The sequence below is a fragment of the Eublepharis macularius genome, chromosome 11 (assembly GCF_028583425.1).
Source record: "Eublepharis macularius isolate TG4126 chromosome 11, MPM_Emac_v1.0, whole genome shotgun sequence".
Taxonomy (NCBI): Eukaryota; Metazoa; Chordata; class Lepidosauria; order Squamata; family Eublepharidae; genus Eublepharis; species Eublepharis macularius.
The window spans coordinates 8,367,649-8,511,827 of record NC_072800.1 but is presented as its reverse complement, the minus strand read 5'-3'; the positions used below and the strand labels follow the sequence as shown (position 1 = coordinate 8,511,827).

Here is a 144,179-nt window from a genome sequence, read left to right as displayed (position 1 = left end):
ATGGACAGGATGTGTCATAATGAGGAGGGGGAAGGTCCCACAGCAGCTGGGTGTCCTTACCCGAGGGTACCACCGAGGAAGAGTGTGGCAGCGGCAGCCAGCAGCTCACACCTTCCTGCCTCGCCAGAAAGGATGGGAGGGACACGACGTGTCATCATGAGGAGGGGGAGGGGGAAGGTCCCCCAGCAAACGGCAGGACAAAGTCGAGCACGCAGGTATTCCCAGCGTGGGGGGGAAAGGAGGCCACATTCGCCTGGGGGCAGCCTGATCCCCCAGCTACCGGGTGACCTCATCTAAGGCTCCAGTTTAGGACATACCCGACAGCAGCTGAGAGCACCCACCTTCCTGCCTTGCCAGAAAGGACCAGAGTTGCAGGACACATTCCCACCCAACTGAAAGAGGTCCCATCAGTCCTGTTGAAAGGGGAGCCTCCACGTTGTCAACCAACTCTACCCTTATACGGTACAATCGGCAGCTCAATCACAACTGTGTAACCAAGGAAGGAGCAGTAACAGGATAGTCCCTCATGAAGCAGGGGCAGACCTGATCCACCGTCCTGCCTTTGTGGAATGTAGGGGATGGGCAGGACAGGAGACATTGCTTGGATGGGTCAGAGTGGATCCTAAGAGGGGGAGACAGAAACATGACAGCAGCATCAGCAACAGAACTCAACCACCTTCCTGCCTTCGCAGGGCGGGCATGATTCAGGGGACCCATTCCCCCCTGGCCAGAGGGGACAGCAGGTGCCCATGCAAAGGGGGAGACAATGCACGGTCCCACTCTCACATCAGCAACATCTCCGGAGCCGCCCCTCATGCCCCAAAGCAGCAGCGGCAGACCTCAACGACCTTCCTGACCTCGCGGAAAGGACACAAGACTGATTGTGGCTCCCATTCCCCCCAAGCACAGAGAGGACAGCAGGAGCACATGGATTGGGGTGCACCATGCAGCTCAAACCTGTCAATCTCAGCATGAGCATCTGAACTGCCCCTTGGGGTCCAAACAGGCGGCAGCAGACAGCACCCAAACTACTGCCTTCGTGGAAAGGGTGGGCGGGACCCATTCCCCCCTGCTCAGAGGGGACACCAGGTGCCACAGAAGGGGGGGGGAGGACTGTACGGTGCCACTCTGACATCAGCAACAGCAACAGAGCTGTTCCTCGTGGCCAGCAGCAGCAGCAGCTGGCAGCACCACACCTTCCTGCCCTCACGGAAAGGACAGGAGAGGTTGGGAGGCATCTGAACAGATCCAGAGAGGGAAAGATGTGAAGAGGGAATGGGAACTTGTCTGGCAGAGGAGGGCAAAGGGTCACTATCCATGGAAGCAGCCCCGAGAACTGAGGGAGGCTTGAGCCGCTGTGGACGAGCTGGGCCGGCCACAACCCCACCCAGGGTGGCTCAGAGCCTGGGGAGGTCCAGGTCCACGGGAGGGTACCCCAGTAGGTTGAGGTTCACCTTGATGAACGTCAACACCAGGTCCGGGTGCAGACATGCGCGGTGGGGACGGAGGAGTGGGAGAACACCCACTCACTCTGCACGCTGGTGGGAGGGCAGGAAAGGATGTTGGTGGCGACGATGGACAGGTCCAGCCAGCGGTCCAATTTCCTCACCCAATACTGCAACGGGTTGGCATGGGGGGCTCGGTGGGCTCCGAAAAGTACTCATGCACCATGGCCCCCGCCGAGTCCTCCACTGGGTGGGACCTGCCCGCTATGCTGCGGCCAACCACGCTGCCCACCGATGAGGCCCACAAATCAAAGGTGTCCGTTGGGGTGGCTCTTCCCTGGCCTGGCTCTCTTCCCACCTCCTGCCCCTCACCCTCATCCTCCTTCTCCACCGCCTGCCCCTCGCTGCTGCCCCATTCCTTGTCTCCTGCCCTCTGTCTCTGGAAACGGAACACTGCTCTGAGGAGCTCCTTCTTCTACTGCTGCATCTGCCCCGCCTGTGTGGCGATGCTGCCCTTGATGCGGGGGTCACAGAGGGAGGCAAGTTGGTAGGGCGCCTCATGGTGGAGAGGACACAGGCATTCGGAGACGCAGGCCTGGATCCTCCGGACAAATTCCCAGACCCTGGGGAGCAGCTCTTGCTGCTGGAGCTCCTGGGCCAGAAACTGGTCAAGGCCATGGATCAGGGGGAGGACCTGACCCAGGCTGGCCTGGTAGGAGCACAGGAGCTCCATGGCATCCTTGAAGAGCTTGAGGATCCGGGACATCTGGTCAAGGACTCTCCAGTCCACGGAGCTGAGGCCCAACTCCACTCCCCTACTCAGCACATCCGACGAGGACAGGATGTCTTGCACCATGTGCCTCTGCTCCACCAGACAACAAATCATGTCGTAGGTGGAGTTCCAGCACGTGGGCAGGTCCTGGAACAGTTGGTGCTCGGGGTCTCCTTCCTTCCCCTACCTCTGGATCAGCTCGCGGGACAAGTTGATGCTGTGGGAGAAGTGGGAAGCGATGCGATGGGAGCTGTCCAGCAGACTGCGCGTCCGCAAGGTTCCCTCGTCCTAGCTGTCCCTCGGCTTGCTCCCCAGCTCGAGCACATCCCTCATGATGAGGTGCAGCTTGTGCACCATGCACACCAGGCCCGGGAGGGATGCCTCTCTCAGGGCTGCCAACATGTTGGCTCCCGCGTCCGTCACCATGAAGCCACGGACAAACCCTTCCACCCCAGACATCCACTCCCTCAGAGCCGCCTTGACGGCAGTGGCGATGTTCTTCCCGGTATAGACCTCATCCATCCCCCGGGCCTGAAGAACCACCCTGTAGCCCAGGCTCAACTTGGGCGCCTTTTTACAGATCTGGCCTGGGGAGGTGGAGTTCCTGTGGTTGCCACCAGTGGGTGATGGCCAGGTACCCGTGATGGCAGCCGCTCCACAGGACGGCCATGAAGTGGACTGTTCTGCCCTCAGCGGCTGACAGGTCTCTGCGCACCATGTCTCGCACTGCCTCGTACTGGGTGGGTACGACTCGATGCCCAATGGTGCGCCGTGACAGCATCGAGAACCATGGGGCAAAGTGCTCGAGCAGCAGTTGGAAGCCCACGTCCTCCATGACCAACAGGGGGAAGCCTTGCAGGTGATCGCCTGTGCCACCGCACAAACGCCCGCCTCCTGAGCCCTTGACCTCACCCTTTTCAGCGGCACCACCCCCAGCCCCGAGGGAACAACTTCCCCCAGGGAGGCCTGCCTGAGCCTTCCGCTCCCACCAGCCGCACCCTCAGGGCAAGGCTTCTTGCTCTGGGTGCATTCCAGAGACCCTCCCACCAATCCCGGATCAGACTTGCTGGCTGCCCTCCGTCTCCCCCCCGACAGATGTTTCGCTGCCCAAGGATGGAGACCACAGGCTTGGGTGGTGCCTCTTCAGGTGCCGAGTCAGGTTCGACAATGACAGGTGCTGCGGGTTGTTGCCCCTGCGCACCAGGGCCTCACACACAGCACCGCATCACGCGGGAGTCATTGGGAAGGGCCCAAAAGTGCCTCCAAACATTGCTCTTGAACCGTGGCCCACTTATGGTTCCAGGGGAGGGAGGATGAAGGGTTGATGCTGGCTGTGCCACAGTGCTGGCAACGGAAGACTGAGTGGTTGGTGGAGTGCAGGCAGGGACAGCACCACTGGTAGTTTGGGATGGGGACGGACTGGAGGTTTCCTCAAACCCAAACCATTCCTCAAAGGATCCCTCGGCCTCCTCCTCCTCCCCAAAGTTTTTTAGGAGTTCCTCTTCCACCACTGGCAAGACCTCTTGGGCCTCCTCCACAGCCTCAACTGGTGATTTTGGGGAAGCGGGAGTCTCTGCTGCTCTGGAGCCCTGCGCAGAACTGCTTCCCGTGCTGTAACCGGGACAATCCCTGCACTTCCCCCCACGACCACTCTTGTCCCCCACCCGGAGCCTCATAGTGCCAGCCAACAACAACTGAGGAGAAGGAGATGATACTCCCTCAGCCGAGGTGCCCACCGAGCTTGGCCCCAGGGCCTGGCAGCAGCCCTGGCACCAGAGAGGGGGAGGGTCTAGAGCCCTAGCCCACCACTCCCACAGACCTGACCCAATCAGGCACTAATGTGAGCCCTCAGCTGAGGTGCCCACCGAGCTTGGCAACAGGGCCTGGCAGCAGCCCTGGCACCAGAGAGAAAGGGGGACTAGAGCCCTAGCCCACCACTCCCACAGACCTGACCCGATCAGGCACTAATGTGAGCCCTCAGCCGAGGTGCCCACTGAGCTTGGTCCCAGAGCCAGGCAGCAGCACTGGAACCAGAGGAGATAGATCCCTATCCAATAAAGCCAAGCATAATTGTACTCTCTCTCTCTCTCTCTCTCTCTCTCTCTCTCTCTCTCTCTCTCTCTTCCCCCCCCCCCAAAGGCTAGCAAGTGGCAAGCAAGAGCTCTGTCCCACTCCACTGCTAGCAGAAAGTGAAACCCAGCCTGGGAGCCCAAGGCTATTTATAAGCATGGGTCCCATTCAGCAATGCAGGAGGTCTGTGTTTGGCTGTCAGAGCTGCCTATCAGCGTTTGCAGGGATGAGATTGGAGTGCCCATGGCTACAGAACACCCCCTTCCCCCTCCCTCCCCTGGAGGGCAAACACAGCTCAGGCACTCCCCTGGCTTTGTTGCCAGGGCAATAGATTGCTGGCACCTGAGTGTCTGGCTTCCCGATCCAACCACGATCGCCCCGATCCAGCCCCTCCAGACCGCTGGATTGTTGGCCGTGGACGAGCACGATCCGCCGATTCGCAATCACCATTATCGTGGGGTTTTTTCGATTGTAATGCAGATCATGCCCATCTCTAATCACCACCCTTCAGGAAATCAAGGAAGGGGAGGCTTTTATTGACAAGAGCCTGGGGACTCTGCACAGCCAAGAAGAGGAAAGTCAAGGAGAAGAAGAAAGAGTCGATCTCCCTTCTGACCCTCCTCTCAGATCTACAGTACAAACCCGAAGACATCAACTAAGAAGATGCTCTGGTCCTCTTGAGCTCAAGAATCATTTTGAAGTGCTATAGATGTTGACGGAGATCAGAGTGGAAGGAGAACCACAAAGACCTGGAAGAGGGTGTGCAGGAGACATGGGGCCACGTGGAAGTGGAAAAAACTGGAAGGTGATAGTCGTTGGGGACTCTTTGCTCAGGGGTATGGAACGCCATGTCTCTCGGCCAGATCCCCTATTCCGAGAGATGTGTTGCTTGCCGGGGGCCAGAATTCAGGATACTACCGACCGGCTGCCGAAACTCATTAAGCCTGCTGATAAGTACCCGTTTGTGCTGATTCATGTAGGAACGAACGACACAGCTGCGAATATGGTTGCAAGAATTAAAGAGGATTATGAAGCTCTTGGAAGGCAGTTGAAGACATTGGGGGCACAGGTGGTATTCTCTTCTATCCTTCCAGTTGTAGGAAGAGGAACGCACAGGGAGTGGACCATACTTGAGGTTAATCGTTGGCTGAGATGGTGGTGCCGGCAGGAGGGCTTTGGGTTCTGGGACCATGGAATAGATTTTCTTAGAGAAGGCCTTCTAGCTCATGATGGGCTTCACCTCTCAAGGGCAGGGAAGAAAACACTTGGAACGAACCTGGAGAATTTCATCAGGAGAGCTTTAAATTGATGCCGCAAGGGGAAGGGGGACAATCGACACGGAGATTTCAGTGACGAAGTGAAAACAGTGGGGACCTACCTGAGTAGGACAGGTCAAACAAAGATACAAGGCTACAAGTGTCTATATACCAATGCCTGAAGTATGGGTAATAAGAAGGACGAGCTTGAGCTTCTATTGCAAACAGAAGGCTACGATATTGTAGGAATTACTGAGACTTGGTGGGATGATTCCCAGGACTGGAATGTGCTAGTGGATGGGTATGAGTTGTTCAAGAACAACCAGAAGGGGAGGTGGGGAACAACTAGAAGGGGAGGTGGGGAACAACTAGAAGAGGAGGTGGAGTGCCGTTGTATGTGAGGAGAGGGCTTGACTGTCAAGAAGTTATGGAGAATGGGGCGGACAGCCCTGTGGAAAGCATATGGGTAGAAATAAGGGAAGGAAGGACAAAGGGTATTATTGTTGGAGTCTGCTACAGACCACCTGACCAGCAAGAAGAAATGGATGCTGCCCTCTTTGAACAGATTGGTAGAGTATCCAGACATCAGAACCTTGTAATTATAGGTGACTTCAATTTCCCCGATGTGTGCAGGCTCAGCAAAGTGCTGATTCTTATAACTTCCTTTTTCAAAAGGTGGAGGAAGCTACAAGGGGTTCGGCCATACTAGACTTGATATTAACCAACAGGGAAGAATTGGTAGATGAGATGAAGATGGTGGGGACCTTAGGGGGAAGTGACAATGTCCTTCTTGAATTCCAGTTGCTGTGGGGAGCCAAGGAAGTTTATAGCCAGAGTCATAGGTTAGATTTTCGTAGAGCCAAATTCGATGAACTCAGAGGCTTGATGAGAGTCATTCTGTGGGGGAGTGTGCTGGAAGGAAAAGGAGCGAGTGAAGGGTGGGCCCTTCTCGAACACGAGCTTTTGCAAGCTCAAGCCCTCACTATTCCAGCAAGATGGGAACGTGGTAAGGGCTCCAAGAAACCGATGTGGATGTACAGAGAGCTCCAGAATAAGCTAAGGGAGAAAAAGGAAATGTTCAGGAAATGGAAAGAAGGACAGACCTCTAAAGAGGATTATATGAAGGTTACTAAGTACTGCAGATCAGCCATCAGAGAGGCCAAAGCTCAGTACGAGCTGGGTCTGGCCAGGAGGGCTCGCTACAATAAGAAAAACTTCTACAAATATGTGAGAAGCAAACACAAGGTAAAAAAGGCAATTGGACCACTGTTGGAAGTAGATGGAGAAACTCTGATGCAGGACAGAGAAAAAGCAGACAGGCTTAATGACTTTTTTGCCTCTGTTTTCTCCCTGAAGAACTCAGGCACATTAGAGATAGTAGACAATGTGGCAGGACACCTGAGTGGCTAGTTGACATTGACAGAGAGGTTGTGGTGAGGCATCTGGCTGCACTGGATGAAAACAAATCCCCTGAGCCAGATGGGGTGCACCCAAGAGTGCTGAAAGAACTTTCTAGAGAACTTGCAGAACCCCTGTCCATCATCTTCAAGGCCTCCTGGAAGACTGGGGATGTGCCACAAGACTGGAGAAGAGCGAATGTTATCCCAATCTTTAAGAAAGGGGAAAAGGACGACCCAGGAAACTACAGGCCGATCAGTCTGACTTCTGTTGCTGGGAAGATATTAGAACAGATTTTAAAGGGATCAATCTGTAAGCGTCTGAAGGACCACTCAGTGATCCGGGGAAATCAGCATGGTTTTGTTCCTAACAGATCTTGCCAGACCAACCTGGTTTCCTTCTTTGATCGAGTGACCAGCTTACTGGATCGGGGGAACTCTGTTGACCTGATTTATCTGGATTTCAGTAAAGCTTTTGATAAGGTCCCCCATGACATTCTGATGGGCAAACTGGAAGACTGTGGAGTAGACTATAGGACAGTTCGGTGGATAGGGAACTGGTTGGAGGACCGCACCCAAACAGTGGTGGTCAACAACGTTTCATCAGATTGGTGGGAGGTGTCCAGTAGGGTGCCGCAGGGCTCGGTTTTGGGCCCAGTACTTTTCAATATTTTAATTTAATTTAATTTATTATATTTATATTCCGCCCTCCCCACTTTCGCAGGCTCATGGCAGATAACAAATACAAACATCATTAAAAACATTTAAAAACATTAAATAATACATTTAAAAACATTAAATATTACAATTCATGCTGTATATGTCAGGATCCGAATAGTCTCTTGTGTACTTTTGCTTAACCGACTCCATGTTTAATCCTTTCACTGTTCAGTGCTTTCTTCCCCAGGTGCAGAGGTTCCCAGGCAGCTATCTCACAGACCTGCATTGTTTTGGCTACCGATGTTCCACCAAGAACCGGCCTTGGGGAAGCTTTCGCTCTCGCAGCTTCAAAGGGAATGTTTTGAGAACTATGGGGGGAGGATGGGTCAGATATGGTATTTACTATGTATCTCTTGCTTTGCCTGGCATTGGTAACAATGCATATGTACCAACCTGGATATTGCATCCAGGCCAGTGGACTATAATAATCTTTTTCTTCATTAAATGCTTTTTGGAAACAATGGACTTTTGTCTAATTGCAGAAGGCAGACTGGAGTAAGGATTTTATCTAGCCACAGTTCTGACATTTTGTCACCAATCTCTTCTCCAATGCCTCAACCGGATCAAACGGACTCCAAAGCTGTCCCACCCTGGGACCCTTTGTTCGACCCGTATGCCTCTCCCAGTCCTCGAGGTTCGGAATCTTCTCAAGTTGTACCAAGGAGACAAGGATCTACGGTTACAACCATTTTTACCCTCGCTCCCAGTACGGAGAGAACGAGGCCCAGCGCGTCAACCGTTCCACTATTCAGCGTCCCGACCCCGACGCAGTGGGGGGCCCGGCCCAGAGAGACGAGAGAGCGGAGGATCAGCGCGATGTTTACCCAAATACAGTTGGATAGCCGGCGTAGTCTGGGATCTATACCGGAGCAAGCTGAGGGCCGTCCGTGGCTGTTCTGGAATCGGACGGCCGAACAAATGGAAGGGGACACTTCCCAGCGAGGGGCTCTGAGCTGGGACTATGCCGAAGTCACCCCGAGGGTGGGGGAACCCGATGTTGAAGAGCATCATTGGGCACAGCTCCAGAGTAGAACAATTGCCATTGATTCTGGAATTTCAGCAATCACTGGATTAACCAAAGGTGTACTTGCTACGCGGTCGCAGGAAGAACTAGGGCTGGAAGCACCCCTGCTGTGGCAACAGACGCTGAGCACGGACCACCCGCCAACCCCTCCAACTACTGGGGATACGGGGGACCCGCAGCAGTCTACAGACAGAGTACAGAGGTTGGAGAATAGACTACAGAGTATGGAAGAGAGTCTAGCCAACACAGTACATCTGCTTTCAGTTTTAGTGGCGGGGGACAAAGACAGGGCCCCGCCAACGGGCCTGCCTGGCATTAGCCAGAGTCTGGCTAACTTGCAGGACCAGATATGGCTGCAGCACCCATCGGAAATGGGTGAGGAGATTGGGGCCACTGGAGGGGGATCCCTCATGGCGGGAGAAGGAGGAGAACCGTGTCCGGAGGACCGGTACCCAGACCAGCCCGCAACCACAGATACCAGCAGCAGCGAGGAAATGGAGGAAGAGGAGGAAGAACCGCCGGCCCAACCACACGGACCAGCTTCCCCTATGATTCCTCCACCAACCACCCAAGCGAGCCAGCCAACCACACCGAGGGTGGTTCCAGGAACTTTACCGGCACTACCACAAGGGCCGACTTCCCCTATAATTCAACCGCCGACAACCCAAGCGAACCATCCAATTATGCCGCGGGTGGTTCAAGGAACTCAGACCTCGCCGAGGGAACCTCGCCCCACCCGACCAGCACCAACCCGGCCGACGCCGAGACAGCCGACACCAAGGGGACCCCTGCCAATTCCTGGGTCGATACCGTCAACGGGGCCGGTGGCCCCTCCACCCCTGCAACCTCTACACCCGCAGCCGACGCCGAGACAACCTGTCCCCCAACCTCAACCGTATTCCCATCCGCGTCAGCCACCGCTGCAACTGGGACCCCTGGACGCCTATCCCATGCCAGTCCAGACCCCCAGACAGGATCTACCCATGGGATGGGTCAAACAGGACGCAACTTTTGATGGACACCCGTCCAAGTTGGGATTTTTCCTGGTACAAGTGGTGCAATTTTTTAATCGTTGGGGACACCTGTTTGGAAGCGAAGCCAGCCAGATAGAGCATCTGGGATCGCGTCTCCAAGGTAAAGTGGCCGACTGGTATGTGGGACTTTATAATGTGGGGGCCCCCGAGCTGGAAACTCTCCAAGGGTTAGTGGATGCCATCCGGGCGCAATATGAGGATCCCTTGGAGGAAACCAGGGCTAGAACAGAGTTGCAAGCAATTAGGCAAGGCAGTATGTCGGCTAGAGACTATGCTACACAATTCCGACAGCTTGCTGCCAAATGCCCGAGGTGCGAGGAGTCCACCAAGATCATTTTGTATAAACAAGGGTTGAACCCGAAATTACTAGACCGAGTGCTCATGCAAGACAACCCGCCTACACTGCTAGGGTGGATACAGTTGACTTGCGAAGTCGAAAATCGACTCCTAGAAGTTCGCCTAGCGGAACAACATCAACAACCCCCGAGCCAAAGACGCTCCTCCACACCTTTGTCTTTGAGAGGGAGCAGGGGAACTGGGTATGCCACCCGTGGAGCGAGAGATGCTAGATGGCAACAGGGATTGTGCTTACAGTGCGGCCAGGGTGGCCATTTCGCAGCGCAATGCCCATATCGGCCTGTGCAAAGACCTCCGCTCCAATTACGACGCCCAGCTCCCCTAACCAGCCCAGCGCTGACGCACCCTACTCCGGTGCCCAGAGCTGCCCCGAGGAGTAGGGGGGCGCCAAGAAAAAGCTTCCCGGATAGAGGACTGGAGTTGGAGGAGATCACCGAAGACGATCAAACAGCCCTGATCGGGGGAGGGAATCCTGAGAGCCCGGAGTCGGGAAACGAAATGGATCTGTCGTAAAAGGACCCAAACGGCAGATCACACGTCAGTCTGGTCCGGTGTTAAACCGACCCCCGGGTTCCATACTGTTCATTCCGGTAACGTTAGTAAACCCTGACAAGAAGATGCACATCTGTGTGCAAGCCCTGATTGATTCGGGCTGCTCTAGAGACATTATTGCACCTGCCTTAGTCAATGGGCTAGTGCTCCCAGTAAAAGATTTGGATATACCTGTCATTTTTGAACAAATGGATGGCACTAACATGAATCCGGTTACCACAGAAACTGCTCCGATTATAACCGGTATGGGGTCACACTGGGAAACCAGATCCTTCGTCATTAGTGCCACGGCTAAATATCCCCTGATACTGGGAAGCCGATGGTTGTGCGATCACAACCCCCACATCGACTGGGCAGAAGGAAGTATTACTTTCACCCATGAATCTTGCAAAAATCATCGTTGGGATCAGAACTGGGGAAGAAATCCCATTATGTCTGAGTCAGCTCTACTCACCCAAGAAGAAATTAACCAAATACCTAAACAATATAGAGCATTCACTCAAGCCTTCACAGAAGAAGAGGCCAATACCCTCCCTCCGCATAGGAGGACAGACTGTGCTGTGGAGATTTTACCAGGGGCCTCGCTGCCCAAGGGTCGGTTATACCCTATGAGCCCTAACGAAAGAGACGAACTGCGAAAGTTCATCGATCTCAATTTGCAAAGGGGGTTCATCCGCCCAGCTAATAGTCCCCATGCAGCCCCAGTATTATTCGTGAAGAAGAAGAATGGGGGCCTGAGACTGTGTACCGATTTTCGGGGACTAAATGCGGTGTCCGCTAGCAATGCCTACCCCATTCCACTCATCAAAGATCTACTCAACGTCGTGGCCCAAGGTAAGATCTTTACAAAATTGGATTTAAAAGATGCTTACTTCCATGTTCGTATTCGAGAAGAGGATGAATGGAAAACCGCGTTCAATACCCCACTCGGACAGTATGAATATTTAGTAATGCCTTTCGGCTTGACTGGCGCCCCCTCGGTTTTCATGTCCATGATCAATGAAGTCCTGCATGAATTTCTGTATCAGGGGGTAGTGGTGTATCTTGATGATGTGTTGATTTACTCAGAAACGGAGGAAGAACATGTGGAACTTGTACAAAAGGTCCTAACCACACTCATGAATAACAAACTACCTATTAAACTTTCGAAATGTGAGTTCCACAAACCTAAACTCACCTATCTGGGCTATTGTATATCGTCAGAGGGTTTAAAAATGGACCCAGAAAAAATACAAGCAGTGTTAAATTGGCAGGTCCCCTCAACTCGTAAAGAATTGCAGTCGTTTCTAGGGTTTGCTAATTTCTATAGAGAATTCATTGCTAATTTCGCCCAGACCACGCTCCCCTTGACCGAACTGTTAAAAATGAAAGACTAGGGGGAGCAAGCAAAGAAACCTGGTGCGAAGCTGTCATGGACACCCGAATGCGAGGCAGCGTTCAACCAGCTAAAAGAGCAGTTTGTCTCAGAACCCGTGCTACAACACCCCGATGAAAACCGCCCATTCATAGTACAGGTCGATGCCAGCGATACGGCAATTGGGGGTGTGTTATTGCAGCGAGGGGAGGACGGAAATCTCAAACCTTGCGCCTTCCTTTCCAGAAAGTTTTCTGAGGCAGAGAGGAATTGGAATGTGTGGGAAAAGGAGGCTTTCGCTGTTAAGGCGGCGCTCACAAATTGGAGGCATTGGCTAGAAGGAGCCAGACATCCGTTCGAAGTCTGGACGGATCACAAAAATTTGGAGGCCCTGCGCAGCCCTCGCAGACTAAACGCCAAGCAATTGCGGTGGGCGGAGTTCTTCTCGAAATTCGATTTTACCTTAAACTTCCTCCCAGGCAAAACTAATTTCCTCGCTGACGCTCTATCACGCATGCCCCAACATAAAAGCAAAAGGGAGGAGACCATCGACACAGTGTTTTCGCCTACGCAATTAGGGGGTGTGGTGACTACGCGCAGCCGCATTAAGCCCTCCCCTTCACCCGATCAGGGGTGGAGAGAAAAGCTGAAAGCCGAAGTGAAGAAGGAGGGGGGGCGGCGCCCAAAGACAAACTGCAACAATCCGCCAATGGGGAATGGCTTTGGGGAGACCGGTTTTATGTGCCCAAATGTATGAGGAAGGAAGTTTTACAACGTTGTCATGATGCCCCCACAGCGGGACACTACGGCTACTTGAAAACGCTCCACCTAGTGCAACGCCAATTTTGGTGGCCAGGCATGCGCAAGGATATCTCCCAATACGTAGCCTCTTGCCCCATCTGTCTCAGCGCCAAATCCAGAAAGGGCAAACCTCCAGGGCTCTTGCAACCATTAGAAACGCCAAGTCGACCGTGGGAGATTATTTCCATGGATTTTATTACCGACTTACCCCCCTCTCGGGGACATAACTGTATTTTGGTTGTAGTTGATCTGTTTTCCAAACAAGCACACTTCATACCGTGCACCACTATCCCCTCCACTAGAAAGCTAGCTGATATTTTTTTGAAGAACATTGTGAAAATACATTCTTTTCCATCCAAGGTGATTTCGGATCGCGGCGGGCAATTCGTTGCCAACTTATGGCGGGAGCTTTTACACCTACTGGGGATTGAACAAGGGCTCAGTTCAAGCCATCACCCAGAAACAGACGGACAGTCCGAAAAAACTAACCAGATATTAGAACAATTTCTACGCTGTTACATCAACTTCCAACAAGACAATTGGGTTGATTTGCTTCCATTGGCAGAGTTTTCCTTTTTTTTTTTTTTTTGAAAATTTTTTTATTGGGTTAGAACATTTTTGTTTTTACATTACAGTCAATTTTCCCCTAATTTTTCATTTCTAACCCCCTCCCTTTCCCCCCCTTTTGTTGACTTCCAACAGCTTTCCCACCCTCTGTCCCTTTTCCCTTACTTCTATTAAATTCCTCTGTCTAAAACAGATATACATTCTCCATTATATTAAGCAGTACATCTTTAACTCCTTTACTTATTATACACCCAAACTATACGTCTTTAGATAAACAATTTATCCCATTTTCCAGTTTTGAATATTTCTATATAAACCTATATATCATAAACCATAAAAATTTCCCACATTTAAATCAAACAATTTGATTTGTTCTCTATATATTACTCATTTCAACTTTTTATGGTAATTCTATATAACTCCTCACATAATCAATCAATTTAACTCTTCTGTACATTCAGTTTGGTGCATATAAATCTTATCAAAGAAAGAAAATATTGTTATTTACTCAATCCTCATGTTTAAACCTTATCATTAATTATTCTCTATCAATGTTCTATCAGTTAACCTATACATATCTATATATATCTCAATCAATTAATCTAACTGCTTATAAATTCACATTTCTCTTCCTCCCCCGGTAAAGTCACCCCTCTCTTTTATACTTTTATTGTACTTTAGTAGTTCTCAAACTGCCACAGTTTTCCTCCCACCTCCCATTTCTTCTCCAGATATTGTTTCAGCTTCTCCCAGTCTGTGTTAAACTGCCCTGAGTCCAGATCTCTCAGTTTTCTTGTCATCTTGTCCATTTCAGCCATATACAGCAATTTGTAGATCCAATCTTCAATAGTTGGCACTTCTTGTACTTTCCATTTCTGCGCATACAAAAGTCTAGCTGCTGCAGTCATATAAAAAATCAACGTCCTATGATGGGCTGGAATTCCCTCCATTCCCAAGTTTAGCAGCAGGAGTTCTGGGTTCTTATTTATTTGAAACTGTAAAATTTCACTCATTTCTCTTATTATTTCCCCCCAGAACTGCCTAGCTACCTCACACGACCACCACATATGATAGAGGGAGCCCTCATGTTTCTTACATTTCCAGCATTTATTAGAAGTATTCAAGTTCCCTAGCGCAATCTTCTTTGGTGTCATGTACCAACGATAGATCATTTTGAAAATGTTCTCTTTAATATTAATGCATGTCGTTGTCTTCATTGTAGTTTTCCACAAGTATTCCCATGCCTCCATTGTTATTTCTTTATTGAAATTTATAGCCCATTTCACCATCTGTGTTTTAACTATCTCATCCTCAGTATACCCTTTCAACAGTACTTGGTATACCTTGGATATTCTTTTCTTGTCTTCTTTAAGAAGGGTCTGCTCTAGTTCCGAATTCTCTGTTCGTATGCCCCCTTTTGCAAAGTCCGAGTTGTATAAGTCTCTAATCTGTCTATACTGGAACCAATCATAGTTAGGTGATAGTTCCTCTTGCGTCTTTATTCTAAGTTTAGATACTTCAATCTTAGTTATTTCTTTGTACGTTAAACATTGTTGTTCATTATCCACAGCTCTCGGATCTATCACCTCATATGGAACCACCCACAAGGGGGTTCCTTCTTGTAGGTAAGTTCTGTACTTCTTCCAGATTGTATATAGACTTCTCCTTACAAAATGATGCAGGAACATCGAGTTGACCTTTACTTTGTCATGCCATAGGTATGCGTGCCATCCAAAAATTTTTTTATATCCCTCTAGGGCTAATAGTTTCTTATTCTTTAATGTCATCCACTCTTTTAGCCAAACTAGGCAGATTGCATCATGGTAAAGTCTCAGATTGGGCAGTTGCATTCCGCCTCTCTCCTTTGCATCTTGTAGAACTTTTACTTTCACTCGAGGCTTCTTGCCTGCCCAAACAAAATCTGATATTTTCCTCTGCCATTTTTCAAATTGTTTAGAGTCTCTGATGATTGGTATTGTCTGTAACAAAAACATTACTCTTGGTAACACATTCATCTTAACTGCTGCAATCCTGCCCAACCATGACAAATTCAGTCTATTCCATTTGATCAAGTCTCTCTCTATCTGAGTCCATAATTTTTCATAATTATTCTTGAACAAATCTATATTTTTTGCAGTCAGCTCAACTCCCAAATATTTCACCTTACTAGTTACTTCACAGTCCGTTGTTTCCATTAACAATTGTTGTTTCTGCTTAGTCATGTTTTTACATAGTATCTTTGACTTCTTTTTATTAATGAAGAAACCTGCCAAATCACCAAACTCCTTAATCTTATCTATCACTTTTGGCATGTTCTCCAATGGATCTTCTACAATTAACATTATGTCATCTGCAAATGCTCTAACCTTGTATGAATAGTCCTTTATTTTTATTCCTCGTATTTCCTCGTCTTGTCGTATTTGTATCATCAGAATCTCCAATACTAATATGAACAACAATGGAGATAACGGGCAACCTTGTCTTGTTCCTTTACTAATCGTCAATTTCTTGGTCAGTTCATCATTCACTACAATTGCTGCAGTCTGGTCCCTATATATTTCTTTAATTGCTCTGATGAATCTTTCTCCCAATTGTAGCTTTTCCATAGTGGCAAACAAAAAATCCCAGTTTAAATTGTCAAACGCTTTTTCAGCGTCTACAAAGAAGAAACCAACCTCTTTATCGCAACGCTTGTCATAGTATTCAATAGCATTGATCACTGTCCTTAAATTGTCTCTTATTTGTCTGTCCGGCAAAAAACCTGCTTGTTCTTCCTCTATAACTTCCGAGAGCCACCCCTTCAGTCTCTCCGCCAATATCTTTGCAAAGATTTTATAATCATTGTTAAGTAATGATATAGGCCTGTAATTTTTCACGCTAGTCAGATCTTGGCCCTCTTTTGGGATCAATGATATATTCGCTTCGCTCCAAGTGTCTGGAATTCTTTGATCCCTAAAAACTCCGTTCATCACCTCTTTTAGGAATGGTGCCAGTTCGTTGGCCATTGTCTTATAAAATTTAGCCGTAAGTCCATCTGGCCCTGGCGCCTTTCCTAGATTTGCGGATTGTATTGCCATACTTATTTCCTCGTCAGTTACTTCACTGTTCAACTTATTTCTCCAAGCTTCCGAGATCTCTGGAAGTTTGGTTTTCTCCAAATATGATGCTATTGATTCTTTGTTTACTTCTTTTTTATTATACAGCTTAGCGTAAAATTTATAAAAGGCTCTGCTAATGGTAGTCTGCTCCAAATACGTTTTGTTTTCTTCACAAATTTTATTTATTATTTTCTTTTCCCTTTTCTTCTTTAATTGCCATGCCAAATATTTCCCAGGTTTATTAGCACCCTCAAAAGCTTTTTGATTCAGTCTTTTAAGGTTCCACTCCAATTCTTTATTACTCATTGCTGTTAACTGTTCTTGAAGAATTTTGATTTCCTGATGTATTTTCTTTTTCCCTGGTCTCTTTTTTAACTGTACTTCTTTGGCCTTTATTTTCTCCTCAATCTCTTGTCTTTTCTCCTCTTTCTTTTTCCTTGCTCTACCATTTAAGTCCATTAGTATGCCCCTTACAACCGCCTTATACGCGTCCCAAACTTTACTGGTTGGTACTTCTTTATTCACGTTGTATTGTATAAAAAACTTAGTCTCTCTTCTCAATGTTTCCATATTCTCACTTTCCTGTAACAAGTCCTCATTTATTCTCCAGGCTTTCCTTTTTCTCCTTTTTCCAAATTTCCACATAATTGGGTTGTGATCTGAGCCTACCATCGGCATTATTTCTACCTCCTTAGTCCATAACGCTAAGTCCTTTGAGGCCCAGATCATATCAATTCTTGATAATGTAAGATGCCTTGCAGAATAAAAAGTAAACTGTCTGGTTTTAGGATATTCTCTCCTCCATACGTCTTCGAGAGTCTCTTGTTGAATCAACTCAAAAAAAAGCTTTGGCAATAGTCCTCTTTTCTTTTGTGCTTTTGTAGTCTTTTTGTCTAGTTCCAAATCTGTCACTCCATTGAAATCTCCAGCAAGAATTATCTGGTCATATACAAGATCGTCTAAGTGCTTCCTTAAGTCCTCAAAGAAGCTTTCCTTTGCACCGTTAGGTGCATAAAGTCCGACTACCAACACTCTCTTTAAGTTCCAATTACATTCCACTGCTACAAATCTAGCTTCCACATCTCTCATAACAAATTTTGGCTGCAGCTCCTCTTTTATATACAACACCACTCCTCTTTTTTTCTTGTTGGAAGCCGCTACAAATTCTTTGCCCAATTTTCCAGATTTTAAATATTTTACATCCTGTTTTCTAATATGGGTCTCCTGCAAACAGACAATATCACATTTTTGTTTTAGTAGCCAATGAAAAATATTTTTTCTCTTATTCGGTGAGTTTAGTCCATTTACATTCCAAGATAGTACTTTACACTCCATATTCATGGTTTTGTTGGTAAGTCTTTTTCATTGTCCTTAATAAATCTCTCCATCTCCCGCTCAGATCTGATACGCTTTTTTGCCCCTCCAAACTCAAAGGACACTCCTTCCGGTAACTCCCATCTGTACCTAATGTTCATGTCCTTCAAAGTCTGAATTAACACTCTATATTTTTTCCTGTCCAGTAACACTGATCTGGGCAATTCCTTCATTATGATAATCGTCTTGCCATCAATCTCCAATGGATCTTGAAATTGTTTTGTCACAATCCTCTCTTTCATATTTCTAGTTGTAAACTGCACGATCACATCCCTTGGTAGTTTCCTCTGGGTTGCAATTCTCGACGCCACATCTAGGATAGCTACAATTTCCTCCTCCTCCTTCCCCAGGTATTCAGCCAACACCTCAGTCATCTGTTCTTGCGCTGACTTCCCTTCAACTTCTGGCAGACCACGAAGACGAAGCTGCTTCTCCATGTGTTTAGTTTCTGCAACTGACATCCTCCCCTTTACCAATCTCATCTCTGTTTGTTGCGTTTCTATTAAATTCTCCATCGCGTCTTCTACTGTTTTGACTCTCTGTTTCGTTCCTTGTAATTCACTGCTAATCGTTTCCACGCCTTTTTTCACTTCTGACAGCTCCGACTTTACTGTCTGTGTAACTTCTTTGACCTCTTTAATAAGCTCCAATTTCGTGTCCTTAAGTTCTTTCATCATGTCTATAAGTTTTTTGTCCAAATTTTCTATTGCCGATTGCCACTCTTTTTTCGACATCGTGGGGCTTGCTTTTGCTCGCTCCCACGAATCTGCTCTCTTCCTCAGCTCCGTGGCGTATAATTAAACGTTTTCCTTTTTTTCAAATGTCCCAATCTTTGCCAAAATTAATTTTTTATATCCAAAATGTCGGGCGTCTTTTCTCTATGGTTTCTCTATGTTATTATAATCCAAGATGGCCTACTTCCTCTTCCGCTGAAGCCACGACCCTTCCACTTTCAAAAATGGCGATTCCCCACTTCCTGTCCCTTGGCAAGGGCCGCTTCCCTCCAGCCACTCTATTGTTGTTACGCACTTCCTGTCTCCCGTCTTCCCACAGCAGGTCTCGCGATGGTGTCTTTTTCCCACAGCTCCAAAACCACAGGTATTCAAAACAATAGTCCGATTTTTGTAATAACTTCTTTAAACTTAGTCTCTTTTAAAATACAACTCCTGCCGAGTTTTCACCTCCTTTTCGCTAGTCTGTTGCAGTTTAAAAATCTACTTTCTTTCCTCTCTGTTTTTGTCAATCTGTCCCGTTTCAAGAGATAGCGATCTTTACCTTCTCTTCAACTTTCTCGGGTTGTAATCGCTGTTTCGATCTTAAATTCTCCTCTCGACTTCCCTCCCCGATCGAAGCTTGGGTATGTAGGTCTTATGCCAGCCGAATTGGCCCCAAAATTGCCGCAGAGATTATAGCCGACCCGTCGCAAGGTGGGACCTCAAGGATCGGGGGGGAGACTCCTTGTGTAGAGCCCCCCCTCGTCCGAGATCTAGCTCACCCTAGGGTCTTGAGCGTTCTTTGCCTGCTCCCCGCCTGAGAGCAGTCGGCCGCGGGTTATTTTCACCCCTCCGGCCGGTTAAAACGGCAATCCGGTCAGCTCCGCAAATGGAGCTGCGTTAGACCTCCATGAATCCCAAACCGGAAGTCCCGGCAGAGTTTTCCTATAATAACAGTGTACACGCGTCTACAGGGGAAACCCCTTTCAAAGTGGTTTATGGCTTCCACTTCAAGCCGTTCCCGTTTGAAGCGCTTCCCCCTCCAACGACAGCTTCTCAAGACGTCACTGAATGGTGGGGGGAAGCAACTCACCAATGGACTCAAATCAAAAAGCACCTCGACAAAGCCAAACAAGACTACAAGAAGTATGCCGACCGCCACCGTGCGGCGGAATGGGATTTACAGCCTGGCGATCTTGTTTATCTGTCTACAAAAAACCTGAAAATATCCCAAACTAGCCGGAAACTAGCTTTAAAATTTTTAGGACCTTTCCCAGTGCGCAAAGTAATCAACAAAGTGACTGTTGCTTTAAATTTGCCAAAGAACCTACGCTATGTGCATGATACTTTCCACGTCAGCCTCCTAAAAAAAGCTCCAACTGATAACCAATGGCATGTCAAAGGCCCCCCAATTCCAACGTTAATCGATGACCAGACCCATTATGAAGTACAACAAATACTGGACTCAAAAGTTAAACGTAATCAGCTGTTTTACCTAATTAGATGGAAGGACTTTGATTCTGGGTTTGATGAGTGGGTCAGTGCTGTGCATGTTCATGCCCCTAGACTGGTAAAAGCATTCAACTCTCGCTACCCACATAAACCGGGGGGGGGCTTCTTAGGGGGGGCAGAATGTCAGGATCCGAATACTCTCTTGTGTACTTTTGCTTAACCGACTCCATATTTAATCCTTTCAGTGTTCAGTGCTTTCTTCCCCAGGTGCAGAGGTTCCCAGGCAGCTATCTCACAGACCTGCATTGTTTTGGCTACCGACGTTCCACCAAGAACCGGCCTTGGGGAAGCTTTCGCTCTCGCAGCTTCAAAGGGAATGTTTTGAGAACTATGGGGGGAGGATGGGTCAGCTATGGTATTTACTATGTATCTCTTGCTTTGCCTGGCATTGGTAACAATGCATATGTACCAACCTGGATATTGCATCCAGGCCAGTGGACTATAATAATCTTTTTCTTCATTAAATGCTTTTTGGAAACAATGGACTTTTGTCTAATTGCAGAAGGCAGACTGGAGTAAGGATTTTATCTAGCCACAGTTCTGACAGTATAGTGGTTCATACATGCCTCTGTGTTCGCATAGGGGCGATGGTTTAACCCCCCCTTCACGGGGGGGCCAGGCACTGCCCGGCGTCAGCCATATGCCTGGCGGAATAGCTCTGTCTTACAGGCCCGGCGAAATGCAAGCAAATCTTGCCGGGCCCTTGTCTCGCAACACAGAGCATTCCACCAGGTCGGGGCCAGGACCGAAAAGGCCCTGGCCCTGGTCGATGCCAGGCGGGCCTCCCTAGGGCCAGGGACACTTAAAAGATGTTTTCCACCAGAGCGGAGAGTCCTCCGGGGCTCATATGGTGAGAGACGGTCCCTCAGATACGTCGGTCCCAGTCCGCATAGGGCTTTGTAGGTTAACACCAAAACCTTGAACCTGATTCGGTACTCCACTGGTAGCCAATGCAGCTGGCGTAGCACCGGTGTAATATGCTCCCACGCTGGTGCTCCAGCAATGACCCGCGCTGCTGCATTCTGTACCAGCTGTAACTGCCGGATCAGGCCTATGGAAAGCCCAGCGTAGAGCGTGTTACAGTAATCCAACCTAGAGGTGACCATTGCTTGGACCACTGTAGTCAAGTCACGGGGAGACAAATAAGGGGCAAGCTGCCTGGCCTGCTGAAGATAATAAAAGGAAGACCTGGCAACTGCAGTGATCTGGTCCTCCATCTTCAGGGAGGAATCCAGAATCACCCCCAGGCTCCTAACTCTCGGGGCCAGTGTAAGTGCTGCCCCATCAAGTGTAGGAAGCCGGGGTCCCAAAGCCATCTCCCCACGACCCACTTACAGGACCTCCATCTTCGTGGGATTCAATTTCAGCCGACTTTGTCTCAACCAACCAGCCACAGCCTCAAAAGCACGCTCCAGGGCATCAGGGGCCGATCCAGGCTGCCCGTCCAACAACAGATAAAGCTGGGTGTCATCCACGTATTGGTGACACCCAAGCCTGAAACTCCGCACCAGCCGGGCGAGGGGGCGCATATAGATATTAAATAATAATGGAGAGAGTATCGCTCCCTGTGGCACACCACATACCAGTGACCTACGAGATGACACTCTCTCCCCAAGTGCCATCCTCTGTCCCCGATCATGGAGAAAGGAGACCAGCCACTGCAGTGCTGTCCCCTGAATCCCCACATCGGCAAGGCGGTGGGTCAAAAGCTCATGATCGACCGTATCAAACGCTGCTGACAGATCCAGCAAAATCAGCAGTGCTGATCCTCCCTGATCCAGATGTCTGTGGAGATCGTCTGTGAGGGCGACCAGTAATGTCTCGACAATGATCTTATCAATGTCTTATCAATGATCTGGAGGAAGGAGTGGACAGCAATGTCTTATCAATGATCTGGAGGAAGGAGTGGAAAGGCTGCTCATTAAATTTGCTGATGATATCAAATTGGGAGCGGTAGCAAACACCCAAGAAGACCTGAATTCTCTGGTGAAGTGGGCAGCTGTGAATAGGATGCAATTCAACAAAGACAAGTGCACAGTATTACATCTGGGCCACAAAAATGGGAAGCACAAATACTGGATGGGGGATACACTTCTTGTCAGTAGTATATGTGAAAGAGATCTTGGGGTAAGAGTGGACTGTAAACTAAATATGAGCAGTCAGTGTGATGCGGTGGCAAAAAAGGCCAATTCAATCCTGGGTTGTATCAAAGGGGCCATAGCGTCAAAATTGCAGGAGGTCTCTATACTGCTTTGGTCAGGCCACACCTGGAGTATTGTGTGCAGTTCTGGAGGCCTCACTTCAAAAAGGATGTGGACAAAATCAAGAGGGTGCAGAGGAGAGTGACGAGGATGACCAGGGGTCTGGAGACTGAGCCCTATGAGGAAAGGCTGAGGGCCTTGGGAATGTTTAGTTTGGAGAAGAGGAGCTTGAGGGGGGACATGGTTGCTCTCTTTAAATATTTGAAAGGCTGTCATTTGGAGGAGGGCAAGGAGCTGTTCCAGTTGGCAGCAGAGGGTAGGACCCAAAGCAATGGGCTAAAACTACATGCACAAAGGTACCGGCTGGATATTAGGAAGAACTTTTTCAGGGTCAGAGTAGTTCAAAGGTGGAATCAGCTGCCTAGGGAGGTGGTGAGCTCCCCCTCACTGGCAGTTTTCAAGAAGAGGCTGGATGAATATTTGTCAGAGATGCTTTAGGCTGATCCTGCACTGGGCAGGGGGTTGGACTAGGTGTTCTGTATGGCCCCCTCCAACTCTATGATTCTATGATTCAAACATTCCTCTAGGGCCACACCCTTCTTGCATGGTTTTCTCTTTGTTTGGGTATGAGTTCTTCCTTATTACACACTTCAATTACTGCTGGCTCTTCTGAACTGCTGTCTCATTTCTCCCTCTGTGGGTTTTTGTTTGCAAAAGCCAAAATTTGTCTGCAAAGTCCGTCATCTCAAGTAATGTGCTCTCTTAGAAGACAGCTAATGACTGTCTCGTATTCATGCAAGATACCTTCCACCGTATTTATCTAAAACATTTGTATCCTCTCTTTCTACCCAGTTTGAAAGACTTTCAACCATCTAGCTCTGTGATCCTATATAGATTTACTCAGGAGTAAGGGCCAAATTACATGTTATATGGAAAGATGCAAGACTAACCTAATTTGGGGTGGGGGTTGAAAAGCAGTTTCAGGATTGAAGCAGGGGACTGCAGATCAGGGATGTCATCCCAGCCTGTGACTTTGGAGAGCAGCTGCCGGTCAGAACTGACTCTACTCAGCCAGTTTGACCAAGAACTGTTATGTATAAGGGCGGGGGGGGGGACATAACGCCACCTCACTCACCATTTCGTCCCTTCCAAATACCCCCCTAATGTCTTCTCGTGGGGTTTCAAAGGTATTTTGCAGGCACTGTTAGGTATACATTTAAAAATGTAATGTGAGAAGACACTTAAAATGCTCTCTCTTCCTCTTCTTAAATATTCTTAAGGGAATTATGGGGAAAAGGAAAGCCAACAGCCAAAGTACCGATTAAGGAATATGAAGCACTACTCTGTTGGATCCCACAGGTAGTGGAGATGCTTTCCTTCAGTGGAAGGAGCCCCTCTCCCAAAAAAACAAGACACTCACTTATGCCAGGGGGAGGCTCCTTCCACCAAAGTGAAGCATCTCTGCTAGAATCATAGAATCATAGGGTTGGAAGGGACCTCTAAGTTCATCTAGTCCAATCCCCTGCACAATGCAGGAAATTCACAAATATCTCCCTCCACACACACACACACAGTGACACTTACTCCATGCCCAGACGATGGCAAAACACCTCCAGGATCCCTAGCCAAATTGGCCTGGGGGAAATTGCTACCTGGCCCCAAGTGGAGATCAACCTTGCCCTGGACATGTAAGAAGGGGCCACGAGAATTAAGCACTGATGTAACCCTTCCTGCCCTCCCCCTCACGATCTGCCCAGGTTCATAGAATCAGCATTGCTGTCAGATGGCCATCTAGCCTCTGCTTGAAAACCTCCAAACAAGCAGAGCCCACCACCTCCCGAGGAAGCCTGTTCCATTGAGGGACTGCTCTTACTGTCAGGAAGTTCTTCCTAATGTTTAGCCGAAAACTCTTTGATTTAATTTCAACCCATTGGTTCTGGTCCAACCTTCTGGGGCAACAGAAAAGAACTTTGCACTGTCCTGGATGGTTCTTGTATGCTTGCTTAGATTTATATCCTATCATGAGATCAGGAAAATAAGAATTCTGAGCACAATCTCTGGCCACTTCAGTTAGACTCCATGTTAAGAGGGCTGGAAAGGAACTCTGTGCGATGAGCAGCTGCCTGACAGAGCAGACAACATTTGGGCTATGTGGTAAAGTGATTTGATTCTGGATAAGGCAGCATCATACACTCATCATCAATGGGAAGTTTTCCTGCATGAGCCTAATAGACACTAATGGGAGCTACACAAGAGCATTGTAGTGATGGGACAAAGTTAAAAGAGAAAAAGGAAGTGGGTGGAGAATGTGAAAGAGGAGCAACCCTTGGCCCACTGGAGAGAAAAGCAGAGATTCTCTGGATTACAATTATTTTTTTTCTAATAGGAAAAACTAAGACTTAGTCTGCAGTCATCTCATGACAGGATCTGTAGGCCAATTCGAGAGCTTCCACCACGTGAGAGCTGTTAAAATGTTCTGACTTGGGCCATAATAGGATACATAAAATGATAGGCTGGCTTTGTAGATAAAAGGTAACATAGCTAGCAGAGATTCCGACACAATGACCTGCTGTTGTTAACAGATTTAAAACACAGGAAGGAAGAAGTCCAGGCCTAGAACTTAACACAATAGCAGTAGTTTGGAAATCCTGCTCTGTCCAAACAAACTGGTGTCAAGAAACAAACACTGCAGAGCAAGGGGGAGATGTAGGCCCCGGCACCCCTATCCAGGTGCTTGGGAAAAGTATGGCCTGGGGCTACGGGGAGGGCACAAACCCAAGAAGGAAATGTGGAGGAGGATAAGGCATTTGCCAGCAAAGAAGCTTCAGAAAAACTCACCACTAAACAGAGACTCCCGTTGGTCTAGTGGACAGAGCATGGAAAGTGGGAGACCAGCAGATTCAAGATCTGGGGGCGGGGTCTTGTTTCATTGCTAGACCCCCATGTGAAAGGACTTGGGGGGAGGAGAGTAACTGAAGAAATCACTTCCTTTTCTCCTGTGTGCAATTAGAAAGGCATGTGTGGACTTGAATATGAATCCATATGTATGATACCCACGTCCCATTCTGATCCTCTCAGGCTCTGCCAGTTAGATCCCCAGTTACTCCACTACAGACACTTCCAGAGTCCAGTTAAAGTTTCTTTATTAGAGATCCATCAGTATCAGTGCACTCAGACTACAGCATTGGCAGAAGTGACATAAAGGGGAAAAGCAAAGTGAATCACAGGGCAAGGTTCCCACCCTGGGATAAGGACTGTTAGAATTTAGGTGTGCAGGGCCTAGAGGGTTGGAGGGGGTAGGGGGAGGGGAAGACAAGAATGAACTCATTCCATGTCTCAGGGAGATACGGCTCCGACTGGCACTTCAAGGACCCTTCCCCATGCCAGATGAGAAAGTGAAAGTAGCCACCTGCAAGATAAGCGACTCACAGCTACACAGTTGGACAGCTACACAGATATTTCTTTATACATTCTCAGAGGCCCAGAATACAATACAGAGTATAATAGGCACACATGGCAGATAAGCAGGGCACATCTGACAGATCCAAATTCACTCCGAAGAAACCTGAGTACAAGGAAAGATACTGCCTTCCAGCGCCTCTCCTTCCTCTCCTGAAGGAGCTGCAAGCTTAGGTTTGACATATGCTTAAGGGACGAGGCAGAAAGAGCACAAAGATCGTTTAACAAAAGGATGAGGCTCCTAGGCAAATTTGGAGAGAGCAAGGCCCAAGACAGAGTGGAAACAGAGAGTGAGGAATCAATACATGGTAATATCTGGCAGTCAGAGATAGCACCGAATACTAGAATGCCCCAAATGCAGGTAGTCTACATACCCACACCCTTTGCAACCTGCACCACTCAAAAAGTGGAGACGAGGTGAAAGAGGGAGAGCAGAAATGAAAAACAGCAGTTTATGGCTACCTATCAGCACAGAATTCCAGACCCAAACTCTGAATCTTAAGTAGGGGTTGTGCCATGTCTGAGCAGCCTACAAATAATCCCAGAGGGAAAATACTGGGAATAGTAGGACTCCCCAACCAGAGAAGGTTCAAAGTCAGCTAGAGGGTTGCTTGGCAGGCTTAGCAGTAGAGACCCCCAGGGGAAGATCTGGGAAGCTGCAAGAGAAGTAAAAGAGGCAAAGGATGTCTGTCAGGGGCAGGAGAACTTGTGCAGCTATGCTCTGCAGTGAAACCAGCAAACACTCGCACGGAGCAACAGATTCTAGCTCCAGGTAAAAGGTCACCCCCTTTTAACTTGGCAAACTGAATGATCTAAAGATTCATCCCATCACTATGAAATCCTAAGTATGACATAGAAGTGCTAATTATGACACACATAAGTCATTGACACCTGGCAAAAATTGTTACATATTGGAGCTGACGAACGATGCACGGTCCTTTCAGGCTGCCAGGTCCCTGGGCATTTGGGTGTTATGCTGGTGGGGCACCAGAAAGATTTCTACTGTGGATCAAAAACAAATGAAAATTGGGTGATGCAGTTCTTCGGGAGGTGCTGGGGTCCGTGTCTACTGACTTGCCAAGCACCAATGAGAAACACCATTGGGCAGGGTAGCATTTCGGTAGAGACTGGGAGAATGTACAGAGAGACAGACATCCCAGAGTAACATTTACCAGACTTAACTTTGCTTGATTGGGGAAATCTGTTTCTCTCTGCCTGATGAAGGCAGCTAATAAACAAACAAACAAATAAATAAATTTTAAAAAGACACTAACCAGCCCCTCTCATTATCTGGCAACCAAAAATAGCAACTTCCAGTCTTGCCTGTGAAAAATAGTCCAGTCGGCAGTCTAATGAGCAGCAGAGACATGTGTGTGCAAGTACAAGTAACTATTTTGAAATCCAGTGCCAGCTAAAAGGGGCTGTACTTTTTTTTCTAGATTTGATCTGCTTCTGTAGGGTTGCCAACTGCCTGGAGAAATAAAGAGTCCTGTTCCTTTAGCAGAGACTTGGTGGGCTCTTATTTAGCAGGTGATGTTATTTAACTCCAGGCAATGAAAAGCTTCAGTGGCCCTTTCCACACATTAAGCTGCGATTAAAAGGACTTCCCTGCAGTCCTGTTGGCAACCCTAGCAACAAGTCATTTTTTCTGATTAGCTGGTAATCCTTCCCCTCTTAGGTCAACTGATCCTAAAAAAAGAAAAGAAAAGAAAAGAAAAAATGTCTCCTGCATGTCAAGAAGGATAGCAGAAAAGCTTCTACTTTTTTAAAAACTTAAAGTCCTAAAATGCTTTGGGAATATTGCTGTTGTAAAGATTCTGGTTTGTTTATAATCGTTACTGTTGAGTCAGTTGCAAAAAGTCCACAAAGAGGCTGGAGCAGGTGGGGTGGCATGAGGGAGAATAAATGTATGCTTTGCAGCAATGTGACATAGCGATTAGAGAATCAGGCTATAGCCAGGAGACCTGCATTTGAATCAACATTCTGTCATGAAGTTCACTAGGTAACCTTAAACTACCCTAATCAGCCCCACTTGGAAGAGGTTCAGTGGAGGAAGGGGCTCTAATATATGTAAAGCAAGCTAACAGGCAAGATTTGCTACTGACAAGTTAAACTCACATGAAAATGGCAGCATAGATTATTTACAATGCAATCTTAAGGACACTTCCTTGGGAGGAAGCACCATTGAATAACATGAGACTGACTTCTGAGTAGACCTGCTGAGGATTGCTCCCTTAAAGACTCAGCACTAATACTGTGTGTCAGGCTATGGCATTCCAGACACGAGAGTCTGCCTTACTCCCTTCTGCAAGAAGACAAGGTCTTTTGATTTCAAAAGGTTTTATTTTGAAAGACAGCATTCAGGCCTAGATGTCCATATTCTAGGATTTGAGACCCTGGCTGAACAAAGCATTGTTAGGAATGAGATACAGAATAGAAGTTGTTACATTTCACACTCTCAGAGCCCAGCCTCCCCCCAGAGTTCACATAGCAGGAGAGTTCTCTGTGGGAACACTAGTCAAGGTCGACTCGGCTTGCAGAAAAGATAAGACAATGTCTTCTCCCATGGAAACGGCTCCTCGCAGGTGGGGCCTAGAGGGAAAAGAAGACTAAACAACTAAAGAATTAAACATGGCGTTAGTCAGGTTGCTTCCTGTCAGGCAACATACAGACCCTGACATTCTGCCCCCCTTAAGACCCCTCTCCCCCCGGCTTGTTGGGATATTGCTGATGGAAACGTTTGATCAGACAGGGAGCTTTGACGTGAATTGACTCCACCCATTCCCTATAACCCTCCTCAAAGTCTTTCCAACGGATTAAATAATAAAGTTTATGGCATCGTAATGTACTTAGTCATCAATCATGGTGGGAATAGGGGTTGCTGGTGATGGGTGCCATTTGTCTGGTGCACGAGCTCTTTTTAACAAGCTGATATGAAATGTAGGGTGGACATGATGTAGATTCTTTGGAAGAATAACTTCTACAGTCACGCGATTTATTATTATCTTGACAGGAAAAGGACCTAAATATTTTAAAGCCAGTTTTTTGCTGGTTTGTTCCACTTTGAGGTTTTTTGTAGAGATATATACTTTATCTCCTGGTTGCAATTCCCATTGGGCCGCACGGTGGCGATGGGCGTATTTTTTGTAGTCTGCTTTGGCTTTGGTTAAAGCTGTTTGGATAGCCGCCCATTGTTCTGTGATGTTAGTCCACCATTGGTGCAGATCTCCGGTGGGTTGTTTTTTCCTTGGCATTTCAAAGGGGAATGCTTGTCCATCATAGCCATGTACGAACCTGTTGAACTGTGGACTGCGTTGTTATAAGCAAATTCAGCGAAATGCAGAAGCTCCGCCCAGTTGTCTTGCTGGAAATTAATGTAGCAACGTAGGAACTGGGATAGCCAACATGATAGGATTTTCTAACTCTTTGGTTTCCAACCCCAAACCGTTTACTAAGGCTGGGGCTATAATGTCTCTGGAGCATCCAGAATCAATCAAAGCTTCTACACAAATATGAGTTCCTCTTTTTGGATTTAGTAGTCTTACAGGAAGAAACAATACAGACCCCTTTTTTGGATTTAGTAATCTTACGGGAAGAAACGATACAGACCCCTTTTCTCTCACCTCTTTCGGGGTGATTTCTTTTTCGATCTGTCGTTTGGGCCTTGTTATGACAGATCCATCTCGTTTCCCGATTGGGGGCTGGGAGCTTCTTCTTCACTTTCTGCGGGTTGTGCATCCAACTCCATTAAAACTTCTTCCGCTTCCAAGCCTTTTTCAGGTTGACTGTGTTTTGGTATTCCACGTCCCTGACTGGCCCATATAGTTCTTGATCTTTATTTTATCAGGTTTAGTTGATGAGTATAGATTTGAATAGAATTTTTTAAACACTTGTAGTATATCACTAGACCTAGTAAGTACCTGCCTGTTAGTGTCTTGTATAAGTTTAATGTGTCTATTAATTTTTTTCTCCTTTACTTTCCAGGAGATGCAGCGTAATGTTCTAGGTGAATGACTCCAGTATTTCTGTTTCAAGCATAAGAGATTTTTTTTAATTTGATGAGTCTCCAAGGACTCCAGTGCTTTGCGAAATTTGGCCGCATAGTCTCTGATTGGTTGTGTACCTTTCCATAAGGTTTGTAATTTTGTGCGGGAGCGATCTTCTTCTAATGGATCCTCATATTGGGCTCGTAGCGCTGACAAGAAACTTTGTAAAGTGTCTAATTCAGGGTCGCCAGAGTCATATAATGTTACATACCATTCAGCTGCTTTGCCTTCCAGTCTCGATGCCAGTTGATCAATCCTACTTTCCTCATCCAGGAAAAGGTGTCCCCAACGGTTGAAAAACTGGAGTGCCTGTACTACGAAGAATCCCAACTTTTGCGTATCACCATCAAAAGTGGCTTCCAGTTTAATCCATCCCCACGGTAGCTCAGGCTCCCTTCGTCTGTCCGGCTGCATCGGCCACGGGGCTGACTGGGGACCGGGTGGCACTAGCCCCTGCATTAATCCTCTGGGCCGGTATTGCGGGCCTCGGGGAATTCCTTGTGGTTGGGGTCTGGGTGCGCTTCCGGATGGCGGGGCTCACGGTACTTGCCCCGGGGGCCCCAGTGGGATAATTCCTGGATGTGGTTGAGGTGCCGGAGGGATTTGCATAGGAGGAGGCAGCCTCGGCGGAGTTGGTTGCTGGGGTACCCCTTGTCTAGGAGGTACCTGAGGAGGAGGTGGAGGAGGCACCTGTCTGGGAGGCGGAGGAGGTGGTCGCGGTTGTGAAAAGGTAATGGCTGCAGTACCATCTGAAGAGGAGGTGGTGGTGGTGGGACCTGCCTCGGGGTCGTTTGAACAGGTGTCGGTTGAGTTAGGAGCTGTAGCGTTTGCGGAGGGTTTGGTACTATTTGCGGGATCAAAGGCGGTGGAGTGGGTGCCGCTGGCGTAGTTTGAGTCGGTGGCAGCTGCGGTTGAATTGGTGACGGTCCCGCGTCCGACCCCGGAGTTCATTGGGTACCCACCGATATTGGGCCCCTGCTCGGTACTTGTCCCTGAGCTACAGGTGGCACTACCGGAGCTACTGTTTGTCTGGCCGCTGCTCTCGCCTCCCTCTGCTCTCTCACCAACACACCAATAAAGTAGATGATTTGAGCTAGGTCTTCTTCCATCGCTCCCACTCTGTCTTCCATCCGGCGGTAATGTTCTTGAATTTTGCGGTTCGTTCCATCTTCCCCACGATCACTGGGTTCCAAGGTTTCCCGTGGCCTTGGAGGAACATAGTCTGTGGGCCAAGGCTTATCGGTCCTTCTGTGCCCCCGATTGCACAGAATGGGGCCGTATCGGACCTTCAACTCTGCTGCCTTGCAACAGTTGTTCTTCTTCCATAGTCATGCTGGCCAGGATCCCTTTAGTTAAGCCAGTAACGGCCAAAATTCCGGTATCCACTACCTGGGCTCGATATTCCAATTGATGTGGTTGCCCCTGCTCCCACGCTCTGGCTGAATTTATATCTGTATAATCCCAGCTCATGAGTTCATGTCAGGTAGTTTCCCAATCTTGGATAACCTCGGGGATCCCACTCCTCCAGGCGGCCCGCGTCTATGTCCCACTTATACCAGGGTTGGATGCTGGCCTGCGTTTCCTCTGGAGTGTGGGCTGCTCTCCTTAGATCCCAAATGATGCTAGGGCCCTCCTGCTCTGCCAACCCGACGGTGTGTCTCACATCGATCATCGACCGAGAAAACATGGTGCCCGCTCACCTCTCCCTCGCCTCTCAAGGCCGGGAGCCCCACTGCTGCGGCGTCGGCAGCGAAATTAAATGGTTCTCCCCGGTAGCTTCGCGTACCTTTGGTCGTGCGCCGGCTATGGCCGGGTCAGCCTGTTCCACTCCTCTGCCGGGCACCAGCTCCGTCCGGGCATCGGGAACAGACGCCGCTCCTCCGCTAGGAACAGTGAAGGTTACATCGGTAGGTACAACTCCTGGATCAGGAATCACCTCCGATCCATTGTCCGATACCAACGGTGTCGAATCAGGAAGTCCCCCATCCTCCGTGCCAGGATCGGTTAGATCAATCAAGGCGTCCTTGGTATCCATCCTCCCTGGGTGAGGGGTTGAAGACTTCAAAGGGTGATTCCTAACAAAATGTCAGGCTATGGCATTCCAGACACGATAGTCTCTCTCAGTCCCTTCTGCAAGAAGACAAGGTCTTTTGATTTCAAAAGGTTTTATTTTGAAAGACAGCATTCAGGCCTAAACGTCCATATTCCAGGATTTGAGACCCTGGCTGAACAAGGCATTGTTAGGAATGAGATACAGAGTAGAAGTTGTTACATTTCACACTCTCAGAGCCCAGCCTCCCCCCAGAGTTCACATAGCAGGAGAGTTCTCTGTGGGAACACTAGTCAAGGTCGACTCGGCTTGTAGAAAAGATAAGACAGTGTCTTCTCCCATGGAAATGGCTCCTCGCAGGTGGGGCCTAGAGGGAAAAGAAGACTAAACAACTAAAGGATTAAACATGGCATTAATTCTGTCAGGCAACATACAAACAGACCCTGACAACATACAAACAGACCCTGAGGTCTTGGCAAGATTTGACTATATTGATATATGCCTGATAGATTTTAATGCTGTATTTGACCAAGAGCGAGACAATGGTCACAGATATGGAAGATGAATATCAAAATAACAAAGTTAGTTCAATTCAAAGAAAATTTGTATAAAATGTATTATAGGTGGTATGTGACACCAGAGAAACTGGCTAAAATGTATGCGGATACATCCAATAAATGTTGGAAATGTAAAGATAAGTTAGGTACGTTCTATCACATGTGGTGGTCATGTGAAAAGGCGGCGAAATATTGGAAGATGATAAATGGGTTACTTCAAGAAGTATTAGGCACGGCCACGCCTTTCAAACTAGTATTGAATATTATGCTGGAGGGGGTAGAGAAGGAAAATGGGTATTTGATGCTTCATTTAATTACGGCAGCAAGAATAATATATGCAAGGTATTGGAAGAAGCTAGAGATACCATTGAAAGGAGAAGTGATAGAAAAAATCTTAGAAACAGCAGAAATGGATGCCTTAACAGACTTGACAAAAGAACAAAGTAGGGGCGATCTGCAGAAAAGATGGACACCTTTTCATAGATGGGTTAAATCAAATTATGGAACAAGAAATTAAGTATAGGATATGAAGATAAGAGAGAATACTTACAGGAATTAAGCAGGGTAGCCTTACAGGGAAACTAGGTTTTGGATAAGGAAAACAAGATATAAACAGGAAGGAACTGTAGAGATAGAAAATGAGTATAATACATAGTTTGTTATTATCGCCTTTGATTTCTTATGAAGTTGTGCTTGATATCCCCTGATGTGATGTCTATGTGTATATGTATGTATTTTTTAAAAACCAATAAAATAATAATTTTTAAAAAAGAAAAGTTGATAAAAATGTATGTATTTTTAATGCAAATGAAAATGAAAAATGAGGAGGTAAAAAATTGAATGACTAAATGGACACAAAACTTAGGACACAATATTTATTCAAGGACAATGAATTGTGGAAAGTGAATATTAAAATAACCAAATCAGTTACTTTTAAAGAGAATTTATATAAGATGTTTTATAGATGGTATTTAACACCAGATAGATTGGCTAAAATGTACAAAAATATGTCAAATAGTTGTTGGAAACAACTATTCTATACCACATGTGGTGGTCTATGGTTGTCAGTCTATAGATGACAGGCTATGGCAGATAGATCCCTGTAACATTGCAACAAGAAATCCAGGCTCTTCGTTAAATGGATTTATTCAGAAATCAAATCATTTCCACAGATGTGTCCATAGGATTACTTAGAAACATGGTAAGCATCTAAGCAGTAAGAACAAGATTGACAGGAATGATGACCCGGGAAACTACAGGCCGGTCAGTCTGACTTCTGTTGCTGGGAAGATATTAGAACAGATTTTAAAGGGATCAATCTGTAAGCATCTGAAGGACAGTGATCTGGGGAAGTCAGCATGGTTTTGTTCCTAACAGATCTTGCCAGAACAACCTGGTTTCCTTCTTTGATCGAGTGAGCAGCTTACTGGATCGGGGGAACTCTGTTGACGTGATTTATCTGGATTTCAGTAAAGCTTTTGATAAGGTCCCCCATGACATTCTGATGGGCAAACTGGAAGACTGTGGAGGAGACTATAGGACACTTCGGTGGATAGGGAACTGGTTGGAGGACCGCACTCAAAGAGTGGTGGTCAACGGTGTTTCATCAGATTGGAGGGAGGTGTCCAGTGGGGTGCTGCAGGGCTCGGTTTTGGGCCCGGTACTTTTCAATATTTTTGTCAATGATCTGGATGAAGGAGTGGAAGGGCTGCTCATTAAATTTGCTGATGATACCAAATTGGGAGCGGTAGCAAACACCCAAGAAGATAGAATTAAAATTCAACAAGACCTGAATACTCTGGAGAAGTGGGCAGCTGTGAATAGGATGCAATTCAACAAAGACAAGTGCACAGTATTACATCTGGGCCACAAAAATGGGAAGCACAAATACTGGATGGGGGATACACTTCTGGGCAGTAGTATATGTGAAAGGGAACTTGGGGTAAGAGTGGACTGTAAACTGAATATGAGCAGTCTGTGTGATGCGTTGGCAAAAAAGGCTAATTCAATCCTGGGTTGTATCTAAGGGGCCATAGTATCGAAATTGCAGGAGGTCATAGCCCCTCTCTATACTGCCTTGGTCAGGCCACACCTGGAGTATTGTGTGCAGTTCTGGAGGCCTCACTTCAAAAAGGATGTGGACAAAATCGAGAGGGTGTAGAGGAGAGCGACAAGAATGATCAGGGGTCTGGAGACTGAGCCCTACGAGGAAAGGCTGAGGGCCTTGGGAATGTTTAGTTTGGAGAAGAGGAGGTTGGGGGGGACATGATTGCTCTCTTTAAATATTTGAAAGGCTGTCATTTGGAGGACGGCAAAGAGCTGTTCCAGTTGGCAGCAGAGGGTAGGACGCGAAGCAATGGGTTAAAACTACATGCACAAAGGTACCGGCTGGATAATAGGAAAAACTTTTTCACGGTCAGAGTAGTTCAAAAGTGGAATCAGCTGCCTTGGGAGGTGGTGAGCTCCCCTTCACTGGCAGTTTTCAAGAAGAGGTTGGATGAATACTTGTCAGAGATGCTTTAGGCTGATCCTGCACTGGGCAGGGGGTTGGACTAGATGGTCTGTATGGCCCCTTCCAACTCTATGATTCTATGAATAGTAACATGTGAGAAAATCCTTCCATTTAACATACACTTTTGCTCCTTCCCCCTCCCAACAGTAAACAGGACTTTTGGCGCAAACTTGTCCTTTTTTAAAATTTTATTTTATCAAAGCAAAACAGGGATACAAAAAGAAAGAAGGGGGAAGGGAAAAGTTAATAAAGTCAAGAAGATTTTGCGACTTATCACTACAAGAGTTCTTAGAATACAGAGTGCACAAAAACTTAATCTTTTTCAATATTTTTCCACATAGCAATAAAAATTGCCACTGTTAAGTCCCATTACTATATACTACACATACTTGGCGCGAACATGTCCAAGTTTCCTGGTTGCAATTTCCATTGTTCAGAGCATCTCTTGTCAGCAAATCTCTTATAGTCCTCCTTAGCTTTTCCTAAAGTTTTTTGTATGATTCCCCATTGGGAAGTTAAATTTAGTGCACCATTCTTTTAGATCTCCTGGTTGTTGGGGTTCAGGGGTTGTAGCAAAAGGCAAAGCGTTTCCCTCATATCCATGTACTATTTTAAAAGGGGTTGCTCCTGTGTATTGAGTTGTTATATGCATATTTGGCAAAATCAAGAAAATCAATCCAATCATCTTGTTGATAGTTAATGTAGCATCTTAAAAACTGTTCCAGCACTTGATTTGTGCGTTCCAGTTGCCTGTCGCTCTTGGGATGGTAGGCGGAGCTAATTCCTTGTTCAATCTCAGCAAGTTTGAGAAGCTCCTGCCAGAAGCTGGCAACGAACTGTGGGCCCCTGCCAGATATCACCTTATTAGGAAAGGAATGCAGTTTGACTGCATTTATGAACAGGCTGGCTAGTTTCTTGGCTGTAAGGATTGTAGTACAAGGAACAAAATGAGCCTGTTTTGAAAACAAATCCACCACCACTAAAATGACTGTATATCCTTTCAAGGCGGGAAGATCTGTGATAAAGTCCATTGAAATCACAGCCCATGGGCTAGGAGGGGTTTCTAGGGGTTGCAACAGTCCAGGGGTATTTCCCCTCCTAGATTTTCCCATTATACACACTGGGCACAAGGCTACATATTGAGAAACATCTTTTCTCATGGCCAGCCACCAAAACTCTTTGTATTAAGTGTAGTGTTTTAAGGTACCCAAAATGTCCAGCTGTTTTGGCATCATGACGTTGTAAAATTTCTTTCCTTAAACCGGCTGGGATGTATAGTTTGCCCATTTTGTACCAGTTGCCATCTCCCTTCTGTTTTAGATCAGCTTTGGGCACATTTTCCCCCTCGCTTTCTGTTTAGCTTTTATCCTTTCTCCCCATTCTGAGAGATCAGCTGCTTTGTGTTTTTGCAGCTTGGCTGCGTGTCGTCACTGCTCCTTCCAGTTGAGCTGGTGAGAAAACTGTATCAATGATCTCCTCCTTCTGGCTGTCATGTTGGGGCATGCATGAAAGTGCGTCTGCTAGGAAATTTGATCAGCCACAGAGATACTTCAATGTGAAGTTGAATTTGGAAAAGAATTCCGCCCACCTTAACTGTTTGGCGTTCAATCTATGGGGGGTGCATAATGTTTCTAAGTTTTTGTGATCAGTCCATACTTCAAAAGGTACTTTAGCCCCTTCTAACCAATGTCACCAGGTGGTGAGTGCAAATTTCACTGCAAAAGCTTCTTTCTCCCATATGCTCCAATTGCGTTCAGTTTCAGAGAATTTTTTGGAAATATATGTGCAGGGATACAATTTCCCCCTACAGCAGTGTCACTAGCATCAACCTGGACTACAAATTTTTGGTTCTCATCTGGGTGCTGTAGAACCGGTTCAGAAACAAACATCTTTTTTAGCTTTTCAAAAGCTTCTTGGCATTCCCCAGTCCTATTCAACTTAGCACTAGGTTTTTTCCCTTGCATTCCCTTCCCCTTGGTTTTTAGCAAGTCTGTTAGTGGGAGAGTGATTTGAGCAAAGTTGTTTATGAAGGGTCAGTAAAAGTTAGTGAACCCTAGAAACTATTGCAATTGCCTTCTTGTTTTGGGGGGTTCCCACCCTACTATGGCTTGGACCTTTTCCGGATCCATTTTTAGTCCTTGATATGAGACCTGGTAACCCCAAAAATCCAGTTCCTCTTAATGGAACTCACATTTAGACAGATTCACTGGGAGCTTGTGCTGTTTTAGAGTGGTCACAAAAACAAGGAGCGTCCTGACAATTGCTAACAGTTAAAGAATTCAAGACCATCTAACGAAATAAAGCTACTCCAAGTAAATTTCATACAAAGTATTAATCATACATTAAGTATTATTAATTGCCATTCAATTCATTCACAATCAAACGCTTGTTTTAAATCGTGATATTCGGTGGGAATGGCTTTTTCCTCCTCAGCAGACAATAGCAGTTTCTAATGGGGAGGGCACCTCCCGTCCCCACACTTTAGTACATTCCAGTGGACCATTTAATGTACAGGTCATGGTCCCACATCCAACGGCTTCCCAATACCAAGGGGTATTTGGCCACATCACTGACTACGTATATTCTATTGTCCCAATGTTTTCCCATGCCCGTCGGGGTAGGTTCAGTTCTATAGGGTGCAGCAGTCATACTAGACCCATCCATTTGCTGAAACACTATAGGGTCTTTAAGTTTTATTACTTCTAGCCCTAGTCCGGTGACCAGGGCTGGTGATATTAAGTCCCAGGAACATCTGGAATCTATTAACGCTTGCACTCGCACATGGGTTCCCTTTTTTGGATTTAGTAACGTTACGAGCATAAACAATATGGCCCTTCTTTCTCTCACCTCTGGTGGTTTGGGTTCTTTAGGGACCTGCTGTTAGGACCTTTTCATGGCAGGTCTGTCTCGTTTCCTGACAGCGGGATGAAATCCTCTTCTGCTTCTTGTTGTATGGGTTCCTCAGTGTTTCCAGGATTTTCATCAGCATCCAAGCTGGTTTCTGGTCTCCCATGTTTTGGAGGCAATCTCCGACCCAGGAGTTTGGGAGGGTCGCAGGTTTCGGTGCACTTTGGCCTCTTCCGCCCTGTGCCAGTCTGACAGGGCATTGTGCTGCAAAATGTCCAACACCTCCACATTTTAAACATAGTCCTTTGTCTCCATCATAATTCTGTCCCAGTTATGGAGATGGTAGCCCTTAGCCCCAGCAGGGTATGTCCCCTGTCTGTGATAGTTGGCCTCCTCGGCCCCGCATGTTGTTGCATTCTTATGAGTTTCACTACTTGGGTTCTGTTTTCGACCTCACATGCTAATTGGATCCAACCTAACAGTGTATGTGGGTCATCTTGCATTAATGCTCAATCTAGCAGCTCAGCATTCAGTCTGTTTTGGAAAAGTTCAATTTTAACTCCTTCATGATAGCCCTGAACTTTGAAGGCTAATTGTCTGAATTCGGCAGCATATTCTCTTACGGTTCTGGAACCCTGTTTGACAGTTCTGAGCTTTGTTCGAGCCCTTTCTCCCTCTAGTGTTCTTCAAATTGGGCTCTTAGCACATATCCAAAAGCATTTGAGTCATACAGCACGGGTGCTCCCATGTCATGCCACTCGGCTGCTGCCCCTCCCTAAATGACTCACTAAATAGCTCACTTGTCTGTGCTCAGTAAAGAAAGAAATGTCCCCAATCTTGGAAGAATTTCATGGCTTGTACTATAAAAAATCCCAAGTTCCCAGGTTTCCCATCAAATGTGGCTTCCAATCTGATCCATCCTTGTGGCAGTCCCGCCACGAGAGCTCCTGCTCCCTGATGCCCCACTGGCTGCTGGATTGGGGCCACTCCTGGGGGTGGTTGAACGTGTCCCTGTGCCATGAAGGGTATCTGATAGGCTCCATTTGCTCCATACACCATCGGAGCGGCTTGAGGCACCCCTCTGCTGTGGATGAAAGGCTTGCGCTTGAACCCTCAGTGCTCCTTGAGGGGGGTAAACTGTGGGACCTCCCAGTTGCAGATTGCCCATTTGTACTCCTGTCCCCATTGGGATGATGATAGGGGTCACCTGTGGTTGGCCCAATGTTCTTCAAGGGGGGTATACTGTGGGACCCCCTGGTTGCAGATGGTCCATTTGTACTCCTGTCCCCATTGGGACGACAATGGGAGTCCCCTGTGGTTGGCCAGGTTGGGGCACCCTCATCTCTACAGTGGCAACCGATGCCCCTGTGCTTGTTGCAGCAGGCAGGACCCTCACTGGCTGTGTCCCTCCTTGCTGGTGCCCCACTCCCCCTTGGGGTGGTAAAATGGGAACTGTCATTACTGTTGGAGGAGTTTGAACTTGTAGGTTCTTTGACACTCTCATCCCCGTTGTGGCAATTGGCACCCCTGTGCCTCTCATGGCCAGAGGAACGATCAATGGCTGTGCTCTCCCAGATTGACCCATTCCCATTCCCCAAGAGGGTATATTTGAGGCAATCACCATGGTGGGAGGCAGAATGGGACTCCTTCTTCCCGTTCCAGTCACTATTACTGGAAACTGTGTAGTCGGGGTAATTATTTGGGTGCTCATGAATTGTGCGGGAGTCATCAGAAACTCCATCCATCCTTGAGATCCACCTGTGAAAAAAGAAAAAGAAGAACAGAACAAGATTAGTCAATTTCCACTTTGCCACTATTCTGCACTTACCTTCAGTTTGCTGCTAAGGGATTCCCTCCAGTGCTTGTTGGGGGTTCCCTGCCCATCTCATACTGCGTTTCAGACAATTATTCAACAATATTCTTTAAAAGGGAGTCTCCAGCTCTTGAGGCTAAGAATACACGCCAACTTGAGGACATTGTTATTTCTGAGGGACTGCCTTAAAGGGGCGTGACCGAATTTCATCTTTTGTATTTTCAATGCATTTTCAATGTATGAATTTTGTATCATATCATATGTTTATTAATATTGTGAAAGTACACCTTGGCACTGATCACTTTAAATTGATAGAAAAATCTTTATTACTTTTACAGTAAGTCATTCATTTATTAATATTTATTGCAAGTGCTGTTGTTGGGATAGTTTGTGGATTGCACTTTGCAGAACGCCTTTGGTTTGTTATAAACTCCAGGTCAGGCCTGTAGATTGTCCAAAATTAAAGCTGATTCTGGACAAAAGAGAAAAAGCTGCTTTGCGGGGTGGGCTTTATGGCATTATACCCCTTGAGGTCCCTCCCCTCCCCAAACCCCACTGTCTCCAGGCTCCCTCTCCCTAATATTCAAGAATTTCCCAACCCAGAAATGGCAACTGTACTGTGTCCACAATATAGGGGTAATAATAACTTTACAGGATATTGTCAGGATAATTGAGATGGTGTATATGAAGCACTTCAGAGTGTTCAAGCACCTATAAAAACCACAATACCAAGAAAAAATGGCATTTTCTTAAAACCAGCACGGCTGGTGGGGGAGGGGCAGAGACGGATAACAGGACTTTGCTGTCTTTTTCAATGAGTGATTCCGCACACGTTGGATAATGCACTTTCAATGCACTTTATCAATCGTTTGAGGTGGATTTTTTGTTCCGCACACAGAAAAATCTGTTCCAAATGATCTATAAAGAGGATTGGAAGTGCATTATCCAATGTGTGAGGAATCACTCATTGTGAACTTGTAAATCCGAAGCCGGTTCTTTTTTATTTAAAGTTGTAGAGGTTTTCCCAGTCAATTCCTGAGACTCATTTTTCAACACACCAGTCAATAAACTAGTTTTTTCAAGCTGTAGCCAGGCAGAACACCTTCCTAATCTGGCTATGCCAGGTGCTTCTCTGGCAACACTGAAGAGACCAAGAATGCTCAAACACCTGCTGGTTCAACAGGGAGCCTATTTTTCAGCATCCAGAGGAGTTAGCCGTGTTAGTCTGTAGTTGCAAAATAGTAAAGAGTCCAGTAGCATCTTAAAGACTAACCAACTTTATTGGGGCATAAGCTTTCAAGAACCACAGCTTTTTGCCAGATGCATCTGATGAGAGAGCTGTGATTCTCGAAACCTTATGCTCCAATAAAGTTGGTTAGTCTTAAAGGTACTACTAGACTCTTTACTATTTTTCAGCAGACTCTTTGTTCTTTGATCTGTCTGTGGCTGTTCAGCAGGTTCCTTCAACATATTCTTAATAATATAGTGCAATAAACTTTTCACTCATGAGCATTCTCACACAGCCTGATGAAGTCCCCCTTGCCTGCGCTGTAGAATCTGCTCTGCAGATTTTTAAATATACAGTTAAATCCATCACAAATAATAAACCAATCATATAAGTGCGGTGTTAAAAAAAAATCTTGCCCGTTTGTGTTTGTGTTTGTCTAAGAAGTGCTTAGGAATGTTAATGGCTAATCTGTTTGGATCTGCAGCATTTTCATGCAGGTGTGATTTTGTAGAAGCTGGATGCAAACCTGTTTAGCAGGCAATTCAAGTCATTCAGTGCTTCAACAAACAGACCCAGTGACCAGTTAACATATGATTGTTGAACATGGGAAAATTCTCCACAAAATTCCTGGCATTCCTAGAAAAGATCCATTCAGATGTTTCCCCAAGTTATGGAATGATTCCATTGGAACTGGCAGAGTAAGGTTCCGTCTATACATTACAAAATTCTTATGTTTGTTGGAGAATAATGTGAGGAGTTTGCATCACATCTGCAATAGGAATTTTGTGCCTCCCAGACACTACGGTTCCCAGTTCCCCGCTGGAGGCTGGGGGATTCCCTGCTCTGACCCTCCACCCCCACCCTCGCTTACCTGGCCAGCAGGGGGAAAGGTGGGGGAACGTGCCTCCTGGGGCCTAAATTGGCCCACTGTGAAACACAAGAGCACTCCAGGGCCCATTGCGCCACCCCGGCAGTGCTTCCACGCTCTGCAGTGAGCCAATTTTGGCCCCAAACGGGCCCTATTTACCCTGCTGCAGAGCGTGGGAGCGCAGCTTCAAGGGCCCTGGCGAACTCCTGTGCTTCACAGTGGGCCAATTTAGGTCCCAAACAGGCCTGATTTGGCCCCAAACAGGCTGAAATTGGCCCACTGTGGAGCATGGGAGCACTTTCAGGGCGGCACAAGGCCCTGCACAATGGTGTCACTTCCCAGAAGTGATGTCATCACACAGACTGGGAGTGCGCACTAAGACATCTAAACAAGTGATTGACAGATCTCCCACCTCCTGCTTGGAGGGTGAAGGGACCTGGCAAACCTACCAGACACACACTGGTTCTTTTCTTTGTGACCAAAGTAGGCAGACAGAAGGGGCTTCATGCTCTCCCATAGCTATTTTTGCATCTGCAAGCCACCCCATGGATCTGCTGTCGGCTCTGTCATAAAATGTATGTGATTTTTTTAAACAGTGCCAAAAACAGCTCTAGGAACAGTTTGCAGATACATAGAGAAGGGAAAGGTTAAAGCTGTTTCTCTCTGTCTGCTTTGGTTGCAAATAGGAAAGTCATGAAGTCTTTCTGTTGTTCCCCAGTGAACACAAGGACTTTGTAACATGTTGACAGAGCCTTGTTATCTGTCAGACTATGGAATCCCAGTTATCTAGAGTTCGTCTCCCCTCTTCTGCAAGAAGCACAAGTTTCTTGGTTCCAAAAGGTTTATTGAAAGACAATGCTCAGGATACACTTATTCATACTCCAAGGACTAGGCAAGTCTTGGCTGAACGAAAGCTTTGTTGAGAATGACACATAAAATGAAAGTAACAACACTTCAAACACCCATTCCCAGCCTCCCCCCTTAGTCCTGTCTAGAAGGCCTGGGAAGGCGAGGACGTCAAGGTCGGCCGGAACGGTTTGATAAGAATTCTTTGCTCCTATGGGCAGCACTTGGGCCTGAAGGGAGAGAACTAAACAACTACAGATTATAACACAAGAACATGGCGTAGCTTTGGCTTGAGAACTGACTAGCAAACTGACACTCTGACATTATTTACCTATGGCTGTGATGCACTTTTGCTATCTAATGATAAGAGCACAGTGATTAAGTGGTTTGGCTGCAAATCAGCACTCTACTGGTTCGAATCCCACTCCTGCCATGAGCTCAGTAGGTGGCTTTGGGTAAGCCACAACTCTCAGCCCCAGCTCCCCAGCTGCATTGTGGGGATAATAATAAAACTAACTTGTTCACCATTCTGAGTGAGGCACTAATCTGTCCAGAAGATCGGTATATAAGTGCGGTTGTTGTTGTTGTTGTTGTTGTTGTTACAACACACAAATTAATTTTATTGGTACACAATAAGCAGCAAACTCCATCTTCTCAGGACCTTAAATAGCATTCAGATCTCCAACTGCTTTCCTGTTGGCTTGCATAATATTCAGCATCGTTGGAACACATTTTAAGACCTTGTTTATCTCTGCTAGGTTTTGACAGCTGAGGTTTAAGATGAGGGCAAGATGGTGGTTTACTACTAGAATTTGTTCTAATCTGTTTTTTATGGATTGGATCCAAAGGTTCCATCATGCCATTAATGCTGCAGCCTTCCTTTGGAGCTAGAAGCCTTTTTTCTTTTGTGAAAAGGGCATGCTCCACCAGAAGAAGACTTGTTTTGGACAGTACCTCTGATCCAGTTCTGACTCTCTACTGATGTATACAGAGAATTATCAGCCATTTGAACTAAAAGTCCCATGCCAATATATATTAGGGTAGGGTGAAGAAGAGATGAATTGTGGCTGCTGAACCTAATGCCTATGAAGCAGAACCTGAATTATTTTCTCACCCTAAAGTAGAGGTCCCCCACCTTTTGGGGCCTGCAGGTATCTTTGGAATTCTGACACAGAGTGGTGGGTGCACGCACAATATGGCTGCCACTGGAGGCAGAGCCAGCCACAAAAATAGCAGCCACAGCTTACCTTCAGCCACACAGTGAAGATCTTTTTGCTGTGATGGCAGCTGCCTGGCTACTACACCTTTGAGTGCTTACACCCTGGAAATCACATTGGTCTTTAAGATACAACTGGACTCAAATCTTGCTGTTCTCCTGCAAACTAACACAACTATCCACCTGAAACTATAATCAACCTTAGTATTGGTTGAAAGAGGAGAACTATGGGGTTAAGCAAAAGGCTTCAGAGACAGGAGAGACATTTTGCAGAGGTGATGCTCATTTCTGCTCATCGCTGTCCCATGGCCCAGTTTTGCCTTCCTAGTGTAATAATATTTGCTTGTAATCCATTAAGAATCAGTTCCCTTTCTATCCTTCCATCTCATTTCAAAGTCAAAATTAATTGAAAAGTGACAAGGCCGACATTAGGAGGTTCTATTAATAGGGTATAAAATGTCATCTTTACAGGCAGAAGCACAACCCACTTCGCAGAGTCGGAGGGAAAACAGCCTTGTGGGAGATTTTATTCTTTCCTAGTTATTTATTTAAGATAGTTCTAGCAGATGATGCCAATTTCTGGTTTAGTACCTCATAAAATATTTTACAAAATAGCTTGATGCATTTTCCAGTCTCAATGACTGGGATTTGTCGAACAGATACTGCAATGTTTCTGAATTCCCCGCTTTATCCACACATATTTAGAGCATCATTATATATTCTGTGGCTTTATAACCAGAAAAGACACTCTTTCCCGTATCCACATTTCACCATTTAAAATTTGCTTGTTCTTATAAGCTCCTAACATGCATTTAAACAATGTATCCAGAATATATTAGTCTAGATCATTTTGTATAGGATGTTATCTACTGATAGCACTTACAAATGTAAGAAAAAGTATTGCTCCATTTATGTCTTTCATTTTATTTAAGACATTTATGACCCATACTCTTTCACTCATGGTGGTTTACAAAAATTAATAAGACAACTGGCTAAAGATCCATGTCAAAGTAGCAGACAATAAAAACACAAAAATTGTTAGCAGTGAAAACATATTGCTAAACCATCAAGTCTTGTACAAATAAATTATTTTTAAAAAACTAGCAGCATCATTCTTCTACAGCCACTATAGAAAAGACCTTACACTCTTCATTCTCTCTTTTTAGGACTCATCTTTATTGTTACTCCCCCTGGAATTTTCTTCCAGATCATCTTCCCCTTGCACTCCAGTTATTCTAAGTCCGCTTCTACACTCCCTTAACGGGATGGCCTGCCAAAGGAACCCTGGTGGGTTATCTCACTCATTACGCACATCATTGTTTCCCATATGTGAGCAGGTCATGATGATCCCGCTTTTAAAGCGTTTTTGGTCCATGTTTATTTTTGATGCAGGTTTTCTGCACGATTATCCTACCATATCAATGCATTTGGAGGCTTTTTTGCACTTCAGAAGAGCCCTCCAACAAATCTCAACCCCTCCTCTCATCATTACCCCTCCTTTAACATCACACACGTCTGGCTCGCATGCGTGATCATATAATTCCCCTCTACTTTTAAAAACTTTTTAAAATGGTTCTTGTGCTATTACGATATCTATGTATACAAAGGGAATCATACTGCAGTGCTTGCTACATTGGATCACTCAGCAATTGGACTATCAGTCTAGGAACAACATTGAGAATGGAGTGCCATTTCTGATTTTATTTTAAACTAGCAATAAGGCCCATTGTTTGGGAAAATACAATGGGCCCTAGCAGGTCCTTGTGCCTCCCCCTGCAGGGAGTCAGGGGGGGGGATCAGGGAACAGATTGGGGGCTCCCTCCTCCTCTAGCCTTTCAGCTGCCACCTGGCTTGTGCACGGCCCTCCCATGGCCCAGCGGAGGCGGTGGGGAGTCTTGCCCCTCTGGCTGCTGCAGGACCTTGGGAGGGTCTCGCTGCCCCACACTGAGCCTTTCCAAGCTTCTGGAGGCCCTGAAGAGGCAGCAGGGAGACAAACCGTTTTGCCCGCATTTCGCTTCTTATCCCTGCGTACAGCTCCTGCATGGGAATAAGGAGTGAGTGGTCGGGAACATGGTTTGTCTTTTATATAGTAGGATCATGTGATTGTGCTACTCTACTGTTCACATATTTATTAAACACTTTTGCATTTAAAACTTTGAGTGGAAAATCAACGGTAGAGAATGGAGTACTATGCATGCCCAGTTTCTATAGAAGCTGAAAGACAGGACGACAGTATCATGCAATCCTGCATGTGCTCAAAAAAAAAAAAAAGGAAAGTTGGGTGGGAATGCCCCAACATCATTTGTGATGAGGAACAGATAAAGAACCCATTTTCTATTTGGGGACCTTTTTTGCAACAAACACCCACAAAACACGCACGAGGATGATGCATGTGAAAGGTGAGTTCTCAAAGTGAATCGAGAAAACCCAGCTTTGGGACAGGGAAAACCAAAAAAATTGGAACATGGGAAAGTGGCCTTTATTTAATTTTTAAGCTCTTTGAATCCCCATCTTTGGCTTATGCAATTCTGTAAAGTGCCACATTCATTGAGGGCACCATATAATACCATCAAATTACCAGGCCCAGAATATATCAGACAACTTGAATTGTTGATATATGCCAATAAAGGCTAATTTGAACTTGAACTTGAACTTGTGATACAGAGCTCTTTTGTGTTACTAAGAAGTCAGCATGAATTTGTCTCTAGAACTTTAGCCAATGAAAGCTATCACTTTGGATATTCTGTACATGTTAATCAAAGTTGATATTCCCCTGAGTTCATAGCATAGACTCTCTTCAAAATCTCCTATACATTAAAAAAATAGTTGTATATACTGGACTGGCAAAATTATTCTGAAATCATTACATTTCATATTTGCAGAGCATGGAGTGCATTTAGGGGAGCGTGCCGGCGGCAGCCAGAGGGAATCAAGTGGACTATGCTCCAGCCCTTGGTCCTAGGGAGGCAAGCCATTAATTTTTTTTTAAGTTAAGAAAAACACAACTAATCAGCTATGTCACACAGTAATACTTTCATTATAAAATTAGTGGCAAAATGCAAGTGAAAAAGAGGAAAGGCATTGGGAGGATCTGAGGTGGAAAACAGGCTCTACGAGTTTAAAAAAAATGAGAACATAAAACCAGCATTCATAGAATAGAATCATAGAATCATAGAGTTGGAAGGGGCCATACAGACCATCTAGTCCAACCCCCTGCCCAGTGCAGGATGAGTATAAAGCATCTCTGACAAGTATTCATCCAGCCTCTTCTTGAAAACTGCCAGTGAGGGGGAGCTCACCACCTCCCTAGGCAGCCGATTCCACTTTTGAACTACTCTGACCATGAAAAAGTTTTTCCTAATATCCAGCCGGTACCTTTGTGCATGTACTTTAAGCCCATTGCTTTGGGTCCTACCCTCTGCTGCCAACTGGAACAGCTCCTTGCCCTCCTCCAAATGACAGCCTTTCAAATATGTAAAGAGAGCAATCATGTCCCCCCTCAACCTCCTCTTCTCCAAACTAAACATTCCCAAGGCCCTCAGCCTTACCTCATAGGGCTCAGACTCCAGACCCCTGATCATTCTCATTGTTCTCCTCTGCACCCTCTCAATTTTGTTCACATCCTTTTTGAAGTGAGGCCTCCAGAACTGCACACAATACTCCAGGTATGGCCTGACCAAGGCAGTATAGAGAGGGGCTATGACCTCCTGTGATTTCGATGCTATGGCCCCTCTGATACAACCCAAGATTGAATTAGCCTTTTTTGCCACCGCATCACACTGACTGCTCATATTTTGTTTACAGTCCACTCTTACCCCAAGATCCCTTTCACATATACTACTGCCCAGAAGTGTATCCGCCATCCAGTATTTGTACTTCCCATTTTTGTGGCCCAGATGTAATACTGTGCACTTGTCTTTGTTGAATTGCATCCTATTCACAGCTGCCCATTTCTCACTATGTCAGTTAATACTTAGTTGGGTAACCTTTTGCTTTAATTACGGCCTTACAACGCCTTCCCATGGAGTGAACCAAGTTTTTTAGTTCTGCAGCTGTTATAATGTGAAACCACGATTGAGTTATTGCTTCTATTAATTGCGTTTTATTGCTGGGTTGCTTCCCACTAACCAGTTTCTTTAGTCGGCTCCATAGATTTTCAATGGGGTTAAGGTCTGGGCTATTCCCAGGCCATTTGAGCAGTGGAATATGATTATCTTGAAACCACTTTTTGCACACAGCAGCAACATGACATGGAGCTGAATCTTGTTGAAATATAAATGTTTCATTATCTTGGAAAAGATCACATGTGAAAGGCTTCAGTTTGGGCTCAAGTATTTCATTTATGTATTTTTGGGCATTTATATTGCCATTTATCACGCAAATTCTGCCCACACCTTTTGATGTCATACAACCCCATATCATAACACTAACTGGGTGTTTCACGGTACGTGTAATGCAATCAGGATGCAAATCTTCTCCAATTCTTCTTCTCACGTATTTTATGCCATCACTACCAAACAGGGAGATTTTGGTCTCATCACTCCAAATAACACTGTCCCATTGTTACGCTGTCCAGTTAACATGGATTTTAGCCCAGTTTAATTTTTTCAACCTTTGTTTGAGAGATAACAATGTTTTTTTGTGTGGAATTCTAGCATTAAGACCAAATACCTCCAGTCTGCGCCAAACAGTCCGTGCACTCAACTTCACATTGAATTGCGCCATTTCATTCTGTATGATTTTCTTCTGTCACCTAGGCTCAGTCTCTCAATTCTTCTATCATCCCTTGCTTGTGTGCACCTTTTCCTGCCTTTACCAGTCTGGTTTTGTAGTGACTGAGTTGCCTTATACCTCTTCAAAAATTTAGAAATGCTACCTTTGATTAAGTTTCCACCAATTTTTCTTCTAATTTCTTCATAACTGTAGCCTTGTTCACTTAATAGTACTATTTTACATTGCTTTCTGGGTGATCAGTCAACTCTTTGTGCCATTTCTTTAATTTTATTACGTTTTACAAGCTCACTAAATGAAAGAACAAAAAAACAAACAAACAAACATGATAGCAATCACATAACACACTGACAAATGACCTCCTCTCACCTCCAATACATGACATCAATAGCTGAATCCTACTGTGACCTGATTGGCTCATTGCCAAAACAAGATGACCCCTGATTGGCTCTCTAAAGACTCATGCTCACTGGCTACATTCAAATGAAGGAAAGCTACTTCATGTCAACCTAAGCAAGTTGTGCTTCCTTTTCCTGGTTATTTGGCTATAATATTTGATAGACTACAGATAATTGAACAAACTTTGTTGCATTACATTCTTTTTTTTTATGATTGACTCCTTTATTTTTTCAAATAAAGGAGCAGATGAGAACAGTCATAATTCACAGATCATACATATTTTTTTTCAATTTTTTAAATTTTTTTTTAAAAAACCAACCAAACAAACAAAAACAGTATACAGTAGTAAAATAGAACAACAACAAAGTCTTAGTGAACTATCTACAATTATATGCATAGATGTGAAATTTGTGAAATGCTTTAGTTTTTATACAGGAATAAGGAAATTAGATAAGAAACGTCATGCCAATATAGTTAAAACAAAGACAACTAGCATTTTTTTTTCAATTATTTGATAGTCGTTGCTTCAAATCTGAGTAACAAAAAGTAAGTGCTTAGGTGGAGAGTGATTTGTATTGGAAATGAATTCAATGAATGGTAACCATTTTGCAATAAAATCAGTTTCTTTCAAATAGTGTTCACTCTGGTATAATTCGTCATGTATTTTTTCTTGTATATAGTGATCCCATATTTTTTCTAACCATTTTTCTGCTGTGGGAACCGTCTTTGATTTCCAATGTAAAGCTAGCAAGTTCTTAGCTACAACCCAAAGGTTGCTAATTAGATCTTTTCTTATTTGTGGAATTTCGAAAGTATCCCATACATTCAAGAATATGATCTTTGGATCAAGGGGGATTTTGTAGCCCGTTATTTCTTTTATATAACATAATATATCATTCCAAAAAGGTTCTATTCGGGGGCATTCCCACCAGCAATGTTTAAACGTTCCTATATTTCCACACTCTTTCCAGCAGAGCGGAGGATTTGTTTTAGTTATTAGTGAGAGTTTTCTTGGTGTTATGTGCCATCTGTGAATGATTTTGTAATTTTGGATTTGGGAGGTAACTGTCTTAGGTTTTAGAATGTTTGCAGTCCATATTTCTCTCCATTGTTCAAGTGTTAGCTCTATGTTGCAGTCTAAGTGCCAATTTGTTTAGCATTTTAGAGTTTTAATTTGGTTGAGAGATAAAAGGATGTTGTATAGTTTAGAAATTAATCCCTTTTGTTTGAGTAATTTGGTATCAAGTAGGAGTTCAAAATCGGTTGCGTTCTTTTTAAGTAATTCTTGTATTTTTATTTGTTGTAACATGTTTGAGAGTTGAAAATAGGTAAACCAGTGAATCTTGTGTTTTATTTTTTGTTCTAATTCTATTTTGTTTATGATTCCCTTTTTTGTTGTTATATCAATTATGCGGATCATATTTGCTTGGAGCCATATATTTTTAAAGGCTTTAGTTTGCCCTGGAGGGAACCAATGCTGTTCTATAAAAGAAGAGAATCTTGAGAATTGTGGTATAAGTTTGAATCTTGTACGATCCCAGGTATTGATTATTGATTCTAGAAAAGGGTTATTTATTTTGTGGGGTCGATCTTTTTTTGTGTTCCAAAACATATTTTGTATATTGCAATGTTTAAGTTCTGACTCCAAGATTGCGATCCAGTTAGTCTTATTTGCTGTAATTAAAATTTGTAATGTATTGAATAGTCTGGTAGCTGTCTGATAGAGTTCTAGATCAGGGTTGCATTACATTCTTGATTAAATTATCTTTCCATTGATATATAATTTTATATTACTCCAAAAAAAAGTGGTGTTGACTTATGAGCCATCAAACCTCAAAAATGCACTTTTTCCAAAAGGTTTCCACAATTTTGGCCATTAGTGTATGATAAATAGATTAGTGTATGATAAATACACTCCATGAGACCCTTGTGCCTGGGATAGGGTAGCCAGGTCCCCTCCCCTCCTGAGAGGAGGGGGGCCCAGTACTGACTGGCATGATCATCTTCACACACGAACTCCTGGCCCTGACAAGATGATGTCACTTCCTGAAGTTATGTCATCACACTTTGCACAGGAATGCTTCCATGCTTTGCGAGGGGCCAATTCTTTTACAATTGGCTTGTTTGGGGCCGAAATTGGTCCTCATAAAAGATGGGAACGCTCCTACATGAAGTGCAATGACATTACTTCAGGAAGTGACATTGCACCCCTCCAGGAGTGTGCCTGCTACAAGCTTCTGTGGGTTGCCAGCTGGTAGTGGGCAATCGTTGGGCAGCTGCAACCTTCTGCCATTCACCAGCAATTGGCGGGCAAAGGAGCAAACTGTCAGGAGTTTGCCTGCCACCAGCGAGAACCTGGGAACCCTAGCCTGAGGGCCATCAGTTCTAACGTTCATTTTGTTATGTGTGTCTTTGTTTAAGGGCCAGGGGAAGAAATCTAGGATATGTGATTTTAGCCTCAAGGCAGGGGAACAGGATAAAACAAATCTCTTATGCTGGCTGCTGCAAAGCATAGCAAGAAAAGAGAAAGTTGTCTAAAACACCAAATGCTCTCTATTGGCTCACTAAGTTCTGGATGCCCCCCTCCCCCAGATTTGTAAATCATTCCCTGGGGGAGGTCACAGGCCCACCAAGAATCCTCGCTCTAGTTTTGCTATTTTCACACCCATTGGATAATGCACTTTAGCAATCATTTGCAACTGAATTTTTCTGGGTGAAACAGGAAAATCCACTTGCAAACAATTGCTAAAGTGCATTGAAAGTGCATTATCCAAAGTGTGTGAAAGCAAGTAATTACATGAAAGTGATACTGGGAAACAAGTATGGTCCAACTATGCTCCAATGAACCTCCTCAAGATGCCCCCCCCCATTTGTTGTTGAAGCCTACAGAGGAGCCCCTGCTCAGTAAAGGGATAGATTGTGGAGTGGCTGCAATCCCCACCAGAGACAGGTTGCATTTGGCAAATGGAAGGCATGGCAAAAGGAGCATGTAGTTCAGCCCTGTATTCGGCCTGGGACAGCCCCTTCTAAGAAGTGTGAGAAAGAGCAGTGGAAACGAGCAGGTCCTAAGCTAGGGAGCAGAAGGCCACAAATGTTGCTCTGATACTGCTAGGAAGCCTATGGAGAGAGCTGAAATATTGCTGTGGGAGGTTATGTTCTAGGCCTCACCTCCTTGCAGAGGAGAGAGACTCAACATTAAAGGGCCAGCAGATTGTTTCTGAGAGCCTGACAAGAGGAGGACACGTGTCGGTTTCCTGCAAGTTTCCACAGGAAGCGTAGTGAGAAAGAACCTCTGCCAGGGAGAAGAAGGAGAGAATCCCGCTTCTCCCTGGCAGAGGTTCTTTCTCTAGGCATCTCATCTAGTCCACTTGGCTCCCTCTCACCTGCTGGCACGCTTGGCTCCCTCTGGCTGCCTAGTGCATTTAGTGGAGCAAGGGGAATGCACTCCCTCTCACCACTGCCAGTGTGCTCGGCTCCCTATTGCCACCGGTGCACTTGGCTCTCTCACTGCAGTCAGCTCCCCTTTCTTCCCTAAATGCACTCTGTAGCCAGAGAAAGCCGAGTGTGCTACCAGTGGGCAAGAGGGAGCCGAGCGGACTAGACAAGATGCCTCTCCCTCTTCTCCCTCGCAGAGGTTCTTTCTCACTACATTTCCCGTGTAAACTTGTGAGAAGCCGACATGTGTCCTCCTCATGTCAGACATCTCATCTAGTTTGGTTCTGAGACATGGATGCTGGCAAGGGGATAGCTTTCTTGCTACTTCTAGCACTCACCAGGTGGCAAGCTCTTCAGAGCTGATGGCAATTCTGGGAAAAAATTAATAGTATCTGAGGATTTTGAAGAGGAAACATTATCAAGGGACAGAGCAGGCATGATCCCATGAGGCTCCCCCTCCCCCTTCATTTGTTGAAATCCGTTTCCTGAGAAGACCAGGAAGGGGGAGGGGTCTGCATTTACAAGGTCCTTGAAGCCTGAGAACTCCTCATCTGATGCAGAAGCATTTGAGGCTGAAGTAAATATTTACTTAACTGGGAACTGATATCAACATCTTTTTACCAATTCCCTTTTCTCATCAGCAGTCATTAAAGAACATTACGGGAGACTACGCTCTGCTTTTCAAAAACCTATTTTAAGCCATCCTATGTAAATCAATGTTTCATTAAAATTTGATTAAACTGAAGTTAATTTAGATTGGAATGCCACTCCATGTTTTATATGCTGTCTTTGAAGCTGATAACCTTCTAGGGCTCTCCCTGTGTGAAGGAAATAGATGTTGGGGGGCAAGATAAGCTTATGTGGTTTCTGAGAAAGAGCTATACCTCAGTTATATTTCCAACAGTATCTCCCTGGGGAATATTCCTGGATACTCAAGTGGAAGAGGCCTCCAGAGGTGTTTTTGTAAATCAGCATTGTCTAATAAATTGGCTGGATGCCTACCTCAAGGAGTAGGGGTTTGGCCATAGTGCTCTGTGCTCTAGTAAGGTTGGAGACTGTTGCAATGCTCACCAGATGGGGCTGCTCTTTAAGATACACTGACAGGGTCCCGTGCAGCTGAGGTCAAGATGTAAAGAATCTTTCTCCCAAATGGTGGGTGAGCTCTTAGATCTAGAAGTGATGCCCTGTCCATGAGCCACCATTTATGTCTCTGGGCACTCACGATGGTGGGTCCCAAACTGTGGAATAGTCTGCTGCGGAAAGCATCCATCCTGCTGAGGAAAGCATCCTCCAGCATCCATCACTTGCTATGTTTCATCTTTTAGCCCAAGTTTCTTCATGGGGTTAAAAAAAAGACTATAGATACCACTCCCCAGGTGGGGGCGCGGGATCTCCCACTTCCAGCCTTCGCCTCCTGCCATCTCTCATCAGATTTTTCAGCCAAAACAGTTATATGCAAGACAACAGCACTCTGTGTATGCTGTGGGATACCAGGTACAGTCTGCTCCAACAACACAGACCAGTTTGTAGAGAAGGAATTCCAGAAATCCAGCAAGGAGCGGGACTTTGATCACATTGCATCATTATCTGAATATCCCCAAAGTAATGGCAAAGCCAAGTCAGCAACAAAGGCTGTGAAGAAACTCTTAAGAAAATAAGAACCCCATTCCCCCAGTAGGGGCAGGGAATTCCCCACTTTCATCTCCACCCCCCACTCACCTGTCCGGGGGGGGGGCACGGGAACAGGCCTCCCAGCCATGCTCCAGAGGTGGCGTGATGACATCATTCCTGGGAGTGACATCATCGAGCTGCCCCAAGAATGCAGCAAAGCACACGAGTGCCCCCGCCCCAGCACAATGGCATTACTTCCTGGAAGTGATGTCATCACAGGAGCACACACACAAGGAGCATTATGGAAGGCGGCGTAAGGTAAGCACCTGGTCCCCTGCCTCCCACTGGGAAGCTATGGACACCTGGTAATCCTATAAGAAAGCAAAAGCTGTGGGGCAGACCTATACCTAGCACTTCTAGATCATAGAAATTCTCCATCTCAAGGCCTAAACTCAAGCCCAAAGTAATTACTAATGAACAGAAGAACCAAGACCCTTTTACCTACAAGCGGGAGACTACTATAGCCAGGACTTACGGAGAACACCCTCAGTAAACTGAGGAGACAGCACCTACAATGACAGGCCATGTATTATAATCAGTCAGCCAGAGACCTTCCAGACCCTACAACTGGGAAACACAGTCTGAATTCAACCATTAACAAACAAGACAGGATTTGGCACCTAAGCACCAATTCTGCAGCCAGTTAATCAATGATCAGACCAGATGCAATTGGACACTAACTGAGTATTGAAAGGGAACTGAAGATACCTCAGGAGAACAACAGAGGCAGTCAGTGAGAATACAGACTGTGATAAAGGCATGCCAGCAACCAGCTCAGAGATCAGTAGAAGTGGATAGGACTGGACAACGATGGAGAAATATTACACAACAGTCCAGATAAGAGGCAAGGAGAACAAGAGATTGCACCAAAGTCATGCCTTGAGAAGGGAGGACAATTGACAAAGGTCACACCAGAACTTAAATACACTTGCTGTGGCCATGTTATTAGGACACCAGTATACCTCAAATATTATGTTTAATATACTTGTTAGAACAGGGGCACTGAACGATGTCCCTTTCCTCAGTTTTCAGAAGGGGACAAACCAAAGAGAAAGCTAGTGAGGTGAGGGCATCTGTTGACTGTTTACTGCTCTATCTTGTCATGTGTAGATTGCTATTCTCAGGACGTCCTCCTCATGACATCCTTCTCTTCCCAGCTTTGTCATAGCCACCATACTTCTTCTCCCTTCTCTCCACCTTACAACCATAGATGCAGGACTTGCCCTGCCAACCATGTCCATTCTTAGATTAGATAGGTAGATTAGATCTCTCTCTCCTCCTTTCCTATCAGAGTATGAAGTTCCTACAATAAAGAACTCTTATTTCCTTTCTAAATATAAGCAAGTGTATGGTTTATTTTTTCTCCTGCACTCACACCAGCCAGCATAAGCAGCTCACCCCATTGTAATCTCACTTTCACTGCAAACTATATAACTTTGCTAAAGGCTCAACTATGCAATACTTTAATTAGGTTTCTAGGGCCAACATATGATTTATTTATCAGTGCTTAACTGCTTGTTCTTTTAAAAGAAAATGGATGTAGCTACGTAGAAAAAACTGATTTAGTTCCTGGGAGGAGCCAGGAAGTGGGCAATGTAAGATGTCTTTCTGTATCTCCTCGGTTGAGGCTTGTGTAGAAGGTGAGATACATACTTTGAAATACATACAATGTAGTTTCCAAGATTCCCGGTGCTTTGGACGATATCAGTTTTGCCCTTCCTCTGTCCTGAAGAAGCCTCCTACTATAAAGATCCTGCCAAGGAATTACTCCAGTGGTTGATTTTTTGAAGCTTTATTGTAAGATCTGGTGTCAAGATATTATGAAGGCATTGTTAGGAATAAGGCACATGCAAAATCCAGTAACACATATACTTCAGCTAATCAGTCCCCCCTTTGGGGGGTTGGGCCTGAATGCCTGAGAGCTCAAGGCCACCGGGCCAGCCGCACAACCTTGGACGACCACCTCAGCTGCAGCCTCCTCCATCCTTGGGACTGATGGCAGATGCCAACATCCTGAACCTATCTCACGTTGAAATCTCTGGAAGGTTCAGCTTAGCACAACAATCTTCAGGAGACAAGAGCAGCATCTTCTAGACTGAGGTGTTACAGGTTGACAGGGCCGGCGCGCCGATTAAGGCCAGGTAGGCGGTGGCCGCAGGTGCGGGGTGCTGGAGGGAGCACCGGAGGAGGTGCGGTGGGCGGGAGCGCGTGCCACAAAGCACCAGCCTCCTATCCCTCCCACCCCGCGCCGCTTCTGCCACCAGCACAAGCCCCCAGCCAGGCGCAGCCACCGCGGGCAGGCATCTGTGGCGGCGCAGGCAACCGAGCAGGAGAGCTCGGAGGCCGCCCACCGCAGCAATCGGGCCGGCGGCGGCACGCGCGCTCCCGTGATGACGTCGAATGTGACGTCATCACGCAGGCCGGTGTGCACGTGCGCTCGTGCGCGCGCGGGGGCACCCGGCCGGCCACGAGCGTGGCAGACCCTTGCGCCGCCCCTGCAGGTTGAACTGTAACATACAAACTGAAGGACAGTTATTATACTCAATATAATTAAGTTTATGACCAGGACCTTGTTTAAAACACAAGTTCCTTGTTAAAAAGCCAGTTCCCCAGTTCCCCCAGTTTCAAGCTTGGGGAACCGGGCAACCCTACCCCTTACTGCCCACATTCTTTTCAAGCCTCAGCCTTTCTTTCTGATTGGCTGCCTGCTATTCACCTATTAATTTTATTTTCTCCCTCTCTCTTTCCTAATCTATTTGTATTGCAAAAGTTTGGAAGGGGGTGCTGTGATTGCAGCTTGTGCACTAAGGGGGAAAGGCTTAGAATAAACTGTTTCCGTTTAGTTTTACAAGTTATGAAACCCTTTTAAAGTTGAATTATTACAGGCATCCATTAATTTATCTTCACTTTAGATAGCAACCCAGCTACATGCTGGAATTGGGAGGAGGAGGTTATAAGGTCCAGTGAACTGGATGCACTGAGACAGACAGGGGTATAATTTATAAGGCCAGAGGAAGTTTTATGCGAACCAAGTGTTCGTATATAACAACAATTAACAGCAATAATAATCGATTTATATACTGCCCTTCAGAACAACTTAATGCCCACTCAGAGCGGTTTACAAAGTGTGTTTTTATTATCCTCACAACAATCACCCTGTGAGGTGGGTGGGGCTGAGAGAGCTCCAAGAGTGCTGTGACTGACCCAAAGTCACCCAGCTGCTTCAAGCAGAGGAGTGGGGAATCAAACTCAGCTCTCCAGATTAGATTCCTTCCGCTCTTAACTACTATACCAAACTGGCTCTCTGATAAAGCTGTCGGGGGTAATGAAGCAAATGAAGGGAGAAAACAGGCAATAATACTGTGGGTCCTGAGACCCACATGCAGCATAAGGTTAAAGGTTAACATAATTAAACAATAATTTAAATTGGATTATGGAAGCCACTTCCTCGCTTCTTTTTTTTTTTGAGGTTTAGGCATGGATATCTGCAGTTATTTCAAGGTAGCTCCTGAGCCACAGCCACATATCGAAGATTGTAGTTCATCAAACATAGTATCCATAGCACCAAACATACCCGGCTGGGTCAGTAGGTATCATTAAAAAACTCCACCCACCCCCCAATTATTTCTGCAGATGCCCATGTGGAGACCCACTGCCAGCTTTAGACAACAGAGACTTTGATAGATCAAGGGTCTGATTCAGCATACGGCAGCTTCATGTGTAGGCGTGTGTGCCCATGTGAACTAGGGCCTCCGTGAGTACAGCAACTGCATTGGCCCTTGTTATGCGATTTGTTCCCCTCCAAAGGATGTTATACAAACAGTCATAGCTGTTCATGTGGAGACGCCAGCTCCCAGGGCGGTCATCTGCATAGTGGAGGGGCTTGCCCCATTCCCCCACCTGATTGTGACAGTGCTGCTCGGTCCTAGAAATGTATATTCATCACAAGCATTGGACTTACTGTTCATCTTTCAAGTCACAGGCTGAGTTTTGAGTTTATCTGTCTTATAAATACAGTAAAGCAAACATACTAGGGTAGCTTCAGGGAGGAAGAAGTAGTTCAATATTGAAGTGCCCTTTACTAATCTGTTCACAGCAAGTGACCCATATCAGGCTAGACGGAAAACACCAGATTTGGATCCTGAAGGATAGTCAAGGTGTGAAGATTTTCAGAAAAGTCTGTTTGTTTCAGGCAGTCAAAACAGCGTGGAAATTGCTGCACTCCAGCAGCAGCCCTGCCCGCCCCCGACTCCTTCCCCTAAGGAGAGCAATTCCAAACAAAGGCCTGTTTGTGGACTGCTTGCAATAGGTGGAACCACCTGTTTCTGACTCATTCCAAACCAAACAGCCCACTTCCTGGAGCCCTCTGTGTGGGAAAAGCTGAAAACTGTGACTCAGAGTTTGGTGGGGAAATCAGACAGGGCAAAGAAGTGGACACGGCCAGCCTGCCCGCATGACTCTGCCACTGAGCTGCTTTTCCGAGTGCATTCATGACAGCATGATGTTCTTTCCTGTGGAACAGGCACTGGGCGAGTTTTTCCCACTCGACCAAACATCTGTGTCTGGAGAGAGACAGCTGAGCACATGCTGCTGCCTGGTCTTCCACCAAACATGTCAGCTGCCTGGGGGTGGACCACTTAGGAAACAAACACTGTCCAAAGAGGACCTTTTTTAAAAACCATTTTGATGATAGGCTTCATAACTGGCCTTACTAAGGTATAAACGGGGAAAATGTTAGGATGACTGGAAATAACAGAGTAGGCCTTGCTAAATAAGGGAAAGTGTTGTAGGCCGATCTATGTTTGTAACAAGATCAATCAAGAAAGGGGAAGGGACGTGGCTCAGTGTTTGGCATGCGGAAGGTCCCAGGTTCAATCCCCAGCATCTCCAGCTAAAAGAAAGGATCAGGAAGTAACTGAAGACCTCTGCTTGAATCCCTGGAGAGACATTGCCAGACAGACTTGGACAGACCAAGGGTCTGATTCACTATAAGACAGTTTCATATGTGCATGAGAATGTCATCTGTTTGAACTTGATCAGTGTGAATCAATCTTCCCACATTCATTGGGAATAGCGTGTGCGCCATCTCTTACATCTCTAAATCCTCCTTGGTATGCTGGCTGTCAGAGAACGCATTTGATTGTTACCCAGCATTGCCACCGGCTTCCCATTGTTCTCTGGGCAGTCTAAAGTGCTGGCTTTGGTCTAGGAAGTGCTTCACAGCTTGGGCTCTGCACAGCTCAGATGCCGGCTGCTTTCTTTTCTTTGTGCTTCACTGGCCATTAGGATCATCAGAGAGCAACTTCTGACCTCAGGGCCACAGCCTCAGCCCAAGATCAGGCAGCAAAGCACACAGACAACCTCCTCTGACCTTAGATGTCCCGACAGCCTCCTCAAACCTTAGACATCCCTCCAAGCCCAAGAGTGCATAGTCTCTGATAGGGGCTGAAAAACCTCTTCCCTTGTACTGGTATTCGGTATTCAGCAGGAGTAAAGGAACTTTTTATCAATAAAATACCACATGGCAAATTATCATCTCAAAGACTCTAAGAAAAAGTGAGAAATGGCATCTGACTTCCTAGTCCACAAAATATGTGCTGGAATAAAATAAGGTGTCAGAAGACTCCTGCTTATTTTTGGTTAAATAACTTATGCTTGTCCGGGGTCTGAGGCACAGCCCCCGGCCTCAACAAGAGGAAGCAGGGGGAGGCAGCCAGAAGACAGCAGTCCTGCCACCTCAGCCAGCAGCCAGGGCCAGAACCTGCCTACACCAAAGGGAGAGGGCAGAGGCAGGAAGAATTGGGACCCAGCAGCAGCCCAAGCAGGGCCCTTACCTGCAAAGGGGGAGAAGCAGCCACAGCAACTCAGAGCCATGCCCCAGCATCCACCCCAGCTTGAAGATGGCAACCTGACTCAGGAGGTGCTCAGAAGCCAGCCCCTCCCGGTAGAGCTGCTGAGGGCACTCTGTGGGAAGAACTGGGCAGCCAGCCAAGGGGCCGCAGCTGGGCCCACCTTCCCTAATCAGCTCAGCCAGAGAAGCCCAGTAGCCAGCCAACAGGGTGCAGCTGTGGCTGATCCCGGCAGCCCAGCCAGCTACCCCTGCTGCAGCAGCTTGAGACAGCCCATGGCCACGCCAGGGCCAGAAGACAGCAGCCTGGCTCAGGAGTTGCTAGAAGCCAAGCCTCTACAGGGGGGGCTGCCACAGGCATTCTGCGGGAGGAGATGGGTAGCCCCGCCCAGCATTGCCAAGCAGGCAGCACAGAAGCTGGCTAAAGCAGCTCCTCGTGAGCAAGGCCAGGCAAGCTCAGTACCTCAGAGGCTGGCTGGGGCAGCCCCTCGTGAGCAAGGCCAAGGAGCCCTCAGCTGGAGATGGCTCACACTCAACCCCACCCTGCCAGCTAGGCAAAGGAGCCCAGAAGGGATTAGTGGTTGGAGGGAAACACCTGGGGGAACGCACAGCTGGGCCCGGTCAGGAGAGGGAACAAGCCTGGAAGGAGGGCGGGGTGGAGATAGGAAGCCCTATAAAGGGTGGCTGGGAAGAGCTCTGGGGTGGTGGGTGTGAGTGAGGAGTGATGATGTGGAATGAGAGCAGTAGGATGCAAGGGTGGAGGCTTGGAGGAGAGTTCTGGAAGGAGGAGATGGAGGACACAGAGGGTAAGCAGGCCAGGTTGAGCAGGCCAGCGAGTGGACTGAGAGGGAGTCTGGGTGAGGTATACCGCCCCTCCTTCCACAGAGCAGGGTCCTGCAGAGTCCCTGGCCCCCCTGTGATGTCAGGAGCAGACCGCCCAGTCTCACGCCCAGCGGCAGCCGCGGCAAGCCCTGACAAGTTGGTGGCCCGTACGGGGAAGGTCGTTCCAACGCAGGCGCCAGGCGAGGGGATGCACCCCAACGCCACGGTACAGCTCAGACCATGGCTAGAGGCACACCTGGACGAGATGTGGAGGAAGCCGGAGGCAACCTTCCAAGCAGCTCAAGTGGAGCTAGTGCAGGCGGTGGAGAACCAGATACAAGCCTGCACCCCTGCAGCCACCCCACCAGTGGTATGCGCATTTGCGTGGGAAATTAACCCACCAGCCGGCAAGGCGGTGCAGGGTCTGTGCGCCACCGTGAGAATAGGGCGGCAGACCCTACAAGCCCTATTGGACTCAGGGAGCGCAGTATCAGCAATTCGTTCCCAACTCATCCCAGCTGACACCCCAGTGCACCGCTGGGTCCCAGTGACAGACGTGATGGGCCGCACCCAGCCGTACCCTATGGTCTGGATCACAGTGGAATACCTGGGAGCGCTCCGCTGCCTGGAAGTTGCCAAGGTAGCCCACTTACCGCTCCCTATGCTGCTGGGGAGAGATGCCCCGGGGTTCTCCAGGCTACTTAGGGAGGCAGCCGAGGGACTGGCAAACCCACAGGTGGCCCCAGCGCTGCAAGTGGAGGAGGCTCCCGACCCAGACGAGGGTCCCTCTACCAGGCCAGGGGCAGGCCCGCGGGCCAAGGACCCAGCGGGACCTCCGGCCGACCGCCCCTTCTGCGAGGCCCAAGGGGCAGATGAGTCCTTACAGCGCTTGCGGGAGACAGCAGCTCGTGAGGAGGACCGAGTGCAGGATGAGCGGAGGTCCCAACGGCTTCCCCGCATTGAGAAGCAGGGAGGGGTGTGGGTCCGCCTAGCCCGTGCCCCAAACGGCCAGGGAGAGATCCGCCAGCTACTGGTGCCAGCAGCTTACCGGGCAGAAGTCCTCCGCACGGCCCATGAGCACGCTTGGGCCGGGCATCTGGGGCACCACAAGACCCTGAAGAAGATCCTCGAGCGGTTCTTCTGGCCCTCCGTGAACGCGGACGTGAAGGCCCACTGCCGCTCGTGCCCCACCTGTCAGCGGGTGGCAGCCCGGCGCCCACCAAAGGCCCCCCTCTCCCCGCTGCCCGTCATGGAGACGCCCTTCCAACGCATCGCGATGGACTTTATCGGCCCACTGCCACGCACGCCCCGGGGCCACCGCTTTGCCCTGGTGATCGTGGACTATGCTACACGATTCCCTGAGGTCATCCCGCTTAAGACGATGCAGACCCCGGGGATGATACGAGCCCTGTCCAAGCTTTTTGCCATGGTGGGACTGCCTGATGAAATCTTGACAGACCGGGGGGGGGGCCGTTCCGGGCCAAAGCCATGCGTCAACTCTGCCAGAATTTGGGGATCCGGCAGGTATTCACCTCGGCATACCACCCTCAGACCGACGGTTTGGCAGAGCGTCTGAACCAGACCGTCAAGGAAGCCTTGAGGAAGATGACACGGGACAAGCCTCGACAGTGGGACCTATACATCGACCCCCTCATGTTCGCCCTTAGGGAGACCCCGCAGGCATCCACCGGCTTTAGCCCCTTCGAACTGCTGTACGGGCGCAAGCCGCGGGGGATGCTCTCTCGGCTGGCGGAACGGTGGGGTCCCCGCACCAGCAGCCCTGCTCCCCCCATACCGGAGTACATGAGCCAGCTCCGTGAGCGGGTGCAGCAGTCCCAGGCCGAGGCCAACCGCCAGCTGACCCACGCCCAGACAAAGCAGAAGGCGGCCTACGACCGGGGCGCAAGGATGAGGACCTTCCAGGTCGGAGAGAAGGTCCTGGTACACCACTCGGTGTTCCCACGGGAGGAGGGGGACCCGTGGAGGGGCCCTTACCAAATTCGGAGGGTGCTGGGCCCCACCACCTATGAGCTGCAGTGCGGGCCAGGCCAACGCCGACGGAGAACCCTGCACGTGAACCTGCTCAAGCGGTGGCATGAGCGGCCAGAGGACGGGTGCGCCTTGGCTGAAGACCCCTTAGACCTCCCAGACAGCGAGCTGCCATGGACCGCTGACGCCCCAGAGTTCGAGGAGCCGAAGGTGGATCCACAACTCAACTCTGCACAGAAGGCCCAGCTACAGGCCCTGTGGAACCAAGTGCCCGGGGTCTTTTCAAGACGCCCTGGGGTCACGAACCTGGTGCACCATGCCATCCCCACCCAGCCGGGGCAATCTGCACGGGCAACCTGGCGACCCATCCCCCGGAAGCAGTGGGAGGCGGTGGATCGGGAGACGGAGGAAATGCTGCGCCTGGGGGTGATTGAACCATCCCGAAGTGAATGGCGCAGCCCCATCGTGTTGGTGCCGAAGCCAGACGGGTCGACTCGGTTCTGCGTCGACTACCGCGAGCTGAACAAGGTGGCCAAGTTCGACGCGTACCCCATGCCCCGGGCGGATGTTCTGGTGGGGCAGTTGGGGCCCGCACGGTACCTATCCGCCCTCGACCTAACAAAAGGGTACTGGCAGGTGCCAGTTCGCCCCGAGGACAAGGAAAAGACAGCCTTTGCCACCCCCCGGGGCCTCTTCCAGTTCCGCCGCATGCCCTTCGGCCTCCATGGGGCAGCGGCTACCTTTCAGCGACTGGTGGACCAAGTCCTGGGGGACTGTCGGGACTTCGCAATGGCTTACATTGATGACATCGTCATCTTCAGTCCCGACTGGCCCACCCACCTGCAACATCTGGAGAGAGTCCTCACCGCGCTCCAGAAGGCGGGGCTGAAGGCCAACCCCAAGAAGAGCCACTTGGGGTTCCAAGAACTCAAGTACCTGGGGTTTGTCATAGGGGGTGGGCAGGTCCGCCCTCCCCCTGAGAAGGTGGCCTCCATCGGGGATGTCCCCCAGCCTCAGACCAAGCGTCAGCTCAGGCGGTTCCTGGGGCTCCTCGGCTACTACGGGCGCTTCATTCCCCATTTTGCATCCCGCGCAGCCCCCCTGACAGACTGCCTGAGGAAGGGCAGCTCTAGTCGCCTCAGCTGGACGCCAGAGCGGACGGCTGCCTTCCAAGATTTACGCACCGCCCTGTCAGACACCACAAAGCTCTGGAATCCCGACTTTGAGAGGCCCTTCATCCTGGCAACTGACGCGTCGGCCTCGGGCCTCGGGGCGGTCTTGATGCAGGAGCGAGACGGGGAGAGGGTGCCCATCTTGTTCTTAAGCCGCAAGCTCCAGCCAGCAGAGCAGAAGTATGCCACCCTCGAGAGAGAAGCCCTCGCCATCAAGTGGGCCGTGGGGGCTTTGAGATATTATCTGGCCAATAACCCCTTTACGCTGGTGACGGATCATGCACCGCTCCAGTGGATGCACCGCATGAAGGAGCACAACCCCCGTGTCCTGAGGTGGTACCTGTCCCTGCTGCCATACCGATTTGCCATCACCTACCGTCGGGGGGCCAACCACATGGACGCAGACTTTATGTCGAGACTCTTCGAGCCAGACCCCCCGGAGGTGGCATCCAGGCTAAGGGGGGAGGTGTGTCCGGGGTCTGAGGCACAGCCCCCGGCCTCAACAAGAGGAAGCAGGGGGAGGCAGCCAGAAGACAGCAGTCCTGCCACCTCAGCCAGCAGCCAGGGCCAGAACCTGCCTACACCAAAGGGAGAGGGCAGAGGCAGGAAGAATTGGGACCCAGCAGCAGCCCAAGCAGGGCCCTTACCTGCAAAGGGGGAGAAGCAGCCACAGCAACTCAGAGCCATGCCCCAGCATCCACCCCAGCTTGAAGATGGCAACCTGACTCAGGAGGTGCTCAGAAGCCAGCCCCTCCCGGTAGAGCTGCTGAGGGCACTCTGTGGGAAGAGCTGGGCAGCCAGCCAAGGGGCCGCAGCTGGGCCCACCTTCCCTAATCAGCTCAGCCAGAGAAGCCCAGTAGCCAGCCAACAGGGTGCAGCTGTGGCTGATCCCGGCAGCCCAGCCAGCTACCCCTGCTGCAGCAGCTTGAGACAGCCCATGGCCACGCCAGGGCCAGAAGACAGCAGCCTGGCTCAGGAGTTGCTAGAAGCCAAGCCTCTACAGGGGGGGCTGCCACAGGCATTCTGCGGGAGGAGATGGGTAGCCCCGCCCAGCATTGCCAAGCAGGCAGCACAGAAGCTGGCTAAAGCAGCTCCTCGTGAGCAAGGCCAGGCAAGCTCAGTAGCTCAGAGGCTGGCTGGGGCAGCCCCTCGTGAGCAAGGCCAAGGAGCCCTCAGCTGGAGATGGCTCACACTCAACCCCACCCTGCCAGCTAGGCAAAGGAGCCCAGAAGGGATTAGTGGTTGGAGGGAAACACCTGGGGGAACGCACAGCTGGGCCCGGTCAGGAGAGGGAACAAGCCTGGAAGGAGGGCGGGGTGGAGATAGGAAGCCCTATAAAGGGTGGCTGGGAAGAGCTCTGGGGTGGTGGGTGTGAGTGAGGAGTGATGATGTGGAATGAGAGCAGTAGGATGCAAGGGTGGAGGCTTGGAGGAGAGTTCTGGAAGGAGGAGATGGAGGACACAGAGGGTAAGCAGGCCAGGTTGAGCAGGCCAGCGAGTGGACTGAGAGGGAGTCTGGGTGAGGTATACCGCCCCTCCTTCCACAGAGCAGGGTCCTGCAGAGTCCCTGGCCCCCCTGTGATGTCAGGAGCAGACCGCCCAGTGCCACGCCCAGCGGCAGCCGCGGCAAGCCCTGACAATGCTCATGCATTAAAACAAAATTCTGCTTAAAAAAATCCCTCTACATTCCGTGTAGAAAATAATAGAATAAGTTAGTCCAGGAGCAACAGAAGAGTTAGAAAAAAACTGATGTTAGTTTCTGCGGCATGTTCCTTTTGATGCAGCAGAAAGCAGAAAGGAACCGGAGCCGGCTCTCCTCCTATAGGGAAAAAGTGACAGCCCAGTATAATCTTCCAACCGCTGCCTCCGCTAGTTGTCTGTAATTATATATCTGTTTTCATTTACCATCTTATTAGCAGAAAAACTTAAAAAGGTTTTTCCATTGGATGCACACAATGCTCCTTGTAAGTACAATTTTCTCACTAACCACGGCTTTCAGAGATGCAAGCCAGCAGCTTGTTTCATGAAAAGTGAGGGGTCAGTTAACTTCAAGAAAAAATCTAAAAAGGAGCCAAAACAAACACAGAACCAAAATGCAGTGAAAAAGCAAAAGGCAAAGTATTGAGCACATGAGCAGCTCTGGCTCTTGAGAATAGCAAAAAGGGAAACGATTAAATTCATGGTAGATGTCATTTGTTTCTGGCTGGTACTTTAGTGTCCTAAAACACACCCAGAAGCTGTTCATGTCCAAAGCAATTAAAGAACAGGACATAGGAAGCCAACATGTTGAAGTCTGCTTTCTTGGACTCTGAGACCCTCAATCTCAGTGAAGCATAGGAGAAGAATCCCACATCCCCTTTCTGGAGCTGATTTGGAACTGCAAGGAAAAATGGGTGTTATGAGCGCCATTGGGGGCTCAGTCTGGCTCACAGTACCCCAGGGCCAGCTTCCAGAACTGGATCAGGAACTTTGCCTTGAGCTCCAATCAAGGTAGCTGGTTTGGGCAGCCATGATGGCTAGCTGGAGGGGAAAGAGGACTGACTGTGGATGGCTGCTCCCTGCATTAAAGACTGTGGACAGCATTCACCTCGACTGGCAGGTAGGCTCAAGCAGCTAAGTTGCAAGATGGCTCTAGTTGCTGAGCTCAGCAGAAGCCTACGGTACATTGCTTGTTATCAGTGAGGAAAGTAAAGTGAATAAACAGAAAGTGAAGTTCCTAGCTGATGTGAACACAGCGTGACTGCAAATGATAAGGGGAGTGGATTAACGTTGGCCAGTGGCAGGACGTGCAATAAAAGCACAATAAAGGAGTGGGAGGAAGTAGTCTCGCCAAATTCTGGGAAAGACCTTCTGCCCTCATAGGGACTCCATGCAGGGCTGCAAGGAGGGACAACTGTCCGGGACTTCTGTATCTGATCCTTTAGAAGGGCAATAAAGACCAGCAGCCTGAAGAAACGCATCCCCTGTGAGTCACCTGGGGAGATTCTGTACCTTTTACACAGTAACCCTCCACTTACAATCAAAGGAGCCAGGGATCAAACTGGGGTTGTATCCTCTGGTGTATTTTGTTCTAGAGTTCTTGCAAATATTCATTACGCATTAATATTTTGAGTATTTCATGCTTGAAATGTTTGATCAGTTATTTTTCTGGATTTAGAAGGAAAGTGGGAGATGGCTGAAATTTAAGCAGGGGACAAAGTGTTGACAGAAAACAGCTGTGGCTTTCAAGCTTCCGAAATCTACAATTTGCCTCCAAAAGCAGACAAGACTACTTTTGACTTTTCTGGTAAACAAAATTTCATGGCACATCCAATAATCTGCTTTATTAAATGTTCTTGTTATACTGATATTCTGCCTTTTCTCAGGTTCATGAAAGTTTGAGGAGGCAAAGTGGAATTCTCCACTGAAATGAACACACAGGTTTCACACGTTCCTCGTATATAGATATACTTTACCTTACAAAATAAAATCACAATTATTTTAAAACTACAATTATTTTAAAACTAACAACTACAGAATTGCTCCTGGCATTTGAGGAAGTGTATTGGTGATACATGGGCATTAGCCAATAGATGCCTGTCACAACTGGCTTTTTGCCAATGCAAACAAACCTAAAGACCCTGGTTTTTTACAGAGCTTAGGAATCAAAGACATCTCTTTGTTGAGAACTACTGAGTTATCAACCCATCTTCATTATGATTACTAAGTGCCAGTTTTCCAAGCAGTACTAAGTAATAATTTTTGCAAATCAGTCTAACACAAAATGTCTAGTACTTTTCCCCAGGGAAAAAACTGACATAGTGGTCCATGTATTAGGTTCTGACATTCACTTTGCTTAAAATCACGTCCCTGATTTTGCCCTGGTACCCAGGAAGTAGACAGTTACAAAGCACAGAGGTTTTATTCCACATGAAAGTTACCTCGTTTCCCCCAGGAAAAAGATGGCAGGGATCCAGGCAGTGAATCCAGATGGGTAGCATCTCCAGACAGCAGGCCTGGCCAAAAACACTGGACACCTAATTTGCTGTTCTTGGGCCTGAGAAACAGAAAGTAGCCCAGGAGAAAGTTTGGGTAAGTGGTCATTCCTGACTACTAGAGTTTACAAGGTCAATGAATCCACCACACCACAAAGATCTAAGTTAGCTTCTGGGTTTGCATTAGGCATCTGAGTTGACTGACAGCCATTCAGGACAAAACCTTTTATCTGAATTACTAACTGCTTTCCTATGGGAGCAGGTGTGTTTCAGCAAAGCGGATGGCCAAGAATGGATACTTTTCATACCTATGTGCTTCTCTGTCTCCTGGCCACATCACATGGTTATAGTGTTTTTAAATCGGCAAGCAACCAGGAAATGCTAGCTGTAGGATCTACTTCCTGGACCACTCCATGATTTTCCCTGTGGGAATGAGGGTAACAGGCCCATGTCAGACTGTCAGTCATTCAAATGGACTCTCCATCCCAGCCCCAAGTATGGCAAAAATCACATGGTGTTGCAGCAGACACTTTTTACTTTCCAATTCAGAAGGCGGGGGGAGAGATAACCTATCCCAACTCTATCTTGGGGAAAACAGTTCCATTGTGAACTCAGGTACTGAGGGAAATGTGGACCACAGTGGATACCAGCCACTAAATGAAAAGAAGCAATACCCTTAGGATAAAATTTTTGCCGTCAGAGATTTTACGCCAATTAAGCAGTATTGTTTTTGGCCAGTTATACAGTTTTAAGAATGCAGTATTTGCAGAACAAAAATTTGGCCCTTTTCACACTGCTTACCTTCACTTGCAACGACGTGGAAGATCGCGCAAACAACACAGAAGATCGCATTTTCTCACGCGACATTTCCATGATGTAGCGCAAATCTCGCACAAGAAAATGTGATCATCTGCATTTTTAGCACGCTGTTTCGCGTTGTTGCGAGTGAAGGTGAGCAGTGTGAAAAGGGCCTTTTCGGTGCACTTGCCTAAGTACACAATGAAGGTGTGTTATCTAATGATAGTTATGTTTGATTGTTAATAGTTAAGGTTGCTCTACCTTTTTTTGTTAACCAGGTCTGGAATTTGAGAGGGGGACTGCTATTTTTCATCAAATATTTTGTGTTTTTTACAGACATTAAAGCTTAAAGTATATGGCTCTTCTAACTCCCGAACAGAATTCTTTACTCAAGTCTGATTTAAAAACCATCGATTGCATTATGCACCACTTGACTTCCCTCTGAGCCTGTTATTCAAATACAGCAATGCTGAACACTCAGGGCTTTTCTTGCAACATGTTAAGCTTCACAGAAGCAAGTAAATATTTACATGTTTAAATCAATAATTAGAATCCATATCTTAGCTCTCAGCATCTTTAATCTGTTACACACACACACTCTATCTCCCTCCATTGTCAAAAGACTCATTCTTATGATCTGCTTTTCAAACAAAGTGTTGGCTCCACTTGTCTTCTCAAGGAACCACAGCCGTTGCTTTTCTTAAAGTGAGGTAGCCAGCAACAACATCCGAAGGGAGCATCCGAATATAAGCAAATTCTTCCACAGTACTATATCTCAGCTTGCTTTGTGGGTCTGTGTAGTTTGCCTAAAAGAAAAGACAAACATCTGAGTGGAGGTGTCTGCAAACAAATCACTTTTAAAGCCCATAAAAATTAATGTTTCAGAGGTGTACCACACAAAAGGCTATTTAGTGGCTAGAAATATGTACAAGGATCACCATGGTTACCACGCTGTTTCTTTTTTTTACTCTTTACATCATATTTCATGATAATTAAATAATTTCCAATTCAAAAGGTGTTGCAAGAGTTGCTACAATAACTTCAAGCAATACTATATGGGGGCTATCAAGAACCGGATTCTAGGAAGAAACTGTTTGAGATTCTAGGGACAGTCATAATTCTCTCCTTGTATATTTTGCAGGGGTCCATAACTGACCACTGTGAGAGACTGTTGCATATGACATAAATCTGGCATTTTTTGTTCAGCTGTTATGGCTAATAAGCCACCAATAGATCCACCCTCCTCCCTGGTTTCGATTCACGCTCTTTTAAAGTCATGTGGCCTCAGCAAGATCTCCATAAGCCACAGGGTTTCATTGTAGGGGATGAAGCATCACTACATAACAGCAGCAACAGTAATTATCATATAGAGATTGTTAAATAAATTATACTGGCTATTTTTTCCTTCCAATTATCCAATAAATTAAATGAAACAGCACTGTACTACAATGAATGGAAAGTCCTATTCTTCTGTAAACTTAGGGTAAAGGCTACAGACTGTATTATTCAAAGTATATATAATTATCATTATCAGTTGCTATAACAACAAGGTTGTTCACGTTCAATCAGAGGCTGATGTTTCAGCATTTGATTATTTTTTTCCACTGCTGGATAAAAAAACCTGCTGTATATCTAAGCCAGGTGACCCTCCATTTGAATTTCCAGAGGAGTCTACAAAGTACACACAGTCCCTACAGGAAAAGTTAGGTTTGAATTTTTTTTTGGCATGATGGCTGAGGAATTAATTTTTTAAAAATATCACATGCTAACACAAGGAGATTAAGGGCACAATCCATTCCCTCCTGCTTACGGGAGGGACATCCCCTAAAGAGAACTTGTCAAGCTCATTCCCTGTCAACCCTCCAGTGGGCATGCCTTGTGCTGGGTGCCCCAAATGAGGCCTTCCCTTATACTCCCCTCTCCACCAGTCTGATGCAAATGCAAAGCCAGCTCATGCTCTTAGAAACACTGAGGACCTGAGGACAAGCAGAGTTGATGGCTTCCTCTATGCAAAAGGCAAAATATTAACTGCAAAAGCCGGGAATGCTGTATACAAACACACAAGGCTGCCTTGCTCTAGCTAGTCCAGCACCGTTTTCTCTTGCATGCATGTCTTTCTCTGGCAAAGCGTCTTCTTCCATTAAGCCACAGCTCCCTTCTCTCAGCAGTGTTCCTGAGAAAAGGAACCCAAGAGAACTCTGCCACACATGCCCCATTGTAATGTTAAATGTAATGTTTAACATTACATTTACAACATGGAGTGTTAATTAAACCAGTTTATTGCATCCTTTGCTTGACTACACAGGGTTGCACTCACCTGTAACTTCTGTTCATCGAGTTCTTCTGTGCAGACACATACGGGACTGCGCGTGCACAGGCCAACTGACAGAGAATTCTACAATGCTTTCTAGAACTCCAAAGGGGCCATTGCTCACGTTCCACAGCAACTGTTCCTGCCTAAATGATCACATGACTTAACAGCGAGCAACTGCCCCTTCCCTCAGTTCCTCCAAAAGCCACCGCAACTCCAGACTGTGGTGACCAGGGAGTTCACAGCAGGGTAGGAGGGATGGCATGTGTGTCTGCACAGAAGAACTCGATGAACAGAAGTTACAGGTGAGTGCAACCCTGTTTTCATCTTTGTTTTTCTGTGCAGCCCCACATGAGAGAGTACCAAGCTATACACCACAAAGGAGGCGGGGTGAATCTCCAACTCAACTTTATTAACATTATGAACAGAGTAACCATAAAAGCATGAGCAAGAAACTGTAACATCAAATAGAGTGTAATATGGAGCATTAATCCAACCATAAAATATGAACAAACTTTTTTTTTTTTAGGCAAAGAGAGAGTGCAAGATGGATCTCCCAACTGTCACATCCTGGTTTGCATTCACATCTACTGCATAATGCAGCAGAAGCCCACATCGCTGCTTTACAAATCTGTGCAAAAGGGACACCCTTAATAAGAGCTGAGGATGCTGCCTGAGACCTTGTCGAATAAGCTTTTACCCTCAAAGGACATTGCAGTCCAGACATGCCATATGCTTTTTCAATTGCAAGCACAATCCATCACGACACTGTCTGCGAGGATGCCTTTTTACTTTTATTCATTCCACCGAAGCAAACAAACAAATGCATGATATCCCCAAAAAATTTTGTTCTGTCCAAATAAAAGGCTAATGCTCTTTTCAAATCTACTGTGTGTAGGGCTCTTTCTCCTTTTGACACAGGGTTTGGGAAAAAAACTGGTAGGGAAATTTCCTGTGCTAAGTGGAAAGCACAGAACTGCAAACTAAAGCCTAAGCACCACCTTAGTAGGGTGAAACTTCAGAAAAGGAGTGCTGCCAACTCGTTCATCCTTCTAGCGGAGGTAACCGCAAATTGCAAACTAAGGCCTAAGCACTGCAAACTAAGGCCTAAGCACCACCTTAGTAGGGTGAAACTTCAGAAAAGGAGTGCTGCCAACTCGTTCACCCTCCTAGTGGAGGTAACTGCAACTAAAAATGCCACCTTATAATATAAGACATCTGAAGGGCAGGTTGCCAGTGGTTCAAAAGGTGGTAGCATCAACCGTGCTAACACCAGTGACAACAACAATTGGGGAACTGGTAATGATAAGGTGGATACAGGTTAGACATTCCCCTCATAAACTGGCGAGATCTTGATTGGGAAAACACTGACTGTCCCTCCACTGGTTGCTGGACTGAGGAAATAGCAGCCAAATGCACTTTTAGTGATGACACACCTAACCCCTTTGATTTCAAATTGCATAGATAACCAAATATGAGAGTTAGTGGACAGGATGTAGCTGACACACCTCTAACCTCTGTCCAGACCAAAAACTTAGCCCACTTAGCTGAATAAGACTTCCTGGTCGAAGGCCTTCTGGCATTTAAAAGGACCTCCTGAACCTGGGATGAGCACTCTAACTGCGAGGTTGTATTCACCACGCCGTCAGAAACAGACATGGTGAAACAACGCTCCACTGTAAAGCAAATCTGGCTGTCTGGGCAACCTGACATATGTCCGTTTGGACAGCTGTAGAAGTTTGGGCAACCACACTTGCCTTGGCCAAAATGGCGCTATCAGTATAGCATTGGTGTTGTCCCTCTCTATCTTGCACAGCACTCTTGTTAAGAGAGGGATCGGGGGAAACATGTAATAAAGCCTATTTGTCCAGGCGATCTGGAAGGCGTCCCCAATGGACAGAGGACCGCTCCCTGCCCTGGGACAAAACATCCTGGCTTTCGTATTGCCTGATGTTGCGAAGACATCCACCTCCGGTGTACCCCACCAGTTGAAAACAGAGACAAGATATTTGTTGTTCAAGGCCCACTCGTGATTTGACACAATGACTCCGCTGAGAACATCTGCCCTTGCATTGTCTGTACCCGCAATGTGGATTGCCTGAACAGATACACTGTTTGCAATTGCCCACTGCCACAGAGTCACAGCTTCCTTGCAGAGCTTTAGGGATGCAGTACCACCATGTTGGTTTACATAATACATTGCAGTGGTGTTGTCCATTTGCACCTACACATACCGGTTTCGTAGGAAGCCTGCAAACGAAACAAGTGCAAATCATATAGCTCTCAATTCTAACAAATTAATATGTAACCGTGACTCCTTTTCCGACCAACCACCTTGCACAAACATTCCATTACAGTGAGCACCCCAACCCGCCAGTGAGGCATCTGTTGTCACCACCAGGTCATGATGGGTATAGCCAAAAGCCACACCTTTAAAGAGATTTTGATCCTTCACTCACCGTGCCAGTGAATGGACTATCCCCCTTGGTACTGAAAACTTCACTGAAGGTGCATGTTCTAGGGGCTTGTACTTCCTAACGAACCAGTTCTGTAATGATCTCATATGTAACTTGGCAAAAGGTACCACTGATGTAGTAGATGCCATGTACCCCAACAGGCGCTGTATGGTTTGCACCAGCTGAAAACGAGTCCTGGTCATAATGAAGATCAAAGATTTAATTGATCTCGCCCTCTCCTGTGGCAATACAGCTCTTGAAATGGAAGAGTCTAATACTGCCCTAATATATGACACTTTTTGGCTGGGCTCTAGCTTGGATTTTTCAAAATTTATAAGAAGGCCCCAAGTGCTTACAAGTTTGAACCACTTTACTAATGTCCTGCACTAATTTATCCTTTGTAGGAGCCACCACCAGCCAATCGTCTAAGTAGGGGAAAACAGTACAACCCTGTTCCCTCAAAAAGGCCACCAGGGGTGCCATACACTTTGTGAAAACCCTTGGAGCCGTAGAAAGGCTGAAAGGGAGTACTCTGTAACGAAAGACCTTGTTTCAGTACACAAACCCCAGGTACCTCCTATGCTCCTTCCTTATAGCAATGTGAAAATATGCGTCCTTAAGGTCAAGGACAGCGAACCACTCCCCTTGTTTTAACAATGACAATACAACTGACAAGGTGACCATCTTGAACTTTGACACCCTCAGAAAAGCATTGAGGCCTCTTAAATCTAAGATAGGACGTAAATCCCCATCTTTTTTGGGAACCAAAAAGAAGCGTGAAAAGAAGCCTGGTTGTGTTTCATCAGATTTTACTTCTTCAATAGCCCCTTTAGCCAAAAGAGCCTGAATTTCTCCTTCTAACTCGACTAACATACTATTAACGGCCGTTGATGGCCAAACAGTCTTTGGCAGTTCTGCGAACTCTAGTCCATAACCGCTGTTCACAATGGTCAAGATCCATGAGTCGGTTGTAATTGACCTCCATTCAGAAAGGAAAGGTGCAAGTCAGTCACCAAAATAAGAACTAGAGTTCCCCTACTCCCGTCAGAACTGCTTCGGGGTGCCTTGAGGATCCTTCTGGTGAACAGACGACTGAGATGAACGAGGCTTATACTGTTTACGTCTTCTCGATTGTTGAGAAGCAGAATATTGTCTCTGCGGGTGCTGATGGTAATACTGGTGCTGCTGATTCCTCCCATAATATTGGTATGGGGTATGTCTGGGGAAGTACCTCAGTTTGTAGGTTGTCCTCTCAGCAGCCATCACTCCCAAGGATTTGGCTGTCTGCCTGTCCTCCTCCTATTTTAGAGCCTCATCAGTAGTAGAGGAGAAAAGTACATCTCCTTCAAAAGGCAGACTTTCGATCTCGGCCCTTATCTCCATCGGGAGCGCCGTAGAGCATAGCCATGCATGTCTTCTCATCAACCCAGCCCCTGCCATACCTCTTGCCGAGGTATCCACTGCATGGCTGCCTGTATTCATCTTTTGTTTCGGTAATTGTATGGCTTCCATTTGTATCAATTACAGGGCAGAAATATATAATGACAACTTCTCCCAGATATAAAGCTGGTAACCAGCCATAATTGTCTGGTAGTTAGCGATGCGCAAGTTCAGAGCTGAAATTGCATACTGCCTCCTGCCTAAATTATCTATCTTCTTGCCCTCCTTATCTGGTGGAACGGAGTGTGAACCAGACCAGCGATGTTGGATCTCCTCTGCCACTAGAGAAGATGGAGGGGGATGCTTCAGGAATGCTTGCCATGTGTCTTGCTTTATTTTATACATCTGTTCTATCCGCTTAGATGTGGCAGGCATCACAGGTGTCTTTCACACCTTGTGAATGATTTCCTCTAGTCCCTCTAACATGGGAAAGCCTATTACAGCAGGAGCGTCACCATAGATGCGGCTCAGCAACGTATCTTTCGTCTTTGGAGTGGCTGAAGACATATCGATGTCCAAAGCCCTCGCCATCCGCACCATTTGCTCCGCATATAGCCGAAGGTCCTCAAATGGTGAGCCAGTACTCGGACCAACATTCACATCAGGGAATGGATCCGAGAAAGACTCAGAACTGACCTCGGAGCGGTCAACTTCCATGTCTCCTTCATCAGATGTCGAAGACAGTTCAGGAAATGGGGGCAGAAACCATCTATGTTCCCTCGAACCTGAAGGCCCTGGGTCCAGATGGCCATAGTCCATCGGCGCTCCCTGCCATTGGCAGTGATATGGCGCAGGGATGCAGCAGGCATGCTGATGTTGAACAGCCAATGAATGCCTCGGTTCCAAAGGGACCACATCACCTGATGCTTGTTGGTTCCGATGGGAATGACTCGAAGAAACAGAATGGCTTCGGACTTGATGCGAGGACAGCTTGGCTGCAATATGCTCCTCATCTGGGAACTTGTCAGATCCTACTACAGCAATGTCAGCCCTGCTCCCCGACTCTGACCTAATCCTCAGTTCCGGAATCTCTCCCTCAGACATCAAGTGAGCCGGGGAGTTCAAATGCGGCAATACACGGTGCAACCAACACCACATCATCAGTTTCTTCAAGTCTTGGCGATTGAAGGCGATGTGTCGGAACCGAAGTATCTCTGGAAGAACGCTTAGACTTCTTTGACTTTTTGGCTGGTGGTTCAGAAGCCCATCTCGACTTCGAACTTCTTTTAGAGCTCAATGTTTTATCTGTCGGATCCGATACAGACGTCAATCTCAACGACCTCGGTTCCTTTGTCGGATCCGATGTAGGGGTTGACCTCGAGGAGCCTGGTACTATGCCCGTTGGATCCAATGTTGGAACCGACCTCAAAGACACTACTGATCCAGCCCTTGAATGCTGCTCAGCAGCCACTGAAGCTGACACTGATTTTGAAACCAACTTCGATGCGTGCTCCTTAGACGACGGAGACTTAAGCACCTCTCCCTCTTTCAACACTTTATTCCATAAGGAAGCTTTCAGTCATTGGCTTCTATCATGTCTGGCCTTGGGAGTGAAGTTCTGGCAGATCTTACATGCCGTCACATTGTGCCCCTCACCCAAACAAAACAGGCAGAGTTCATGGGCATCAGTATGGGTCATCTTCATATTACACTGAGTACAGTGCTTAAAAAGTGCCTTTGATGCCATCTCGAGGTGATCAAAGACCACAGGGGCAAAACCAATATGCATCGTCAAACAGGCCAAATCAATACACACCGAGACGTTTCAATCCAAATCAGCAAGCTGAAATCGTAAACAGGAACAGTCCGAAAGTCAAAAACCGAAGAAATCACAGAGAAAAACACTAATGGAGAGCTCAAGTGCGAAGTTCCTCCTCAAGTGGCGGCAAGAAGAGAACTGAGGGAAGGGGCCGTTGCTCGCCGTTAAGTCATGTGACCATTTAGGCAGGAACGGTTGCTGTAGAACGTGAGCAATGGAGCTCTAGAAAGTATTATAGAATTCTCTGTCAGCTGGCCTGAGCACGTGCAGTCTCATGTGGGGCTTCACAGAAGAACGAAGATGAACTGAGAGTTACCCAGAAAGTAAAGAAATGGAATTCTCAGTAGATCTGGCCATCTACTTTGCCTTCTACTTTTCCTCCAAGGAACACAAGTTGGTTATCCTCACAACAGCCCTGTGAGGTAGGTTAGGCCAAGCATGTGTGACTGGCTCAATGTTACTCAAGGGGGGATTTCAACACAGGTCACTCTGTTCCTAATCAAATGCTCCAATATCTGGGCTGCCCTGGTGCTTAAGGTATGATTCCGTTTTTATATGTTGCTTTGGGTCCCTATTGAGAAGAAAAATTTAGCAAAAATACTTGACTAAAAAAAAGACCTCAACGATATCCATCTCACATCTTCCCATTAGGTAGAAACTGCAAGATTAAGTGCAGAGCTTCTTTTGAAAGAATCCTTGCTTGACTATACAAAGGGCCACTTCAGTTATCTTAACAGAACAGCTGGTGTTTAGAGTCATTATCAGAGATAAGCAGGGTTTGGCAAAAACCTGGAGAAAAAACGTTCTATCTTCTTAATAGAGGCTCGATGGGATGTTATTTACCTCCATGCTATGAAAAGCTTCAATAGCCCGTTTTTACACATTAAGTCTCTGTTAAAAGAACAGGACATTTTTTGCTAGGCATGTGGGCAACCCTAAGGGCAAGAATCATCTTACACCCATAGTTTCATATGGGAAGTTCCCCAAGGTAGATTCAAAAGACCACCCCCCCAACCCTTCTTCCAGAAATTCAAAACAGCTTAGAGCAAAGAGAATCACTGTATCACATAACATGGTACTGTCAGAACTCCCAAGGGTGAAAAAAGAGGGCACAGGACGGTATCCTGTGGACTGGCCTTGTTGATGGTGGTGCCTTTTGCCCAAGAGTAGTGCCATAGCAGGACAGATCCACGGGATCCAGCCCAACAGTCTGCTGAAAGCAGTCAGAAGCCCACTTGCCCCATGGGCTAGAAGATGACTTTCTGGAATCTATTAAGAAGTGCATTTATTTTAAGGTACCTATCCTGCCTTATATTCCAATAGGGCTCTAAAAGAAGCTTAGACATCAACTGACATCCAACTAAAATGATGACAGCTGCAGATAATTAAAAAGCAATGCAATCACCACTTCCCCCCCAGTCCTCCTTCCCCCTAGCTGCTTTTCTCCTTGCTGTAAGAAACGTGTGCATGGTTAGGAAAATGCAGCACAGGGGAATAGGCCAGGCAGCACCTTCCACCACCTGTCTCCAAGCTGTGTCCTATCCTGCCACTTTTTAAAATGTTGAGCAAATGTATGTATGTATGTATGTATGTATGTATGTATGTATGTATGTATGTATGTATGTATGTATGTATGTATGTATGTATGTATGTGTTTATTTACTTCATTTATATCCTGCCTTCCTCCCGAATGGGGATCCAAAATGGCTTACATCATTCTCCCATCCTCTATTTTATCCTCACAACAACCCTGTGAGGCAGGTTAGTCTGAAAGTATGTGACTGGCTCATGTTCACCCAGCAACCTTCCATGGTCGAGCAGGGATTTGAATTTGGGTTTTCCAGATCCTAGGCCAACACTCTAACCACTGCGCCAAGCTTGAGTCTTTCTCAGACATCATCCCTTTCCTTTTGGAACTGTATCAGTGGAGAGGAGCTGATCCACATCTGGATCAGTCAGCAGGAGAACTGGCACAGTTCCCCTACAGCAACTGGATGCCAGAGGAACAGAACTGGCATACAATGGTCAGAAAGCCTTCCATCTGTGATCATGATTTACTTAAGTTTTAGAATTGGCTTGAATCTGTCAGCCAGCCAACCGAATTTCCCAGTTTTCATTTTTTAAAAAAATGTATTTCCTCCTGCTATCACTTGCTTGGCAAACACTATTCAGTCCCTCAGCGAGAGGACTAGTTGTGCTATTCTTGTAGCTAGGGATTGCAGCTCAAGGCCATGAGCCATCTTTGGGTTTACTGAAATGGAAACCCAAGTGCATTGCAGAGGATTCTGGGGGCATGGTTTAGGGTTCCTAATGATTTCATGAGGGCATAGACCAGGCCTGTTGGGCCCCACTGCTGCCCCCATGTGAGCAGAGCATGCAGCCTGAAAGACCGCCAGCCACCCTGACCCAGTGATGGGCTATGGCAGGTGCCATTGGCTGTCCATCAGTTACTGGGTTCAATTAAAGGTACTGTCTATCCCATGTAAAGTTCACCATGGCCTTAGACACTCATATCTGCAGGGCTGGCTCTCTCCCTGAGCTCCAGCATGACAGCTTTGCTCATCTGAGCAGGGCCTTTTGCGGTATCACCCAGCAAATGGGCAAGATCAACAAGTCCCGATACATGCGCACTCTCTGTGGTCCCCCCACCCGCATTATGAAATGGCCTGCCTAAAGAGGCCAGGAAAGCTCCCCCTCTCTTGCCTTTCCACAAACAATGCACAGCCGAGTTATTTGGGAGGCCTTTTTACTCAGGTAATAGAGCTGTGCTGTACGAAATGGTTCAGAGAGATGCTCTGAAAAGGGACAGGGACCGTATATTGTGCTATGGAGTACTGCCTGTTGGTGTAGATATGTTTCTACTGGGAATTTCTGACATTTAATATCATGTCAAATTAATTTGGTTTTGTTTCAGCAATGTTTCATCTCTATTTGGATGTATGCTTGCTTTCACATTTCTGCAATCCATACACTGTTGTATTGTTTACTGAATGTCCCAGCCACTGATCATACTTACATACACTGCGTATTCTGCCTTGAGTCTCGGTGAGAGAGGCAGATTATAAAGATCATGTATGTATGTATGCATACATAAAGGCACATAAAACTGTCCTTCAGGGCAGCTTGCCACATTCTCCCCATATAACTCCCCTAGCTTCTAGCTGGATCTCAGAGCAGTATGACAACCCACTGCTAAGGCAGAAAGAGCCTCCTTCAGGGCAGGGGTTTGGAGAACGCCCACCAACCCTACAGATACAATTATGAAAGCCCAGCTCCTCCATATACTCATAACTAAGTATAACTAAAGCTCAAAAGTTGTGAAAAATAAAGCAAGACAAAGGGAAAAAACATACTCACAGGAAGTCCTGAAATATCAGAGTATTTCTTGGCTGCTTTAAAAGAAGGAGGAGCATCAATACTGAAGTCTGGAGAAGGGCCAGAAAGAGAACAGAAGAAAGGGCATTTAATGATAGGACCAGTTTAACATGTAGCACTGCTTAGTTAATAACAACAATAGTGCTCTTATATACAGCTCTTCTGGACAGATTAGTGCCCCACTCAGAGCAGTAAACAAGGTCAGTAGTGTTCTTATTATTCGCACAACACAGCTGGGGAGCTTGACTGACTTACCCAAGGCCACCTGCAAAGCTCATGGCAGTTGTGGAAGTCAAAACAGCAAGAGCGTTGATATGCACCACAACCACTATGCTACAGCAGTTCTCAATCCCCTCCTTAAAGCAGTTCTTAACTCAGATAAAAGTGGAAATGATGGTCTATCGCATTTTTATGCCACCTTTCCTCCAAGGAGATCAGAGCAGCATGCATGGTTCTTCCCTCTTCCCATTTTCCCCTCATAACAATCCTGTGCAGTAGGCTCTGCTGAGTGTGAATGGTCCAAAGTCACCCACAGAGCTTCATGGGAAGCAGGAATTTGAACCTGGGCCTCATAGACCCCAGTCCAACACACTAACTGCTGTATCATCCTGGTCCTCTCTATCTGTAAGCACAACCAATTAGTTGTGTGGTCCCCGGGAGTGGATATGCATCTCCTGGAAACACTGAAAATACTTCCAGGCAGTTCAGTGGGGACTGGATCTGCTCTGCAATGCAGAAGGGGTTTAACATGGAGGTCCTATTTCACTGTCACAAATACCAGCCGTTGATACTTGCCTTCAATGAATCTGTCTCATCTTTAAAAAAACAGAAACAGCTCTGCCTTTAGGAGACAACATGGACACATGAACAATTGAGATTAATGCAAAGACAAACAGAACTACAAAGAAGTCCCAAGTAACACAGGACTGGTTCTTATTTACTTTCCCAATTCTTGCCCCTATGCAGCATTTATAGTACAGGTCTATATTATATCTTTTGATAGCAAAGAGCATCTGCCTGGTCCCAAACTGACCAAGCCTGCATGGCTGCAATCTCTCTCCCACAGAGAAAACGGTTTTTTTGAGAAAGTTGTTATTTACAAATACATGAAAAGCATCTAAGCAGCTTACAACTAGGATCATTTAGTTGCCATGGCAATGCCCTTTCAGAGGCAAGGATTTGTTTCAGGTTCTTCCAGGTTCTGTTCTTCTTTCCAGCTGCAGCTCCTCCAATGCCAGAATGCTAAAGTGGTTTTTAAGAGAAAGAGAAAGCAAACAAATGCATTCAAATTGGCATTTTACTGGTGAATTCACCAATAGTAAAAATCATTCCACTTCTTTACTTCAACAAATGCTAGACATTTGCTTCTGAAACACAACAGAGAAGGAAATTTTGATCTCTGCCATAACTAGTATAAGTGGAATGAACAGAATATATACTTTGAATGTAGAAAACAAACAAAATATGGTTGGGTTGCTGGGAACACAAGATGCAGGGATCTCCTAGTGCCAGCCCATCCAGATGCAGGACCTGTGATTTCCATTATCATATTAAACCAGGTTGCAGCCAATTAGCTTCTCAACTGAACCATGATCTCACACACCAGGCAGACTGTAGAAAACCATCACACAGCCAGGCAGCCTCTGGTGCTGACTCATTTATCTCTGCCCACCTCACCTGTGACATGTGGCACACCCACGAAGACTCCAACCGCCTCCGTATGTTAATAACCCCTATGCCATGTCCTTCCCTGGTCACTGTGGGCTGACAGGCCTATGCATCTGGGCTCCAGATCTTATGTGCTATTTAGACATTGCATGCAGTGACTGAAAGCCAGTAGCTCAACTAGCCACCTGCCAGACTTATGGCTACTGATCAGCCCTCTCTGCTCACTCTCTTTTTACTGGCACATTGGATGGAGCAGTGCAAATAGACTGCTGGGGGAGAAGCAGGTCTACAGACTTCATCTAGCTGCTTGCCATTTTTTGATGATTTGCTGACCAGGCTTATGCACATAAGTCTCAACAGCTGGATCAAGGGAGAAAACATCTGTTGGCACATGTAGTTCCCCATCCAGCACAGAATACATGTGCAAAAATGTGTGTCTGCATGTACAGTCTTAGTAGCTGGATTGGGTGGAAAATATGATTAGCATGAGAAGTTTTCTGGAAGTTAATCAGAAGAAGAGTGAAACAGAATGCTCTTAAAACAACAATGCCCTGTTGGCAAGCATAATCTTGAGTTTTCCTAGCTGTTTGGAAAAAGAAATCTTTGCCACTGTTGTGATAATGTTAATTTTGCTTATCAAAGCAATTACTCTCAAGCAGTTCATCCAGATCCCTGAAGAGGTAAACATGCTGTACTTTTCAGTGAAAAGACTTGCTTTCAAGTTGTTTCTTTTTAAGTCTTAGGACTGGAAAGGTAGTATTTATCATTTCAGCTGCTATTATCTTCTTATCTCCAAACTCACACAATGCTCTATAGAGAGGTCTGGGTCAATGTGGGTCATGCATTGTGGGTCAATGCATGAAAGCAAAGGGTGGTAGCAAAGGTAAAATATGGGAACGGGATTCATTTGTGGATGCTCTTCCAACAACATGATTTCTCAGGGTAGAAGCTGCAGCCCTCCCTGGGTGCTCATTGATAAAGATGGGGGCTTACACCTGAGGAAGTATGAGAAGGATTGGGGCATTCAACCAATGTTTTCTTGTTTGTTGACACAGTATTTGTCATTAATGCATATCCGCAATGTTTGATTTTATGTTGCTTTTTATTAAAAAAATATTCACAGCAAAAATGATCATTTTTTTAACAAATCACTAATTTTTGAACAAGATTAAAACACTGTAAGATGAAAGCCGGTATCAAAGCAGAAATGGGATAAACAGGGGAGTAAAAAAGTCAAACAGACACAGAACCACTGACATGAAGCAAAATCTCTGGAGTGGTGTAGTCTCATGTAAATCTCTGTTGATGGAAGGGATTTCTGTCAGTGGAATGGGACTTTCTTGCCTCTACACTCCCAATACGTCCCTGGAATGTGGTTTCCAGGGAACAGGGACCCCCCCCTCCCCGCCCCAGGAAAAGCATGCTGGTAGAGGGGAGTCGCCAATCATTGCCCTTTCCATTAGCAGAAATTTTCCACCAGATTCAGCTCTATTTCTAAAACAGATAGTTTTATCCCCTCGCAGAATGCAAGCAGTGTCAGAGGTGGGAGAGGGCATTCCAGAGCTCCAGAGTGACTCCTGGGAACTTGGCCCCGATCCTTGCACATAACAGCCTGACCTCTAGGCGGCTGGGTTCTTGGAGCAGGTGGGACCAGACTGCTTTGAGCTTTACGGGGCCAAGCCAGCACCTTGAACAGGGCCTAGGAGCACACCGACAGCAAGCACAGATTTCAACCGGCTGCATCGTGACTTTGCCTCCAAGAGCCTCGTGTCAGAATGGCTGGACCTACTGGACTAGCTACCATTTCTTAAACATTTTCATGGGCAACCACATAAAGCACATTGCAAGGATCCAATACAGAAGTCACTAAAACACAAATGACTGTGGCCACACTCCTCCTTTCCAGTAAAGGATGCAGCTGGCAAACCTGCCAAAGCTGGTAAAAGGCACTGTGGCTCACAGGCACCTCCTGGGTTTCAAAAAAAAAGCCTGGGTCTAGCAGCACTTCCAAGCGGCAAACCTGACCTTTTGTGCAACCAAGGCCATCCCCCAAAGCAGGGCAAGATCTAGACTGAAGTGGACCTAAATACTAAGTTTTAGCCAAGAGCATCTGAAGTTGTCTGGCCACTATTCTCTGCATCACCTTACTAAGACATGGTATGATTCCAGTCTATTAATTTTCAGATCATTCAGAAATGACTTTTGGAAGCGGGATCTAACAACTGCTCTCTTTGAAGTGACACATACATGAAACTGCCTTATACTGAATCAGATCCTTGGTCCATCAAGGCCAGCACTGTCCACTCAGACTTTCCAGGGTCTCAAGGAAGAGTCTTCCTGATCACCGCCTGACTGCAAGTTACTTATTTTAAAACTGGAGATGCCAGGGATGGAACCCAGGACCTTCTGCTTGCCAAGCAGATGCTCTACGACTGAGCCACAGCCCATCTCTTGATTATACTAACCAAAATAGCTTGCTACAAATAGATATTAATTGCAAAGAACAGGGATCAAGAGGATAAACAAAAGATAAAAGAGAATGGAAGATTTATATTCACTTACCGTGAAGCTTCCTTTCTCGGTGGTCTGGGAGTGGGTCAGTCAAGACTGCTGGGAAGTAGCTCCTCCTCCTTCTTGCAGGGTCTGTCAAATCAGACGATTCCTTGGGGGAGGGGCTCTTCCTTGGCCTGCCAGTTCTTTTCAAGCCCGTGATCCCCCGAGTTCATGACACTGGATCTCCGAAAGTCCTTTTTTATTTTATTTATATTTCAATTTATTTATATTTCAATTTATATACCGCCCATCCCCAGGGGCTCTGGGCGGTGAACAGTTAAAATCAATAAAAACAAGAACTAAAATCAATATACAAACAATAAAACAAATTAACAAAGTGCAGTGGTGGGGAGAACCCTCCCTCACCCCAAAGGTGGGAGGCCAACATGGCACCACCCCCTTCAATCACCGAACGCCTGGCGGAACAACTCTGTCTTACAGGCCCGGCGGAACGATAATATGTCCCACTGGGCCAGGGTTTCCATTGACAGAGCGTTCCACCAGGCTGGGGCCATGACTGAAAAGGCCCTGGCCCTGGCTGAAGCGAGGCGGGCTTCCTTAGGGCCGGGGACCACAAGTAAATATTTATTCGCTGATCGAAGCGATCTCCGGGGAACGTACAGGGAGAGGCGGTCCCGAAGATATGCCAGTCCCAACCCGCTCAGGGCTTTAAAGGTAAGAACTAACACTTTGAACCTGTTTCGGAATTCAACCGGAAGCCAGTGCAGCTGGCGCAGGACAGGTGTGATGTGTGACTGGTAAGGTATACCAGTCAGGACCCGCGCCGCCGCATTCTGGACCAGTTGTAGTTTCCAGATCAGGCCCAGGGGTAACCCAGCATAGAGTGAGTTGCAGTAATCTAGCCTGGAGGTGACCGTTGCATGGATCACTGTAGCCAGGTCCTGGGGCGTCAGGTAGGGGGCAAGTTGCCTGATCTGACGAAGATGGAAAAATGCAGACTTGGCAACCGCCGTGACCTGGGCCTCCATCAATAGGGAGGCATCCAGGAGCACACCCAGACTCTTTACCACTGGCAAAGTTGCCAGTGGTGTCCCATCCAGGGCAGGGAGCTGGATCCCAACATCTGGCAGCCCCCGTCCCAGCTGCAGGACCTCCATCTTCACTGGGTTCAATTTCAGCCTGCTCTGTTTCAACCATGCCGTCACAGCCTCCAAAGCTCTGGTCAGATTGTCTGGGGCCGTGTCTGGCCGGCCGTCCATCAACAGAAAAAGTTGGGTGCCATCTGCATATTGATGACAACCCAGCCCAAACCTCCGCACCAACTGGGTGAGGCGGCGCATATAGATGTTAAATAACATCGGGGAGAGTATCGCCCCTTGGGGAACCCCGCACACCAAAGGGTGACAGGGCGATAGATCTCCCCCGAGCGCCACCCTCTGTCCCCGACCCTGGAGAAAGGAGACCAGCCACTGTAAGGCTGTCCCCCTAATCCCCACGTTGGCAAGGCGGCTGGCCAACAAATCATAGTCAACTGTGTCAAACGCTGCTGTGAGATCAAGTAACACAAGCAGCGATGACCCGCCTCAATCCAGATGCCTGCGAAGGTCATCTGTGAGGGCAACCAAGGCTGTCTCCATCCCATGGCCAGGACGGAAGCCAGACTGGAATGGGTCCAGGACTAGAGCATCATTCAGGAATTCCTGCAGTTGTACCGCCACCACCCGCTCAATCACCTTGCCCAGGAACAGGAGGTTCGACACTGGGCAGTAACTGGACGGGTCGGTGGGCTCCAAAGATGGTTTTTTCAGGAGGGGCCACACTACCGCCTCCTTTAATGCTCCTGGAAAACCCCCAGAGCTCAGGGAGATGTTAACAATGGCCTCCAAATGATCCCGTAGCCCCTGAGCTGGCCTTCACCAACCAGGATGGGCAGGGGTCCAGAGGACAGGTGGTTGGCCTCATCCCCTGCAGGATCCTGTCAACATCGTCCTGAGAGAGCAGCCTGAAATGGTCTAATACCATTAGACAAGATTTTGCCTGCAAAATAGCTCACAAAAGCCTTGCAGCCTCTCTGATACTCTGTAAAAACTTATTAAAATCCTAACATGACAACACTATAAACGTGAAAATAGAAGAACTTTCACAACTGCGATAACTTCCCTCGAACCTTCCCCTTCTATCAAATTCTATGCTATGTAGGGTGGGTTTGGACTGACCCACTCCCAGACCACTGAGAAAGGAAGCTTCATGGTAAGTGAATATAAATCTTCCATTCTCCTGTGGTCTTGGGAGTGGGTCAGTCAAGACTGCTGGGATATACGTATAGCAGTATCTCACTAGAAGGGTTTCTAATGTCTGATCACAGAGTGTGCTGCAGCACCTGTCTACCGAGAGTGGCTTCTGCTGAGGCTATCTTGTCTATAGTATTTTGTAAAAGTATGTGTAGACTTCCATGTTGCTGCTCTACAGATCTTTCCTAAAGATCGGAAGGCCCTATAAGCCGCTGATGTGGCTGCCCCCCGGAGAGTGCGCTGTGATTCCCTATGGTGGCGTTAAGTGTCTAGCTCTGTAAGCTGAAGTTATGCACTCCCTGAGCCATCTACTTAGTGCAGATGTGGATACCTTCTCCCCTAGTTAAGTCTTTCTAAAGGAAACAAACATGTTTTTATCCTTGCGTATGTGTCTAGTCCTATCTATGCAGTAGCTTAGGGCCGTCTTAATGTCTAACCTATGCCATTCCTTCTCCTTCTCATGCTTCAGGTTACTACAGAAAGAAGGAAGCACTATCTCTTCACCCCTATGGAAAATGGAGTTGACCTTAGGAATGAAGGTTGGGTCCGGTCTAAGAACCTTATCAGAGTGAAAAATACATAGCTCATTGTTCACTGATAGGGCTCTCAGCTCAGAGACCCTTCTGGCCGAGGTGATTCCCACCAAAAAGATGGTTTTAAGTGTTAACCATCTGAGGGAGCAGGTAGCCATCGGCTCGAAAGGTTCCCTGGTGAGGGCCTTTAGTACAACACTGAGATTCCACGTTGGGAACCTGTGCACCTGCAGAGGGTTCAATAACTTAGTTCCCCTTAGAAAACGTCTAATGTGAGGGTAACTGATTAGAGATGTTCCTTTCTTCGACCCCCTAATGGCAGAGATGGCTGCCGTCTGTCTTTTAAGGGTGCTCATGCTGAGTCCTTTGTCCAAACCCTCCTGAAGGAATGCTAATATCATCTTAATTGGAGCAGTCAAAGGGTTGCTAGATTTATCGCTGCACCAGCTGCTAAAAGTCTGCCATGTCTTATCATAACTCTTGTTCGTTGAGACCTTCCTGGAGGCGAGCATCGTCTTAATCAAGTCTTCAGAATGTCCTAAGTCTGTCAACTGTTTGCATTCAATTTCCAGCCCGCTAGGTTGAGGAGTGCCGATGAAAGTGCCTCCCTTGCCACAGTAGATCCTTCCTCTGAGGCAGTCTCCACGGTTCCCCCTTCTAGAGCTGCATCAACTCCTGGAACCACGGCCTCCTCAGCCAGAACAGAGCAATCCCTATTACCTCCGCTCTCTGTTGGATCGTCCTTTGCAATACCCTGTCCAGGATCTTTACTGGGGGAAAGGTGTATAGTAATGCCTGAGGCCATTCCTCGCTTAGGGCATCCGTCCCCGTTGCGCCCACCTCCTTTCCTCTGGAAAAGTATCTCAGATCTTGGTTATTCTGTCCTGATACGAATAGGTCTACTTCTGGTCTCCCAAATCTCTGGCATATGTGGTTGAACATCTCTTCATTTAGCTTCCGTTCCACTTGATCCACAACGGTCCTGCTCAGCCAGTCCGCTATCATGTTCTGAGTGCCTGCCACATGAATTGCTCTTATGGATCTCAGATTTTCCTCTGCCCAGATCATAATCTCCTCGGCTTCTCTGTTTAGTTTCCTGTATCTGCTCCCTCCTTGCTTGTTTACAGCCATCATGCTGTCGGTTTGTACTAAGATGTGTTGGTTCATTAGTACCTCTTGAAGACTGCAATCCTATTTTGATTGCCCTTAGTTCTAACAAGTTTATGCTGTTTTCCTTTTCTTCTTCCAACCACAGCCCCTGAGCCATCTTGCCCTGTGAGTGCGCTCCCCATCCTGACAGGCTTGCATCTGTTGTCATTACCAACCAATTTGGATCTCAGAGAGGTGAACCCTCTGTGAATCTGTCTGGGGCCGTCCACCAGCTCAGTTCCCTGACTAACATGGCTGGAATCCTCACACTTCTCTGCCACTTGTGGGAGATGACTCTCTGATACGGCTGTAGAAAACTCTGTAGTGGTTGGGTGTGAAATCTGGACCATTGTAGGATGATGTATTGTCGAAGGCTTTCACTCTGAAGATGCCAGTCACAGCTGCTGGCGAAACATCAGGAACTACAACGCCAAGACGATGGCTATACAGCCAGGAAAATCCACAACAACCATTGTAGGATGTCTTGGCATGACACCATCATCCCATGGAGCTTGGCCAATTGCATCACCTGTACAGTCTCTGCTCCCTGCACCTCACGTACTAAGGAATTTATCTTCTACTGTCTGTCCGTAGAAATGGTTCTCTCCTTGGTGGTGTCTATCGCTACTCCCAAATGAAGGATTCTCTGTGTTGGGGACAAGTTGCTCTTTTCCCTGTTGAGCACAAAGCCGTGTCTCTCCAGACAGCCCATTGTTCTTTTCACTGCCTCCACCCCCTCTGAGAACATCGGGGCTTTTATGAGAATGTCATTGAGGTAAGGGCAAAGTGCTACTCCTTGTAGCCAGAAGTATGCTACCAGGGTAACTAGCACCTTTGTGAATACTCTTGGTGACGACTTCAGGCCGAAGAGTAGGGCTTTGTACTGGAAGTGTTCTCCACCGTACGCAAAGCGTAGATACTTCCTGTGGGACTCTCGGATGGGGATGTGGAGATAAGCCTCCGAGAGATCTATGGAGACTAGGAAATCTCCCTCTTGAATGGCTCCCATGGTGGACCTCAGGGTTTCCATCTTGAACTTTTTTGACTTGATGAATTGATTTAGCCATTTCAAGTCCAATATCGCTCGAACATCCCCATTTTTCTTTGGAACGATGAAGAACACCAAGTATACTCCCTTGTTCCTGTACAGTAATGGTACCGGTTTCTATTGCCCTTATGTCCAGAAGGTGTTGAATAGCTTCCTTGATTTTGATATGCTTCTGTTCCAAGTGAATTCCTTGGAATATGTAACAGACGTGTCGGCGGCTTCGTTTGAAATTCCAGAGAGTAGCCCCTGGATATTGTTTCCAGAACGCACTTTTCTGAGACAGTATGTTGTTATTGAGTCGCAAAATCCTGCAGCAACCCCCCAATCTGATTCACTGGAGGTCTGTGATAGTCATGCCTGGTTTGTTTTCTTTTGTCCCTTTGTCTGTTGTCCAGATTTGCGAAGGGTAAATGCCTTGCTGTCATTTCTTGATCTTGACTGCCATCTGCTTCTGTATGTCCTGGCTCCACTTTGGCGGTTAGGGCGTTAGTAGTCATGAAAGGAGTGCCTGTCCCTCACTTTTGTTTCCCTTTTCTTCGACAGAAGGACTTTTTTCTCCATGTCCTCTACCAAGTACTTGTCTTGTGCCTCCCCAAAGAGTTTCATAACTGCAAAGGGTATAGCTGCCACCTTATTTCTAGCCAGAGGGCCTGCATCCCAATTTCTCAGCCACGTATTTCGCCTCATGGTTACATTGAAACCCGTCTCTACCTGACATCTGGAAGGCGTCCAGCGTTGCATCTGTGGTGAACACTGCTGCCAGGACTATCTTCACCTCATTCTTGATCTCCTTGATTACATCTCTGCCCACTGTTGCTAGATCCGAAGCGCAGGTGAAAATCGCCCTTGAAAAAAAGATGCAGTGGCTTAAGCTTTTAGAGCTGCTGCTGAAGCCTCAAAGTTTCTCCTTAATGCCTGCTCTGTCTTTTTATCTGATGGGTCCTTTGGCATTTCTTCTGCATCCATGGGCAATACGGACGCCAGGCTGGTAACCGGGTCATCCACGACCAGCAATTTAATCTTTTTCATCACCTCTGGTGTCAGGGAGTAAAATTTGCTGAAAACCAAATGGTATGCCTTAGGTTTAGCTGGGTTATCCCATTCAGCTTGTAGGGTGCTGTGAAAAATAGCTGGCAGTGGTACTCCCGCTTGAGTGCTACCTAGTTTTGGAAGCGCTCTCTCCAAACCCTGAGGGAAGGCTGGATTTTGTTCTTCCTTACCAGTCGCTGCCTGTGCAATCTCAAGGGTTCTCAGGACTTTAGGAAGTAATCTAGGATATACGTCTTGTGGAAAAATCCTGATTTGGGAAGGACCTATCGGTTCTTCCTGTTCCTCAGAAAGTTCCTCTTCATCACAGTCTGAGTGTTGCTCTGATAGCCCTGACTCTGATGTAGACCCTTCTGAGATGCTGAATCCTCTTGACTCCGGAGTAGTGGCCCTTTCTTTCTTTTTGGTTTTGGGGAGGCTGGGGAATGACCTAGCCTTGGCCTTTTGCTAGTCTCTGTTTTCAGTGGTGCTTTCTTGGGAGGCTCCTGTTTGTTTGCCACCCTCATAGCCTCTTTGATCTCTTTCTTTAATTCTGTCCTGAGCCATGCCAGAAGAGTAGTTTTGGCATCTTGCTTTGAGAGATCTAATTCTGAAGCCTCATGGTCTTCCTCACTAGTGGCAGGTAGAGAGTGGCTTGATATTGGTGAACTTGGTAGGTCAAGGCTGCCACTGAGGCCCTCTGCCCTGCTGGGTCCTTCCAGGCCTGCCTTAGTCTCCATTCCCACCAAAACTCACTTCCCACCTAAAAAAGGGGAAGGGGGGCAGTGGAGGAGAGGGGGGAGAGAGAAAGAGAGAGGCAGAGAAAAACTGGACCATTTTAACGCATCAGAACCCAGAAAAGATTCATGCTCAGACTACCTCCAATTGTAAGGTGCAGCCTTACTCACGAATAGTGCCGGAGCCCCACCTCCCCCCCCATCATGCTGTAAAGGCACTTACCAGGGTTACCAGGACTCTGCTGAGAAAACCCTCACTTGCCACCGCTGGCGTGCTCCGAGGGAAAGGCTCCGTCCCGTTCTCCCTCTGCAGCTTCTTTGTGCCAAGTTTCCTCCCCCGACGCTGCAGGCGCCTGTTGGGGATCAGCCGCTTCCACGCTTTTTGCCCTCAGGAGAAGCGGAGAAGAGGGGGATATGTTGGCCCCTGTTGTGCGCCTCTGCCGCCTTGCCCTGTGGAGCTAGTGATGGGGGGGATGGAGGGACAAGCCCTTCCTTATCCTCGCGGCTGCTTCAGTCTCTTCTTTCATTGTCTTCTTCTTCTTTTTTTGAATTGTCATTGCTGGAGCGCAGCAACTCAACACCCTGCAGGAGCAGGGCCTGAAAAAGGTGGACTTTCGGAGGTCCAGTGTCATGAACTCAGGGGATCATGGGCTTGAAAAGAACTGGCCAAGGAAGAGCCCCTCCCCCAAGGGATCATCTGATTCGACAGACCCTGCAAGAAGGAGGAGGAGCTACTTCCCAGCAGTCTTGACTGACCCACTCCCAAGACCACAGGAGAAGAAGAAGCATCTATACATAAATTCTTAAAGCAGGTTCCTTGTGGCGCTAAAAGGTAGGTCCCAGGCCTGAAAAGACTGAAGACTTATGATACACTAAACAATGTATTGATATTATCTGTACAAATAAAAACTTACAGTGAAGCTAGGTGCCTTGAAAGGCAATGGTTTGCCAGAAGTTTCCACCGGCCCTGTGCTGGAATCTGTGGGCACGATTTTATTCTCACTCCCAGTCTCTGTACTGGCACTCTGGAAAAAAGATTTATTCAGTTTGAGGACTGGGAGGAAGACAACAATATGTGCAATTTCACAGCCCCCACCCCCCCACCCCCGTTCTGAAGATTCACTCACAGGACATAGACTGTATCATCCATAAACTGCTCATGCAGACATTCAGAGAACAATGTTCTAATGGCAAAAAAAATGGAAAGAAGGAAAAAACACCCTGTGGTGCTTTAGAGCAGGCAGAATGCAGCAGCATGCTCCTATCCATGTTCACTCAGATAGAAGTTCAATGGTATTCACTTCCTAGGAAGCGTACTTTGGATTGTAATCTATGAGGCCAAACTATCACTGCTGTTGCATATGATTTTAGACAGATCGTGAGGGGAGAGCAGGAAGGGATGAGCCAGTGCTATGTTCTTGTGGCCCTTTCTTCCATGCCCAGGGTAATGCTGATTGCCACTTTGGGGTCAGGAAGGAATTTTCCTCCAGGCCAGATTGGTCAAAGATCCTGGAGGCTTTTTGCCTTCCTCTGGGCACAGAGTAGGGGTCATTGAGGGAGGTGGGGTAGCTGCAAATTTCCTGCATTATGTAGGGTTTGATGACACTTGGGGCCCATTCCAGCTCTTTGTTTCTATGTTCAATTGTCATAAACCCGGGTTGCCAGAGTTTGTGAATGTGCCTTGCACCTTCCCTGAAGAATTAGTTAGAAAGGAACTCCAGTTTCTCCTGATGTGAAAAAATGCCTTGCTTGTGATCTTCTCAGAGGCTCTTATGATTTTCATTTTAAAGATGTAGCTGATCTCATTCCTGCATAACAGACACATGAGTTAAAATCCCCACCTATTAAATGTACAGAAGCCACAGCTTGGGGATAAAGCACATTGGTGCTGTGCAGGAGGCCTCAATCCTTAGATCCTACAATTAAAGGATTTCAAGTTGCAAGGCTGTCAGTCAGAGGCCCTGGAAAAGCACTGCTCACTGGCATTCTGGAAGACAATGGGGAGGACAGCAGCCCTACATCTTGCCAGATAACAGGATCTCTACTCATCTCCAGTGTTGTCATTGTCACAAACACACTTTGCAAGTGTTCATCCCTTGAGGATTACCCTGGTTTCCTTGAGGCAATTCTGAGGCATGAATTTTGTGAAGCAGTTCATATCAGAGGAATATCTGACAGAAAACCTTCAAAGTCTCAGGCAGAGGCATTTCCTCTGATGCAGGGCAGAGAAAAAGCAGACAGGCTTAATGACTTTTTTGCCTCTGTTTACTCCCTGAAGAACTCAGGCACATCTGGAGATAGTAGAAAATGTGACGGGACACCTGGGTGGCTAGTTGACATTGACAGAGAGGTTGTGGAGAGGCATCTGGCTGCACTGGATGAATACAAATCCCCTGGGCCGGATGGGGTGCACTCAAGAGTGCTCAAAGAACTTTCTAGAGAACTTGCAGAGCCTCTGTCCATCATCTTCAAGGCCTCCTGGAGGACTGGGGATGTGCCACAAGATGTGAGAAGAGCGAATGTTATCCCAATCTTTAAGAAAGGGAAGAAGGATGACCCGGGAAACTGCAGGCCGGTCAGTCTGACTTCTGTTGCTGGGAAGATATTAGAACAGATTTTAAAGGTATTGATCTGTAAACATCTGAAGGACCGCTCAGTGATCCGGGGAAGTCAGCATGGTTTTGTCCCTAACAGATCTTGCCAGACCAACCTGGTTTCCTTCTTTGATCGAGTGACCAGCTTACTGGATCGGGGGAACTCTGTTGACGTGATTTGTCTGGATTTCAGTAAAGCTTTTGATAAGGTCACCCATGACATTCTGATGGGCAAACTGGAAGACTGTGGAGTAGACTATAGGACAGTTCGGTGGATAGGGAACTGGTTAGAGGACTGCACCCAAAGAGTGGTGGTCAACAGCGTTTCAACAGATTGGAGGGAGGTGTCCAGTGGGGTGCCGCAGGGCTCGGTTTTGGGCCCGGTACTTTTCAATATTTTTATCAATGATCTGGATGAAGGAGTGGAAGGGCTGCTCATTAAATTTGCTGATGATACCAAATTGGGAGGAGTGGCAAACACCCAAGAAGACAGATTTAAAATTCAACAAGACCTGAATACTCTGGAGAAGTGGGCAGCTGTGAATAGGATGCAATTCAACAAAGACAAGTGCACAGTGTTACATCTGGGCCACAAAAATGGGAAGCACAAATACTGGATGGGGGATACACTTCTGGGCAGTAGTATATGTGAAAGAGATCTTGGGGTAAGAGTGGACTGTAAACTAAATATGAGCAGTCAGTGTAATGCGGTGGCAAAAAAGGCCAATTCAATCCTGGGTTGTATCAAAGGGGCCATAGCATCGAAATCGCAGGAGGTCATAGCCCCTCTCTATACTGCCTTGGTCAGGCCGTACCTGGAGTATTGTATGCAGTTCTGGAGGCCTCACTTCAAAAAGGATGTGGACAAAATCGAGAGGGTGCAGAGGAGAGCGATGAGGATGATCAGGGGTCTGGAGACTGAGCCCTACGAGGAAAGGCTGAGGGCCTTGGGAATGTTTAGGTTGGAGAAGAGGAGATCGAGGGGGGGCATGATTGCTCTCTTTAAATATTTGAAAGGCTGTCATTTGGAGGAGGGCAAGGAGCTGTACCAGTTGGCAACAGAGGGTAGGACCCAAAGCAATGGGCTTAAATTGCATGCGTAAAGGTACCGGCTGGATATTAGGAAAAACTTTTTTCACAGTCAGAGTAGTTCAAAAGTGGAATCAGCTGCTTAGGGAGGTGGTGAGCTCCCCTTCACTGGCAGTTTTCAAGAAGAGGCTGGATGAATATTTCTCAGAGATGCTTTAGGCTGGTCCTGCACTGGGCAGGGGGTTGGACTAGATGGTCTGTATGACCCCTTCCAACTCTATGATTCTATGATTCCCAACCTCTTTTCCCTTGGAGTCTTTTTATTGGAAATGCCAGGAACTGAACCAGGGTACTTCTGAAAGCAATGTGTGCGCTCTAACATTGAGCTATGATCCTGGATAAAAGAGAAAGAATTAAAAGTATGAGCTACTGAGCCAGGAAAAAGCAAACTGCCAGGAAAATCTTTATTTCCTGTTTTTGTAAAATTGCATTACTAGGACACATCAGGAAGGAGATTTACACCACTTTGCTGCCATGTTTGGGGTTTAGTTGGGATTTTTCCCCCTTATTACTTTGCTTTCAAGGTTGCTAGTATTAATATTTAGCATCCTGTTCCCAGAAACTTCACTGTATATCTGGGTTTATTTCATGGGAGGAGAATATACATTTTTAGAACATGGAAGCAGAATGCTTTCTTTGGCTAACGGAAAAACAGTAGCACACTTTTCTAAAACCACTAAAGTTTAATTCTTCCTTAATTGACTGAAATCTGAAATTGCGGATTGGTCCCGCTGCTCTCATCTCACCTAGCTATGGCTGGCCTTGGCACTTCATGGAAACCCACTTTTTATCATTTCCCCTTTCATGCCAACTAAGGATAAAACTTCATACACTGAACAAAGTTGGATTATAATACTGAGCTCATGCCACCATCAAATTTGTCTCTTTAGCTCAATTCTGACACCGAGTCAAACTATGGTGCACTAACTCTACTTACATTCCAAACCATGGGTTAAGCTTCCCAACTATCAGGCAAACCAAGCTTTTGCTTTCTACCTGCTTAGTACTCCTGAGTAGGGATGTGCACTTCGGGTATCCGATTAGGAAAAAATGCCTGAATTGGACTCAATTTGGAAAGATTTGGTATTTCCGAATTGGGGCCAGCATGCGGATCGCTTTGGAAATATTCGGAATTCCCGGAGGCAGCCATTTGCAAACAGCCAGCAAAGTTCTGCAGGAAGCTAAAGCTTCCCGTGCTTTCTAAGAGGGGAGGGGGGAGAAGGAGTGAGTGGCTCACTACCTCCTCACAACCCCTCCCATCTAGCAAAAAAAGGCGGGAAGCTTTGCTTTGCTGGATGTTTGCATTGCAATGCAAACAAAGCAAGCAACCAGAGATTCCCGCCTAATTTTCAGGTTGGGAGGGGTGAGTGCTAGACTGGAGTACAAGGGGGAGGGGGAGGGGGATCAGGGAAGGGAGAGGAGAGTTAGGAGTGTCCAATCCCACTGCTGCTTTCTCCTTCCAGCCAATGGAATATCTGGAAGGAGATGCAGCAGGGGATTTAAATTAGACGCTGGCCTTTGGGCCAGCTTCCATTGTGTTCCTGCTGGCCTAGAGAGAGACTGTGTGAGAGAGTGCCTTTTTCTCACTGTCTCTGTGTTGTGGCCTGCCCTGCCTGGAGTGGACTTCTGCTGTGCCTGTGAGGATCATCTCAGCACTGGACTTCAGGAGACTGGTAGGATAGCTTTTCTATTTAAGGGTGAGGTGGGGAGGAAGGGAAGGGAATTTAATTTGAAGCTTTTTACTTTTAATTAATTTTTTGTGGGAGTGGATCTGTGTGTGGGGGGGGGCAGCCTTTTTTTTGCTTTGAGTGGCTGCTGGCTGGGGCATTTGTTTTTTGTTTTAAGGGTTTTATTGTGGCTTTTATTTTCCAGTGGGCCTGGGCCTTAAAGGTTTAAAGGGTTAGGGCCCTCATTTTTTCCAGTTGTTGGGGGAGGGTTAATAGTATTTGGATTACTATACTAACCTGCTTTTGTTCTGTTCCTGGCCTAGAGACACTAGAGAGACTCCTGCTGGAGCTGCCAGCTGGTAAACGCTCTCTGTCTCCAGTTAGGCTGCAGCCTGCCACTGAGGAGGAGAGGACTTCACCCATGGGATTCCTGCCTGCCTGCCTGCCTATTGCTGAACTGCAGGACTGGTGAGTTAGTGACTCACTGGGTTTTCTATTGGGGGGGGGAGCTTTTGCTTGTCTGGGTGGGCAGAAGGGAAGGGCATTTAAAGTTACAGTTGGGGCTTATTGTTGCCGGGGGAGTTAATGTTTTTACAGTTAGTGCTGTTAGTTCAGCTGTGTTTGGTTCTACTTTGGGTTTCCCAGAATAGTTTAAATAGTGTTTTTAGAAGGTAGGCTAGTTGTAGGTCACTAGACATTCACTGAATATTTACCCTCTGAACTAAATTAGAGAACCAAGTGTAGTTTTCCCAGTAAATAGGCTTCAGTAGGAAAAGAATTAGTTAAAAGTTAGGGTCTGATAGGCTGCCCATTAGTTCTCCCCTAACTAGGGATTCACTGCCCATCTCTGGCCCCCTTGGAGCCAGGCCGGGCATTTACTGTGGTAATAGGCTTTCATTTATATTGGGGTTTAGGGCCAGCTTGATTCCTGAAGAATTTAGCTGTTTGGTGTATAGGTTTAGGTTCCCAAAAATAAATAGGGCCTTTTAAAAAGATATTTAACTGACCATCTCCAGTAGTAACAGAGCCACAAGAAACATAGATTTAGAAACAGGTAGATAGATTTTGAAAAACTACATTGTAAATTTGGGTTTGTTTTTTTAAAAAGAAAACTCAACCTCAGGTAGTTAGTGTAGGTTCCAGGAGGGGAAAGTATGGATAACAGGAAAGCTGAAAGGGGCCCTGGGAAAAGGCCAGTGGTTAGCCTAGAGGGGTGGAGGGGAGGGGGAGGGACGGGGAGTGTTGCAGCTCTCCCCCCATCTGAGCGGAGGAGGCCCTCCCCTGCGCTGCTTCTGGTGACAGGAAGAGGGTTTGCAAGGCCCTCTTTCCTGAGGTAGCTGCTGGAGGGCCACCCCCCAACCCAGGTGTCTGAGGCAGGGGCTGGCACTGGGTATGGGCCTGCTGCTGAGGCTCCCCTTCCCCAGCGGTTGAGACCCACCTGCTGGAGCAGGGGCAGCATGTGGCGTCTCCTGGGATGGATGTGGGACACATGACTTTTCCTGCATTCCCGCTCACCCCAGGGACCCGGAAGATGTTGGAGGAACTGCAGGAGGAACCCCCTGAGAGGCGGTCCTCCCCTCTTTTCTCCGAGGCCAGCAGCAGGCCTCTGACAGTTGTGCAGGAGGAGAGGGTGCTAGAGGAAGAGGAAGAGACTGTGGTGGAAGAGCCTCATCCATCTGCCTCATCCATCTTCAACTGCCCAGCCGACAGTCCGGCTTCAGGCAGCAGCCGGGTCTGCCGAGTACTGCCGACAGGTAACGAGAACCAGCTGGCAAGGCTAGGAATGAACAAAGTCCATAAATCAAGGGAGTAGTCAAAGACAGGCCGGGTCAGAGGTCAGAGAAACAGTTCCAAGAAGCAAGCACAGGCAACACAGTAGCAGCTCAGAGAACTCATTGAAGCCACGCTGAAAGGGCCCCTCCCTCAGGCTCTTATACTCTGGGAGCGTTATGTCAGCTAGCACAGCTGCTTCAAGTCTCCTCCTCTGAAGCCCCTCTGAGAAGGCTGGCCTGTTCAGAGCCTGGAGGCGTGCTGATTGACGTCGGGTCTGTAAGTCTCTTCTGTGCCTGCTGCGCCGACGTTGCTCTTGTTGCTCTCGGGGGTCTGGAGATGTTGGAGGAGATAAGGAAGCTGGCTGCATCTGGGCTGATGGCTCTGGGTGGAGAAGGGGAGCTTCTGGCTAGGATTCAGCATCTGACAGTTCAGCTGTGGTCGGATGATGGGAGACAGGCTGCTCCTCCTCAGGAGGAGCAAGGCTGTCAGCAAGCCTTGGCTGTTCCAGCTGCTCCTTTTCTGAGGACTCGTCAAGCTCCGGCTGTACTATGACACCGTCTGGCCCAGGCACCTCATAGAAGATGTCTCCCGGGGGGGGGGGGGCAAGCGCCTCCCCTGGGAGGCATGGGGCCCCCATAACCTCCGAAATCTGGAATTACTTCCAAAGAACAGAGGACCCCAGGTTTGCCCAGTGCTGGCACTGCAGGCAACGGATCAGTTGTGGCCAGGATGTGAACCATTTCTCCACGCCTGAAGAGGCAACACCGGGGGAAGGGTTCAAGAGGCACCACACGGCTGCCAGCTAGCCAGAAGGAGGTAGGGTCCTCTGGTGCTCTCCCTCCACGGGTTCCTGTAGGGCAGGAGAGGCTTGGTACACAGGGCGCCAGTGTGCTCAGAGGGGGGATCCAAAAGGCGAGCCGGCACATCACGTACCACATTGCCACCATGATAGCAGTAGATGGTCGGCCATTCTCCATAGTTGACCACTTCAGCTTCCAGGGGCTGCTCTGTGATGCCTATTCCGGGTACACGATTCCTGCTCGCACGACGTTGAGCAGGACTGTCATGCCCTCGTTGTTCAGGGTTGCCAGGGACCATGTGAAGGCACAGTTGTCCCACGCTGCCGGAAGAACTGTGCACTTCACATCTGACATGTGGACCTGCCCTAGTGTGCAGCCTGCATACCTCTTGTTTACTGCTCACTGGTGGCAACCCAAAGACCTTCAGGGTGGGGGTGAGGTGTCCAGCGTTAGGCAGGGACAGATGGGAGACCACTGGGTTGGCTACCGCAAGGCCACTTCGAGGAGGGAGTTGGATGGCTGGGTGGGGGAGGGCACCGTCACCGTGGGATGCATGGTGATAGATGGTGGCCAGAACATGAGGGCAGTGGCATGGCTGGTGAGCTACGAGTGCATTTACTGTGCGACTCACAAGCTTCACCTAGTGGTGAAAGCTACGCTTGGGGTGGGTTCCTCCCCGGAACCCCAGGACCCCACAACTCATGACCTCCAGTATCTCCTGCAGAAATGTCAGAGGCTCATGGGTCACTTCTCGCGCAGTGTGAAGTCCTCTCACAAACTGTGCCAGAAGCAAGCCAGGGTAGGCGAGCCAGCGCATCGCCTAGTGTCTAACGTAGTCACTTGCTGGAACTCCACCTGTGCCATGTTGGAGCGCTTGGTGGAGCAGCAGGCTGCCCTCAAGGTGTGGCTCTCAGAGAGCGACACTTGGAGGCAGGAGGGTGAGTTCAGCCAAGAGGGCTGGCTCACAATCTCCCAGACAGCGGACGTCCTGAAGCCCTTCAAGGACTTCACCGTAGCGGTCTTGTCTGACACGGCGACCCTGGGTCTGGTCATTCCTCTGGTGCACACGCTCCAGAGTTCATTGGCCTCCTTTGTGGACCCAGACGCACCACGTGCAGACATATTTCCAGCAGTGTGCGTGCTCGTGAGAAGGCTGCAGCAGGGCATACCTGCCAGGCGAACGCCTTGTACGCAGAAGGAGTCGTACATGTTGGCGACCATGTGAGACCTGTGCATTAAGGGCACTTTCGCCAAGCGGAACAGGAACCTCACCCAAGCCAGAGACGCCCTCTGTGCACGGGTGAGGAGCAGGCAGGCCAAGAGGGGCCGCCTGCCATCAGGGGGGACGGGCGAGGGGCCCAGCCCTGCAGGTCCCTCTTGTGCCCCTTCTGAGCAGGCTCCCCCCGCAGCCACCGCCGGAATGTCCATGGAGATGCTCTGATGGCCCCTCAGCCCCTCTGGGATCATGAGTCACATAAGACAGGATTCAGCAGAGGCAGTGGTCAGAGACTACCTTGCGGAGCCCTGCGAGTTGCTGTCCACTGATCTGTTGAGTTACTGGGACAAGGAGGTGGTCTGGCTGGACCTCTCCCTCGAGGCACAGCAGCTCCTCTCATGCCCTCCAACGAGCATGGAGAGCAAGCGCTTCTTTTCTTATGCGGGTGACATTGTCAGCCCACATTGCTCTCGCCTTCTCCCATGGAGGGTTAAGCAGTTGGTCTTCCTGAAGGTCAACTCTCGACTCTTCGATTTCTCAGGACTGGACTTCCAGAATGAATGAGGTGAGCCCTCCTTGTGGCCTGCATCCTCTGCAAGTCTAGGACCTGGGGAATCGCACTCTTCCCTGCATTAAACTGTAGAAAGAAATCCAGCAGGAGGGTGGAACTCGGTGGTTAAAGGGAATGCACCCTGAAATTTTCCCTCCCCTCCTCCAGGAAAAAAAAATCTGAAAATACTGTCACAGACCCTGTGGGCTCAAATTTATTCTGATCATTGTTAACAGACTCCAGAAATGTTGATTGTCACTGGAGGGAGAGACAGGTTAGATAGGGACTGGTTAGATTAGGGATTCCCAGCAAGAAACTCAGAGCAACCAAACTTAGCTATGCTGCAGTGGAGAATGCTGTTTAATGTTATTTAATGTTCTTTAATGTTCTTTAATGTTGTTCGCAGTTTAAAGTTTTAAAATGTTGATGTTAAAGGGGTGGGGAAGGAGTGGGGCAGGTAGGGATGGTGCGGGTGGGGGCCACTGCCAGCTGATGATGAAGGCTACATCCCAGCACTAACTCACAGGTGTTTTCCAGTTCAGCCTGAAGCTGGCAGGGGGTGGGGTGCGGAACCTCTGCAACCTTGCTCCGCAAATGCCATTGTGTTGTGCTTGTCACTAGGTACTGTTCTGCTCTGTGGTGTTTCCCCACTGGCTGAACTGAGAGATCAGCTGCAGGAAATGACAATGGTTCTGCTGGACCATGGGTGGAGTGGATGTGTGACACTGTGGCTTGGTTTCCTTGGAGTCACTATGGTTATGTTGGGGAGGGTTATAAATGTTGTGCTGCTGTTGTTTTATGCTGTCTCCCACCCTCAGCCCAGGAACTCCAAGAAATAAAGTGTTTTTGCAAGTAATTGTGTGTGTGTTTTATTCTCTGATGTGAGGATAGCTGTGGTACTACTGCCCGCCTAGGAAACTGTTGTGATATGTTGTGATGTGCCTTCCATGCTGTGTAACTTGAAGCCAAGAAATAAAATCTTTTTGCAATTGATTGTGTGTTTTGGTGATTCTCTGTCGTGAGGATAGTTGTGGTACTACTGCCTAGGAGACTGTTGTGATGTGACACTAGTGCCATGTGCCTCCCCTTTAATGCTGTAACTGAAAGCTAAAAAATAAAATTTTTAGAACTTGATTCAATGTGTTTGTGTGTTATTCCCTAGTGTAAAGGTTGGTTCCCATCATAGGGAACAATGGGGATTGGCTGGCCAGCCCGTTCTGGGGGTGGCGGGGAACTTTGGGGTGCGTGTTTGTGGTTTAGGTGTGCTTTCCCATGGACGAGCTTGCACTCAGGAGTGTGCCCTTCACTGTGGCACCCCTGGCCTGTGCATAATTGCCCTGGGAAAGACAGTTTAAAAGTTCCCATCATAGGGAACAATGGGGAGTGGCTGGCCAGCCTGCTCGGGGGGGGGACACTTGGGGGTACATGTCTTTGGTTCTGAGGGGCTGCATGGGGTGTGTGCAGTGTAGCTATGCTGCGGCTGCAGCCATTGGCAGCCACGATCCATGTGTTTCTGCTGTGTGGGACTCTTCCCCACAGAAGAAATAAAATGGTGTGGTGGGAGAATCCCAAAGTGCTATCTCCCTGAAACTTGGGGAGGGCATGGTAGGACAGGTAGGAGCAGGTCCCCTGACCACTGGGTGCATTTTGCTTGCAAAATGCCACCCCAAGCCATGTAGAAAGCCCCTTTGTTTTTCCCCATAGGGAACAGCGAGAGTGGAGTATGGGGGCACCTTCTTTGGGTGGCCATAAAATAGCCTCCCAAAGTGCAATCTCCCTGAAACTTGGTGGAGGGTGGGAGAAGAGGTCGGAGCAGGTCCTTGGAAAATTGGGTGCTTTTTGCTTGCAAAATGCCACCCCAAGCCACCTAGAAAGCCCTTTTGTTTTTCCCCATAGGGAATCATGGAGATGGGGTACCTTCTTTGGGGGGGGGGCATAACATGGCCCTCCAAAGTCCAATTGTTCTGAAACTTGGGGGGTCGTTAGCAGAGAGTTAGGAAAATGTCCCCACCAAGTTTGGTTTGCTTCCTAAAGAAAATGCCCCCTGCAGGCCCATGGAAAGCCGGGAGCCTGTTCCCCACTGAAAACAAGGGCCGAATCTTTTAGAAGCAATCCGAATAAATTCCAAATCGGGTATTCCGAAGCAGCTTGCCAATTCAGAATTCCCTTTATTCTGAATTTTTTCCCGATTCGGGTAAACAGAATCGGGAAAACCGAATCACCCTGGCCCTGCACACCCCTACTCCTGAGCCTATGGTGTAGTCATAGCAACTGTAGAAACTTTGTTTTGGCAACTGAAATATCACTTCAAAACATACTTCAAGTTACGGTTTGAAAAACCTCTTCAAATCATGGTTTCCAACTCTTGATATGCCAATTTCTTATGAAGCATAGCCTGATAAACATCACGGCAAAGTAAATGCAAGTTTTCTTAGCACCGAACTTGGTTCCATGCCTGCAAGACCTTCTGTTTTTGCTACTATCAGCCCTCCCCCCCTCCAGGACGCAGTCAACAAAGTCATAGACTATCAGTGTCAATGTCAAACATTAATGAGATTTATATCTCTATTACAGCAAATAACCATCTTCATACACCTCTACCTTTGGCATGATATATTTAGTTTTTATCAGCATTAAATAACAAAGGACATCCATCTTTTCAGAAAGATGTTTTTCTTACTCAAACCCTTTGCCAGCAAGTCCAGACACATAATAGCCATATCCCAGCATCTAACGAGCCAAAAATCAAGGGAAAGAGCTGTGCAGGACTTCTACTATGTTGAGCCACACACAGTTTGGCAGCAGCTGGCAAAAATCTAATAAACTGCTGGAATACAAAACACACTTACCACACCCACACTATTCCAGACACAGTTTAGAACTAAGTTTATAACTAAGAATTTTGGATCAAGAGGGAGTTGTGACGCGTTTCCAGAAACCTTGAATGTTAACATAGGAAAACCATCTATGGAAATAGTCACCAGTTACTTGCCATCCCCTCTACCACTGCCCTGGGCCTCTCTTAAAAGATTTGCTTGAAGTGGGGTCTTGTACTGCTGAAATGAAACTTGGAGTGCATTTTTCCTCATAGCTATATCTAAAGACAGTGGGACAAATTTCTGACATATTCAGGATCTGATTCAGAAGCAATACATACACAAATTATTCACTGTGGCAAAGAAGAGGTGAAGAGCAATTAATGTAAAATGAAATCCAGCACTTCACGCTCAGAAAGAATGGTCAGTGTTTGAATCTGGAAATATTGGTAGACAGATAGCTGAAAGCTATTTATTTTCCTCATAAGAGTTTCACAGAAGATGCACTTCCCCTCTTCTGGCTAACCTATTACAATGTCCATTCTTGAAAGGCTAATATTGAACCTGATTGTTTAAAAGAGTGATGAGCTTAGAGATTTGATCAATAAAATCCTTAGAGCTACTCAGATCTTCTAGCCATCCCACACCCTAAATACTTGATATTTAAGTGGATGCTGCAGAGTCACAGGATGTCTGAGAAGACCACTGAAGGACCAAGGAGTGGCAATTTCCAAACCACTTCCTGCTCCAAAGAGGTAAAATGCTAAACACTGGTTATTAATCCAATCCAAAGGACAAAACAGTCTATTAGTATATTTGAATGTTGAGAGCTGCTAGTCTTGTAGAGGGTGGTGAATATGAGCCTGTATCAAATATAAAATTAGTAAGCTTCTATTGTTTGGCAATATACTCTGGGTTCAAATGCACTGGTATCTAATTCAATTAAAGAAAAAAGTACATTTAACTGCAGAATTATCTTGCCATTCCATGGAAGTTGCTTTTTGGTACAACTGCCCAGATTTGCTTTAATTTTTGTATGCAGCAGTGTACAATTTAGTAGAACTAAAGATTTAAGATCAAGGAAACGTATGTGTGCCCTTAGGGTTGCCAACATGCCTAGAGAAAAATGTCTTGCCCTTTTAACAGAGGCTTAATGTATGGAAATAGGCCGCAGAAGCTTTTCGTGGTATGGAGGTAAACAACATCACCTGTTAAATAAAATACTATTAAGCCTCTGTTGAAGTAAAGTAAATTCTACTGAGTTCCATGGGGCTTACTTCCTCAAAAGTGTATTTAGGAATGTAGCCTGAGGAAGTAATTCTAAGCAGGTCTACTTAGAAATAAGTCTCACATTAGTCAATGAGGCTTATTCCCATAAAAATGTCCTTAAGTTTACAGCCTTAGTGGTTTTATCTAGATACAAAAAACAGAAACAAAGAAACATAGAGCTGGAATGTACCCCAGGGTCATCTAGGCCAGCCCCCTGCACAATGCAGGAAATTCACAGCTATCCCCACCACCACCTCCCCCAGTGGCCCCTGCTCTATGTCCAGAGAGATGTTTGGCATAAAATTGCTTCTATATCTGAAAGAACTGTAATTCAGGATTTCAGACTTTTGAAAGCTTGGTATTCCTTGGTATCACTTTGTACCTACACATTTTTTGCATCGTATAGAAGTTCTGTTCCATTGCACAGTATGTTGCTTCAGGATCTCAGACATCAACGGCAACATCGTCTACAAATAAACTAATCCTACAAATAATCTAATCCTAAACTCTCCTAGAAGCCACGGCTGGCCCTGTCCTCACTGTCCTAGTGAGTGTCTGGACCACCAAAAACACAAGATGTGAGGTAGATATGAAATAAAATAGGAATGTACGAACCCACAACAACCATCGTTCTCCGGCTGTGAAAGCCTTCGACAATACAAGGAATGTACGTCAGTCAGAAAACACTGTGAATAGCACCTATAAATGAACAGTTATTGCTCTGAAAAATCTGGCGCCAAAATTCATGTATGTAAGTTGATGCACACACACCTTGCAGGCATCTATCATATGGACAACTAAACATTCCTTTTTAAGTTCTGACATCACACTTAGAGGTATAAGACCTGCCAGATTGCAATATAACTGCAATATAATTGCAATATAAACAAACAGACTATAAGAACTCAATCAATCAATCAAAACATTTATTAGCCACCTTTCTGCATTACAGCATTCAATGTAAAAAACACAACTAATATTGTGTGATCTTCCCCAGTTAAGGGCAAGGTGCCAGCATGAAGCATCTGGCTTCAGGACCACCATCAGCTGAGTCTCATTCCAGGAAGGTTAAATTATTTTTTATATAATGGTAAAAGGAGGTATAAGGAGATCCACAAAAGATTTGTATCATTCCGCTGGGAACCCAGTCACAAAAATATACAGATTTTTAATTACTGCCATGTTTGTTTCTATACTCAAAATAATGCAGATGCTCCCCTAGATTAATGAAAAATATATATACATTAAGGCCCTGTGCCTTGCTAACTTCCAAAACTCAGTTTCCTCTATTAAGCTCTTTCAGTTTCCAGTAGGAATCTGCCATTTTAAACCAGACTGTCAGAGCTTCCATGTGCTTTACGAAGCATGCACTTCTGCCTGACTCACTTGGAGCAAAACACTTTGCTAAGACACCAACCCGTGCTACGGCTTGAAGTACGTTTCTAAATGAGCAGTAATAAAGTGGAACCATTTGGATTATGAGTGAAGCACTAGCCCATCTATTTGACTAGTTCTTTAGCAAAAGATCTCTGGAAAGAGAGTAATTTCCCAGGATTAGAGGATTTTGTCAGGGAGCCAAGAGCATATAAATCAAGTCTTGATCTACCCGAGAAAATGGAAGAATATCAGCTACAAACATATTAACTAAAGTGGGTGAAGGGTAAATATAATCTAGGCACCAGAAAGTTTTTTGTGGATTAATACGTATTGTCCCTTTCAGAAGGATAGATGTTTCCACTTGCATCAAGTATACTGGCCTATCCAAGATTTGCAAAAATGCAGTAGTTGAACAGGATGGTCTCTTTAATATAGAAAATGGATTCTCTTTCTTGGGATATACACCTACCACCTACCATTACACCTACCAGCAAGGATTGATCCTCCTCAGCTATGTAGGTTTTCTGAAAAAATTAGAATTGGAAAGCCACCCCCCATGTGCTGACTGTTCTGTCATACTATCATCTATAACTAAGCTTCCCTATAATATAAGACAAACTGAGAGAGAACTAAGGTGAAATCTTTGAGGCAGCAAAAAACATTTTGAAACACTAAGAAAATCAGGGAGGCAGCACAATACAGACGTTTCAGAGCCTTATAGTGAGGTGTCATTACAGGAGTTACAATATTCAGATCACTTAAAGGTGGCAAAACGCCACAGGAAGGCTTGCATTTGTTAAAAACACAAGGTGCCAAGATGAAATATCTAGATGCCATGGTGACCTGACTTCCAAGACAAGTCAACTCCTGCTTTAGAAGACGATTACGTAAGCAAATATCAAATCTTCAGACAGCATACAAAAACGTGTGACCACAGATGTTCTTGATGCTTTCATTCGAGATCTCAGGTCTAGACAATACTGTCATCCTGGGGCACTGTCTGCAGCTGTTCATCTGTGACAGTTACCACATGTTCGGTGCGTTGAGTTGGTAGCCTGTCACCTCAGGAATCCACCTGATGATGATCATGAGGAAAATTTTATGATGGTTTTATGTGGCCCCTTGGCAATTAGAATGTTTACATTAACTCTTGGGAACAAGGATTTAGTGTCAGTTGGCCACAGAGGTCTGAGTCCAAATCATCTGGAAGAATGGAAACTATGCAGCCATCTCCGCACCAATATTTTTCTTCAAAATAAAGGCTTTTACAGCTTCCTTAAGTTACTAACGGCTCATAAGGGAGGAGGACACACATTGTGATGTAGAAGTCTTTTTAAAAAATTCTATCATTTTGTGAAGGAGAAGTCTTCATACCACATCATGCATATCGTCATTTCTAAAAATCAACGCTAGTGGCATGTGCACTTTCCAGACATCACTTTACAATCCAGGGATGTTGCAAGTTGTATTGTTTAGATGAGCCAGAGTCTTCAGAGGATGATTTGCTGAATCTTCTAAAGTTGCTAGTTCTGTGGATTGAAATAGTGCTGACTGCTGTTTGTTCTATCAGTGTTTTTTCTCAGGCTGCAAAAAGCATTAATCTGGACATCAAATTTGAACCTTGATCCACTGAAGCTGACTCACAGGGCTTCTGTCCCAGGAGACAGAGTTCCAAGTCCTCTGAGCATGTGGTAACTATTTACAGCTTGCATTTGTGCTACACTAAGAGGAATGTGGAATGCCCCCAACAATAGTGGATTTCAGCCACAAAGAATACACCTCTGACTTCTCTCAAGTGGCTTGCCACGTTAAGGTGTCTGGGCCATCACTGTACTTGACGGAACCTGAAAATGTGGCAAGGAGGACGATCTTCTCTTTCAGTCTGAATTGTGTGAATTTTAGCCATCTCTATGATCTTCAAGGAGCAGTTAACACGCAGTGAGCTTTTCCAATTTGCACAGGATCTAACTGCTGTGATGGCTAGAGAGTTGGACTAGGAACTGGGAGACCCAGGTTTGAATCGTCACTCTACCACTGAAACTTGTTGGGTGACCTGGGGCCAGTCCCACACACTCCACCTAACATACCTCCAGGTTGCTGTGAGGATAAAATAGAGGAGAACAATATAAGTCATGTTGGGTCTTCACTGGGGAGAAAGGTGGGGTATAACTGAAGTAAATACATAAAAAAAAGACTAGCTGGGTGTGAGGCTTCTCCTTCACTGGCTCCCCCACCTGACCATCTTCCCTGCTCCCCCAGCAGGCATCCTCAGGCAGGCGGGGAAGAGGACCGCACCACCTTGTTCCTTTTCTTGCCCTGGAAGTGACAGCGTGCTCCAGCCACCTCTCCCTCTGATTCCTCCTCTGCCTTCACAGGAACCTGCTTTTAAGGATTCCCCTTTTCCCACCTCCCTGGGTTTCCTCCCAATCCTCACCCAGCCTCCCTGAGTGGCCCTCCTCCCAGCCTATCCGATGAGAGGCTGGGGTAGACCCTGCAGCCCCCTGGCCTACCCAACTCCATCACAGCCTAGTGCGGGGTGTTTGCTCTGTTCCCTGCTTGGGCTCTCCCCTGCTGCTTCAGAAGCTTCTCCAGCGACTCACCTAGCAGCCTGGAGCCTGCTGATGAAAATGCCGCCAACTCCTTGAGCCTGTTTACTCAGAAGCAAGCCCCACAGAATTCAGTGGATATTTATGACAGAAAGTACCATCAAGTTGCAGCCAAACAGAGATGGTCTGCCATTGCCTGGCTCTGTATAGGGACCCTAGACATCCAAGTAGTAACCAGGACCAACTGGCTTAGCTTCTGAGATCTGATAAGATGGGGCTAGTCTGGATCATCCAGGCCCGGGCTTAGCAGATATTACTTCTGCCTAATTTTGCCTTGCAGCACAACATTAAGGAACTTATAGTACAATCCAGTGCAGAGTTACTCCAATGTAGGACTGCACTGTTAGACTGCAATCCTCATGGCAGTTACCAAGAAGTTGCTCTATTTAATTCATGGAGATTTACTTCTGAGTAAAAACATTCCAGAATGGGCTGCAATTTCATGGGGGGGGGGGGTGAACAGAGGTAAAGTCAGACAGAATTCTTGCATGCATGGAAGAGGTTTTCTCACTCTTTCATGACAAGCTGCACCTCCCAAATTCACCTCATCTATACAGCCATTACAAGCATACACTCCCCCCTCAACACCTAGTGATCCCTAGCAGTCGTTAGAAGCCTTTCAACCTACATACAGTAATAGCATTGTGTCATGACACATACAGAAGCCAGATTTCTCTGTTGGGCAATCAGCATTAGGGTCGTAACAGCTTCATTCCCAGGAATGTTCAATGAGAAGTCAGGATGTGTAGGATTGCAACTGAAGTATCAAACTCTTTTCCTTGAGCCTTATTTTCTCAACCACCGTTCACAGATTTCACTTGACAAATCTAGCTACAAAGAATGTTTCAGCTTCCACCTTCAACAAAATACCTTGGCAATAAGCCCCATTGATCTAGACAGCATTCTGAAATAATTGTGCTGGGAATCACAGCCTTACCTTACCAAACTAGAAAAGTGTTCATATTGTTGATGTTGCGTATCTTTACATCAAGCTTGCCAGAGAATCAAAAAACACCTTGTCATGCCTCAGGTGGGGTGAGCCACCTTACGCTGCCACCACTCTGGGATTTAGGGTCCCTTGGAAAGGCCCAGAGTACCCTCCCAACCCTTCTGATCTCCGTAGCTTGGCCAACAAACAGGCGTGAGGACCCGGCAGAGTAACAACAAACAAAAGGGTTTATTTACAAGGAGGTCAATTAATCAAACTACAAGCAAGCAAGGTGCCTTAGCAACAATAGATGGGTGAAAGCAAAATAAACAAAAGGCCCTAGCGCAACTGAACTCACTGTCCCTGTCTGCCAGACCTGCCTCCTCACCCTACCTGGATGAGGGCCTCTCTCCCTAGCAGAAACCTCCTCTGGCCTGCTCCCTGGGAGAAAGAGCGCAGGCTTTTTCCCTCCCAGACTTATATAGCACTAGCCTCCTGTGTTCTGATTGGCCAAAAAGGGCGCCAAAATCACCCAGGGGCTCCTGGGAATTGTAGGCAGGCCTACTCCCATTGCTAACAGGCTTCTGAGGCCTTGCTAGGCCTTCCTAGCACAGCCAGATCATGACACACCTATTTCCTTTTCAGTCATCAGTGTATTGGTATTGCAGAAGAGAACTGTATCCTGAGGACGTAGTGGTGCCATCTTGCCTAAAGAGCCATCTTTGGCCTATATATGCCTTTGAATATGTGCTACATTACACTGAATCTGCCTTGTTAAGCTGTTTCATTTTTCTGCTGATTCAGGCTTCGACCTTGGCTGGTATGTTCCCTGTCCCAGGCACGGTGCAGAGGAGGTATTCATCATGCACCTGGCTCAGGAGTAGGGGGGATTAACATCTTGATTAGGGGAGGACCAGGCAATCAGGCCTTGGATGGGTGCCAGGCGCTTAGCCTTATCAGTTAGGCCTAAATTGCCACGGCCAAGCCAGACACTAAGAGCATTCCTTGGCCTTGGTCCTCTGATTGATCACCTTCCCTCTCATCAAGACCCTTCTGGGGAGGTTGGTGTTGCAGGTGGGCATATCCAGCTTTAAGTATGTAAGTCAGAGCAAGAACCATCTTAGGAGGGACTCGGTACAGATGAAAGCCAGTGTTGTGCTCTACAGAACTTGGCCGTGGAGTCTGCCCATTACCGCTAGCGAGGGTCCCCCGGTGACTGAAAGGGCACTGTGCTTGCATCAGGTTGCATGTTTTGTTTGCTTTATGTTATGCTATATGTGTTACATGCTGTATGTTTATCTCCTTGTTTTGTGTCTTTATGTATATGCTTTGATTATTGAATTTGCTTTGTGTAATAAAACTATTTTCCTTCACCACTAAAGTGTTTTCATTGCAATCAAATCCAAAGAACTACATGCCCTTTGGCAGAACAAATTGGCGACGAGGTTGGGATTTGAAAGCAATGCCTTGGTGGGGAAGGAAAAAGGCAGAGGGAAATGCTATGCATAATGATGATGGCCAGAGCGGTGCTTTAGAGTGGCAGGGCTCCAGTTCATGGGGTGTCTGGGTTCCTGCCACTGAATTGTTAACATGGGTGACTCCTCCAGAGTTGTGGGATTCTGAGTTGGTGAGAGAAGGATGCCTCACACCCAGTGCTGTAGTTAAATGTTTGAACGCACTGGGAGTTGGGGAAAGAGCTGGGCAGAAAGCAGTAAAAGGGATAGGTTGGATTTTGCTTACTGGTCTCCGTCATGTGTGGGATTTGTATGAAGCTGCTCGGAAGAAAGTGCAACAGCAGGCAGATGATATCGTTTGCCTTAAGAGAACAGCAGGCAATCCTGAGACAAGCATTGGAATGTGCTCAGGAAAGCCGTGACCTAGCTGAGGAACGTGCTGTCATGATTGCCGTTCACTTTGCCAAGCTAAAATATGAGAAGCAAATGAAAAGAGGGAGTATGTGCAGCCCTCTGAAGGTCAGGCCACTCATCTCCTCTAAGGAATGGGACCCAGCCTCTTGGGATGGGGATCTGGGGTATTCCAGTGAGGAGGAGGAGTGGACAGAAGGAGAGGATGAGATAGATGCCGAAGTAGAAGTGCACCCCTTAGTAATTGACAAAGCTAAAGGACCGATTTGTGGGCAAGTGCAAATGATGAGAACAGTGAGAGACTTCAGTCAACAAGAGCTGATTGACATCGCAAACAGGGCTAGACAGCGACCCAAGGAACCCTTGAGTGAATGGCTAGTTTGCTTATGGGATGAAGGAAATATGGGCATTATCCAACGATATGCTGATTAATAACTACCTGACAGGGGCACACAGGCGAGCTCAAACTTTGTTTAACTGGATAGCTATGGGATAGACCCTTTGGGGAAGGATTGTAGACGGCTTCCTACTTTGACCCACCCCTAGATGGGGAGATGGATATTGATTTGCTTTCTTTGAATGAGTTATTGGAAGTTAACAAGCCATTGAGACTAATGCTTCCCTCATAGCCTGACAAAGGGTTTGTATTAATGGTCACATCATTGGCCACATCCAGCCATTGTGACAGTGGTCCATATAGCAACCCTACAAAATCTGAATTACAGAATGGTAAAAATACTGCCCACCAGCTCAGTCGACTGGAGAGGAAAAGTGTTCTAAGTTAAATATATTTAAGTGCATTTTTATCTCACTATTCTTCTAAGGAGCTCAGCTGATTCCCCACTTTATTTTGGAATTCTAAAATTCCCCCGTGCACTTTGGGATCCAGAAGGATCCATGAGCCTTTGTGGGTGGACTATTTTAGCTGTGGCCCCCATTTTGTGGTTCAGGCTGAATCTCCAATTCCAAAAGAAGACCTTCCCTTAAAGGCTCAGAGCAAAAGATGAAGTCCAAGGTGTGGCCCTTTTCATGCATGGGGCCTGTCATCATTTGAGAGAGGCCTAGGGCTGCCTCTCCTAAAAGAATTCCACACATCAGTATTGATATTTTTTTTAAAAAAGATGTACATCTTGCAAATGTAAGTACATTTACTCTGTAACTTGGAAGCCCCTTACAGAAGGCAACTTTATTTTGCAGCCTGATTACATAGAGGGGGAAGGGTCTATACATGTGAAAAAGTGCACTTCCGATTTAAAAGACACATAATCTCTGAAAATAGTTTAACTGGTTATTCCTGGTATTTACAGACTCTGATTTATATATTACCAGGGGTCATTTCCTAGAAAAAGAACTGCAGGAACTCATTAGCATAACTCATTCGCATATGCCACACCCCCTGATATCACCAGAAGTGTGTCAGAAGGCAACATCCACCCCTCAGGCCCCTTTCCGCAAAAATCTCCAGGTATTTCCTTAAAGCAGAATGAACTTAAAGCAGCTTACCCTCCTCTGGAGAGCCCGCCCTGCTTGCACCCACGCACTATCTCTCTCTTTCAAGTCACAAATGAAAATAAAGCAACATAAATTCCAAGCAGTTTACGTTCCTTTGGAGCCCAGCCCACCTTGCACTCATTCACTCATTTTCTCTCTCTCTCTCTCCCCCCCCCCCCGCCACCGTCACAAATGAAAGTAAAGGAGGAGGGCAGAATGAATCCAAGCAGTTTGCGTTCCTTTGGAGCTCAGCACCACTCGCCTTGCACTCATTTACTCATTTCCTCTCTCCCCCCCTCCCCACCCGTCACAAATGAAAGTAAAGGAGAGCAGAATGAATCCAAGCAGCTTACTGTTCCTTTGAAGCCCAGGCCCACTCACCTTGCACTCGGAGGAAAAGAAATCACGTGGGCGGGGCCAAAACCCACATGACCTCTTTTTAAATCTACCGGAACGCCATTCCTGTGCATTCCAGCTCCAAATGAGCTCTGTATATTACCCTTTTAAAACTAACATTTTAAGATAATATGAAACTATTTTATATTCCACCTGATCCAAGAAAGTCTGGCTACAATTTTATTCGCCTGATTGGACTGTCACAGAGCGATGAATAGCTTTTCTATGGTCTCTGTAGGGCATTCTGGTGGTGCAGAACAACTTCATGTGTTCTTGATTAAAGGGTGACGTCCTCCAGGGTCTCATCAGCACCTTGCCTTCAAATTGCTCTCTTTCACCCAGCCTGCTGTGCTGTATGACAAAATACTTAAACAAAATGTGTAAAATATTAATTGCTTTGCTCACCTCAGCAGCAGGATAAAGTTGCCTCAAGGAAGGAAGCAAGTTCCCTAAAGTTTTAAATGCAGTCGGAAGGATGGTAACATTTCAATTAAGTTTCTGGAGGAAACAGATGTTGTCAAACTGTGACAGAAGGAGTTCCAATTCACTGGCAGGACTATCCTGTCTTCCCCTTTTAAGTAGATTCTCACTTGGAAGGCCTTCATTTTAGACCACAATGCTTGGCTGAACTTTAAAAATGGAACTTTTTTTTTTAAGTAAAGTTCAAGATTTAACATGAGGTTTTTTTAAGGTCATATTAAACGCATACTCTAAAATACGCTTATTATAGCAAAGATTTTAATTGTCAAGAATTGGAAATCTCCAAAACCTCCAGCAGTACAGGCCTGCTTGTTTAAATTATGTGACACAACTAAAGATGAGAGCAAGAGTCCAGAAGCAGCTATAACAGTGCAATCCTAAACATCAGGGTGGAAAGCACACAGGGAGAGAACTAAGCCTTGTGCGGGTGTAAATGGCACTTATGAGGATAGATCCAGAGGAGTTAGCCGTGTTAGTCTGTAGTAGCAAAATCAAAAAGAGTCCAGTAGCACCTTTAAGACTAACCAATTTTATTTTATTGTAGCATAAGCTTTCGAGAATCAAGTTCTCTTCATCAGATGCCTGATCAGGCATCTGATGAAGAGAACTTGATTCTCGAAAGCTTATGCTACAATAAAATAAAATTGGTTAGTCTTAAAGGTGCTACTGGACTCTTTTTGACTTATGAGGATGTAACTCCCCTTCCGCCAGTGCCTGCCTGAGGCGCACTATTGCAGATGGGTTGCCACTGGCAGACACGCCTGGCAGCTGGGCAGAGGTATAAGTGCCCTGCGCCAGCGCTAGAGGGGGTGGGGGCAGGGCAGGAGTTACTCCGTTTCCAAAGCCACTCTGAGGCCCAGGAATGCCCCCTGCAGCTGCAGAAAGCTACACCACGAAAAAAGAGGCGTAGCCCATAGATGCCCATTGAACAGGGAAAACTTGGGCCCCTATCCCAACGCCCTGCCCTGCCCCCACGGCCTAAAGAAGCACAGGATGGGAACTACCAATTGGGCCAATCTGCGTGTGCTTCCGGGGTGGGCAAGGCCCCTCTCCGCACCCAATCACTTGCTCACACACCCTACAAAATGTCCAGCTGCGCTGCTCATGACCTCAGGTAGGTGAGCACGTGGCCGAAGGCTCTGCCTGCCAGCCTTCTGCCGTGGGTACTTAGTGCAGGAGGCGGGAGAGTGTACTGGGGGTGGGACTTAGCAGGAAAACTGGAGAACTTTGCATTCACTCAAGGAAAAAAGAATGCCTGACTAACAATAACCACCCAAGTCTCCTTGCAGGTTATCTGACTCTGAAGTTCCAGCTCGGTAAGGAATGAAGGAGCACTGACAGGTAAGGAGGAGATGGGTGGTGGCTAACCCGGCTCACTGATTTGTGCCAGCTGCCCCCTCACCTGAACTCGCCTGACCGCTAGCCTCTTCAGGTGAGGCTTGGCAGAGGAGGGGGCAGGGGCAGCAGTTCCTGCCTGCCTCAGAGGCAGTTGCCCAGAAAACTGCATCCGACACAGCCAAATTGGGGGGGGGCACTAGTGAAGTGGGAGCTGTCAGGTCCAGAATGCTTTCTTGTATGCCTTTGCTTAACCGACTCCATGTTTAATCCTTTCAGTGTTTAAGTGCTCTTTTCACAGGTGTCAAGGTTCCCAGGCAGCTATCTCACAGAAAAGGATTGTTTTGGCTACCGACGTTCCACCAAGAACCGGCCTTGGGAAACTTTCGCTCTCCTGACTTCAAAGGGGTTGTTTTGAGAACTATGGGGGGAGGTTGGGCCTGCTGTGATTTGTTACTTTGTACCTCATGCTTTGGCTGTCATTGGTAACAATGCATATGTACCATCCTGAATATTGCATTCCGGCTAGTGGACTATAATGAACTATTTCTTCAGTAAAAGCCTTTTGGAAACAATGGACTGTTGTCTGATTGCAGGAGGTAGTCTGGAGTAAGGACATTATCTAGCCACAGTTCTGACATTTTGTTACCAATCACCTTTTCCAATGCCTAAGCCGGATCAGACGGGCTCCAAAGCTGTCCCAGTCAGGGATCCTTTGTTTGACCCGTATGCCTCTCCCAGCTCTCAAGGTTTGGAATCCCAAGAACCTGTACCGCGAGGAGACGGCTCCTCGGTTACAACGATTTATACCCTCTCTCCCAGCAGTGCTGATACTCGGCCTAGAGCCGCAGCCGCACCACTTTTCTCCTTGCCCACCCCGCCGCAGTGGGGTGCGAGACCAAGAGAAACGAGGGACCGGAGGGCCAGCACGATGTTCACGCATCTGCAGTTGGATAGTCGGCGCAGTTTGGAATCTATACCCGAGCAAACCAGTGGCCGACCGTGGCTGTTCTGGAACAGGACGACCGAACAAATGGAATGGGAAGCGTCCCGCCGTGGCGCCCTGAGTTGGGATTATGCAGAAGTCACCCCGTGGTCGGGGCAGCAAGATGTAAGTGAGCACCAATGGGTGCAGCCCCAGAGCCGAACGAATGCCATTGACTCAGGAATATCAGCAATCACTGGCCTAACAAAAGGAGTTTTAGCAGCGAGATCTCAAGAGGAACAAGGGATAGAAGCACCCTTGCCGTGGCAACAGACGCAAACCACGGGACCGCAGACCGAGACCTCACAGACTGCCGAAGCTGTGGGGTACACGGAACAGGAGGAGGAAACCACGGATAGAGTGCAACTGTTGGAGAACAGACTCGTAAATATGGAAGAAAGTTTGGCAAATGCCGTCCACCTGCTTTCAGTGCTAGTGGCGGGGGACAGAGGTCGTGATCCGCCAGCTGGTCTACCAGACATCAGCCAAAGTTTGTCCAACCTGCAAAATCTTTTGCCCCGTCCGGGGGGTCCTATTCAACTGTGGCCGCAACAGCCACCAGAAACGGGCGACGAGGATTCTGTCACCGGGAAAGGACCCTGCCCAGAAGACCCATGTCCAGATGAACCCCGTCCCGAGCAACCGGTTACACTAGATGACGACGGCGCCGACGGGGGGGATGGAGAACCGTGTCCGGAAGACCCTCGTCCCGATCGCCCCATCACTCCCGCTGGTACTGGGACAGGAGGAGGAGGAGGAGAACGAGGACGACCGCTGGAGCCGGCTTCCCCGATAGTCCCACCACCCACGACGCAAGCGAACCAGCCCCCAAGCCTACCGGGGGGAACCACACCACCAGTCGTCCCAGGAGCGGGCAGGCCTCTACCAACGCCAGGGCCGCGAGGGGATACGGTTCCTCTCCAACCCATCTCTCCTCACCCATCTCCGCTGCGGCCGGCTCCAACTCCCCTTCAACCAGTGCCTAGAGGCCTACCGCGGGGGCGGCCGGCACCTTTCCGGCCAATACCAGTGCAACGGGCACAGAGAGGACCTCCCCAGCCGATTCCGGGAGCGCCTCCACCGCACCAACCTCAACCCTACCCTCAGCAACCTCCGCCACAGCTACCGCCAACGCCGCGACAGCCTCCTTTACAACTCGCCCCGCTCGATGTCTACCCAATGCCAGCACCAACTCCCAGACAAGATCTTCCCATGGGATGGGTCAAGCTGGACGCTACATTTGATGGAGACCCTTCCAAATTGGGATTCTTCCTGGTGCAAGTAGTACAGTTTTTCAATCGATGGGGGCATCTTTTCGGAAGTGAGGCCAGTCAAACCGAGCATCTGGGATCACGTCTCCAAGGTAAAGGTGCCGATTGGTATGTGGGACTCTATAACGTGGGGGCCCCTGAATTAGATACACTCCAAGGGCTAGTGGATGCAATTCAAGCCCAATATGAAGACCCCCTAGAAGAAACTAGAGCCCGAACGGAATTGCAGGCTATTAGGCAAGGCAGCATGTCGGCTAGAGACTATGCCACAAAATTCCGACAACTCGCTGCCAAATGCCCAAGGTGCGAAGAGTCCACCAAGATTATTTTATTCAAACAGGGGTTAAACCCTAAATTGTTGGACAGAGCCCTCATGCAGGATAACCCTCCTACGCTGTTAGGGTGGATACAATTAACCTGCGAAGTAGAAAACCGCCTACTAGAAGTTCGTCTAGTAGAACAACACCAACAACCTCCGGGCCAAAGACGCTCCTCCACTCCTGTCCGAGGGAGCCGGGGGGCTGGATATGCTACTCGTGGAGCAAGAGATGCTAGATGGCAACAAGGGCTGTGTTTGCAGTGTGGCCAAGGTGGTCATTTTGCGGCTCAATGCCCATATCGGCCTGTGCAAAGACCTCTGCTCCAACTAAGGCGCCCAGCCCCCGCAGCCTACCCGGCGCCACCGCGCCCTACTCCAGCTCTAAGAACTGCGAGAGGTAGGGGAGCGTCAAGGAGGAACCCCCCTGAAAGAGGACTAGAATTGGAAGAAGTTATGGAATACGATCCAACAGCCCTAATGGGGGGGGGGGAGAATCCAGAGAGCCCTGCCTCGGGAAACGAAATGGATCTGTCGTAAAAGGACCCAAACGGCAGATCAAACCTCAGTCAGTTCCGGTTCCGAACCGACCCCATGGGTCCATACTCTTCATACCAGTAACTTTGGTGAATCCTGACAAGAAAATGCACATCCGCATACAAGCCCTAATTGACTCGGGCTGCTCCAGAGACATTATTGCACCAGCTCTAGTAAACAGACTAGTACTTCCTGTGAAAGATTTGGAAATACCTGTAATTTACGAACAAATGGATGGCACTAACATGAATCCAGTTACTACCGAAACCACTCCGGTCATAACAGGCATGGGGCAACATTGGGAAGTAAGATCATTCGTCATTAGTGCCACGGTGAAATACCCCTTGATCCTGGGAAGCCGGTGGTTATGCGATCATAACCCTTACATCAACTGGGCAGAGGGAAGCATCACGTTCACCCATGAATCGTGCAAAAATAATCGTTGGAATCAAAACTGGGGTAATAACCCTACTGTAACTGAGCCTGCTCTTCTCACCCAAGAAGAAATCAACCAAATACCCAAGCAATACAGAGCGTACACCCAAGCCTTCACAGAGGAAGAAGCTAATACTTTACCTCCTCACAGGAGGACGGACTGTGCCGTAGAAATTTTACCGGGCGCCTCGCTGCCCAAGGGCCGTCTCTATCCCATGAGTCCTAACGAAAGAGAAGAGCTCCGCAAGTTCATAGACCTGAATCTTCAAAGAGGATTCATTCGCCCGGCGAACAGCCCCCACGCAGCTCCAGTGCTTTTCGTCAAAAAGAAGGACGGGGGCCTAAGACTGTGTACGGACTTTCGGGGACTCAACGCGGTCTCCTCCAGCAACACCTACCCCATCCCGCTCATCAGAGATCTACTCAACGTCGTGGCTCAAGGTAAGGTCTTTACGAAATTAGACTTAAAAGACGCTTACTTCCATGTCCGTATCCGAGAGGGGGATGAATGGAAAACCGCTTTTAACACGCCCCTCGGCCAATATGAATATTTGGTTATGCCATTTGGTCTGGCCGGGGCCCCCTCGGTTTTCATGTCCATGATCAATGAAGTACTGCATGAATTCCTATACAAAGGCGTTGTAGTGTACCTTGATGACGTGTTAATCTATTCAGAGACAGAGGAGGAACACGTGGACCTTGTAAAAAGAGTCCTAACCACTCTCATGAATAACAAACTGCCCATTAAGCTCTCTAAGTGTGAGTTCCACAAAACAGAACTCGCTTACTTAGGCTACTGCATTTCCCAAGAGGGCTTGAAAATGGATCCAGGCAAAATACAAGCAGTATTAAATTGGCAAACCCCCGCGACCCGCAAAGAATTACAATCCTTCTTGGGCTTTGCCAACTTCTATAGAGAGTTCATTGCGAATTTCGCTCAAATCACACTCCCCCTAACCAAACTGTTAAAAACCAAAGACAAGGGGGACCAGGCCAAGAAACCAAGTGCAAAATTGTCTTGGACACCAGAATGCCAAACAGCGTTCAATCACCTTAAAACGCAGTTTGTTTCAGAGCCCGTTTTACAACACCCCGATGAAAACCGCCCCTTCATAGTGCAGGTCGACGCCAGCGACGCTGCAATTGGGGGCGTGCTGCTACAACGGGGGGCGGATGAGAAAATCAAACCCTGCGCCTTCCTTTCCAGAAAATTTTCAGAGGCGGAAAGGAATTGGAATGTTTGGGAAAAGGAAGCCTTTGCTGTAAAAGCGGCTCTCACTACCTGGAGACATTGGTTAGAAGGAGCCCGTCATCCGTTCGAGGTCTGGACGGACCATAAAAATTTAGAGGCCCTACGTAGCCCTCGCCGGTTAAACGCCAAGCAACTGAGATGGGCGGAATACTTCTCCAAGTTCGATTTCACCTTAAACTTTCTCCCAGGCAAAACTAACTTTTTGGCTGACGCTCTATCACGCATGCCCCAGCACAAAAACAAAAGGGAGGAGACAATTGACACAGTCTTTTCGCCTACGCAATTGGGGGGCATGGTGACCACACGCAGCCGCACAACCCTATCCCCTCAACCCGATCAGGGGTGGAGACAAAAATTGAAAGCTGAAGTCGATAAGGAGGGGGGGGATGTGCCCAAAGACAAACTGCGACGTTCCGATCAAGGGGAATGGCTTTGGGGAGATCGCTTTTATGTACCCAAGAGTTTAAGAAAAGAAGTTTTACAACTCTGTCATGATGCTCCCACGGCGGGGCACTATGGGTACTTAAAGACGCTTCACTTAGTGCAACGCCAATTTTGGTGGCCGGGCATGCGCAAAGACATTTCCCAATATGTAGCGTCTTGCCCCATTTGTCTCAGCGCCAAATCCCGAAAGGGTAAACCTCCGGGACTATTACAACCTTTAGAAACGCCAAGTAGACCGTGGGAAATAATCTCTATGGACTTTATCACAGACTTACCTCCCTCAAAGGGGCACAACTGCATTTTAGTCGTGGTTGATTTGTTCTCCAAGCAAGCTCATTTTATACCTTGCACCACAATCCCCTCTGCTAGAAAACTAGCCGACATTTTCATAAAAAACATGGTAAAAATACATTTTTTTCCATCAAAGATTTCGGATCACGGCGGACAATTCATTGCCAACTTCTGGCGGGAGCTTTTACAACTGCTGGGCATTGAACAAGGTTTGAGTTCAAGCCATCACCCGGAAACAGACGGACAGTCGGAAAAAACTAATCAGATATTAGAACAGTTTCTACGCTGTTACATTAATTTCCAACAGGATAATTGGTTTGATTTACTCCCCTTGGCAGAGTTCTCGTATAATAACAGCGTACACGCTTCCACGGGAGAAACTCCCTTCAAAGTCGTCTATGGCTTTCACTTCAAGCCATTCCCATTTGAAGCGCTCCCTCCACCTACAGTTTCCAAAGACGTCGCCGAATGGTGGGGGGAAGCAGCCCAGCAATGGACTCAGATTAGAAAACACCTCATCAAAGCCAAACAGGATTACAAAAAGTACGCCGACCACCACCGTGTGGCGGAATGGGAATTACAACCTGGTGATCTCGTTTATCTTTCTACAAAGAATCTGAAAGTAACCCAAACCAGCCGCAAGCTAGCGTTAAAATACCTAGGACCTTTTCCTGTTCGCAAAGTAATCAACAAAGTGACTGTTGCCTTGGATTTACCAAAGAATTTACGCCACGTACATGATACCTTCCATGTTAGTTTATTGAAAAAAGCCCCCTCTGCAAACCAATGGCACACCCGTGCCCCTCCAATCCCTACTTTAATTGATGATCAAACCCACTATGAAGTTCAACAAATATTGGACTCTAAAGTAAAAAGAAATCAGTTGTTTTACTTCATCAGATGGAAGGACTTTGACTCTGGGTTCGATGAGTGGGTGAATTCTGTACATGTTCATGCTCCTAGATTAGTTAAGGCATTCCACTCTCATTACCCACATAAACCTGGGGGGGGGCATCTTAGAGGGGGCAGAATGTCAGGTCCAGAATGCTTTCTTGTATGCCTTTGCTTAACCGACTCCATATTTAATCCTTTCAGTGTTTAAGTGCTCTTTTCACAGGTGTCAAGGTTCCCAGGCAGCTATCTCACAGAAAAGGATTGTTTTGGCTACCGACGTTCCACCAAGAACCGGCCTTGGGAAACTTTCGCTCTCCTGACTTCAAAGGGGTTGTTTTGAGAACTATGGGGGGAGGTTGGGCCTGCTGTGATCTGTTACTTTGTACCTCATGCTTTGGCTGTCATTGGTAACAATGCATATGTACCATCCTGAATATTGCATTCAGGCTAGTGGACTATAATGAACTATTTCTTCAGTAAAAGCCTTTTGGAAATAATGGACTGTTGTCTGATTGCAGGAGGTAGTCTGGAGTAAGGACATTATCTAGCCACAGTTCTGACAGGAGCTCTGTTCAGACTCCCTCAGCTGGGACCCCTCCCAGCAGAGGAGGAGGTGTGGCCAGTGGTTGGGTTGACTGGGTGTTCGTAACACCCTATTGCTGAAGGGTGCTCAGCCACTTGACTTTCTCCCCAATATCCCAAGGCAGAGCACTGTCACACCAGAGAGTGTAGTTGTGAGCTGCACCTGTGGAGCTGCCACCACAGCTCTTAACCAAAGGACACCTTCCCAGACGTTGCAGATTGGGCTTGGCATCAGCCGTGCACTGGCCTGGATCACTTGCAACACGTCTGTTTCCCTTGCAGGCAGATCGCCACTCTCACACATCCCCACAAATTTTTCCTGGCTCAGGGCTTGGATCAATGGGGTGGGCTCTGCTGTCAGGAGCAGGTGTCAAGTGGTGCTGTCTGGCTCCCCTGCCCCCTCTTCTCCCCTCAATGTAAGTTCAGGCAGTTGGGTGGGAATTGAACTGTGGCCCATGAATGTCTGGTGGGGCGGGGGGGAAGCTCCACTGAGGACGTTCATTCTCTGATGGACTGAGCTGCTGGCATCTGATAAGCCAGGCAGAGGGGAAGGCAGAAGTTACTGCAGGGAGGGGGGGGGAGTTGTGGAGATCTTCAGATCTCATCCTCCTGCAGAAGGATGGACCACCCTCCATTTTGCTGTTTGTGGAAGCGGGTATGGACTTGGAAAATCTGGGTCGGACAGGGGGTGGATGGCATCCCCCGGAGCAGTTTCTGTGCTCCTGTGGGCTCTCAGCCCACAGGGGAGGGGGGTCTGGGCTGGACTAGAATGTGGCTCTCAAGGTCCAACCCACGTTCCTGCATCGTTGTGATGCAGTGCTTGTTCAAATGGTGCCAGCACAAGTCTGTGGATACTTTGTACTCCCTTCTGGCATCTCCTGTGGTTTCCAATGGGCATTCCTGTCATTCATTGTAGAATTCCCCCCCCCCCCATGGCAGTTTGATTCACGGATATTAGCAAGTAATATTCTTATTAATATATAGAGCAGATACTGACTGCAGATCAAACTGTTTAAAGGTACAGCAACAGGCTAAACTGTTTTAGAAGCAGTTGGCAATCCTAGCCTGAATGCATAAGAACATAAGAGAAGCCATGTTGGATCAGGCCAATGGCCCATCCAGTCCAACACTCTGTCACACAGTGGCCAAAACCCAGATGTCCTCAGGAGGTCTGCCAGTGGGGAAGGGACACTAGAAACCCTCCCACTGATTGCCCCCCCAAACACCAAGAATACAGGGCATCACTGCCCTAGACCAGGGCCAGATCTACAGTTGCCGGCACCCAAGGCAACCGAAGCTCCTGTCGCTGCGTGATGACATCGTTCCTTGACGTCATCACACAGGCGGTGTGTGGCTGCCCCACAGCAAGCCGGCTGTCCTGGCACGCTGTGGAGCTGGCGGCGGCAGCGCGCATGGCTGGGAGGCCGCTTGCACCATTCGCCTGCCCCGCACGATAAGGGGTGGCTAGCTTGCCGCGCGCCCCTTGTCCTGCAGGGCAGGCGAATGGCGCGGGCAGCTTCCCAGCCACCCACACTGACTTTTGCCTGCCCAGCAAGACAAGGGGCGCGTGGCAAGCCAGCCGCCCCTTGTCCTGCAGGGCAAGCGAACGCCGCAGGCAGCCACCCGTGCTGCCGCCACCAGCTCCACAGGATAGGGGGCGCGCGACAAGCGCACCCCCTGTCTTGCCGCTCGCATGCTCCCGGGGTGGCAGCTGCGCCCGGCACCCCGTCTTTAGTGGCGCCAGGGGCAGATTACACCCCCTGCCCCCCATCGATCCGGCCTTGCCCTACACAGAGAGTTCCATCTATACCTTGTGGCTAATAGCCACTGATGGACCTCTGCTCCGTGTTTATCCAATCCCCTCTCGAAGCTGTCTATGCTTGAAGCTGCCTCCACCTCCTGAGGCAGTGAATTCCATGTGTTAATCACCCTTTGGGTGAAGAACTACTTCCATTCTAACCTGACTGCTCAGCAATTTCATTGAGTGCCCATGAGTTCTTGTATTGTGAGAAAGGGAGAAAAATACTTCTTTCACTACCTTCTCTATCCCATGCATAATCTTGTGACAGTTTGGTGCCAGCTTCTAGGAGCTTTCTCAGCCCCACCCACCTCACAGGGCGTTTTGTTGTGGGGATAATAATAACATACTTTGTAAACCGCTCTGAGTGGGCATTAAGATGCCCTGAAGGGCGGTATATAAATCAAATGTTGTTGTTGTTGTTGTTGTAAACCTCTCTCATGTCACCCCTCAGTCGTCATTTCTCCAAGCTAAAGAGCCCCAAGCACTTTAACCTTTCTCCATAGGGGAAGTGTTCCATCCCTTTAATCATTCTAGTTGCCCTTTTCTGCACTTTTCCCAGTGCTATAATATCTTTTTTGAGGTGTGGTGACCAGAATTGTACACAGTATTCCAAATGAGGCCGTACCATTGATTTATACAAGGGCATTATAATACTTGCTGATACTTGTTTTCAATTCCCTTCCTATTAATCCCCAGCATAGCATTGGTCTTTTTTATTGCCGTCGCACACTATATTGACATTTTCAGTGAGTTATCCACCACGACTCCAAGATCTCTCTCTTGGTCAGTCTCCACCAGTTTGGACCCCATCATTGTGTATTTATACTTGGGATTTTTGGCCCCAATGTGTATTACTTTGCACTTGGCCACGTTGAACCTCATTTGCCACGTTGATGCTCACTTGCTCAGCCTCGACAGGTCCCTTTGGAGTGCCTCACAATCCTCCCTGGTTCTCACCACCCTGAACAATTTAGTGTCATCTGCAAACTTCACAGCTTACTCCCAACTCCAAATCATTAATGAACAAGTTAAAAAAGCACTGGACCTAATACTGAGCCCTGCAGTACCCCACTGCTTACCACCCTCCACTGTGAATATTGCCCATTTATACTCACTCTCTGCTTCCTATTTATTAGCCAGATTTTGATCCATGAGAGGACTTGTCCTTTAACCCCATGACTATTGAGCTTACTTAGCAGTTATGGGGTCTTGGTAACCATGAAAAAGGTGTCTCAAACCTGGCTTACACTTATCAAAGTTTTCTAACAGGAGATATTTTAAGACTCACCTCCCCCCCACCTCCGTAGTGGCTGAACTCAGGAAGAGACTCTGTTTTTTTTTTAAACTAAATAAAAATCATTCCTGTTTGATTCCAAGGCAGAGGTATTATGCCATAAAATAACCAAGGTGTATTTATTTTTTCCATCACTGCAGTTTGGTTCAACAGCCTTTTTCAGACTGAATGTATCACAAATCCTCTTGGGGTTAGCACCCCTCTAAAAGACTGCTCACTTTGGATCACATCCCTATTTATAACATTGTGGCTGTCTTCTTTTTATGAAAAGCCACAGCAGGCAGGCAGAAATGCAGGAATGGATTGGAAAAATGGGCTCTATATAACTTTGGTTGAGAAGAGAGGTTTGAACGGCTCAGCTTGCCATGCTAGGATGATAAAAAGTTCTGCTTGTTTAAAGCTTCTACTGAAGCCTCTGCCTCTTTGCATATGGTCCCTCTAGGAGCAAAATATGCTTTTTCTGTAGAAAAGGGAAATGTATTTTGTGAGCTGATGAAAAAATTCAGGAAGAGGTACCTCTCCTTTTGATGGATTACTCAAAAGATACAGTTCTAAAGAGCTAAGTTGGTAAGCTTTTAGACTTGGACCTGTGAGTCCTGGGTTGAAATTCACCCTCTGTCATGAAGTTCACTGGGTTATCTCAACCAGTCACACTCGGCTGGTCTAACAGGCCTCACAGGTGGTGGTGCCTTCAATAAGCAGGTTGATCTACACAAATTAACAGGTGACCAGACTAATTTTTATGATTCAGCCCTTGAGTTCTGCAGGCCAGCTGTGAGGGACAAGGACCCTTTCGCAGATTAAAAGGTTCTGGGAGGGCAGTTGAAAGAGCGAGGGAGCGGTCTGGTGTGTCTTTTCCCTAGCAAGGATTCTCTAAGCCCCATGCAAAAAATGACTGCAAGGAGACATTCTTCAACACCCCCTTCCTGCCACACCTTTGCAAAGGACCCCAATCAAGGCAGACTTCCCTTCATCCTATCCAACTCCAAGCCCTGGCTTATGCATTTATCCTTTGGCGGGGGGGGGGGGGGAGGGCTGCCAGCAAGGCAGCCCTGCCCTTCATACCTGCCATTTTGCAGAACTTGGGGAGAGATGAGAACCATCCTACTATATAAAAGGCAAGCCGTGCTGGAACGTAATGCCTGCAAAGTCTCTAAGAATATTTGCTTCTATATGTATACATATTAACCTTCCCCTTCTTCCTAGGAGTTCAGCACTGAATTCGGGTTCTCCTCCACTCCTTATTTTATCTCCAGGAAGTTTTTAGAACACTCATTTCTGATATTATGGAAATTAAACAAACATTTTTTTCACGCAGGGAGTTCTTTATCTTTCAAAGACCACAAGCCTAAGCATATTTATTCTGAAGTTCCATTAAAACTGATACTTGCTTCTGAATAATAAGGACAAAAGAGATCCGAAACGATAATACAGTGAATGCACCACACACATTTTTTTCAAAAGGTGGTGGATATTCAGTACTATTTGGCCGCTGACTGAAGCAATATTCTATATAGTATTGCAATTACAGCGGTGAAGCTTTTCACATAGATTGGCTGAGAGGGTGGGATAAAACAGAATGCATATAAAAATTCCAGCACTACCTGCTGGAATTTTTGTGATCAAAATGCAGATGTCTACTGAGTAGGATTAAAGTATCAAAAGCCCTAAGAGAAACTTTTTTTTAAATTATTTATTTTTCATTTTACAATTTACAATATTCATAAATACACATAACATTAATACAAGAAACAAACCTTGGAACGGTCAATAACAATGACAAAGCCAATGTAATAGACTACAAAAACAGTGCAAGGGGGAACAGTGAGGAGATATTCTCATAATATAGCTAAGAAGCTAAAAGTATTGATGTCAGCATTAGGCAGTTGATTAGTATTGTATAAGTAATTCAAAAAGGGCAACCATTGCGTAAAGAATGATGACTGATTCTGTGGTTTATCAATAGAATGAAGGTGGTCTGCTATTTTTTCCATAATAAAAATATCCCATACTTTCTGAACCCACTGTTGTAGCTTCGGAAGCTTGTCTGATTTCCAGTGTGCTGCTAGAAGCATTTTTGCAGCAGAAAGTAACATAAATATTAAATTTTTCCGCACCTTTGGTATGGCAGGGTCTTCCCAAAGACCCAGCAAAATTGATTCTGGAGTCATGAGCAGTTCATAATCTGTAATCTCCTTAATTTTCCTTGAAATTAAGTCCCAGAATGATTGGATCTTGGGGCAAGACCACCACAAATGGATATAGTCACCAATTTGACCACACTTTTTCCAGCAGAGCGGTGTTAAATTGGGATTAATTTGGTGTAGCAATTGAGGAGTCATGTACCATCTCGACAACAATTTAAAAGAAGACATTTTGATATTGATTGCGTTCGAATTTAGGGGCTTGCCAGACGATATTGTGGACCATTGCTCCTCTGTTAAGGGGGTACTGCAGTCCCTATTCCATTTCAATTGGTACCTTAATGAGGATTGATCATTCTGTGAGTTTAAATTAGCATAGATGCTAGCTATGAGGCCTTTACGATGAGGTTGTATTTTTTTTAATAAACATTCAAAATCTGTTAACTCCCGTTTCAAGGAGTCGACAAATAGTTGGCTGCCTATAAGGTGAGATAATTGTAAGTATTGATACCAAGGGACCACAACCTCTGTATCCCCTTCTATTTGCTCCTTAGTTAGGATAGCCCCATGTTTGGTGATGTCAATGATCCTAGATTTCTTAATTACCTTCCATTGCTGAAATGAAATTAAATCCTGACCTGGTGGAAACCACGATTGGTCCAGGAAGGATGATAGGGGTGAGGGTGTAGGAGCTAGATAGTTTCTTACCCTATCCCATACAGATATAGTAGATTTCAAAAATGGATTGGCAAGAGTTTGGGTAGGCCTGTGTTTAGGGTCTGTCCAAATTATATCCTTTATATCATGGGGAAGAAGATGTGCAGTTTCAGCATATGTCCAGTCTGAACTATCTGAGGAATGCAAAAGAAGCACTATGTTTGCTAGCTGTGCTGCCATATAATAACATTTTAGGTCTGGAATAGCCAAGCCACCCTTTTTGGTTGAACGTTTCATGGTTGAAAAATTAAGTCTAGGACGTTTATTAGCCCAAATAAATTTATTTATAAGAGTTTGCCACTTTTGGATATCTTGATCAGTGAGATTAATAGGCAGTATACGAAAATTAAATAAGAAAAGTGGTAAAATCATGGTTTTGACCAGTTGTACTCTTTCAGCCCAGGATAAAGTCAACTTGCTCCATTCTTTAAATTCACCTATATCTTTGAGTTCTAGGGTTTTAAAATTAGATTCCTTTAAATTTGCTAGGTTGACAGGGATTGTGATTCCTAAATAGACCCAGTTCTTGCTGATCCATTGGTATTCATAATTGGAGGCTATCTGAGCTTGTGTGTCTGGGGCTAAATTAATAGGGTAAATTTCAGATTTATTAATTTTAAGACCTGATAGTTGACCAAAGGTATGTAACTTGTCTTCCAAGGGAGGTAATGAAGCAGAAGGGTGAGAGATATACAGAACCATATCATCAGCAAAGAGAGAAAATTTAAATTCAGGACTTTTTATTCTAATGCCTTTGATCTCAGCTGATTGTCTTATGGATTCCGCCAGAGGTTCTATGGCAAGGGCGAACAGTAGTGGTGACAAGGGGCAGCCCTGCCTGGTCCCTCTTGTAAGTTTAATATCCTTTAAATTTATACCATTTATTTTTAACCAGGCCGTAGGGTTGGCATAAAGTAAGCTGATTGATCGTATAAAAGTTTGGCCAAAACCTATGTTTGACAGGAGTCTCAGAAGATAATTAGTTTCCAAGCTGTCAAATGCTTTTTCTGCATCAAGTGACAACAAGAGAGCCTCCATTTGATAGGTAATGCAATGATTGGTTATATTAAGAGATTTACGCACATTGTCTGCCATGTTTCTGTGTGGAATGAAGCCGGTTTGGTCGGGGTGAACGTAATGATTAATGATTTTGTTTAATCTGTTGCCCAATATAGCTGTAAAGATTTTAGTATCCTGATTCAGCAAAGAAATCGGACGATAGGATGATGGGGGGTGACATCTTTACCTTTTTTGGGGATCACAATGACCGAGGCTTCATTCCATGACTGAGGGAAGATGCCCTGGGTAAGAATTGCATTGCAAATCAGCCTGAGTGGTTCTGCTTAGCTATGTGTGAAGCTTTTATAAAATTCAGTAGGAAAACTAGTTTTGTTAAGTTTACGATTCTTGATAATCTCTGTGATTTCTTGGAGAGAAATGGGCGACTCCAAGAATTCCCTATGCGCTGGCCTAAGACTTTTTAGGGAGGGGCAGGATACTAAGAAGTTGTCAATATCAGATATAAAAGGGTTTGTGGTTCTATAGAACTTAGAGTAGAAGTTGTAAAATACTCCCAATATTTCCTTGTTATTGGAAGTATAATCCTTATTTCCTTTTTTAATCAGATTAATTTGGTGGGCTGAGATCTTTTTTCTCACTTTCCAAGCAAGCAAGCGAAGTGTTCCAGGACCTCTGTGCCAAAATTTCTGTTTTAAGAAAAGTAAGTTCTTCTTGATTTTAGAGGACTCTAGAGATTCCAACTTCTTTCTTTCAAGCAGAAGTTATTTGTAAACTTTTTTATTATTAATTTTTTATGCTTAATTTCTAGTGCTTGGATTTTGCTTAAAATGTCCAATCTGAATTTCTCTCTTTCTTTCTTGTAGAAGGAGGCTACTGAGATGATTTTCCCTCTGACCACTGCCTTCATAGCATCCCAAATTGTTGCCTGGGAGACCTCCCCTGCAACGTTCTCTTTAAAATAATTTTCAAGTATTTTCTCTATTTCTTTATGTATAGATGGGTTTAATAAAAGGGATTTATTTAATAGCCAATGAGTTTCTTGTTTTATCGTCTAAATTCAAGTGATTTTCCACCCAGGCATGGTCCGACCAGATTTTACTCCCAATATTAGAAGAAATTAAATTTTGATAAAGTTTACTGGAGGGCAGAATAAAATCGATTCTGGTATGAACTTGATGCCGGGCTGAAAAATAAGTAAAATCTTTCTCTACTCCATGGTGAGCTCGCCAGACATCCTTAACAGCAAATTTATCGAACAACATTTGTAGTTTCAGTTGACACGGTATTTTCTTGCAACGTCTCCCATCCCTCTGGGACCAATCCAGATTTAAATCAGCTATACAATTAAAGTCCCCCCCAATCAGAATCTCACCTTCAGCAAACATACATAGGTTGGAAAAGGTTTCATACAAAAAATCAAGTTGCTTATCATTAGGCGCATAAATCAAAGCTAGGGTTACCCTTGTCCCCTCCAGGTTCCCTTTGATAAATATGAACCTTCCTCTAGGGTCCACTTCAGAGTCTACCCATTGAAATTTGGTATTTTTCGAAAATACAATTGCAACCCCCCCCTTGCGTTTGAGGAGCCGGGAGCTTGGAACTGCAAATTAAATCTATTCGATTTCAGTATCTGAGGCATTTCCTTTTTATAATGGGTCTCCTGTAAAAATAATGTATCTGCATTCTGCTGTGCTAAAGCTGTGGAAACACATTTGAGCTTAATGGGGTTATTTAAGCCTCTACAGTTGAAAGTAACAATTTAATTTCCCCTGTCATGACTTAACATTGTGAAGAGGCTAAGCTGATGCAGAGTACAAGTAATAAACTCAGACAAAAGAAATACAGCTCTAGAATGAAGAATTGCTTCTTCCTTTACCTTGCACGGCTTACCATAGGAAGCTAAGAATGACCACACCTTCCAGGGGAAAACATTAACAGTACCAATTAACCCAAAACACCCCCCAACCAGTAACAACTTAGACATAACTAACCTAAACTATAGCTCCTTGGAACCAAAGAGCTAACCCCTCCAGAAGCACAGAAAGAAATTTCCTGTACAACTAATAGGGAGAAAAGAAATCTTTACCTCCCTATATCTGGAGGTCCCTAAGAAATTTGGGAAAAACAGGTAACTCCCACTCCCCCCACCCCCCGCAGATTGGCAAAAAAAGATGAAACAATAGCTGGAGATGAAAGGGTGAAGGGCAGCGAGAGAAAGAAAGAAAAAAGATAAGGGTAGCGACAGAAGAGAACAGTCAGTTGTCAGACAAAAAAGAAACAAGCCAAAATTTCCCCCCTCTTTTCCTTCCCCCCCTCCCCCACCCCCCTTATTCCTTGCAAGCACTTCGCATCAAAAGCCGAGCCAAACAGGAGACATTGGTGAACAATCTCTAGCTCAAGAAGATGATTTCGTGGGGATCGTGATCCATCTCTCTTGAGTGGGAAGGTTTTGAGCCGAGATGTTTTCTGGCGGGTTGACGATCAAATCTTGGGTTGGCAAGTTCAAATCAGTGAGAAGTTTCAGGCCAGAGACTATATCCACTGCATGAAGAACTCTGCCTTGATGTGTGACCTGTAGCTTAGTCGATGACACCCACTTGTATCTGATAATCGCTTCAGTTAGCGTTGAGGTGACAGGCTTAAGCTCTTTCCTATGCAGCAGCGTTTCATTCGACAGGTCCTGGAAGACTTGTATTTTTTTCCCTTGAAAAGAAAACGTGCCTCTTTTCCTTGCTTCTTGAATGATTTTTTCTTTGGTACGGGAATCCAAAAAGCGGACAATAATGTCTCTGTTAGCATTTGCTCTCAGATTTCGAGGGGAACCCAGCCTGTAAGCAGACAATATGGTTGGTGCCACCCCCTTCTCCAACTGCAGCTCATGAGCAAGCCAGCCTGATAAGAACACAGTTAAATCTGCTGTGCCTTCTTCTGACTCTGTAAATCCACGGAATTTCAAATTATTGTATTTTATTTTATTCTCTAGATCCATTTTATTTTTCAGCCAGCATTCATTTGCTTGCATTATGCGCGCGTCTTTTTGCAAGGACAGACTGAGGTCTAACGCTGAGTCAGCTGTTTTAGTAACTTGCTGAAAAGTTTCATTAATGAGGGTTAGCTGCTCATTCATAGGCTTAAGCAACTTTTCCATCCAATTAGCAAATTTCTCCTCAAGTTGATCTAGTTTGAGATTAATATGGGCTTCCAGTACCCGGATTTCTTTGTCATCTGCCTTCCGACTGGCAGGAGGGCGGCCATCTTGGTTGCAGCATGCAGCTCCATCTCAGCCCCATTCTTTGATTCAGATGGTGAGAAAAAGGTTTTAACCGTTTGTACGGTCAATTCTGAAGCCTTATTTTTATTACCTCCTGTTTTGGCCATGATCTGCTATGAAGAGCTCGGGTTAAAAGCTGCTTAAATCAGTCGGGAGTTTGAGTCAGGAGCCTGAACTTCACGTGTCTGGCATGCACAGTCACGACGCCCCGCCCCCAAGAGAAACTTTTGACTGCCCTTTCAAGAATGTGAAGAGATCCCGGGAGACATAGGTATTGGATAGATATATGCAGGGCTTTTTTTCAGCCGGAACACGGTGGAACGGAGTTCCGGCACCTCTTGAAAATGGTCACATGGCTGGTGGCCCCACCCCCTGATCTCCAGACAGAGAGGAGTTTAGATTGCCCTCCACACTTCTCCAGCAGCATGGAGGGCAATCTAAACTCCCCTCTGTCTGGAGATCAGGGGGTGTGGCCACTGGCCATGTGACCATTTTTTCCACGAGCGATTTAAACTTTAAAAAACTCCCCCCTTGTTCCAGCTGACCCAAAGTGATTTCATTGCACAGTCCTGGAAGTGTGCGTGCACTCTGTGCATGCACACGTGGTACCAGCGGCACCACCTCCCACCAGGAGTTGCCCCCTGTGCTGGCAACCCACTGAGTTCCACCACCTCTTTTCCCAGAAAAAAAGCCCTGGATATATGAAGGATAGAAATATGAAGGTCCAGGGGGGAAATCTGAAATATTGGGAAATCTGAAATATTGTGCAAACCTCAAGTTTTCCAAAGAGCTGCATGAAAATGAAGGCTCTGATTAGGGATCTGAAGCGCTGATACTTTTATTTAAATGTAACTAATTTTGTACATAATTAAAATAATATGTGTATGCTGCTAATAAACTACTGAATAGTTCAACGCCTTTATATTATGAATTTTAACTACACATTGAAGTAAACTATTAGTTTTATTGTGAATGTGTGACCCTTTTTTGACCAAATAATGTATTTTATGTTATTTACCACAAACATTGTGTTTAGTTTTTCCAATTTTTTTCTAGTTTTGAGACAGGAAAAATTAAGATACATGTGCTAAGGTAGCATAGAGTTCACCAGCTTGCAGTTCTCCCTAAAGTATTGAGTATATCTGCAATTTTGTTTGTAGAAAGTGCAGGCATTTAGAACTTTTAAATTCCATAAAATGTCAAATATTGCAATTTTATATACCAAGTTATAAAGGATACATTTTAAATCAACAATATTTACTGTCTTGTAAGCCCTAAATTAATTTTACTGCTGTATCTCCATTTTCTCCAAAAATGTCCACCCCCTCTCCCATGACTTCAAAATTTCCAGAAACTTTACAGCTCTAGGCAGGGAGATGAAAAATAAAATGTCTGAAGACTGTATGCATTATACTTCATCAAAGCACCTGCATATAAAACAGTCACATTTATTCTCCTGCTTTTCTCAGGAGATTAACTGTGTATCCAATATTTCGTTCAAAAGTTACTTAATTTCATGTGCAGCCAGATAACTATAACAACAGATAACACTCAAGACTGGTAATAACATGTTGCTCCTTCTGTACAAGACATCGCAAAATCCATATTTGCAAACGATGCAAAATGGAATTATTCAGGAGTGCATTTTGACAAAGGCAATAGTGCTTTATTATAATGGATTTATTCAAGATTTAACAAGAAAAGACTGTGAATTATACTACTATACACAGTACATATTATCTGGTGCTGCATGTGCTATCTTATTATGTAATTTATTCATTGTTTAATATGCAATATGAATACTTATGTTTTGTTTCAGATTTTTAGTGGTGGTGGAAAGTGCTATCAAGTCCTGCTGGGGTCATCCAGACAAAAGACTAGCAGAGATCGTTTGCCATTGTCTGGCTCTGCATAGAGACCCTCATCTTCCTTGGATGTCTCCCATCCAATTACTAACCAAAGATGACCCTGCTTAGCTTCTGAGATATGACCAGCCTAGGTTATCGAGGGCAGGATTTTCATTTGCTTTAAATTTCCGCAATCCTTCTCTCATTACATTGTTTATTGGATGCCCCGCATTGACCTGAACTGCATAATCCACCTTGAGTCTCAGTGGGAAAGGCAGGCTATAAACAATAACAAATCCAAATCCAATTTATTACAGCAAAAGCCAGCAATATAAAACAATACGATTACAAGCAATAAATCAATACAGGAAAACCACAGGCATAAAGGGATAAGGGTGAAAATGGAATAACAATAATGAAAATAGAAAAAAAATTATAATGTTTTTTTCACTAAGAGAAGTTTACGTTTTCTGATAGCTAAAGAGCAGAATTTGGCCACAGCATAGGTTACTGAGCTCTGAGAATCTTCTAAAAGAAATTTGCGCAGAACTTCTGGTCTAAATTCCAAATAGGATTGCAAAGGGATAAATTTAGACAAAAGAGGTAGTATGAGGCGAGACCGTTCTTCACAATAAAATTCACAGAATAAAAGTATGTGAGTAACCGATTCCACCATATTGTCCATGCATGGACATAAGCGCTCATGCATTGGTATCTGCCAGAATTTGCCGTACAATACAGCTGAAGGCAATGCCTCAAACCGGGCTCTAGAAAATGCCCATCTGTAGGACTCATGGGTAATACTGGATAAATATGGGGCGGCTGAAAAATTAGGCCAAGATTTTAAGCACCTGAAGTTCTTGGGAAGTAAAGCTTCTTCATTTTGAAGTTCAATATCAAGAAGCCTCTGAGTAATAGCTGTTTTTGCCATATTCAGGGTTCCATTAAAAAGATCTTCAGGATTTAGGCCAATTTGCTTGATATTGTTAAAGATTTGTGTGAACCAAGGTGGATAAGGGTTCGCAGCTAGGAGATGAGTTATCATTCCCTTTGGATTATAATGAATTTTCAGCCAGAGGAATATTGCCTGTTCCCATACTTTTAATTCAACTCTGGGTAATCCTGCCTCTTGTCTAAGTATTACATTAGATGTACTCTTGGGAGCACCAAATAGAGATCTAAGAAATTTTGATTGGACTGTTTCAAGAATCTTAAGATTGGCAGAGAGTCCAATTTGTGAGCCATACAAAAGTTGGGCCAAAGATTTTGCCTGGTAAGTTTTTAAGGCCATAGGGAGAAAGCCAGCGCCTTTTCTTCTAAACAATTTAAGGATGGCATTTGCACTTCTCTCTGCTGAAGTGGCTGATGAGGTCAGATGTGCTGAGAATTTGGCATTATAGGAAAAAGTTATGCCTAAATACTGAAAGTTCTTAATTTGATCTATGACATTTCCTTTCATATTCCAGATATATTTCCTAAATGAGCTGCCAAAACGAACAATTTTGGTTTTAGAGAAATTAATTGTTAACAATTCAATGTTACATTGATCATTAAATTTTTCTAAAGCTCGCTTCAAGCCAACTTTGGTCTGAGATAAAAGAACAGCATCATCAGCATACATTAAAATTGGAACTTTTCTGCCACTAGAGAACACAGGGGCATGAGTGTCCGTTGTATGAAAGCATGTGATTAGAGAATTGACATAGATGTTAAATAGGAACGGGGCCAGTAGACAACCTTGTCTGACCCCTTTTTGGACTGGAATTCTTTTTGAGAGTCTGCCGTCCTGTGTAAGTCTTATCTAAAGGCTATTATTTTCATGTAACTTAATTAATAAAAATAATAGCCTTTTATTGATGCTCAAGTCAGCCAATTTAACCCAGAGCCTTCCCCTAGACACAGAATCAAAGGCTGCCTTGAGATCCACAAAGGCCCCATACAGTGTCTTCTTCCAGCGTTTCACATATTTATAAATAAAATAATCTAACACCAAGCAGTGGTCAATAGTGGAGCGACCAGGTGTAAAACCGGCCTGTTCAATCTCGAGTAGATTATGTTGGTCTAACCATTCACACAGTTTTAAACAGAGATGTTTCGTGTATAACTTACAGATCACATTCAAAAGACTAATTGGCCTATAATTTGACGGATCAGAGGGGTTACCCTTTTTAAATATGGGAACAATTGTGGCCAAGCCCCAATCCTTAGGAAATTGAGCTGAGGCATCTATGTATGAGAACAGATTTGCTAAGACCGGAGCCCACCAGTTTATATGCGATTTCAGAAGCTCAGCAACAATAACCAATAAATTAAAACTTCTTGCTTCAGCACTCTTAGTTCAAAGAGCAGTAGACAAGGCAAGAGTCCTGTAGCACCTCTAAGGCTTACAAAATTTGTGGCAGAATAGGAGCTTTTGTGAGCCACAGCTCACTTCTTCAGATACCACAAAAGCTCCTACCCTACCACTATTTTTGTAAGCCTTAGAGGTGCAACTCTTGCTCTTTTCTACTGCTACAGACAGACTAACATGGCTGCCCATCTTGATCTCTCTTAGTTTAAGGATCCAGAGGAGTTAGCCATATTAGTTTCGAGAACCCTTCTCAAAAACTTACGCTACAATAAACTTGGTGCTAGTGGACTCTTTACTTAGTTTAAGGAGTATCCCATGACCCTTCAAATGCTGCCCGGGCGCCTTATAAACCACACACCGGCTGCAACGTTTGAACGCGAAGCTAGGGTTGCCAGCTCTGGGTAGGGAAATTCCTGGAGAATTTGGAGGTGGAGCCTGGAGAGAGTAGGGTTTGGGAAGGGAAGGAGCCTCAGTGGGGTATAACGGCATAGAGTCTATCTTCCAAGGTAGCCATTTTCTCCAGGGGAATTGATCTTTGTCACCTGGAGATCAACTGAAATTCCGGGAGATCTGCATCCACCACCTGTAGGTTGGCAACATCCCGAACGCAGAGCTTGACTCCCACAGTAGTGTTGTGAAAAGCGTCCTGTAGGCTGCGTCGCGAAAGAGCCGGCCATTCAGACGTGACACGCTAGGAGGACCCCCGCCTCGCAGAACTTTTCTTGCCGAGAGACTCTAGCCCATTAAGCCCCGCGGGCTTCCTAAAGACAGCGCCTGAGAACCGAACCCGCCTCGAGGCTTTTTCAGGCCCTTGCTCGAGGCTGAGGGGAACGGAGGACCGCTCCTCAGCACGCATGCGCGCGCTTCCCCACAGGGGCTGGTGCTTGGCCCGCCCCTTCCCCCAGCGCAGGCGCGCAGCCACCCTGGGCGCCTACCTGAGAGCCGAGTCCCGCGACGCCTCCGCTCGGGGCTGCCGTCCGCCTCTTCTTGGCGGCGCTGCCGTTGCCCGGGCTTGAGGGGCGCTTCTTACTTCGAGCCGACGCGGCTCCAGCGCCCGTCCCGGGGGCGCCGGGCAGGGAAAGCGCCGGTGGGAAGACGGCGGTGGTCGAGGCCGCCATTGAGGCAGCGCGAGCGCCTCCTTCGCCTCCTCAGGAGCCCCGCCCAGGAGGGAGGGTAGATGCAGGGGCACGTGACCTGCCCGGCTCTTGCTCTGCGGCGCTGAAGGGGACTGAAGGTGCCCGGGACAGAGGAGGGTCTGATTGTTACTTCCGAAGCCGAGGCAGAGCCCTAGTGGCTGCAGGGAGCCGGCCTTGTGCAGTGGGCAGCAGCAAGCTTAGCCTGCCCAGCACGTAGGGTTGCAAGCTGCAGGTTGATAAATTCCTGGAGATTTGGGGGTGAAGCCTGGAAAGAGCAGGATTTGAGGAGGGGTCTCAGCAGGGGATAATGCCATGGAGTGCACCGTCCAACGCAGCGGTTTTCTCCAGGGGAACTGATCTCTTTGGCCTGGAGACCACTTGTAATTCCGGGAGATCTCCAGCCACCACCTGGAGGTTGGCAGCCCTATAACAGCTGGGGAGCTGCTAGAGAAGGACCTGCTTCAGCCACAGGCCCTGACGATCTCTCAGCAGCGACAGAACAAAACAAGGAGTGAGCTTTAAAGCTTCATCTGGCTGTGCAGACCACTGGTTTGATCCAGTAGGGGAGTTCTTTTTATATTCTCAAAGGGGAAAAAGGCCACAGCCTCTTGTTTTAGTAATGGGCCTGTTCACATGTGACAGTGAACATGTAAATAAGAAAGAGCCACAAAACCTTAATTTTACAAAAGAATCTGGGGACTAGTGCCTGGATAAATGCAGGGTTTAAATCTCACCTTCAGCTGTACATACGTTGAATGAAACTTGAACATTACTCAATGCACACATAGGGAAAAGCCAAGCGTATGCTGTACATGAATTGTATGTGCATTCACTGGGGAATGGGGCTAATGAGGCATCGTGCAGATAAGCACCATTGTATTCACTCCAAGGTCTATGTGGATGGTTTACACTGTAACTGCTGCAAACAGATTTCATGTATGTGTTGCTTGCCAGCTCGCCAACATTGGATGGCCCAAGCTAGCCAGATCTCATCAGATGTCAGAAGCCAAGCAGGACCAATGCTGGTTAGTACTTCAATGGGAGACCACCGAAGAAATCCAGGGTTGCTATGCAGAGGCAGGCAATGGCAAACCTCCTCTATTTGTCTCTTGCCTTGAAAATCCCAGCAGGTGTCATCATAAGTTGTCTACAACTTGACTGCACTGTGCATACATACGGACTGGTTTAGTTTTTTTCCTGTCTTCTGTGAGAACAAGCTATTGCTCTCTCTACATAAGCATCGAGTATATGAAAGCAGAAAGCCAGTATAGTGCTTAGTGGCTTGATCTAGAAGTGGGAGAGACCCAGAATTGCATTCCACTCAGCCACAAGACTCACTGAATGACCCTGGGCCAGCTGCTGCCAGCCTAATGACACGCCAAAGGTTAAGGTAGTGAGACAGAGGAGGGGCAATCCATGTAAGCTGACCTGAGCTCATTGGAGAAAAGGGGATGGTAAATATATGGTAAATATTTTGGATAAGCACATACAATAAAAACCTGAAACATTTCTTACTACATGGTTTATAAATATGAGTGCCCTGCTTTGTTATATCTCATTGGATCCTTGACTGGATCCATTTGCTCCTGGAAGAAAAAGCTTCTGGCTGTGGGCCTAATTCTCTAGAGAAGGAGTGTAGCAGGAGGGTCTTCCTTTCAACCCTCCCCTGTTCCATTCTGGGCTTTGGCAACAACAGCATGATGCAGAGGGAGGAGGTGGACAGTTTGCACCAGGGAAACCTGTATGGTTTAGATGCCACACATGAACTCGTGTGGTGTCCAAAACACTGTGAGAGTCCAAACAGGGCAGGAAACAATATGATTTTTTTCCTCTTATGGTTTGGTCTGGTTTTGGGTGATGTGAGTGGAAGTCAGTGGGTCTTGGCTGTACTGCCAACCCTGAATTGGCTGATCACCTGTATGCTGTGATCTGAATGTGCTGCTAACCCTGGAGAGGACTGCTTCTTCCAGTCCAGAATTCTGTTCCAAACAGCAGCTAGCCCAGTGCCTAGCGGTTGGTGTGTCAGTCCAGGATCTGGAAGATACTGGATCAGATCTTCACTCTGCCATGCAACTTGCTAGGTGACCTTGGGCTAGTCAACCTAACCTACTTCACGTGAGGATAAAATGGAAGTGCAGAGAATGATGTATGCTACCCTGAGTTCTTTGGAGGAAACATGCTCAATGAAGAAACAAACCCTCAAGCAGGGTGCAAAGGCCTGTTTATCCTCTAGCCATAATCAGCTGTGGTTCCTTCACTTGTGCCTCCTTCATGTTTACCTCAAAAATGGAGTGAGAGGGCTAGCTGTTGTGCCACAAAGTATAGCAACAAGAGGACAAAAAGCTCTAGCTGTGTTGGTTTATTGAGGAATCAAGCACTTTATATGTATTTTGAGAAGACATCTTTTTAAGGAGCAGATTCTTTAAAATCTCATGTTGATTTCCAGGTGGGGAGATTTCTTCTTCAAGGATATCACAACCACTCAGTGAAGTCGGAACACATTGTCATGCTTAGGGTTAAATCAGAATTCCTTTCCCCAGAATTCCATGGTTATTGCCTTAAAGAGAGCAATAACAATAAAATATTAACTGTTGTTACAGTCATAGCTTGTGGCAGACTACATTGACTATTCCAAATGAGGAAGCATTCTGGAACAGCTCTTAACATGATATGGAACACCAGGTGCTGGGTTGTGAGCAGTGTTGTATTAAGTGTGATTTGGCCCCTGCTGTGAGAGTGAAAGTGCTAGTGTGGTAGCTGCTCTGTGTTTAGAGAACTTGAAGAAGGATGGGCCACTGTTCTCCAAGGTTGCTACGATTCTGGAATGATTAACACACCTTTATTACACAACATGAGGACTTCAGATTTACATTCTCATTCTAGCAAATGATCAAAGCTTTCCAGAGTGCATTATATAGGCTGCCATACACATGACAAGAAAACACCTGGGATGTATTTTATCCTCATGGTTGGGGCCTCATGGTTGGGGCTCTCTGCACTGGTAGCAAGTATTCTAGAACTAGAGATGCCTGGAAATGAATCAGGGACTTTCTGAATGCAAAGCATGTGCTGCACCCCTGACCTATGGCTTGCAAGTCAGCTGCATCAAAAATCAGTAGAAGACTAGCAAAATGGGAGAGAGAGGATTCGGCTGAGCATTCAGAGTGCTCTGAAATGCTTGTGTCTTTTATCAACACAGCCATCTTGTGGAGCAGATCTTTTATTATTCCTGCCCTGGGACTGATTTTGCCAACATGTAATGGGTTTGAATTGAGGCTTCATTGGATCATTCTATTTCTCATAGTCCCATGAATTTGCTTTGGATTATTCCTCAGTGAGGACTTCAAACAAGTGGTGAAACAGACCCTGTAAACAACTACTTTTACCAAGGGGAGGATGTGAAATTGACTCGGCTGGCTGAGGTCTCAAGAAAAAATGATAGATCCAGAGGAGTTAGTCGTGTTAGTCTGTAGTAGCAAAATAGAAAAGAGTCCAGTAGCACCTTTAAGACTAACCAACTTTACTGTAGCATAAGCTTTCGAGAATCACAGTTCTCTTCGTCAGATGTATGGAGGGTAAGAAGAAACTGATCAGATATATAGGAGGAGGGGAGGAGGGAGTAGATGCAATCAGGAGCTTCTGATAATGAAATCAAGTTATCTTTTTGTAACCAATGACTATGGGTTACAAAACAAACAAGTTATCTTTATTGTATACATAGTCATTGGTTACAAAAAGAAAAAAGCATACTGTTGCACAATGATTAAGTAAAACGAGCAAAGGGAAATAAAATATGTGACATGTATCCACTCACCCTTGGTTTAAAACTTACCCTTATGATGGTTATTTAATGGGTAGCTAGGGTAATCTTAAAAGTTTCCAGATTTCTTGTGGAAGTTCTGTTAATTCTTTCTCTATTAGTTAGCTTTCCTTTTTTAGACCATGAGCACTGATCTGATCCTATGTCCCGGTGTGTGAGAGCCTCCATCCCATGTGAGAGTTGCCCCAAAAGACAGATTCTTCTTTGCTTATTTAATTAAGTACTTGTATCCCACCTTTCTCCCTGAAGGGACTCAAAAGCTTACAACAACAAAGAGACTATATGCTGAAATTAATAACAGACAAAACAGAGAGACCTCAGCAGGCTTCATTTTGGGGTGTTCCTGGATTTGTATGCTGGGTTTTGAGTTTGCTTCTGTATACTATGCTCATGACATCTGTAAAAGTCATTTGCACCTGGAAAACAGAGCAAGGATGGCCCCCCCTAACCCTAACCCCTCACAGAAAGTTGGGATCTGTAATCACCACTCCAGGATGCAATGTGTCACATCAGTTTAACCTCGGAAGAGGCCTTAAGGTAGACCATTGGCCTAGGATCTGGGAGGTCCAACTTTGAATCCCCACTCTGCCATGGGAGCTTGCTGGGTGACCTTGGGTCCATCACTCACTTCCAGCTTAACCTACCTCACAGAGTTATTGTGAGAATGAAATGAAGAAGAGAGCCAGTTTGGTGTAGTGGTTAAGAGTGGCAGGACTCTAATCTGGAGAACCGGGATTGATTCTCCACTCCTCCACTTGAAGCCAGCTGGGTGACCTTGGATCAGTCACAGCACTCTTGGAGCTCTCTCAGCTCCACCCACCTCACAGAGTGATTGTTGTAAGGATAATAATAACACACTTTGTAAACTGCTCTGAGTGGCTGTTAAGTTGTCCTGAAGGGCAGTATATAAATCAAATGATGTTGTTAGAAAGTTGTAAGTCACTTGGGGTCCCCATTGGGGAGGAAGCTGGGATATAAATTAAGTAAACTGATAAAATAAATCTCACTCCTACCCTTGTGGAAAGCATAGACAGTCGCCACAAATCTGGCGATCTCAAAAAAGCTGGGAAAAGCTTTCTTCATTGACTGAGCAAGATATGGGTCCAGTAGCACCTTAAAGACCAACTAGATTTCCAGAGTATGAGCTTTCGAGAGTCAAAGCTTCCTTCATCAGATACATCTCCCTTTGTCAGATACAACTCTCGAAAGCTCATGCCCTGGAAATCTATTTGATCTTTAAGGAGCTACTAGATCCATATAGAATCATAAGAGTTGGAAGGGGCCATACAGACCATCTAGTCCAACCCCTGCCCAGTGCAGGATCAGCCTAAAGCATCTCTGAAAAATATTCATCCAGCCTCTTCTTGAAAACTGCCAGTGAGGGGGAGCTCACCACCTCCCTAGGCAGCTGATTCCACTTTTGAACTACTCTGACCATGAAAAAGTTCTTCCTAAGAGCCGAAACAGATGAGACGAGTTCCCTCAATTCAACCTGGCAATTCAACCTGGGTTGAATTGCCTCAAGGTTTGACGGGAAATGTAGACATTTCTCTTTCCCGTCGCTCAGAGGAGGAGGAGGGCTCCTCTCACCCGGCCGCCGCCATTCCCAAGTGCGAGGGACTCGAGGAGCCTGGAAAGTGGCGGGGGGATGCTCTTAGGCTGGGGTGTGGCGGCGGCGGCGCTCTTGCTACAGCCGCCCCTGCCCACCCCGCCCCAGCCTCTTCCTCTCGTCCTCCTTCCTCTCGGCTTCCTTCTCCAGCGGCGAGAGAGGCGGCGGCGGTGGCGAGCAGCAGCAGCAAGAGCGCCACCGCCGCCGTGCCCCAGCCTAAGAGCATCCCCCCACCACTTTCCAGGCTCCTCGAGTCAGTCGCGCTTGGGAACGGTGGCGGCCGCACGAGAGGACGCCTCCTCCTCCCCCCTCCTCCTCTGAGCGACAGGAAGGAGAAATGCCTACATTTCGCGTCAAACCTTGAGGCAATTCAACCCAGGTTGAATTGAGGGAACTTGTCTCGTCTGTTTCGGCTCTAATGTCCAGCCAGTACCTTTGTGCATGTAATTTAAGCCCATTGCTTTGGGTCCTACCCTCTGCTGCCAACTGGAACAGCGCCTTGCCTTCCTCCAAATGACAGCCTTTCAAATATTTAAAGAGAGTAATCATGCCCCCCCTCAATCTCCTCTTCTCCAAACTAAACATTCCCAAGGCCCTCAGCCTTTTCTCATAGGGCTCAGTCTCCAGACCCCTGATCATCCTTGTCGCTTTAATCTGCAACCTCTCGATTTTGTCCACATCCTTTTTGAAGTGAGTCCTCCAGAACGGCACACAATACTCCAGGTACAGCCTGACCAAGGCAGTATAGAGAGGGGCTATGACCTGCAATTTCAGTGCTATGGCCCCTTTGATACAACCCAAGATTGAATTAGCCTTTTTTGCCACCTCATCACACTGACTGCTCATATTTAGTTTACAGTCCACTCTTACCCCAAGATCCCTTTCACATATACTACTGACAAGAAGTGTATCCCCCATCCAGTATTTGTGCTTCCCATTTTTGTGGCCCAGATGTAATGCTGTGCACTTGTCTTTGTTGAATTGCATCCTATTCGCAGCTGCCCACTTCTCCAGAGTATTCAGGTCTTGTTGAATTTTAATTCTATCTTCGTGGATGTTTGCTACTCCTCCCAATTT

The 144,179-nt window shown here is 46.7% G+C and overlaps 1 protein-coding gene across 4 annotated transcripts; it reads right to left on the bottom strand.

Annotated features, from left to right (window-relative positions):
* Window positions 1-67,189: 67,189 nt before the first annotated feature.
* INO80C (INO80 complex subunit C) lies at window positions 67,190-137,693 on the bottom strand. Of its 4 annotated transcripts, none has more exons than XM_054991535.1 (5): window positions 137,473-137,693; window positions 91,749-91,859; window positions 80,999-81,110; window positions 79,847-79,918; window positions 67,190-69,333 (listed from the first exon to the last, which is right to left on the bottom strand). In XM_054991535.1, the coding sequence occupies exons 1-5, from the start codon at window positions 137,653-137,655 to the stop codon at window positions 69,296-69,298; spliced, it is 516 nt and encodes a 171-aa protein (XP_054847510.1). In that variant the 5' UTR covers window positions 137,656-137,693; the 3' UTR covers window positions 67,190-69,295. The 4 variants fall into 4 exon arrangements, with proteins under 4 accessions (XP_054847510.1, XP_054847508.1, XP_054847509.1 ...); XM_054991533.1 differs by having other exon boundaries at window positions 79,851-79,918; XM_054991534.1 differs by lacking the exon at window positions 137,473-137,693 and adding an exon at window positions 137,080-137,365 and having other exon boundaries at window positions 79,851-79,918.
* Between the last annotated feature and the right edge of the window lie 6,486 nt (window positions 137,694-144,179).

What these genes read in the sequence shown, in the direction of transcription:
- INO80C (XM_054991533.1), bottom strand. Translation starts at nt 137,655, where the DNA reads ATGGCGGCCTCGACCACCGCCGTCTTCCCACCGGCGCTTTCCCTGCCC. An exon ending in TCGCGGGACTCGGCTCTCAG is followed by an intron (nt 91,860 to 137,472) that starts GTAGGCGCCCAG and finishes TCTTTTTTCCAG; the next exon opens with AGTGCCAGTACAGAGACTGG. An exon ending in CTGATATTTCAGGACTTCCT is followed by an intron (nt 69,334 to 79,850) that starts GTGAGTATGTTT and finishes CTTTTCTTTTAG; the next exon opens with GCAAACTACACAGACCCACA.